The 144,179-nt window shown below is 37.4% G+C and overlaps 4 protein-coding genes across 13 annotated transcripts in view; 3 read left to right on the top strand and 1 right to left on the bottom strand.

The window, feature by feature from the left end:
- FAM210B (family with sequence similarity 210 member B) overlaps window positions 1-4,878 on the top strand; it is a 23,955-nt gene extending 19,077 nt beyond the window's left edge. Inside the window, exons 3-4 of the mRNA XM_027850689.1 lie at window positions 1,734-1,906; window positions 3,419-4,878. Of these exons, the coding sequence (XP_027706490.1) occupies window positions 1,734-1,906; window positions 3,419-3,635 (390 nt within the window). The 3' untranslated portion in view covers window positions 3,636-4,878. The remainder of the gene's footprint in view (window positions 1-1,733; window positions 1,907-3,418) is intronic.
- Window positions 4,879-25,635: 20,757 nt separating this feature from the next.
- On the bottom strand, window positions 25,636-47,583 carry AURKA (aurora kinase A). Of its 7 annotated transcripts, none has more exons than XM_027852850.1 (10): window positions 47,114-47,194; window positions 46,429-46,467; window positions 41,404-41,453; window positions 39,513-39,789; window positions 38,660-38,714; window positions 37,301-37,492; window positions 35,496-35,634; window positions 31,811-31,959; window positions 30,255-30,429; window positions 25,636-26,413 (listed from the first exon to the last, which is right to left on the bottom strand). In XM_027852850.1, the coding sequence occupies exons 3-10, from the start codon at window positions 41,446-41,448 to the stop codon at window positions 26,228-26,230; spliced, it is 1,218 nt and encodes a 405-aa protein (XP_027708651.1). In that variant the 5' UTR covers window positions 41,449-41,453; window positions 46,429-46,467; window positions 47,114-47,194; the 3' UTR covers window positions 25,636-26,227. The 7 variants fall into 7 exon arrangements, with proteins under 7 accessions (XP_027708651.1, XP_027708657.1, XP_027708659.1 ...); XM_027852856.1 differs by having other exon boundaries at window positions 47,064-47,174; XM_027852858.1 differs by lacking the exon at window positions 47,114-47,194 and adding an exon at window positions 46,919-46,992.
- Window positions 47,584-47,659: 76 nt separating this feature from the next.
- Window positions 47,660-59,102, top strand: CSTF1 (cleavage stimulation factor subunit 1). 2 transcript variants are annotated; one of them, XM_027847616.1, is made up of 6 exons: window positions 47,660-47,752; window positions 49,900-50,097; window positions 50,739-51,016; window positions 51,370-51,567; window positions 52,441-52,831; window positions 57,090-59,102. In XM_027847616.1, the coding sequence occupies exons 2-6, from the start codon at window positions 49,929-49,931 to the stop codon at window positions 57,347-57,349; spliced, it is 1,296 nt and encodes a 431-aa protein (XP_027703417.1). In that variant the 5' UTR covers window positions 47,660-47,752; window positions 49,900-49,928; the 3' UTR covers window positions 57,350-59,102. The 2 variants fall into 2 exon arrangements, with proteins under 2 accessions (XP_027703417.1, XP_027703425.1); XM_027847624.1 differs by lacking the exons at window positions 47,660-47,752; window positions 49,900-50,097 and adding an exon at window positions 50,153-50,589.
- An 18,848-nt stretch (window positions 59,103-77,950) lies between these two features.
- On the top strand, window positions 77,951-141,047 carry CASS4 (Cas scaffold protein family member 4). 3 transcript variants are annotated; one of them, XM_027848921.1, is made up of 7 exons: window positions 77,951-78,130; window positions 112,064-112,498; window positions 125,713-125,817; window positions 127,088-127,159; window positions 133,015-134,412; window positions 136,382-136,453; window positions 139,760-141,047. In XM_027848921.1, the coding sequence occupies exons 1-7, from the start codon at window positions 78,086-78,088 to the stop codon at window positions 140,168-140,170; spliced, it is 2,538 nt and encodes an 845-aa protein (XP_027704722.1). In that variant the 5' UTR covers window positions 77,951-78,085; the 3' UTR covers window positions 140,171-141,047. The 3 variants fall into 3 exon arrangements, with proteins under 3 accessions (XP_027704722.1, XP_027704718.1, XP_027704731.1); XM_027848917.1 differs by having other exon boundaries at window positions 136,379-136,453; XM_027848930.1 differs by lacking the exon at window positions 133,015-134,412 and having other exon boundaries at window positions 136,379-136,453.
- Window positions 141,048-144,179: the final 3,132 nt, after the last annotated feature.

Below are 144,179 nucleotides of genomic sequence, written 5' to 3'. Positions count from 1 at the left end.
GGTATCTTGGTGTCCTCCCCAAAGGAGCCCTGACACTACTGTTTATTTGACTTCTCCTTTCCCCCAGGTACTTTTAAAGTCTATCCATTTGAGCTATAATATAGGCAACTGTAAAGAGCATGATAGTCTTAGGGAAAACACTGTCACTGGTTTGGTAGCAAAGTCAATAAATGAAAGTAACTGCTTATATTTACAGTCAGTTGGCACCTATCTTGAGGGTCTCTTCAAGAAATTGTTGCCCTCTGTTAAAGAACAGCAGGCTAGAATGGAAAGAACACTGGGGAACAGAATAAACATTTATATAGCACCTACTATGAGCTAGGTACTGCTCACAAAATTTTTAGAAATATTATCTCATTTTCATCCTTAGAACAACTCTGGGAGATAGGTGCTTAATATTCTCCGCATTTTACAGATGAGGAAACTGAGACAAAAAGAGGTCAAGTGACTTGCCCAGGGTCTCACAGTTAACAAATGTCTCAGATTGGATTTGATCTCAGGTCTTCCGGACTCCTGGCCAGTTCTCTATCCACTGCACCACCAGTAGCCTCACTGGATTTAAAGTCGGTAGACTTGGGTTCTAGTTTCAATATGGTTCCTTACAAATCTTTTTTATTTTAGGCAAGTCATTTTCCATCTTTGGGCAATAGTTTCTTACATTGTAAAATGAGGAGATGGGAGCAGATGATGTTTCAGGTGCGCTTCCAGCTCTAAAATCTTCTGTTCTTACAAATATTACCAGGCACTGTGCTAAGCTCTGGGGATACAAAGAAAGGGGGAAACTGTTCAAAACCCTCAGAGAGCTCACATTCCAATGAGGGAGACAACCTGTAAATAACTAGGTACATATAAGATACCTAAAGATAAATGGTACAGCAGATAGGGCACTGGCCCTGGAGTTAGGAAGAGCTGAGTTTAAATCCTGCCTAACTAGATGTATGACCCTGGACAAGTCACATAACACGTCAATGTCTCAATTTCTTCATTTTAAAAATGGGGGTGATAATAGCACCTACTTCCCAGGCTTGTTATGAGAATTAAATGAGATACTTGTAAAGTGCTTAGCAAACTTCAAAGTGTAATATAAATAATATAATAAAATAAAAAATAAATAATAATGTTGTTATTATTATACATACCAAGTGGATGGAAGGAGGGCTGAGGGAGGGCTTCTCTAGCTTTGAGTGCTGGGGAGGGATCAAGAAAAGTCTCCAACGGAAGGTGACATTTGAGCTGAATGTGGAAAGAAGCCAGGGATTCTTGAAGATAAAAATGAGGGGTGAATTCTAGGCATTGAGGAGACCCAATGCAAAGACACAGAGAGAGGGTGTTGTATGGTAGAAATAGCAAGCAAGTCAGTGCAATAAAAGGCATCTAAATAGAGTAACCTAATCATAATAAAGTTATTACTTTAAATAATAAATCATTTAATTTATAATTATTATAATTTATTACTTTAAATAAATATTATAAATAAATATTACTAGACTTCCACATAGTAAGCTCTGTATAAATGTTAGGTATTATTATTAAATTAGCAGAGATGGGACTAGAACCTAGTCTAGGACTCCCAGTCCAGGGTTTTTCCACAATATTTCTACTCTGATACTTCACAGAATTTTTTTGAGAATCCAATGTTATAATGTGTCCGAAAGCCCTCTATACAGGGTCAGACATTATTACTATTCTTATATCTGTTCTAAATTTCTAACCTTTCTCCTATTTGTGTATAGGACCCAAAGAAAACAGAGAGAGCACTCACAGACTCCAGTGTTGTGGATGAGAGCAAACAAAGCAAACGCCAGCAGCTGAAAAAGGTTTTTAAAGAATATGGAGCCGTGGCTGTTTCGTTGCATATTGGGATCTCATTAATATCTTTGGGAATATTCTACTTGGTTGTTTCAAGGTATGACCTTTGGTCTTTAAGAATTTCATCAGGAAGTGAGACAAATGGACAGTCCGCTAATGGAGACAAGAAAACCTGGGTTCGAGTTCCCGTCTCTGACGCATGTACTTCTGAGGCCCTGAACAAATTGCTTAACCTCTGACCTACTCCCAGCAGACTCTCTGAGATCATAAATCACAGAGAAGGTGCTAAAGGGAATTTCATAACCACTGAAATCTCAGGCCTGGTTCCATCCACTCCTTCCCCACCCATTCCCCCCCCCCCCCCCCAAAAAATGTTTCAGATGAGGACTGCTATCTAAATATTTAATTATTTAAAGCTACCAGTGACATCTGACAGTTTTTTGACAGCAAACTGTCTTTTTTCCAGTGCAGTAGAAAGAGCACTGGACATGAGTACAGGTTTTATATAGGATCCTACAATTTAAGATTCTTACTTAGATATTATTTATCATTCTTAAATATTATATATACACACACACGCACGTGTGTGTGTGTGTGTGTGTGTGTGTGTGTGTGTGTGTGCAGTGTATATGGTTATTTTCATGTTGTTTCCCTCATTAGAATATGACCTCCCTGAGGGGCGGGAACCATGTTTTTGTCTTTACTTTGTATACACTATGCTTTGCATACTGAGTGCTTAATAAATGCTTTTTGACTGACTTATAATAGCATTTATCTCAAATGGTTGTTGTGTGGATCAAATGAAATAATATATTTAAAGCATTTTGCAAATCCTAAGGATATATATGTATGTGTATACATGTACATATACATATACATATACAAGCTGCTGTCATCACCCACCATCACCAGTATTAGTTGGAAGAAGGCTTAGAAATCATCGAGATTATTTCCTTCATTTTACGGAGGAGGAAACTGAGATCTCAAGATGTTGATTTGACCCAGGGTAACATAGGAAGCAGAACTGGCCATAATTTGAACCCAGGTTCTCTGATTGCAAGTCCAATGTGCTTTCCACATCTCACCAGATGTGAACTCAACACAACACAAGATGCACACCTTCCTTCCCCAGACAACCCCCTCTGCCCAACCAACTCCCATCCCAGATGTTTGCTCTCCACTTCCAGATGTGCACTTTCTCATATTCCCTCTCTAATGCTTCTCTTCACTTCCAGTCTGTAGCTGTAAGATCTAGAGGGAAGTACATCTCTTGAATTTCACTTTCTTCCACTATAAGCAAGGATAATATCCTTGCACTGCCTTCCTCAGAGGGTTATTATTATTTAATGTAAATCAAGGTGCTTTGTACCCGAAACTTAACTGTATTAATTTATACTGTTAAAATGACAGCACCGATCACATAAGCATATGAATAAAAACTGAATTCATGCTGACTAGCATAGTTTTTGCTCATCTGGCTCTTTTCAACACTTAACACTGCAGGAAATTCTTTCTCTCACAGTTAAATAGCCTCTAATAATAAGTATAATTCCCAAGGATTGAAGGACCCTGTGGTGATAATTACATTTCTTATCTTTTTCTTTTCCAGTGGTGTGGATGTATCTTCCTTTCTCTTCAAACTCGGGTTTGCAGAATCGTTCCACAGCTCTAAGATTGTCGCTGGTACTAGTACATTTGTGATGGCCTATGCTATTCACAAACTGTTTGCCCCAGTAAGAATTAGCATCACGTTGTTTTCTCTGCCGCTAGTTGTGAGATACTTTCGGAAGGTGGGTTTTTTTAAGGCTCCAGGGAGCAAGCCTTGATTCATAAACACAGCATATAAACTTGTCTCTTAAGTCTTAAGCATTTTGGAGAGAGAGAGAGAGAGAGAGAGACTGTGTGTGTGTGTGTGTGTGTGTGTGTGTGTGTGTGTGTGTGTGTGTAAATCATTCATTACCATCTCTGGTTTTAAGCAGTCGTACTTGAAAAACAAATCTCCACTTGACATTAACTACTATGAGTTTGGTATAAAAGAAACACACATACCCAAAGACTGCCAGACTAGGATTCAATAGCATAACTGAGTTGAGTACCCAGTTTGTGACCTAGATAGAACAAGTCACTTTCTCTGGCCTCTTTTCCCTATCAGTAAAAAGAGGTGGTTGGACTCGATGATCTCTGAGCTCCTCTCTGATTCTTACATTGTGATGGAGTGAATGTCTGTACCTTCTATAATGTCAGCAGAACTTAAAGAAACCGACTGATCCTCAAATAGAATCACCAGGTAACTCAGTGAGAGGAGATTGATGAGTCTGCAAAAGCCTGAGGTAGGTTGGAAAGAAATAGGAGGGGGCCGCTGCTCTCTGAGTGAGTTCATAAAAACCAGTGATTGAAGCTTACTTTTAGAAATTCTGTCTTGTCTGATACTTGGCAGACTGCCTATGGCTAAATGTGGAATATTATTTCTGCAGAATAGCTACGTTTCTATGATTAATGACAGCAGATTTGAGGCTTGACCGCATATAATCAGGATCCAAATTAGCCCTCACACTTTGGTGACACTCATTAGTTTTGTTTTGGAACGTTTAAAAAATAGTTCCTGGTAATGTTTGCACTGACTTCCAATAGAGCACCTTGGAATGTAAACATTTCAGAATGCAGCATTACTTTCATTAAGTTTTTCAGTGGATCGAGGCCCAGCTGCTGTTGTGTTTCTTTATTCAGGTAAACTTCGAAGCATTTTTTCAGTCGTCTTCGTGGCAATACAGGGCCATTGAGCATCATTTATAGAAATCCTGAAAATGACGGGATGATAAACCTATCTGATTTTACCTGGAATTGAACTTATAGCAATACCGAGTCATGTGTCCCAGGGGCCTTTCCACATTAATAGATGACGAGAAAAAACAAACTCACAAAGTAGTAAATGAGAATTTGACCCTGACGTTTGTTTTAAGTGCTCTTGTCAACATATAGTTAAGTTACCACTTTGCAGCTAGGTGGTACGTTGGGTCAGCATTGAACTTCAAATCCTGCCTTAGACACTTAGCCATATGACCCTGAGTGAGTCACTTTTTTTCTGTCTCAGTTTCCTCATCTGCAAAACATAGATAATAATAGCATCTAACTCCCAGAATTGTTGTGAGGATCAAATAAGATAAATATACACGAAATATACAGAATGAATAATCAGAAAGCTTTGGGCTCTGAGGGGAAATTCTACTTTAGATATAAAAATTAACTTGCTAGATGTGTAATTTTATATGCTTTGCAAACCTTAGCTATTATTATTGCTGGAAGAATCACTATGCAGAATTAGATGACTTTTCCCCTAGTTTTGTTTTTTTTTTTTAAAGCAATCTATCTTGCACTGAGTAGTCTTAAATAGCTATAGACACTTGGTGTTCTGGATTTCAGGGAATTGTTTTTGTTCTAGAAGTAGGTCCACTAAAATGGATAATTTGTGAACTAGTTTAAGACTTTGAGAATTAGTCATTTTCCTGTCTACCTTATGCAGCAGAAACCTCAAACTCCCCCTTAAAGGCTTGGTTTTACCTGGGCAACAGAAGGGGGATGTGTGAGAATAATTAGTAAACTTGTACTTCCTGCCCTTCCATTCCACTCCCTGCATTTTACCTGCTGTACTACTTTCAAAAGTTCAGATGCTTGAAGAACTGGAATTTAAGAATACCTTGGGGACTAAGCTACATCAATTGATACAATGTATTTTGTGTGTGTGTGTGATTGTTCATGAAGCAAAGAAAATTGTAGGCAGAAAATTTATTTCAAAATAAAATTATAATCAAATTTTTGCATCAACTGATAGACCTGATTCTAGTGTTAAAGATTGTTGAGAGGCTCTAATAAGAATGTTAAATAAAGTACTTTATATTGGAAAAGTAGCATAAATCCCATTGTGGTATACTGTGCTTCAGAGACCCATGATTCCATCAGTGTGGTAGGTACGGCCTCCTCTAACACAAAGCACAACTGCCTCATGCTTTAAAAAAATCGTTGTGTGAATTTTTGTGGCTGAAAAAATTAAACACTTGGTCGGACCACAGTTAGTCCATCTCCAGGTACATACTCAAGAGTTTTGCAGCTGGCACTTACGCTCCATTGGCCCAGCCTTCAGGAAGCCATGATCAGCTTCACATCACTGTGAGACATTAGGCGAAGATCTGAGTAAATGAAGAAAAAAACTCTTAAGTAATTGCAGTGGTGATTACAATATTATCTCACCAAGTTAATTGCCACATTACTGTCTATCTGAACCACTATTCCATTGAATTTTAATTCTCCTTTCCATAGTCACCGAGTAGAATGAGTAATCAGAAGGCTTTGGACTGAGGGAAATTGTACTTTATAAAAATTAACTTGCTTGATATATAATTTTATATTTTCATAGTTGATTTTCAAGGAAATAATAAACAAAACTGGACTTTATTCTGCTTGCAAGAACAAACTAAACCATTTTTAAAAAAATATCACCCAGTCAATTATGTTTTTGGGGAAAGTGTGATGTATAAACTATTTGAAATATGTATAAATAGAGGAGGCATTTTTGTAAGGCATATTTTGTGTAATGGGAATATATTTCATCTTAACAGTAATTATTTCTGATTTAAAAAGTAGTAGCAGAAGAAACTATATTGTATTATGGATGTTGCAGAATTACAATAAAATGTTTTGTCAGCACCTGTTCATTTTCTTATCTGGAGACTTTGTGAACTAACCTTCAAGAGTGAATTTATTTCTTATGAAAGCCCATGCACCTTATACATATACTGTGAAAAGGCTAGATATGGAATCAAGAAACCTGAGTTGGAATCTTGGCTCAGACACTTATTACAATGAAACCATCAGCAGGTCATTTAACTTCTCTGGGCCTCAGTTTCCTCATCTGTAAAATGAGGGAATTCAACTAGATGTCCTCTAAAGTCTCTCCCAACTTTAAACCTATGCTGCAAGCCACAAAACATGGCAAAAGGATATAGACTTAACATTTTAAGCCAATGGTCTCTGAAGTGGGGTGTGTGCCTGACACCAGTATGGGTTTGTGTGTTCAGTCACAGGGTAGAAAAACGATTGCATCCCACCCCATCCGTGATAGCCTGTGTGTTTGTCTCCAACACAACTACACCTAACTGCTACCCAGGTTCTCCATGGCAGTAGCTATGCAGTTTCCATTTAGAAAATTCTACCCCTCTTCTCATCCTCTAGATCATGGTATGGCTATGGAAGGCATTCCTTCCTCAGAAAGAGACCCACTTCCCTTCTTAGTTAGTAAATCACCCAGGATAAGCAGACATAGCTGGGTTGTGATCTGCATTAGAGATCTCATTGCATTATCTTTCCCCCAGCCCAAACCCATCCCTCTACCAGACTTCCCTCTTACTATTGAGAACATCACCATCTTTCCAGTCACCCAGATTCACAACCTGTGTCATCTTCAGCTCATTACTCTCCCTCACCTCACATACCCAATCACTTGTGAAATCTTGTCATTTCTACCTCCATAATATCTCTTAAATCCGTATCCTTTCCCTTTCTCACATAGCCATCACCCTAGTTCAATCCCTCATTACCTGTGATCTGGACTACTGCAGTACCTTCCCAAAATGGTTTTGTCTACCCCATATCCAATCCTTTTATAGTCTCCTCTACCATTCACTGATATGGGTTTCATCCTACTTCATTCCCTCATCATCTCATGAGTAAATGGATGTAGTACCCTGCTAACTGCTGTCCTCTCTAGTCTAGCTTGTACATTGATTTCCTAAAATGTCTTTTTAACTTAATTCTTCTAAGCTATGTCTTTAATGGTACCACAATCTATCTAGGACAAAGTCTGATTGTTGCTTAGTATTCAAGACCTCTTTGTAATACCAATCTACCTTTCCAGCATCAACTTTCATTATCTTCCTACATGAGTCCTATACTACAAATAGACTCACGTACTATCAGTTTACCAGATAAATAGTATCTTGTGTTCTCTCACCTCCATGATTTTTTTTTCACAGTTCCCATAACTACATATTAAAGGCCAGACAGGTACTTGGAATCACAGTAAGTCAAACTCAGTGTTAATCCACTGAACTAACTCCTCATCAAGGGAGTTCAATGAGCTAAGGCACTATAGATCTAGACCTCAGTTTCCTTATCTGAGCAAAAGTGGATTGAGTTCTCTTAACCCTATGATTCTATAATTTGGGCTACTCTGATTTCTGTTCGCTTATAAAGGAAATGAAATTTAACCTGAACCTTGAAATAGAGGTGTCTTAATAAATTCTTTCTTGACTACCCCAAAGTGATCACTCTTTTTTTTTTTTAGTATTTGTAACAAATGAATAAAAATATATGTATTAAGCACTTACTATGTTCCAGGAACTGTACTAAGTGTTGGGGCTACAAATAGAAATAAGCAAGGCAGCCTCTGTCCTCAAAGTGATTACATTTTAATGTGGAAAGATAATACATATAGATGAGTGGTGGCTAGAGAGGAATGCTTTGAATAGAGAAATTTTGGTGTCTGAAGTAATAAGGCAATTGATTGACATGTACATAGAGGGAATGGTGCCTCAGAGCTGGTTACTATTCTTCCCACAAGAGTTTGAAGAGGAGAGGAGATTCAGCTCTCCACAGCATGGCAAAGAGATGGCCAGAAATGACATGGCGAGTCTGAGATCAGGCAAGATAAGTGAAGTGCTCACAATTAGAGCCCAGAGTCCTTCAGTTTTTGTTAAGAGGTGAAGGTGAAGGCTGGAGAGTAGTTCAAATTACACAGGGATGGCCAGGAAGTCATCAATTTCTATATCATTTCAGTGGATTCAGATCTCATGAATAGGGAAATTCCTTTCACACCAATATAGATTGCAGACCATGCATGTCTTCTTATCCTGTATATTTTGCTTGTGTCTGTGTTTTGTTTTTTGTAAGTGTCCAATAGATGTGTTAGCTAACATGCTGGAGGTCACCTTTTTGGTTAGTTTGGTTTTGTTGTTGGGTTTTTTTTTTGTGGTTTTTTTTTTTCATATTTTGTGGATGCCAGTACAGTTCTCTCTCTCTCCCTCTCTTTCTCTTTTGGCGAGGCAATTGGGGATTAAGTGACTTGCCCAGGATCACACAAGCTAGTAAGTGTCGAGTGTCTGAGGTCACATTTGAACTCAGGTCCTCCTGACTTCAGGGCCAGTAGTCTATCCATTGCACCACCTAGCTGCCCCACTCTGTCCTCTCTTAACTCTCACTCCTACTCTGTGAGACACAACCAGCCTACCTTCTTCTCACATTATGCTCATTCATGCTCATACCAACACCATGTTGGTGTCTTTTATTCCACTTCTCCCATACAAGTCACCATTGTTTACACGCACCTGTCATCTGTTAGGCAGCCTGCTGTCCATTCTCATACCTACAACTTTGATCATCCTGAGAATATGCTATAGAGGTCACAGCCAGTAGCATCACCAGGAGAATATTGTTTAAAAAAAAAAAAGATGGGTGCAAGGATTCTGGGAAGATGGCAGAATGGATCAGAAAACTTCAGGCTCTCCAAATTTCTTCCACAAAAAAGAACATCACCTCAAGTGAATGTAGAGTAGCAGAAATAAACAAAAGTCAAAGTAAAGCAGTTGTCTTCCTAAGACAACTTGAGAAAATCCCAAGAAAGACTTGACTTCCAGGGATGGAGGTTTGTCCTGAGTGAAATGCAAACACCTCCAGGCTGACTGTGGAATCAACAAACAACAAGCCCTGGGGCAGCTGGGTTGGGAGTCAGCCTCAGCCTCAGGAACTTTGCACCTCAGGGACAGTGTGGAAGTTGCACAGCTAAGTTAGAGATGATTGAAGGAAGATTGTCAGGGACACCAAGCATAGCTGTGCGAACCATATTTGGTCCCTGGCTGCAGCTGTGGGGGTGAAGGAGCTAGGAGCGGAGAACCTGCTGGCTATGGGCACTTGCTAGAGAGTAGAGACCCTGATTTCAGTTTCAGGGCAGACAAGACAGTTGAAGTTTACAGCCACCAGAGGGAGACCACAGGGAGCAAGAGCATTTTTGAATTTAATAGAAAATTTGACATGTAAGATCCAGGAGAAATGTAAGGTATGATGTATGAAGATTCAGAGAGACATAATTTCTGGGTAATTAATTATGACTAGCAAATAATTAATAAAAGGATTTTCACTTTCTCTTGTAAATCAAAGAGGAATCACGGAGGACTCTCAACTTTATATGGTTTTGGAAGAATGGGTGTTTCCCAGTTAACTCTTGCTGGTTAACAGTTAATTAGAGAATGAATATTATAATGAGAGGTGGATCTATTCTAATGAGGGGCTGGAGATTGTGACTTTGATTATGTCACTCTTACTCCTCTTTACCCAGACCACCCTCAGTTGGCCTTGGACAATCCAGGCCAAAGGAGCTACTCCCCACACAAACCTATCTGAATAGGATACAATGGGTGGGAAATTCACTTAGATCAGGTTTTCTAGTTGGATGGGGTAAGAATTCCACCTAGATAAGATGGTCTAGGTGGGGTAAATTTTTTAGCCAAGGTCAGAAATCTTGAAAGATAGGACTTTGACAAAATAAGAAGAGAAAATATTAATCCCAATAATTGGTTATTAACATTAAACATTAAAGATCAATAATAAAGGACTCAATAAGGTCCAACTGTTTACTTCTTATATGAGAAAATGTTAGTACTCTTACGAATGTCATCAGTTGGGTAGTTTGAAAGAAAGACTTGGGCTGAGCTGTGTATGATGGTGAGATTCTAAAAAATAAAACTGCTTAGGGAGAGATAAAAAAGGAGTAATTATATATAAATGAAGTACGAAGGAAGAATTGATAAAGAAGAAGCTAGTCAGGAGGGCGGGGCTGTTAGTGCTGGAACCTTACTCTCATTGGAAATTGTCTGAAGAGGGAACAACATATACATCTAGAAGGGTATAAAAATCTTCTAAATTTAGAAAGAAATAAGAGGGTGAGGGAAAAGGCTAAGGGATGGACTCTTAGAAGGGTGTGTAGATTAAAAATGAGGAAGGGGTAGGGAATAAGTGTGAAATTCTTTAAAAGATAGGCAGATTAAAGTGGAGAGTGGAGGGAGAGGATAAGGGAAGGGACTTTTAGAAGAGTGTGTAGATTAGGAAATTGGAGGGCAAAGTAGCAGTAGAAGTAAATTAGAGGAGTGAGGAGGGATAGGGCAAATAGAGTGAGAAGGATAGTGAGGAAAAATAGGATGAAAGGAAATACACAACAAGTAATTAGAACTTAGAATTTGAATGGGATGAATTTAACCATAAAACAAAAACAGCAGAATGGATTAAAATTTTGAATTGAACAGTATGTCACTTTCAGGAAACACAATAAAAATGAGATACAGGCAGAAATAAAATAAAGGGCTGGAGCAGAATTTCTTATGTACAAAAAGCAGGGGGAGTAATCATGATCTCAAAGTTAAAGCTAAAAGATTTAATTAAAAGAGAAAATAGGGAAATGACATTATGTTGCCAATATTATTCATTATTGTTTTAGACCATTTGAAATAACTAGACAGTTTGCCTTCTCAATAGGGTGGGGAGGGAGAAAGGAAGAGAAATTTGAAACTCAGAGTTTTTAAAAACCAGTGTTAAAAAATGTTTTTACATGTAAGTGGGAAAAAATAAAATACTAAGTAATTTTTTTTAAATAAAATAAAATGAGCTAGAGAAAAAAAATGGCAAACCACCCCAGTATCTTTGCCAAGAAAACCACAAATAGGGTCTCAACTGAAACAAATGAACAACAAATTATATATTTATACTGGCAATTTTTGTATTTTCTTCTCTTGATTGAAAACTATAATTGTTTAAACAATTGTAACATTTAAAATTATTTTTAAAAAAATAGACACTTTAAAATACCTGACAGTATACCTGCCAAAACAAACACAGGAACTACATGAATATAAATATAAAATACTCTTTATACAAATAAAGTCAGATTTAAATAATTGGAGAAATATTCATTGTTCATGGGTAGGTAAAGTCAATACAATAAAAAATTACAATTTTACCTAATATATTTATTCAATGCCATCCCAATCAAATTGCTAAAAAATATTTTACTGAATTAGAAAAATAATAATGAAATTCATTTGGAAGAACAAAAAGTGAAGAATTTCAAAAAAATGAAGGGAAAAAATGTAAAGGAAGGAGATTTGGTAGTATCAGACCTTAAACTATATTATAAGGCAGTAAATATCAAAGCTATCTGGTATTGGCTAAGAAATGGAGAGGTGTGGGACAGTAGACATATAATACACAGTAATAAAGGACTGTAATAAGTATAGTATATAGTATATATTTGTGTTTGACAAATGTGAAGATATAAGTTTTGGGGATGAGAGTTCATTATTTGGTAAAAAAAAAAAAAATTGGGAAAGCTAGAAAGCAGTCTGGCAGGAATTGAGTATAGACCAATATATTAAACCATGTACCAAGATAAAGTCAAAGTGGATACATGTCCTAGATATAAAGGGAGATAACATAAGAAGAACATGGAACATATTACCCATAAGACTCAGGGATAGGAGAATAATATGTGAAGAAACTAGAGATAGGGAGCATTGTTGATGTGTAAAATGGCTAATTTCAATTACTTTAACTTTAAAAGTTCTTGTATAAATAAAGTCAACGTAGCCAAGATTAGAAAGGAAAGCAAGAAATGGGGGGGAGGGACTTTCATAGACAATCTCTCAGATAGAGGTCTCATTTCTCAAATATATACAGAATCAAATTTATAAGAATATGAGTTATTCCCCAATTGAAAAATGGTCAAAGGATATGATGAGGATGGGAGCTAGACCCCAAAAAGGAAAAACCCTGGACTTTCCCACATGACCAGATGCATTCCCAAATGCCAGAGCATTTGCCTGAGGCTATAATCCCAGCAACAGGCCTTTCTTTGTGGCTATGCCCAATCTCTGTTACCCTTCCCTATGGCCCCCAGTCATTTCCCACCCTTAATCCTAACTAGGCTCCATTCTCCCTAGGCCTCCTGGTCCAGGTCCCAGGAATTCTGATCACCCCACTTACTGGCCACTGCCATCCAGATCTCCTTAGACCCCTCCTCCAGTCACCCCTAACTACTTGGCCACTCCTAGATCCCTCCCACAGTCTTTCTGTATATAAGGCTCATCATGTCTCCATTAAGGTGCTTAGGTTCTCAAAATCTAGCCACTGCTCAGATTCTTAGAATCTAGCCAATACCTCACAGACTCTCAGACTCCTTAAAAGTCTGCCCAATATGACTGATGTTCTAATAAACCTTGTTTTTGGCTGAAAGAAGGCTTGGGTCAAATTCTTTCGGGCAGGACCCACGTGTTCTGATTTTGGGGTCCCAGCACCCCTGAACCCCTAAACCTCATCAGATATGAACAGGCAATTTTTTGATGAAGAAATCAAGACTATATATAATCATATGAGAAAATGCTCTAAATCATTATTGATTAGAGAAATGCAAATTAAAATAGCTGAGATATCATCTTACTCCTATCAGACTGGCTAAAATGATAGATGCTCTTCATTTGAGGAATGGCTAAACAAGCTGTAGTAAAGATTATGATGGAATACTGCTGTGATATAAGAAATGATGAGCTCAATGATCTTAGAAAAACATGGAAAGACTTGGACCTAAGGAAGAAAGATACTATCCATTTTCAGAGAAAAAACTGACAAATGGAAGTATTCATAGTATGGTATTACATATGTGTGTATATAGATATGTATGCTTATAGATTTGTATGTATATGTGTGTATATACACACATACATTTTATATATATATATATATATATATTCACACTTAATTATAGCCTTCTCTGCCAGGGTGAGGGAGGGTGTAAAGGGAGAGAAAAATAAAATAAAATAAAAAATGCATAGCAGAGGACAAAAGAAAACCTAGAAGGAAGCACAGAAAAGCTAGGGTTACTTTGAAAACAATGTGTAGGATTTATTACATAGGTTTTTATGAAATGGAAATTTGTTGTTTTATAGTGAATCCTCTCTTGCATTCTGCTTTGTACATGGAAATACTTTTTTCTTTTCTTGTTTTGTATTTAAGATGAATTTAAAAAAAATTTTTTTAAACCTACAAAAAAAACAAAAGATGTGTATAATGAGGTCATTGCAGATATGGCACAATTTCCAAACAATCAAGCCCAAGTCAGTTCCTCCTCTTCAATTCCAGGCCCTTGTCTTTGTCCAGTTGTAGGGCCAGTCCAAGGGATAGAAACAATGGTGGATTAACCCCAGGGCCTACTCCAACTACACATTATAATCTGGCCAATATGCATTTTTACCTATGTGGATTGCTCTGCTAATTTTGAGTAGCCTTAGATTTTAAGTAGGCTCAGTAGTTATTTCAAGACTTATTATAAATCAGCTCATTGTCATTTACAAACTGCAGTATTTGGTAAACTGCAATCAACAGGGAAATCCTTTGCAGAGGGCATTTTCCGCTATACCTACTAGCATCATATACTCTCTAATATACTCACCCTTATTACTCTTCATATACGTCTCTCATATACTCCCCCTTCTCTTTGACCTTGGAACCACCCTGGCACATGTACTCATTTCATGGCTGCCCTATTGCAATAGCCCTCTAATTGGTCTCCCTGCTGCTACAAGTCTCTCCCTATTTCAGTCCATTCTCCATCCAGCTTTTAAATTGATCTTCCTAAAGCACAAGTTTAACTAGATTATCCCCTATTCAATAAATTCTGGTGGTTCCTTATTATCTCCAGGTTCAAATATAAAATCCTCGGTTTGGCTTTTAAAGCCCTTCAAAACTTGGCCCCTTCCTACCTTTCCTTCTTACACACATACCCAATCCAGTGCTGCTTGACCTCCTTGTCCCTCCTGGAACACAACACTCCATGTCCCAGATTCAAGCATTTTCATTGGTTGTCCCCCGTACTAGCCCTTTTCATCTCTTCCTCCTAGCTTCCCTGGTTTCATTTAAGTCTCAGCTAAAGTCTGCAGCACTTGGCACAGTGCCTGGCACCTAGGAAGCATTTTAAAATGTTGATTAATTGATTGATTTCAAGAAGCCTTCCCCAGTCCTCAGTCTTAGTGCCTTTTCTCTATTTTATTTATTTATTTATTTATTTTCTCTATCTCTGTCCTATAAATATTATTTATACATAGCTATTTGCATGTTGTCTCCCCCATTAGACTGTGACGTTCTTTTTTTAAAAAATAGTTTTCCAATTACATCTAAAATTTTTAACATTTGATTTTTTTTTAATTTTTGAGTTCCAAATTCTCTTTTTTGCTTCTTCTCCTCCTCCCTCATTGAGAAGGCAAGCAAATTGATATAAGCTATACCGGTACATACACTTTGACATTCTTAAGAATAGAGCCTGTCTTTTGCTTCCCTTTTATCCCCAGAACTTAGCACAGTGCCTGGTGCATAGTAGGCATTTAATAAATACTTGTTAGCTTGACTTACTGACTTTTGTATCTAGCTTGATTTTAACATTATTGAATAGTTCTCTTGTGTTTGGTTTTGTCATAGAATCTCATGTGTGTGGGAAGAAAGCCTTTGAGAATGTATTTCTTTGTACCTTGTCAAATTCTTTTTATTTGCTTGTAATCCTAACTCACCCCTTCTAATTTCTCTATTTCTAGCTAGGACACCACCATTCTTTCAGTCAACCAGGTTAACAACTTTGTAATATCACCCTCAACTCCTCATTCTTCCTCACCTGCTGCACCCTTCATTTCTAATGAGTTGCCAGATCTACCTCTAGAGGTGTGGACAATTGCAACTAAGATCAGATTTAGGAGGAGTGGGTGGGATGTATTGATTGATTTTGCTGAAGTTTATCCCCTCTTCTTTCTCTTAATGAACTTTTGTTATAAGGAAAAGCTTTCTGGGAAGAGGAAGAGTAGGGGGAAATCCAGATGATGTAGAAACAAAAGGCAGCAATAAAAATCTAGTAAAATTTTTAAGTGGTAGAGGTAAGGACAGGACCAGTGATTTCATTAGTATAGGGGTATCCCAGATGAGAAAATTCCTTCTACCTAGCAATGTAGATTGATACTTTTTCTGAAATTTCAGAGTCTAAGAAAGTTTCATAGAGCAGTAAGAAAGTAATTGTTCAAGGTCACATAGCCAGTATGTATCAAAGGCAGGACTTGAATTCACTACACCACACTGCACCTTTTTTTTTTTTGAAGCAATGAGGGTTAAGTGACTTGTCTAGGTTCACACAGCTAATAAGTGTCTGAGGCAGGATTTGAACTCAGGTCCTCCTGATTCCAGGGCCAGTGCTCTATCCACTGTGCCACTTAGCTGCTCCACACTTCATCTTAAATGAAGATCTGAGGACAAAAGTTTACTTCAAATGAGAGAATCTCCAAATCACTGATCTTCTTCCTTGCTTAATCATTACAGTGTGAATCAAGAGACTCAACCTCAATCAATCAATCAACAATCAATTCATTATATGCTAGTCACAATTCTGGGTACTGAGGACAAAGAAGGAAACAATTTCTACATCTCAAGTATCCAAATTTAAATCCAAGTATAAATCCAAGTTTCTGGTGGATTTATTACAGATAGATTTTCACTATCTAAAATAGGTCTTATAGTTGATGGTAGATTTGATTTCTACCATATGTGTGGATTTGGAGCTATTTCCTCATATAAAATTAAACAAAAATAGCAATCTATTGATATATTCTTGTTCTATCCAAATCATAGGAACTGTAAACTGCATGTAATAACATCCTTGTAGTCAGACAGTTAGCAGTCTAAAACAACTGATAAAGTCAATACAGGTAAAAAAGCATTTATTAAACACCTACCATGTGCCAGACACTGTGGTAGAGCACAAGAGATAAACATGTCTTATTACTTATTACTATTCCACAATAACAAATGTTCATGTGCTTTCTTAGGTAGGAATAAAGTTTTTTTTTTCCCTGTCAGATTTAAAAGTTAGCTAGCCCTTCACAAGCATAACAAAATCTATTAAGATAATTGGCATACAAGGCCTATTAAGAATTTAAGTAATGCACACCATCATCTACAAAGTACAAAACACTTGGGAGGATTAGAAACAATAATGGTGTTTATCTAATGATGCCTAGAATACAGCTGGCAGACAGTCTGTCCATGTTGATAGTTTCTGGGCATAATTGAACTTGTATGAGCAAGTCCCAAGCCTATCCTGATGAACAGCATAAAGGTCGAAAATTCCCAAAGCAAGCAAAACATTTAGTAACTTCTCACTAGCCTTCTCCACCCCTCCTCCAAATAAACCATACTTTATCATCACTGCATGTTGCGTAAATTATATCAAAATGCATATCACTTGGGGGCAACTAGGTGGCGCAGTGGATAGAGCATAGTCCCTGAGGTCAGGAGGACCTGAGTTCAAATGTGTCCTTAGACCAAATATTTGACACTTACTAGCTGTGTGACCCTGGGCAAGTCACTTAAATCCAATTGCCTAAAAAAAAAAATGCATATCACTCCATAATGGTGGGCAACAGAGGAATTGTTTGCATTTTAAAATTCAGCAATGAAAATATACATTAAAAAAAAACAACAAGAAATGTCCATGTGGCAAAATGTGTGTTGAACACTTAAAATTGTTGTTCAGTCATGTCCAACTCTGTGGGACCCTGTGGTCCATGGGGTTTTCTTGGTGAAGATACTGGAATGGTTTGCCGCTGGAGGGGTTCTCCAATGGATTAGGGCAAACAGAGGTTAAATGACTCGTCCAGGTTTGCACAGCTACTGAGAGTCAGAGGCCAAATTTGAACTCAGGGCTTTTTGACTCCAGGTCCAGCATTCTAGTCACTAAGCTATCTAGCTGCCCAGCAGTGTAACAAGGCTCCCAACAAAGTTGTTTATTGTATTTGTCAAGGAATCTTGCATGACCTTATCTTGTGCATGGAAAACACCATGTGGGAGGAAAGACTTCAAGGCCACCTTCTGTCCCAGGTCCTTTTCTCCCTCTACCATTATTTCACTTGGTGATCTCATTAGCTCCCATGGCTTTTCATACCACCCTTATGCTGAAGATTCTCAAATCTACCTATCCTGTCCAGCCTCTCTGAGGACCTGTAATCTTACATCTCCAACTGCCTTTCAGACGTCGAAAACTGGATGTCCAGTAGTCATCTTAAACTCAACGTGTTCAAAACCATTACCTTTCCCCTTAAACCCTCCCTCAGGCAATACTATCCTTCCAATCCCTGAGGCTCACCACCTAGGTTTCATTCCTGACTCCTCACTATTTCTCCCCCTCCCCCTCACCCCTATCCGATCTGTTGCTGAGGCCTGTCAATCTCACCTTTGCAGCATCTCTGGAATATGCCCCCATCTCTCCTCTGACATTGCCCCTACTCTTCATCACCTCCCACCTGTACTGCTACAATAGTTTGCTGGTGGATTTGCCTGCCTAAAATGTTTCCCCACTCCCACTTTGGGAAAACAATTTTCCTAAAGTGCAAGTCTGATCAAGTCACTCCCCTACTCAATAAACTCCATTAACTCCCTATTTCCTCCCTAAAATCCAGTGTGGAATTCAAAACCCTTCATAACCTAGCCCCTCCTACATTTCCAGTGTTCTTATACCTTACTCTCCACCATATATTGTTCCATCCAGTGAAACTAGCCTCCTGGCTGTTCCAGGAACAAAACACTCCATCTCTCAGCTCTGGGAATTTCCTTTGCTGCCCTCTCTCCCCCATGCCTGGAATGCTCTCCCTCCTCTTCTCTGTCTTCTCTGCCTTTAAGTTCCAACTAAAATCCCATATTCTACAGGAAGCCTTTCTCAATCCCTCTTAATTCTAGTGCTTTCCCTCTGTTAATTGTTTCTTATTTATCCTGTATATAGCTTGTTTGTACATATCTATTTGCTTGCCATCGCTCCCATTGTGAGCTCCTTGAGAATAGGCACTGTATTTCACCTCTTTTTGTGTCTCCAGTACTTAGCACAGTGCCTGGCCCATAGTAGGTACTTGATGTTTATTGACTGACTGATTAATTTAAAAACAAAAAAAAATCAGAGAAGTACAGTGGAAAGTTGTATTCTCCACATCTTTCCAACCATTAACTGTGAAGATGTGGTCTTTTGATCCCTTCTCATATTTTCAATAGTCAGTGGTAAAAAACATTTATTAAACATCTACTGCGTGCTAAGCATTATGCTAAGTGTTAGGGATACAAATAAGAAAAAGAAAGATAGTCCCTGCCCTCAAGGAGCTTACAATCTAATGGGGGGGAGAGACAACACACAAAAGGAGGCTGAAAATCTAGAGGTGGTGGGGAAGAATGGATCCTGCCTAGGACCTGGTAGAGCCCAGTTCAAGTAGTATAGCTGGGGGGAAATAAAAAGTTGCCTGATCTGTGAACTCTCTTTAAATGGAGGTTTTGGGAGGGGTTCTTTCCTCTGCCCTCTAATCAGAGAGGCAGAAGGTACTAAACATACTAAAGTGTTAGGAGTAGCAAAGCTGATGTAATCTTTTTTTAAACTTTTATTTATTTTGTTTTACATTTATGGAATAAAACATTTCCATAACATAGTATAATAAAAGAAAAAGATGATTGCACATGAAACTGCAAATCTATTATGTACTATTTTCTATTCCTTCTGAATATATAATAAAGTTATGTAAATTTCTTTTTTTTTCTTTTTTTTCCTCTCATTCCCCAACCATGGCTACCATTAGACCCAAACGTGTGTGTGTGTGTGTGTGTGTATAAAATCATTCAATACATACTTCTATGTATTAATTCTTTATCTGGATGAAGATAGTGTCTTCCTTCATATATCCTTAATTTGGGTATTTATAATAATCAAAATGACTTAGTCACTCAAACTTGTTCTTAAAACATATTACTGTTACTGCATTCGATGTTCTCTTGGTCCAGCTCATTTCATTCTTCATTATTTAGTGCCAGTCTATCCATGTTTTTCTAAGATTATCAAGCTCATCATTTCTTATAGCTCAGTAGTAGTACATCACAATCACATACCATTCCCCAGTTGATGAACATCCCCGTAATTTCAGGGTTTTTTTTCTTTTTTTGCCACCGCAAAGAAAGCTGCTATAAATATTTTAGAACATATAAGTTCTTTTCCTTTTTCTCTATTCATCTTTGGAAATAAACATAGTAGTGGTATTGCTGGGTCAAAGGGCATAGGCAGTTTAGTAACTCTTTGGGCATAATTCCAGATTGCACTCCAAAATGGTTGAGTCACTTCACAATTCTGCCAACAATGAATTAGTATCCCAATTTTTCCACATCCCCTACAGCATTTAATGCTTTCCCCTTTTCAGCCATTTTAGCCAATCTGATAACTGTAAAATATCTCAAGGGTGTTTTAATTTGCATTTTCCTAATCAGTAATGATTTAGAGCATTTTTATATGACCATAAATTGTTTTGATTTCTTTATCTAAAAACTACCTGTTTATAACCCTTGACTATTTATCAATTGGGGAATGAGTCATATTCATTTAGACTTTACATATTTGAGATATGAGACCTTTATCTGAGAAATTGTCTATAAAAATTTTTTCCCTATTTTCTTCTTTCCTTCTGATCTTGGCTATATTTGTTTTATTTATAGAAAACCTTTATAATTTACTGTAATTGGAATTATCCATTTTACATCTCACTCTGCTCTGTATCTCTTGTTTATTCATAAATTGTTTGTCTAGCCATAAGTCTGATAAGTAATATGTTCCATGTGCTTTGATTTTTCTTATAATATCTCTTTTTATGTCTAGGAATGCAGGGATGGTTTCACATAAGGAAAACTATTAATATAATTAATTATATCAAATATAACAGTAAAATATCATATAATTATATCAATAGATGCAGGAAAAAAACTTTTGATAAAGTGCAACACTCAATTCTATTAAAAACACTTGAAAGTATATGTATAAATGGATTTTTCCTTAAATTGATAGAAAGCATTTATCTAAAACCTCAGCAAACATTATTTGTAATGGGGATAAGCTAGAAACCTTCCCAGTAAGATCAGGTGTGAAAAAGGATGACCACTATCACAATATTATTCAAAATTGGATTGGAAATCCTAGCAATAGCAATAAGAGAAAAAATAGAAAGAGGAGGAATCAGAATAGGGAATGAAGTAATGAAATTATTCTTTTTGCAGATGATATGATGATATACTTGGAAAATAAGACTCCACTAAAAAGTTAGTTGAAACAATAAATAATTTAGCAAAGTAGAAAAATACAAAATAAATCCACATAAATCATCAGCATTCCTATATATCACAAACAAAGCTGATGTAATCTTGAAAAATGATGAGATTAGTAGCGAAGAGATTTCCCGGAAGCATAATGATGGTGGATTTCGTCAACAATATCCTCTAGAGAAACATAATTCAGTAATTACTAATGTTACCTCAAGCACTTTCCTGGTGTGGGGGGGGGGGGAGGCAGAGGCAGCCCACTACCCCCAGTGATATGTCATGAGATTTTTTTCTAATTGTTTGACATTTCCATCTATCAGATATCTTGAAAATAGATGACTCACTCTCCTCACAATTGTCCCCTTTAGTTTGTATTTGCTAACTTTCTTGCAATTTCAACTTTTAATGCTCTTGGGATGTGACTTAATTTAATTTCACACCAACCTTTTTACAAACTCATTTCTCCCTCTGCCATTTCTTAATATTGAGGTGATACTGCTCATAATCTTATTGTCCTGTTAGGTTTTGCAAATAAGTGTATTTTAAACAAGTGTTACTTTTGGTATTTATCTTCCCTTGGCAATTAAATTAAGTGCAGATTGAGGCACTTTCTGGGGCTCTTCCAGTGTGGCAACTGTCTAACAATAGTTTATGTTAATGTTTTTACTTTGTTTCATTTCCCATTTTTTGCCACCAATAGCTTATTTGAACTATTCTAATTGCACACTATAGCTTCTCATCTTTATCCCTTTAATTTGCTATTGACTTTTATCTTGCCTATAATAATTCAATTGTCCCATTGAACAGACACCTGATTCTTAAATAATTCCCATATTGATGACTAGCAATTTCCAGTCTGTTAAAGTGTAGTTAATTTAATTTTTTATCTGGCTGTTCGGTACTCTCCGTATTTGGGATGTTCTCTTGTTAAAGGAGTCATACTACTTAAATATAAGATTTTTGTGAAATGTACAAATCCTTGACTCACTATTAATCCTGCATCATATTTCCAACATTTTTCATGATTCTCTCCTTTGAAATATGTAATGTTATATACATATACATGGAGGTAGTTATCTACATGACAAAATAAACATCAAAAGCATTGTGTCATGCTTTTGCATACCCCTCAATATCTAGCATAATTTCTTGCACAGTTGTTGTGATTTCAGCAGTAGAGTTGCCAAGGAATAAATCACTCCTGAAGAGTTAGTCTTAGATTTATTTTTAGTGAGGAAATCAGGGTTAAGTGACTTGCCCAGGATCACACAGCTTCTAAGTGTCGGAGGCTGGACTTGAACTCAGGTCCTCCTGACTCCAGAGCTACTGCTTTATTCACTGTGCCACCTAGCTGCCCCCTAGGCCGATTTATAAAATTTCCACCTCTCTCCCTTTCCTCTCTATTTGAATCATGGAGCTAAATCATGAGGAAAACTTCCCAAGATAAGCAATGGGTGGGAAAAGGAACTTGAAACTATTCACAAAATCTGAGTGACACAAGACTTAAGAGGTCACAGTCCAACCTGTAGCTGAAAAGGAATTCCTTCTACATAATACCCCTATTTTGTTTGAGGACTTCAAGTGGCAGGATGTAGGGTAGGGTGGGAGTGGAGGGGGGATGTGAGGAGCAAGAGAAACCCACTACTTCTCAAAGTAGCCAATTCCAAGATAGAGCACTGGCCCTGAAGTCAGGACGGCCTGAGTTCAAATACGGCCTCAGACCAAACACTTGACACTTACTAGCTGTGTGACCCTGGGCAAGTCACTTAACCCCAATTGCCTAAAAGTAAAAAAAAAAAAAAAAAAGCCAAAGTAGCCAATTTCACTTTCAGGTAGCTCTAATTGTTAGGAAATTTTCCCTTAGATTGGGCCAAAATCTGCCTCAGTAATTTTCACCCATTGCTCCTAGTTCTAATAAAACAAAACAACAAAAATTAAATGGCACAAGACCAGATATAGATTCTTGGGGTGCTCCATTAGAGAGCCATGCTGCTCCCATTCTCCCATTGGTAAGTTCCTTCCATGGGGGTCCATTTTGGGTATGGACCTTAGCTGGTCATGCTTAATTGCCCTCTTGGTTGTACTTCTGACTTTATAGACTTCACCACCTTGCCTCCAAGGGTACCTTCCTCACTCTTGGTCTCTTTTTCAGCTCTCTTGTGTCTTCCCTTATTAAAACGTTAAGTTTCTTAAGGGGGGGGGGGGGTTTGGCTTTCTTTGTATCCCAGGCACTTAACACATTGCCTGGAATATAGTAAATACTTACATCTGCCTTCCAAGTTGACATGAACCATTAATTGCTGGTTAAAATTCCAGCTATATAACCAGTTGAAAATCCACATCATTGTAATATTGTCTAGTTCACACCTCTCCCACTTTTCCACAAGAGCAAGAGATCAACAAATTCTTTGCTACAATCTAAGTAACTATCTGTCTAGTATCCTTGTCAATAAAAGAAATGGGTTAGCATGGCATGACTTTGCTTCTTGATGAAGCCATGTCAGCTCCTCAGTCACTTTTTTTTTTTTTTTGGCTAGGCAATGGGGTTAAGTGAATTGCCCAGGGTCACACAGCTAGTGTTATGTGTCTGAGGCTGGATTTGAACTCAGGTCCTCCTGAATCCAGGGCCAGTGCTCTATCCACTGTGCCACCTAGCTGCCCCAACTGACTTACTTTCTAAATCAGTTGGACCCTCCCTTCCCCACCCCTCTTAAGGTGGATTTACAAAGTGAACATTATTTCCAAAATCTTACTGAGACATTTAAAATTTTTAACACAGTAAATATCAATAGATATAACCCACATAAACATCAACTCCTCAGGGTCCTCAAGTTTTGGGGTTTTTTTTTAAGTATAAAGGGGTCCTGAGATGAAAACGTTTGAGAATCACTGTTCTAGATGTTCACAAACCATCCTTTTAATGATGTTCAAGGATTCTATCAGAAATTGGAACCTAACCTATTTTGAGTAACATATAATAGAAGCTCACACTTGAATACTTCTTTATGGTTTGCAAAATGTTACATGCCTTATTTGACCCTTACAAACCTGAAGTTACCATTTCCCCCATTTTACAGATGAAGAAACTGAGGCAGGATTCAAATTTAGCTTTTAATACATAGCCCAATATTCCACCCACTTACACACTAAATTCTTTTAGTGATGATTTTGAATTCATATTTTCTTTTGTTTTTAGAACTCTATGTTGTCAGATTCAGGGCATTTACATCCTAGATTTTTTATCTACTGCAATTCTTTCTACATTGTAGCTAACTCTTAAGATCTAGCAGAGCACACAAAGTTTTCTCTTTTCAGACTAAAGTCTTAGATTTGCACAGCTCCAGATAAAGAACCTTATGCCTGTCCTCATTAGGCATATGCCACCTCTGGTCAGGTATCTATATTCCAACCCAGTCTAGAAACCCAAATCCCATTCTGGGATACCAGTTCCTTAGGCAGGAGGCATTTACTTACCAAATCCAGAGCAGTTCCCCTAAGGTTTTTAGCTTCTTGGCCAAAACAATGTAATCTTTAATAATGTTATCCGGGTTCCTTCTGGCAGTATGTGTGCACACTGCTAAGTGTGTAATAGTCACTCCATTTGACAATTCTTGGAATACATTGCACCACAACTACCCAAGATGATGAACAAAGGTTTGCTAGCAAGCTGGCATATTGTTGCCAATATGGGACTCCTCAGCAAGGGGTCACACTGATCATCATCCCTCACTTCTTCTGACCCTAACATCATTTGTAGATTTCACACCACTGATTTATACTTCTACTCCAATTTCAATGTATCAAAATTACTTAGCAGTCATAAGACTTGTCACTGAGAGCATTCCTTTTCAGGACTAAAATGTCTATTTGGTATTACTTATAGTAAGAAATAGCAACCAGTTGCTCAATGGACCTTTAATTGCCATTATTGATGCTAATACTTTTGAACTAAAGTTCAACTGCATTACTCTAAGTGAAATTAACAACGATAAAATTTATTGAAATTCTTTTATTTTACAGCAAGAGTCAGTCAAAATTTCTATCAAAACTTATAATCATGGTATAAGGTAAATACTTTAGCAAATGATTCTGTTGCATTTATAAAAACTTGATAAATTGGTTACAGAATAAGTAGTTTTTCTTTGCAACAGACATTACCCCTAAATATACATAGGTAAGAGGTAGCTAGGTGGTACAGTGGATGGAACATTGGCCCTGGAGTGAGGAGGAGCTTAGTTCAAATCCGGCCTCAGACACTTACTAGCTGTGTGACCTTGGGCAAGTCACTTAATCTTGACTGCCTCCAATATACTTTTGTGTGTGTGTATGTGTATGTATATGTGTATGTATATATACACACACACATAACACATGTATATATACATATATACACATGTATATATACATGCATGTATATGCACACACACACACAGGTAACAATGCTGCTAATTTTTAATCCTGAGCATTTTCTAGGGCTTGCTTAGTTATAAAACATACCAAAACCTTAAAATATCTGTTGGCTGCAACTACAAGAAATATACATCCTAAAGATCCTTGCTCTTCATTCTTATACGTCAAGTACAAAGAACATACTTTTAAACAAGTCTTTATTTAATAAATTGGTAGGACAGTCAACATTCAAACAGTACAGAAAAGAAAATCAGTGTTTATCATAGAGATTTACCAGTTTTGTTCAGATTCAGACCACATGACAAAAGCCTCATTTGCCCAATAAATTAAAAAACAACAACAACACTTAGAGTTATTGGGAAGTTATTGCACTGTCCTTAAAAAGACACCAAGATGAGGACAACTGTAGTCCAACTTTCTCAGCAATTTCAACATTCTGTGTCTAGGGCACCTTAACACAGGCTCTTTGGCAGCTCCTCTGTGTCAACCTGCCTCAGAGGACTGAGCCAATAAGCAACTTTGTGTTTGTTTTTATTCCTTCAACTCTCTTACTTCAGAATGATGTTTAAGTATAGTTGAGTTTTCTCACTTAACTCACAGAATTGAAGATTACAACTAGTGCAAGTTAAAGTACTGACCATTCAAGTTAATTTTTTTCCCCTTCAACAGCCCAGACAGAAGGCAATTTCCCAAAACTACATCCCACTTCAGTAGCATTTCTTTGTATGTTAACATAGTAACCTTGGCTCAAATTTCCTAGAGGGCAAGAATCTTAAGATTTTGCACTGTTTGATTCTTTGCTTTTTCGGCTGCTTGGTGATTTTGAAGAATTTGCTATGATCCAAGGATGTTCAAGGAGCTCCTTTAGTGTCAGCCTTTGGTAAGGATTATGTTTCAAAAGTCTTGAAATGAGATCCCTAGCCCCTTCTGTTACAAAGTCTGGGAATTTATATTCAACCTAGAAGAAAAACAGATCATATGAATCAACAGTTCAAAGCATGTAGTAATCAAAGTCATCCACTTTGCATTTTGTAATGTTCTCTATCTCTTGTTTGGTCACGAATTCTTCTGTTCTCCATAAATCTGATAGGTAAACTACTCCTTGCTTCCCAGTTTGCTTACAGTATCAGCCTTTATATCTAAATCACGGACCCATTTTGACTTTATTTTTGGTATATGGTGTGAGATTTTGGTCTATGCCTAGTTTCTGCCATACTCTTTTCCAGTTCTCCCAGCAGTTTTTGTCAAAGACTCAGTTCTTCAAATAATAGATTACTATAGTCATTGACTACTGTGTCTTGCATGCTTAACCTACTACACTGATCCACCGCTCTATTTCTTAGCCAGTACCAAGCAGTTTTGATGATTGCTGCTTCATAATACAATTCAAGATCTGGAATGGCTAGGCCACCTTCCCTTGCATTTCTTTTCATTAGTTCCCTTGATATTCTGGACCTTTTGTTATTCCAAATGAATCTTATTATTTTTTCTAACTATAAAATAATTTTTTGGTAGTTTGATTGCTATGGCACTAAATAAGTAAATTAGCTTAGGGAGAATTGTCATTTTTATTATACTAGCTCGGCCTACCCATGAACAACTGATGTTTTTCCAATTATTTAGATCTGACTATATTTGTGTGAAAAGTGTCTTGTAATTGTGTTCATATAGTTCCTGGGTTTGTTTCAGGAGGTAGACTCCTAAATATTTTATAATGCCTACAGTAAGTTTAAATGGAATTTCTCTTTCTATGTCTTGCTGTTGGGCTTTGTTGGTAATATATAGAAATGCCAATAATTTTTGTGGGTTTATTTTATAGCCTGCAACTTTGCTAAAGTTGTTTATTATTTCAAGTAGTTTTTTACTTGATTCTCTAAGTATATCATCATATCATCTGCAAAGAGTGATAGCTTTGTTTCTTCTTTGCCTATTCTAATATCTTCAATTTCTTTTTCTTCTCTTATTGCTAAAGCTAATGTTTCCAGTAAGATATTGAACAACAGTGGTGATAATGGACATCTTTGATTACATTAAATTGAAAAGTTTTTGCACAAACAAAGCCAACACAACCAAGATTAGAAGGAAAGTAGAAAATTGGGAAAGAATTTTTACAACCAGTCTCTCTGATAAGGGCCTCATCTCTAAAATACACAGAGAATTAAGTCAAACTTATAAGAATACAAGTCATTCCCCAATTGATAAATGTTCAAAGGATATGAACAAGCAGTTCTCAGAGGAAGAAATTAAAGCCATCTATAGTCATATGAAAAAATGCTCTAAATCACTACTGATTAGAGAAAAGAAAATCAAAACAATTGTGAGGTACCACATCACATCTATCAGATTGGCCAACATGACAAAACAGGAAAATGACAAATGTTGGAGCCAAAGATGTGGGAAAATTGGAACACTAATGCATTATTGGTGGAGTTGTGAAATGATCCAAGCATTCTGGAGAGCAATTTGGAACTATGCCCAAAGGGCTATCAAAATGTGCATACCCTTTGACCCAGCAATAGCACTTCTAGGGCTATATCTCAAAGAGATCATACAAATGGGAAAAAGACTCATGTGTATAAAAATATTTATAGCAGCTCTTTTTGTGGTGGCAAAGAATTGGAAATTGAGAGGATGCCCATCAATTGGGGAATGGCTGAACAAGTTGTGGTATGTGAATGTAATGAAATACTATTGTGCTATAAGAAATGATGAGCAGGCAGACTTCCAAAAAACCTGGAAAGACTTGTATGGACTGATGCTGAGTGAAGTGAGCAGAACCAGGAGAACACTGTACACAGTAACAGCCACATTGTGCAATGACTAACATGGATAGACTTAACCCTTCTCAGCAATACAAGGATCTAAGACATCTCCAAAGGCCTCATGATGGAAAATGCTATCCACATCCAAAGAAAGAGCTATGGAGTTTGAATGCAGATCGAAGCATACTATTTGCTATTTTTTCTTCTGTTGTGTTTTGTTTACTCTTTCTGGTGGTTCCTCCTATTGGTTCTAATTCTTACTTACAGCATCACTAATGTGAAAATATGTTTAATAGGAATGTATATGTATAGCCTATATCAGATTGCATGCCATCTTGGGGAAGGAGGGGGAGAAAAATTTAAAACTCAAAAGCTTATGGAAGTGACGGTTGATAAATCAAAATAAATTAATTAAAAGACATATATTTTGATAACTACAAAAAAAAAGTGTAGTAGAAACATCTGCCATCAACAAGTGTGTATAGAATGCAGTGCCAGACACTGTAAAACAGACAAAATTTAGAATAGATGGAATTTACAGACTAGTACAGGGCTAAGATGCCAAAAAAATTACATAATATTATCTACCCTAGTAAAGTGCATTGCAGTTACAAAAAGAAGCACTATGAAGCCTGAAGAGGAAGTTCACTACTTCTACACCTCATCTGAAAGAAGAAAGAGAGAGAAAAGATGACTGGGGAAGGTTTTTCTGGAGGAGGTAATGTTTGGTAAGTTTTAAATAAAGAGTTCAGCATATGAGAACTGTGAAAGGATGAATTCCTGGCAAAGTTGGAATAATACAGGCAGAAGGTACACAGGAAGGAAAATGCATTAAACATTTGGAAAAAAGATGTCTGGTTAGGCAGAAACAAAGTATATGGAGGCAAGTAAGAATTGATAAAGTTGAAAAGGCAAGATGTCACCAGGTCGTGGAAGGCCCTGAATGCTAGGCAGAGATGCCTATACTTTACTCAGAAGGTAAAAAAATATATAGAACATGAAAAATTTGAGAAAGAGTAAAGTGTTCAGATCTATATGTAAGAAAGAATAATCTATGAACAGAATATCAGCCAAAAGAAAAGTAGCAAGCCACAGAAGCAGGCTATTTTTATAATTCAGGCATATAGTGTGGTAAGAACTCTTTAGGGAGAGGGGTGTGGGAACCAGAAAAGAGGATGGATGTGAAGCAAAGTGCAGATGGAACCAAAAGGACCTACTAAGAGATTATATGATTGATCAGGGAGAGACACAGAGACAACCCAAAGTCACACATGCAGGAGACTGAAGAAATGTGATTCCCTGTACACAAAGAGTAAAGTCAGGAAGAAGAGTGCATAAGAAAAGGATAATCAGTAGATGGTAAGGAAGGAAAAATGAAAAGGCACAGGGACTGATTAAAAAGAAAAACAAGGTACTAGAAGAGGTACAAAAAGGAACATAGGGACACTGCTGTAGTCAAGGTAAAACCCTGATAAGGAGGATCTTTCTTCTTAGGTAAGGAATGGTTCCTTGTGGAAGGCCTCTCTGCTTTGAGTGAAATAGGTAGCTCAGACATCAGCTACAAATATGGGAGGCAAAGTATGGTTGGTGAAGAGGAGAGATGAAAAAGGCTTAGAATGGTCACTGTGGGGAATAAGATCAAGAGTCAACAAAGTAAAAATAGAAAAATTGTAAAGCAGCAATGGAGGACTGGCAGAGGTGATGTACCATGAAATCTATGGTGGTGAAAAAGAAGACATGAGGGGCAGCTAGGTGGCACAGTGGATAGAGCACCGGCCCTGAAGTCAGGAGGACCTGAGTTCAAATCCGGCCTCAGACCAAACACTTGACACTTACTAGCTGTGTGACCCTGGGCAAGTCACTTAACCCAAATTGCCTTAAAAAAAAAAAAAAGAAAGAAAAAGAAGACATGAAGTATTTTAAGAATACACTATTTTTAGTAGACCTGATTAATACCTCTTCCCCACAAAAAAGCAAAATCATATCATATAAAGAAACTACAATTTGAGTGATGGGCTCTTTTCAGTTATGTTTTACCTTTGAAATACTTCTGTAAGTTTCTTGATATGTTTCTGCCTCAAAAGGAGGTTTTCCAACTAGAAATTCATAGCACAGAACTCCAAGACTCCATAGATCTACTTTTTCATCATGCATCCTGCCTTCAATCATCTCAGGAGGTAGATAGTCAAGTGTGCCACAAAGAGTTGTCCTCCTACAATTTAAAGGTCAGGTTAGTAAAAAGCCCACTTGCCAGTAAGTTTCATTTTCTTATTCATATTCATAAAATAAAGACTAAAAAAAAAAACACTCAATTCAAATGAGCCTGAAAGTTTCCTATAATCAAGCAGGGTTTTTCTAAGTTCACACTAAAGCTGGCCCATTTGCTCCTTCAATGCTGAATGGGCTTGGATTCTAATTTCTGCTCTGCTGCTAGCTAGCTGCATGATTTGTTAATTGTGTCACCTCTCTGGGCCTCATGTTCTAACTTGTAAAATTAGGGAGTTAGCCTAGAGTCTAGGGCTGAGAGGTAACATGGCATAAAATACAGTGGTCTAGCCTTGGAATAAGAAGACCTTAGCTCAAGTCTTGCATTTGAAACAACAGCTCTATAATCACGGGCAAGTAAAGCATTTAATTTCCCAGTGCCCTGGAAGCGTCTAAGACTCTGTGTTAGATGAGTACCTGACAGGCATCAGTGGAAAGAGGTGTTATACTAAAGCAATTCCTATATCTGATGTTGCTTCAGGTTTTTTACCACACATGAAAAAGAATAGGCGTCTAAGGTCACTTCCAGACCTTATTTTATAAAAACAATTTCTTACTTCTTGCTTTTACATACTTAATGGTTATCACTAATGATGCAGGTTGAACAGAAAAACGCAACAACACATATTCAACTTGCTTTACCACTGATTTCCAGGCATATTTTACTTTGAAAAAGGACCCTTAAAAGGGTAAAAATTTATGTCAACTTTGTTAAAAGTTGTAAAATTCTATCCAATGGTCCACTGTTCTGGGTACTTCCACAAAGTGAAAACAGAACCAAGGAATTCACACATCCCTTCATGATTAAGAAGTTGTAGCCTATTCAACTTCAAAGTTTGACTATTTGAAGATTTTTTGTTTGTTTGAATATTGCAATGCTGATCTTCCTGAAAAATGTAGTAAGTTTTTCAAATTAGATAATGTTCTTCCTTCTCATAGTGGTACTGGGCACATAGCCAGTAGCCTAATAATTCCCCGGTATACTAAGAGCAGTACAGCACAGTGAAGAGAAATCAAACATAGGCAGGAGAAACAAGGTAGGTAATTTATAAAACTTGGGCCTCAGGAAGACCTGGGTGCAAGTTCAGATTCTAATACATACTGGTCACATTACTTAAACCAGGGGTGGGGAACTTGCAGCCTCAAGGCCACAGGTTCCTTGGTTCCCCACTCCTGACTTAAACACTCAGTGCCAGAGGGCAACTCTCAAATCTGCAACTTCAAGGAGTCTTACCCAATGAAATCACAGGTCTGGAACACACATAAAACAGGGAGGGTTTGTGCCAAACAAATCAAGCTAAAGGCCCAGTTTAAAGTTATACTCTTACCTAGATGATGGAGCATGAACTGACCAGCCAAAATCTGCAATCTTCAGCTCTCCATCTGATCCAAGTAGTAAGTTCTCTGGCTTAATATCTCGATGAATCACCTTTTTTGAGTGGCAGTATGATAAGGCATCTGCCAGCTCTGTGATATACTAATAAAAAAGGTCAATGGGAAAGTCAATATTTAAGTTATGTCAAGCAACTTAATTCTAGAAACCTTTGTGAAAGGCCAAATAGCTCAATATTTTATATTTTCACAAATCTTGAAAAAAGCCTCTAGACCCAAAGTTTTGTTAATGATTTATTCATCTTTAAGTTCTAATTATTATGAAAACATACTAAGAATCATCTGATCTTTGATAAGAGAAGGGAAAGCATAACGCAGTAATAAGAAAGGGAGAAAGAACTAGAGATTTCCCCTATTTGGGAGAAATATCAACTTCCATCAATCCATACTAGCATACTAGCAGAGAAGGTTAACAGGGGCCTTATTAACAAAGGCAGAATGGTACAGTACAGAAGTTCACTTGGGGCTTGAAGTCTGAGGTCTATTGTCCAATTCTAGGATTTGGTGCTCAGTAGTCATGTGACCTTGGGCAAGATACTTTACTTCTCTGGGGTCATTATTCTCATGTAGGAAATTAAAGTTGGATTAAATGATCTCTAAAGAACCTTTTTCAGCTCTCCTAAGAACTTTGAGGGCAGACAGCAATAACAGCACTGATTCTAGAACTTGTCTTTTCTTTAATGCATCTACCACCATTTTTACAACACTAACTTAAAACAAAGGCTCTTTCTACAAATGAGTCCAACCCCCAGAAACTTATTGCAACAGAGAGGAGAAATAAAACATATCAATGGTTATGCTTTGATGCCACACACAAACTTTTAAATCATAACTAAAAACTAGTCACCTTAATTTCATGAAATTGCCATTTCACTATATAAAAACTTTCACAAAGTTTTATATTTTGTTCTTTCCACTTTCAGGTAGGTGTGCTCAGGTAAATTTTAACTACAAAGAAAAAGCAACCACAGACAATAGAGAGAAGATAGGTAATTTGAAAATTAAATAAAGCCGATAAATAAGCCTGAGTCAGTGACAAAGATTAACACTATTTCCTCCTTTCATCAAATATTAACCTCTATATCAGAGGTTCTTAACCTTGTGAGTGTCATGGATCCTTTTGACAGTCTGGTAAAAGCCAATGGACCCCTTTTCATAATTAGGGTTTTGTTGTTTGTTTTTAATTCATAATTGAAAGAAATAAGTGCCAAATTTCAGTTAGATATTAATGAAAATACTTAATTTTTTTTTCCAGTCCAAGTTCACAGAACCTCTGAAATATATCAACAGATCCATTGTTAAAAACCCCTGCTCTAATCACAGGCTTTTTGACTCTTTCAAATTATATCAGGGACAAAATTAAAGTTGGCTGTTGCCGAGTTGTACAAAAACTAAGTTGTACAAAGATTAAAACAAAAGAAGCTATTCCCCAACTCTACAAACTTTGAATTGTTTCATACTGGAGAATTTCTGGGTAAGGTAGATTTTTGCCTATTCAAATCATTTCCAGAAATGATTCTATTTTGAGTAGCTGATTCAACTAAAGGAAACCTACATGAACTGCTTCTTTGATTTTTGCTGCATTGAAAACTGTACACATGAAAGTCTCTAATAAAGTCCCTATAATTATTCTATTAAAAAAGCCAATGAGGCTACTTTATTGGATGTGGAGTCAGAGGACCTGGATTCAAATTAATTGGACACAACAGCCTTCTGGTTGGTCTCTCTGTTTCAAGTCTCTTCTCACTTCCGGTCATCCTCTATTCAGCTGCCAAAGTGATCTTCCTAAGATACAGGGCTGACCATGTCACCCCACTTATTCAACTGAATGGCTCCCGATATCACCACCAGTATCAAATATAAATTTCTCTTTTCAGCATTCAAAGTCCTTCAAATCCTGGCCTTTTCATGCCTTTCCAGTCTCCTTGTAACCTTACTCCCCTCCCACATATTCTACCATCCAGTTCCACTGATGTACTCACCTTTCCTCACACACTACACTCGGTTTCACATATCTATACCTTTGCACTGGTTGTCCCCCATGTCTAGAATGCTCTCTCCTCCTCACCTCTACCTCTTAACCTCCCTGGGTTTCCTTTAACACTCAGAACAAATCCAACCTTCTTGGTAAAAGGTCTTTCCTGGTGTCTCCACCCCTCCATGCCTTTCCCTGTTAGATTACCTCACATTTACACTATACACATAAGTACACAGTTGCTTGCATGTTGTCTCCCCTATTAAAATGTGAATTCCCTGAAGACGGGCACTGTGTTTTTGACTTTGTATGCCTGGCACGTAACAGAGCGCCTCTCATTTATGTGATGCTTATTGACTGATTATTATTTCTATGTCCTGGGGAAAGTCACTTTAGCTCCCTGGGCTTTGATTTCCTCATATGTAAAATTTTGAGGGAAGATGGGGAAGGAGTATGAACAAGATAGCCTCTGGAGGTCCTACCAACTCTAGATCCATGATCCTGCATCTTCTATAGCAACTATTATGACCTGGTCTTAAAATCAAAACAAAACCATGATTCTTATTTAGGAAATTTGTTGTTTGTTGTTCAGTCATTTTCAGTTGTGTCCAACTCTTTGTGACCACATTTGGGGTTTTCTTGGTAAAGATATTGGAGTGGTTTGCCATTTCCTTCTCCAGTTCATTGTACAGACGAGGAAACTGAGGTAAACCGGGTCAAGTGACTTGCCCAGGGTGACAGTAAGTGTCTGAGGCCAGATTTGAGCTCAGGAGGATGATTCTTCCTGACTCTAGGCCTGGCACCTAGATACCCAGATGTAGAAATATTTGGCCTGGAAAAAATAAAAGATCTGTAATTACACAACATCTTGTGTCATGTTAAACTGTTCTCCTTGTCACCAGAAAGGCACAAAGTAGAATAGTAAGCAAAAGCTCCAGAGTCAGGTTTTAGGAAGTTTTTTCCTTCTCTAATTATTAGAGTTGTCCTCAAGTAGAATGAACTACCTCAGAAAGTCTTTCATCCTCTTTGCAGTGGCCACCCCCAAGTTTAAAATGCTCTGCCCCATCCCTTCTGCCTCTTACTTCTCTGGCTTCCTTCAACACTGAACAAGTCTCACCTTCTTTAAGAAACCTTGCCTGGTCCTCCAGCTAGGAGGGCTTTCACCTCATAAATTATCTTTCATCAATATATTTCCTTTTTTTTTTTTCCCCCTCAATGAGAATGTAAGCTCCTTGAAGGCAGGCACAGTTTTTAACCTCTGTTTCTTTGTGGTTTCAGTGCTTAACATTGCCTGAAACACGCTAAAGGTTTAATATTCTTGTTCAATGGAGAAGATTCCTACTGATGTACTAGATGATCTCTGAGAGCCCTTTACAACTCAAAATTCTGTGAAAATCCCAATATTACATTAAGATACACAAACTGTTTTGGTTTACCTGTCTAAAATAATCATCTTATTTCTGTAACTAAATCTAAAATGCACAGTCTATTCTATTACAGTAAAAGTTATATTGCTAAAGAACCTAAAAAGAAAAAAAAAATTACAAACTAGCCCATTGGGCAATTAGCTAAAACTTACAGTTGCCATTCTTTGCTTATCAAACAATTAGCTAATTTAGCTAATTGGGCAATTAGCTAAAACTTACAGTTGCCGTTCTTTGTTCATCAAACTTTGAAAGCTTTTGAAGCTCTCTATAGACTTCTCCACGAGGTGCATATTCTAGAATTAGGTAAACTCTTGTGGCATCATGAAAATAACCATATAATCTCAGAATATTAGGATGCCTGCAACAAAGAAAGAATACTTAGCCAAAAAAAGTATCACCAATAAACAGAATCTCCATACTATTACCTTTTTTTTCCTTTTAATATGGACACAGGATTTAGTATCCTAGTTTAAAAAAAATAAACGTTAAATTGAGAAAATATGATATATCACATATGATACATTATTTTCACTACTGTGGCTGATACTTAAAAGTCTTATGGTAGGAAAAAAAGGCTATGTGAAAGCTATAAGACTGCAATAGATATGCTACCCTTAAACAAAACTCAAATGTATTTTTTAAAAACAATTAAAAGGTAGCATACCTTTTAGTATTAAAAATTATTTTTTCAATTAGCAAAACTCCACCTTTTCTCCCTCTTTTGTACCCATTGAAAAAGCAAAAGCCAATATAAATTCTGGCATCAGCCATGTCCAAAAAATATGTGCCAATCTGAACCTGAGTCCATTACTTCTCACTCAGGAGTTGGACAGGAGTTTCATCATGAATTCTCTGGAATCCTGGTTGGTCATGGCACTAATCACAATTCAAAGTATTTCAGAGTTGTTTGGCATTACACTATTGTGGTTCTCCTGATTCGGCTCACTTCACTCTAGAGTTTATACAGCTTATATACTCTATCAGTCCTTCCAGGCTTCACTGAAACTTCATCATTTCTTACAACAGTATTCTATCATATTCATATGCCATCATTTGTTCACCTTAACACAACTGATAAGCACACCTCTCTCCTTTAGTTCCTAATTCTGACACCATAAAAAGCTGCTTTAAATATTTTTGTACATATGGGTCCTTTCCCTCTTTTCTTTCTTTGATGTGTAGACCAAAGTAGTATCACTTGGGGCATAGTTCCTTCCAAATTATTTTCCAAAATAGATGGACCAATTCACAGCTTAACCAACAGATCATCAATGGACCCATTTCTCCACAGCCTCTTCAGCATTTGTCATTTTCCTTTTTTGTGAACTTTGCCAAGTTGATGGGTATGAAGTGGAACCTCAGAGTTGCTTTAGTTTTAATTTTCTCTCTTAATTTGCACATGACTATTGATAGTTTGGCTGAAAACTGTCCTTTTATAACTATGACCATTCATCAACTGGGGAATGGCTCTTACCCTTCCAAATCTGAATCAGTTCCCTGTATCTTAGAAGTGAGACCACTATCAGAGAAATTTGCTGCAAAGATTTCCCTCCTAGTTATTTGCTTCTCTTCTAATTTTAGATGCACTGGTTTTGTTTATGCAAAAAATTTAATTTTATGTAATCGAAATTTTCTATTTTACCTTCTATGATCCTCTCTTTGCTTTTTCTGGTCGTGACAAAAGATCTGAAAGGTAGTTTTTTCCTTCCTCCTCTAATTTGTTTCACCCTTTATGTCTAAGTCACATAGCTACTTGGAGTTTATCTTGTTATACAGTGTGAAATATTGGTCTATACCTGGCTGGTGCCTGACCTTGCATTATTTACATTATCAAAAGTATCTTTACTTCATTTTCAGTGAATTCATAGGTCCTTTAAGTATAAATGTGATTTATAAATGATTTTTCAGAAATAGTGATCTAATAAATCAAGGCACATCATGATTCTTAGTGAGCCCTGAATAAACCAGTACATGCAATAATTTTCTTTATTCTACTTTTCTGACCAATACCCTAAAACACTTACCTAAGATGTGACTGAATTTCTACTTCTCGCCTCAGCTGATGTTCAACTCCTGCTTTCTCCAGTTGGGCCTTAAAAAGCACTTTAAGCGCCAGGATAAACTTGCTTTGCTTCTCTCGTGCCAAGTAAACATTTCCAAACTTTCCTTTTCCCAAAGGGCGACCAATTTCAAAGTCATCCAATGCCCACTGCCTTCTACAAAGAGTATTTAAATATATTTAAATTTGCAGAAACAAAAGTACTTTCTTACAAACTAAGTAAGTTGTATACACTTACATAATGCTTCTATACAGTCATGCCAAATAAATATGAAAAATACCACTACAATAAAGGAGGCAAACTATCTACCAACAGTGACTATCATAAATTATAAGGACTTTTAACAATAATTGCTATTTATGAACATCAAGGAAGGAGAATTATACACAAGTGATTCTCCCCAGCCCCCAATTACTTCTAATAATTATATTAATGTCAGAAGGTAAAAAGCCATAACTAGAGAGCTAGAAGGGGCCTTATGAGAGAATCCAATCTCTAACTTTTGCAAATGAGGAAATGGTTACAGAAAGGATAAATAACTCGCCTAATGTTACATAGCCAGTTATTTATAGAATCAAGGATAGAACTCAGAGCTAGCCTTTCACAGTTCAGTGTTCCACATATAATACTAAAATTTTGCCAAAGGTAACTTAAAACAACTATGGCATTTAGAGCTGGAGGAAATTTAGGTGGTCATTAAATTGTTTAGCCTGACAAATGAGGAAATCAAGGCCCAGAATCTACTTAACCACAGTTATCCCATCATGATTTTGGTGTGTGCTTGGTCCACATATCCATTTTATAGCCAAATCTTCCCAACATCTCCTATATGTCTCTTTTGCTCCACTCACAGAACTACAACTGTAGTTCAGGCCCAAGCACTTCTCACCTGGACTAATCTAATTCTAATTAATCCTTCTAACAGGTCTCTCCCTCCTCTAATCTACCTTCCACTCAGTTGCCAAGGTGTTTTTTCTAAAGATTATTTCTGACCACACTTCCCTCCCTGCTCCCCTCAATAATGAACTGCAGTGGCTCTCTGTGCTTAAAAAATGCTTGTAGAGTGCCCCCCCACCAAATACACATACCTACACTCTTGTCTTCATTGAAAGGAAAACAAATTTGGACCATAGCTAAATAGCTTTTTGTTAAAAGTGATACATTAATTGTTTAGTTTCTTATTTCCTACATGGCCAACTATGTTTATAAACAAATTATAGTAATTGTCTTCCCTAAATTCACTAACAGTTATTTAAAGAAAAATGGATTCTCCCAACAGTACTGTGTACATTTAGCCTCAAAAATATTATAAAAAAATCTTACTTTTTTGTTTCCTCGTTTTTCTGCCTTGGTGTCTCTCCCTTTCCAGGAGTGCCTGCTATTTATAAAACAATTTTTAAAAGTCAATACAGTTTAAAAAATAGTCATAGATTAAAATTTTCCCTGCTAAACATTATATGGGGAATTTCTAGGACTAATGGGAGAAATAAGAACAAAGTTAGAGCCTCGGAAAAACCACTACTATTTTAGAATCAACATCTGCACCATGGGAAACTACAGAGTGTAAGCCATGTTGTTCTTGAATAATTAGCAATCTATAGAAGTATTGTATTTCTAACTATAAGATGTAGATTTTTTTAAAAAATCACTCAATTTAAGTAATTTCTAACAAGGTTACTAGGTTTTTTAGTCCACAATATATTTTTTGGGAAGAGGAAAGGGGAATAAAGATAAGAGAACGTTATAGATGCATACATACGTTATCTACCCCTCAAAAAACAATTCTTTGACTATGTCTACCACTTCCTCCACAACAAATTGCCACAGGGGAATATAAAAATCTAGGCTATCATGGCACACCTGCATATACAACAGTTCAGTTATAAAAGTATACAAAGACAATTCAATGACCGTAACAGAAACATTAATGGACTTTTTGCACAGGAATCAGCCAGCAATGTGAAGTACAGGTAAAATGAAACAGGCAGCTATTATTCTGATGTTAGGTCACAAACTTTAAATGCACATAAGCATTTAAGTACAGTAATCTGAATATCATACTCACTTATATGAGAGACAAATTTAAAAGATAGAGTCCTAAAACAAAAAACAAACTACTTTTCTATATACTAACTACAAAGGATGAAGCTATCCAAAAAGCCTCAAAAGTCCATACCAGACACTGGTGTCTGAGACTGCTCAGTGTTTAGAGTGCTATTCGGTGGTCTTGATGCAGGATGAATTACAGGTGCTGGCTGTAACTTCTGTGGCTGTTGAGTCTGAATTGCCTTATGACTAGAGACATTCTTTTGTGCCTGGGAAGAAACTAGAAGAGTATTTGAAGAACATAAGACCCGCTGAGCTTGCCCACTACTTGCAGGTAACCGATTCTGAGAAGAAATCTGCTGAGTCACAGGCACACGTTTTGGACCTTCTCCAAGTGGAGTCATTGTCTTTAATATAAAGAAAGAAAGAAAAAAAGAAAAAGGAAAAGGTTTAAAATTATGGCACTTAGGACAATGCGACATTTCAGGATTTTCCAGAATTTTACAAATTTTCTGCTTTCCTGTATGTAGAATGATAAAACTAATTTTACTAATTGTCTTGTCAGGACAGGTAGTGCACTATTACATCCTAAGATGTTTTCTGATTTGTTTTTATAGGAGAAAGATGTTACAAGTCCTTACTTTTCCTTTAGTTGATACAAAGTATATTTAAAAACTGTGCTTCATCAAAAAAAATTGAGGCTCTAATTTGGTGATGTTAAAATGATGCTTTAAGTTTTCTCCAATTTATCCAGAGAAATAAATGATTAGGAGTAAAACTTCTTTTGGAAATCAGACAGTAACTATCATCCTTCTTGCCCTGTCTGCAGACTAGGCCAATCATGGTATGGTTAAAAAACAAAAAAAGACCAAAAACCCAACATTGCCCTATGAGTTGGGAGAATTGCGTTCTGGTACCAGATCTGCTATCAACTAACCAACCAGTTTTACAACCCTGGACAAGTCACTTCCAATTTAAAAACTTTATGATTCTAATTTCCTAGGTAGAAATTCAACTTTGCATACTATAAAGTGCTGCTATCCCTGTTCTGATTTCAAGGATAAAATATACATATACACACATACATATACATACACTCTATAAAGGAAGGAAAAAAATTAGTGGTCACCTTTTAAAATGTAAACTAAGATTAATACTTCATTTACTTGTTTCAAAAAAATTATCCACACACTAGTTTTCCTCCTTTCATTGATGTAGTTTGTTCATAAAGAGTTTGTGCAGAGTACTTCCTCTAGCCAACATGTAAATATCATATTCCATAGAAAATGGAATTGTTTTGGGAATTCCTTAGACATCTCAAACTTATTCATATTATTTCCAGAAGCACAGTAGATGAAAACAGTCAAAATATTACTAAACAAAAAACAAAAAAAACCACACTGGGGCATGGTGGGGTGGGGCAGAAGTTACACCCCAAGTTATTCTTTTTTTCCCCCCACATGTAACGAACTAGAAAATATCTTGATTCGTTAAGGAAAAGGAATAGCCACAAATCAGTTTATTCAATATAATTAACAGTGAGAACTTACCCCCTAGTTGGGCCTGCTCAAGCTGAACGTGCCAGAGTCTCAGAGGGAAAGCCATGGGCTGGCAGAATCAAGTTTTTTTTTTGGTTTTTTTTTTAAGGCAATTGGGCTTAAGTGACTTGCCCAGGGTCACACTGCTAGTGAGTGACAAGTGTTTGGTCTGAGGCTGGATTTGAACTCAGGTCCCCTGACTTCAGGGCCAGTGCTTTATCCACTGCGCCGCCTAGCTGCCCCCAAGTTTTTCTTGAGAATCTACTCTTCTACCCTTGGTCACATTCCCTTCCTATCTGCTGAACTGAGCAAGCAATGACACATAAAATCACTTTTGGCTTTTAGGAATCTGGAGATAGTTCATTTAAAATGGAATTAAGTAAGCTAAAGATCTCAAAATATGATCACTACTATGTATCACTTTGTGGCTCATGGTTTAATAACTGCGACTGGGAAAGTTTTGATGTTCTAATAATGTTTTACCTTGTTGCTAGGTCCTGAAACACTGTTTTCTTTAGATTTGTCCATGTTGCCTGAGGGGAAAAAGTTTCTTAGTCAAAGTTTAGAGACAGAAGCGATACATAAAACACAGCACATACTATGCCTTTAAAACCCACCTGAGGATGACAGCACATATACTTACATACATAAGTATTTTTATTTGTCTCCTTCATGAATACTAAGTAAAAGCATTTCCCAAGGAGATGAAAAGTGCATTGGCAGGGTTAATTTTTCATAATTTCATAATAAAGGTTATTATCTGCACTGGCAGATTTTAAGTTTACAATGCAATTTTATAAAAAAGATGTGACCAGAACTAGTCTCCAGAGTATTGCTCAATTTTTCCACTGATTATATGTCTTATGTAAAAACCAATACAGACCAAAGAGGGCAGGGAGGAGGCAATCATATTTAAAACATATTAAAACATATTCAAGTTGTAAATGATGAAGAAAACTTTCCCTCTGTACAAGTGTTCTAATGATTCTTTCAGGTATCCTAATGTTTATAAAGTACATTTTCACTCACCCATGCCCAAGTGCAATTACTTGGCACAAGGTTATCATTTCTATTACACTTGTATAGCTTTAATTTTTTACTTTTCATTCTTACTTCACTCTAGGATTATAGACTTTATAGAGCTCAACAAGACCTTAGAGATCTTAGAACCTTAGAACAATCCCTTCAATTTTTTTTTTTTTGCTCAGGGTCACACAATTATTAAGTGTCAAGTGTCTGAGGCCTGACTCTAAAGCCGGTGAATCCTTTCATTTTATAGATGAGGAAACAGGCTACCACTCCTTAGGAAACAAAATAAATGAAATGGAAGCTGATATATGCTAAGAATAACTCTAGTGTGTAGGTGTGACGAGTTAGGACGCATGAAAGTCAGCATATGATTAAACACATATCAGTTACAGACAATAAAAGCTATAGGAATTAAGAGAAAGATCATTGTGGGCCTTTAAGTGGCTAGAGGACTCAAGTGGTCCTTGAAAAACAGGCATAGAGAGGGCGATAGGGAAGAATAGGGTTTGTCTTAAACTAGATGGCAGGAACAAAGAGACACAGGCAGGAATGCCAGGGCACTTTGTGGGACAATCAAGAAATTTAGACTATTCAAAACCAGACGATTCCTTCATGGGTAACATGGAAAAGACTCTCACAGTATAAGAAGGCATGGATGGGGCTGCAATCTGCATGGATAGAGATAATATTGACATCAAGGACAGCCACCAGAATAAGTTAGGTTTCAGCCGAATAAAAACATCCAACAGTTATGAGATATAGAGCTCGAACTAAAAAAGATGCAAAGAAAACTGAAGAGAGGAAGAAAAACTTGGCTAGTAATGTTAGATGAAACAGGAAGAGAACTTCAAAGTGGGGACTGTGAACTCTTCTCAAATGTTGTACAAAGGATGGGTTAAGAGGCCTGAGGAAAAGACCTGGTAAATGGGGATCTCTAAGAATATAGTTTCAGTACAGTGATAAGAGTGAAAGCCAAATTTTAGAGAGTTAAGGAATAGATGAAGTAAGGTATCAGATTTAGACAATTAACTGCCAACATAGCAGTGAAAAGAAGGTAAAAGCTAAAATGGTAGATGGTGTTACATGGTCAAGTAAAGGTTTAAGAGATCTGGGAGTTCTCTTTCAAGTAAATAACTATTCCAGCTTTTCATCTTGGTATGAAGATAACCCCAAGTAATCCAAAATTATGACAGGCCCTCCCAACTAAAATACTTATGAGCAGGCTTTGTTCTTAAGTACCCATTATTCAAGGCTTAGACTAAATCCAGAATCTTATTATAAGCCAAATGGGGAAAGAATGAAGAGAACTGATCAGAACAAGGCATTACTACAGTGAATGCACAAAGTAGTTCTTATTCCCGTTTCAAGTGGGGAGTCCATATAGCATGTATCAGCTCAACATACAATTTAAAAGTACCATATATGTAAGCTAGGTAATAATTTTCAATTACATTCATGCAATTTTTTATTACCTAAAGGGTTTACTATATAAGAATTCACTGTTTCCAAAACTACTTAATGGCATTGCATTTTTAAGCACCATTGCTTAAAATATAAGTACACAAAATGCTAGGTCATACCCACGATGCAGGCACATAGTACCATGTATATCTGACATTTTTTTCACAGGAAACAGTCATCCTCTGACATAACCTTATGGCCCTCACATTTGTCAAGGAGTTTGTTTCCTAAACAGTACTTGCAAAACTGAAAGGTGACTCTATATTAACACAAATTTTACATTACTTTGGTACTTTGCAGCAAAGTGAAATTCAAACACTATCTTTAAATTAAGAACCTATTTAGTATGTGTTTAGAACAAATACTTGCTCACTTATAAATTATTGGATTTAGGAAACCAGGGCTCTTTTGATCAATTTCCCATGGATGGAAAAGCTAAAACTAACTTAATTAAGTATTGCATATATTATTTGATTTGCTCCTCATATCAACTTGATCAGATAGGCATTACAAATATCCCCATTTTACAAAAGGGGAAATCGAGACTAAGAGAAGTTAAAGAATTTTCTCAAGGTCACATAAGGATAAGCTAAAACATGAAATAAATTCCAAATGCAGTGCTCTTTCCACTATGCCACACCTGCTTTCTAATTTTAGAGGCCAACTGAGCACAAAATGGATGCCTTTTATCAAGTACTGAATTGTGTTTTTTTCTAAAATAAGGAGCTTAAATGAGGCAGAGGAGGGAAATCTTGGAGGTGGGATAGAAAGAAAACAAATTTTTGTTAACCAAAACAAAATTTAAAAAATAATAAAGTAATTTAGGCACAGCATACATTAGCCAAAAAAAAAAAATTAAACCTAAAGTTAAGAAAGTAGCTTTGAGATTCAGTGAATTAGGCAGCTAGATCTGAATCAGAAAAACACCTAGTTTCAATTACTCCTTATGACACCAACTGTGAGGTCATGGGAGATGCTAGGCATTCTGCTAAGTACTAGGGATACAAAGAATGATACAACACCTACTCCCAAGAAACTTACATCTTAGGAGGGAGACAAGTTCTTGACGGAGTTAATAAAATACAAACATATAAAGGGAATGCAAAGTAGTTAAATACAATGTAGTCTGAGAGAGAAGGCACTTGAAGTTAGGTGGTGGGAATGATGTAGAAGGTGGCGATTGAGCTACATCTGAAAGAAAAAAAGGTGAGGGAGTAAATTTCTGGCCAGAGAGGCAGCCAATATAAAGGGCAGGGATGGAGCCAAGATAAAACAAGATTTCTAAGTGTGACAGAGTCTAATTTGGTGGGATCCCAGAGTAGGTAGGGGGAGTAACTTCAAAAGAGACTAGAAAGATAACCTGCCTATTATTTGACTTTTAACTGTTTGTTAAAGAAGGGCTCTACTTCCAGGGTGGAAGGTGCACTGTCCCAAGTTTCAGGGGTTTTGTGCAGCTCTTTTCAGAGATGCTTCTAGGGACCAATACGTTTTTACAATGATCCAGGACAACTCTGAAGGATTTATGATGAAAAATGCTATCCATCCCCAGTGAAAGAACTGATGGTGTCTGAATACAGATTGAAGCATACTTTTTTTTTTTTACTTTATTTTTCTTGAGGTTTTTTTTGGTCCATGTTCTCTTTCACAACATGTCTATTATGGATATATTTTGCATGACTACTCATATATAACCTATATTGAATTACTTGCCTTCTCCATGGGGGGAGGAAGGGAGAGAATTTGGAACTCAATGTTTTAAAAACAAATGTTAAAAATTATTTTTCCATGTAACTGGGGAAAAATAAAATACTAAATTAATAAAAAAAAAAAGATAACCTGGCTTCTGTTTGGGGCCTTGTTATAAAAGGCTTTAAAAGTGAAACAATTTGTATTTGCTCCTAGAAGTCCAATAGAGAGCTACTGAAGTTGATTGTGTAGAAGGGTAACATGATTTGCAGATTTGCACTTAAGAAAATTACTTTGGCAGGGGTGAGGAAGATGGACTGGAGTGGGGAGGGATTTGAGGGAGACCAATTAGGAGGCCATTGGGGCACCTAGTGTCAAAGTGGGGTCAGAAAGACTAAGCTCTCTGAATTGAAATCTGGCCTCAGACAATTACCAGATGTGTAACCTTGGGCAAATTACTTGACCCTGTTTGCCTCAGTTTCCTCATCTGTAAAATGACCTGGAGAAGAAAATGGCAAACTACTCCAGTATCTTTGCCAAGAAATTCCCAAATGTGGTCACAAAGAGTCTGATACTACCGAAACAACTCAACAACAATTAGGAAGCCATTACAATTACTAGGTAGGAGTTAATGAGGGCTTCAACTAACCCAGTGGTCAATTTTGAAAAGTACAGAAAGTATGGATGCAAGTGATGTTACAAAGAAGAAAATGGCAATATTTGGCAACTGATTGGAACAGGGAGGAGATAGAAAACAGTAAGTAGAAGAATAGCAACAAGGTTACAAAAGTGGGAGACTGGAAGAATGGAGGTGCTTACTCTAATGGAGTCCTGTATTATCCACTTTAAATGCAAAATGCTTTGCAAATCTTAAAATTAAATTTAAATGTCAACCATTTATTATTACTAATTGTCAGAAAGGAAAAAAAGATTATATTGTCTTCAAAGCCATCCTCTTTTTGAGTACGCTGCCATTCCCTCCTAATTTCTCCAAAGTAGCTCTGAGAAGCAAATCTTAGAATCATAGGACCTTAGAAGATGAGTTTAACCTCTTCATTTTAAAGATAAAGCAACTGAGTCCCAGAGAGTTAAGGGACTTGCCCCATGGTCACATAGTCAGTAAATGGAAGTGGCAATATTCAAACCAAAGTTTCCTGTTCTCCTGTACTCTATCTACAACATGCATTCTGCTTCCCAACAGAATATGCACATAAAGCAAATTTCTTATAAGCTTTAAATATCTACAAATATGTGGCATTAATAAATGAGCACAACAACCAAAAGACTGTAAACTATAAAGGTAGAGTCCTAAAGTTGTCTTTCAATGCTCACCTGATCCCCTTTGCCTAGTTCAACATCCAAAACAAGGCCCTGTCAATTAATAAATCGGTTAATTAAATTAATATTGTTAATTAATAATGTTAATTGAATTAAGTGGCAAAAAAAGTTATCAACAGAACTGATGGGCAAGGTCAGTAAAAATGAAAAAAGAATAAATATAGCAAGGCCAGTGTACTCAAACTTCTATCCAACTTCCGGTTTCTTTTACATAAATTTCCTTAAATTTCCCAGGAGCATTTTATCTGCTATCTTTCTATGGTCCTTGTATGCCTTGTCTTAGCCCACCCTAAAAAAGTCCTGGAAAGCAAAACCGGTGGGTTTTGTTTTACCCCATTTCCTCCGTCTTTCCGGGTGTCCATCGTAGGCGTTTAATAAACATTAATAAATAAACGTTGAATAGAATTACTTCACCTCCCCCCAACACAAATACACCCCCTACCCTGCTCCGTTATCATAAGCTGGACCTTAGGAGAATTACAACCTTAAACCCGAAGAAAAACAGCCCCCAAGGTCTCCGCTGCTGAACTCGGCCTTTCCCTTTTAAAAGGCCCGGCTCTTTCCCCCAAATCCTCGCGGCCCCCAACACCGCACTTGTCTTCCATGCACCCCCGTCCCCTCAAAGACACCTCTTCTTGGACTTTTCCCCGGAAAGATTAAATCCCTGGAGGCCACAAACCTCCCTCCAGCCTCAAGTCAGATCCGCTCAGTAGGTCGCAGGAAGGGAGAAATAAGACAACTTCTACCGTTTGAATTCAAATAGTTCCTCTTTTAAATACACATTTACGTCTCATGCCGAGCGAGCGCTGATTGGACGCGGCCCCGAGAGCGTCTCCATCCTATTGGTCACGGGCTGTCCACCTCGAATAGACGCCCGAGACGCCGCGCAGGCGTATAATAAACAGTAGTGTTCTTTGATACAGTATCACCAAATAGCCTAACTTAACACACTGTGATTCTGGGTTTCCCCTAAGTCTCCAACATTGCGACTGCTGATGAGCTCTAAATAGGGAAATATTTTATTTACTCCTAGATGTCCCCACGATTGCTTATACACGAGCAATACACACGAACTTACCTCACCCAATATTGACGTGCCAGAAACAAAAACGGCAGCCGAGGCGGAGGAAACGAAAGGGGCGGGGCCCGGGACCGGTTTGTCCAATTGACATCGAGGCGCACGAGCTCCGGCCGGCACGCATGCGCCGTGGTGGGGGCGGTGCTGGGAGGCTCGTTTAAGCTTTTTGCCACCATTTTACAGGCTCTGATCTTGGCGCTGCAGGAGGCGGGCGGCCGCTGACCGGATTCCCGAGACAAGGTACGGGCACCTAACTGTGAGCTGGACTCCCCGCCTTTGTGACCCAGGGGCGTGGAAGGTCCACGACGCCGGCGGGACGGTCTGGAGTCGGACGCGCGCTACTTGGAAGGAGGAACGGTCTGAGGGGGCGTGCCAGGGCCGAGGCCTGCGCCCTGAGAGGCCCGAAGCCGGGCCCCTCCAGGGTTGGTCCGGAGCGGGGAGGCGCGAGGGGATCCGAGAGCGGCAAGGTCGGCGAGATGCTGGAGGCAGCTGCCCCCGCGCCCGGCGTGTTTCGAGCCTTCCTGCCTCATCCTCCTCCCCCCGCCCCCGGGTCCTTGCCCTCCCCACTGATGGAGGGACCCTGGCTGTCCTTGCCTCTGGGGCCCCAGCCGGGGGGGGGGGGGGGGGGGGGGGGGGGGAGTAGTTGAGTTAGCGGGAGGCACATAATTATTTTAATGTGCGAACGGAGGTCCGTTCTCAGTGGTGCATCGCAACCCCCAGCACGCCTGGCAGACCTCATGGTGCACTGGAAAGGAATTGGGGTCAGAAAACCTAGGTGGGGATTGTGAGTTCTCCTCCTAGCTGTCCTGAGACCTTTGTCAAGTCACTTTCCTCTTCCTGGGCCCATTGTCTTCAAATCAGTTTGACAGATGTCTATTAAGTGCCTATTTTGTGCTGAGTATACAAACACAAAAGCCCCTGCCATAAACTTAGTATAGTTTATACCCTATTAGCTTGTGACAGAAAACTGTAAGGAGAGAGCCATGATGCTGGCCCAGAAAAGGGTCATGCTTCCTTGTCTGCAAATTGAGGCATATGACTCCTCAAAATAATGTTTTTTTTAAATGGGTAAAATAAGATTACAAAGAAAAAAAGTCGTATTGAGATGCATTTATCAAAGGCCCTTCCTAACTCAGCTTTCTTGTTGTTCAGTCGTTTTTTTTCTCCCAGTCCTGTCCAACCCCATTTCGAGTTTTCTTGGCAAATATACTGCAGTGTTTTGCCGTTTCCTTCTCCAGCTCATTTTACAGATGAGGAAAGTGAAGTAAATAGGGTTAAGTGACTTGCCCAGGGTCACACAGCCAGTAAATGTCTGAAACCAGATTTAAACTCATGAAGTTGAGTCTTGACTTCAGGCCCAAGACTATTCCACTGCATCATCTAGCTGCCCCCAACTCGGCTTAGCACAGGACAAAGAATTGCAGTTTTGAAGTCAGAAGACCTGAGTTCAAATGCCTAGTCTGCCCACTGTCTGTCCCCTCTGGGCCTTGGACAAGTCACTTAATCTCTATGGCCTGTTTCCTCATCTGTAGAATGTGGGGGTTGGTCTAGATGGCAATAGATTTCCTTTCCATCTCTAGTTTATGAGTATGATCCTTCCTGCCCTAATTTTCTGATCTGAAAGATCTTAGGATCCTGGTCTTCTAATTCTTCCTCTGCCCAAATATACCAACCTAGGGTTGCCAAAATCAAAACCCCTAAACCAGACATAATTTTTTCATTAGTAAGAACCAATGGGCAAAGCCATTCAAATATCAGCCATAAATCAGCTTAGTCTCCCTCTTCATAAATTAAAACCCATATTCACTCATTCTCCTGTCTTGTTCCATCCTCTAGAAATCTTTCCCATTTTCCTCCATCTTGCTATGGTCCTATGTCATCTTTTTTCCCCTTTCTCAGGTATCTCCTGCCTCAGGCCATCTTCACATTTCTTTTTGCTTCCCTTTAGCACTACCTGAACCTGACCAAATTCCTACCCATTAACACTTTGCCTAAAGGAAGGGGAAAACTCCCTATTTTTCTTGTATAACTATGTAACAGGAGTTCCTAATCTTATTTTCTGTCATAGACCCTTTTAGCAGTCTAGTGAAGCCTATGGACTCCTCAAATTAATGTTTTAAAATAGATTTAAAAAAAGGTTACAGAGAAAAACAATTATATTCAAATATAGTTATGAGATTTTTTTTTTAATTTAAGAATCCCCTCTCTATAGTTATCTGTCATTACCATGAGATGAGTCTAGTGCCCAGTATTACAGAGGTTACTCATCCTTGCAGATGTGGAATGTGGGCTAGTCTTAATACAGAGTGATATACTAAGCGTGTGAAACAAAGACAGACCATATATATCATTGTTCATTTTCAATTTTTGGCTGTCTTCATTTGCAGGTGAAAGGAGGTGATTATTTTTCACCAAAATGTACAGGACAAAAGTGAGCTTAAAAGATCGCCAGCAGCTCTATAAATTGATCATCAGCCAACTGCTCTATGATGGCTATATCAACATTGCTAATGGTCTCATCAATGAAATCAAGCCTCAGTCTGTGTGTGCACCCTCTGAACAGCTCCTCCATCTCATCAAACTAGGTATCTTGCAATTTGGAGCATGGATTTTTAGATTCACCTTTGAATGTAGATTTATTTCTCTAGATGTGTAACAGGTATAAGAGAATATCACTCTTCTTGAGGAATATTGTGGGAACTGAGTTCCTGTAGCTTTTTTTAAACTTACTTTGATGGTGATCATTGTAACTGACTTCCAAAGGAGGGGCAAAAGAAAACAGGCTGGAAAAAAAGCAAGCACTTCTCAGGAGCATTACCATCATGGTGGCTGACATTATTTTGAGTTCTAAGTATTTAATTGAGTATATCCTTAGGAAATTGCTGAAAATTTAAATGGTCAGCATTCTTTCTGAAAGTTGTTTGCATTTCCTTCAAAAAAAACCTTCCAAAATGTCAATGGTAAATGGCAATAAATCAGATTTAATGACAAAACGTCTCCTACCTACTGTTACCAGTCATCAGCACCAGGAGTATCAGAGAAGAGCTCTAGAGAAGGAAGAAATAATTTCACTACAGGTGTGTTATTCTCCTTGTTGGCTTTCTCTTTATCCTTATTCCCTTGGGTTGTCAGCCAATAGTCCTTCTTATTCCTGCAGTTTGGGAGCCCAAAGTTTCAGTTAGGGTTTTGAAATACATATTCTTTTTCCCTCAATTTTATCTTTTAGGAATGGAAAATGATGATAGTGCTGTTCAGTATGCAATTGGACGCTCAGATACAGTTGCTCCTGGCACAGGGATTGACCTAGAATTTGATGCAGATGTTCAGACCATGTCCCCAGAAGCTTCAGAATACGAAACTTGCTATGTCACATCTCATAAAGGACCATGCCGTGTGGCTACTTACAGTAGAGATGGACAGTTAATAGCTACTGGATCTGCTGATGCTTCAATAAAGATCCTGGATACAGAACGAATGTTAGCAAAAAGTGCTATGCCGATAGAGGTATGGTCATAATATTTTTACCAGATTGGGAGCCATAATTTAAGGCAGATTTTAAATAATGGTTTTTATTTTTTTGGATAGAACTTGTGGCTTTATTTATATAGGGAACTCCTAGTAAGGAAACTCCATCTACTAAAATAGACTGACACCTCTGCTGCCACTGAGATTAAGTGGCTTGAACCCAGGTTTTCCTGACTTTTAAGGCCAGTAATAATGAGCCAGTGCTAAACAGGGTGTCATATTGCCTCATAGTTATGTTTTAAAATTATATAATCTATTTATATGTGTATTTGTATATATACACATACACTCTACTTTTCTGAATATGATTTTTTTTTCCCCTTTGCCTCTAGGTCATGATGAATGAGACTGCCCAGCAGAATATGGAAAATCATCCTGTTATCAGAACTCTATATGATCATGTGGATGAAGTTACATGTCTAGCTTTCCACCCAACGGAGCAAATTCTAGCATCAGGTTCAAGGGACTATACTCTTAAGTTGTTTGATTATTCCAAACCATCTGCCAAAAGAGCCTTCAAATACATTCAGGTTGAAAAATGTTTGATACTTGTTTTGGGTGCATATATTTAAATATTAAGTACACTGATGATAAAACATCCTTTATTTTCCCTCAAGTGATTAGGTAACTAAAAGCTATCTACAGTGCCTAGCCTAATAACTTAGGTTCAGCAAAATATGACAAAAATTCATTTGCATTTTACTTTCCCGCATCCTGATGAGAATCATCATTAATAACTAGCCTTAAGAAATAAAAGAAGGTTGGAACCTTGGTATGGACTTACAAAAATATTCTATCTACCACCACCATCCCAACCCACCTTCCATGTACTGTAAACTTAACCATAAACTAAGTTCCTAGCTACAAAGAGACCAGAGAATTGGTTCGTTTGAAGCCATCAAACTCTTTCTGAAAAACAGCATCAGTGCCTAATCTGGAAACGGTGGTTATAAGAGGTTAATAATGCCATAATATTCACTGATACTTCTTTTCAAAGTGATTGACAGTCATATATTTAAATTTTGGGGAGTTCTGGGACCAGCTAAGGAAACAAATAGGTTTGGATTATTTACTTAGAGTTAGAAAGGATTTAAGAAGTCACCTAGTCCAACTCCATTATTTTATCGTTAAGGAAACAAGTGCATAGGTGAAATAATTTGCCAAAGATCACACAGCTACCAATTGACAGAGCCAAGATTTGAAGCTTATTCCTCTGGCTCCAGATCCAAAACTCTTTCCACTTCCGTAACATAATACGGTTTACTCAGTTGGAAAGTCCTTTGCCTAAATCAGTAGTGCTTAGGAGAAATTGTTTAATGAGTTCCATTCTAACAGCAACATTTCCCATAATTAACGTGTTTGTCTGCCACTTAGTCACATAAGTCTAATGTTCTCTTTAATAGGAAGCTGAAATGTTACGTTCAATCTCATTTCATCCTTCTGGAGACTTCATACTTGTTGGAACCCAACATCCAACCCTTCGACTTTATGATATCAATACATTTCAATGTTTTGTATCTTGCAATCCTCAAGATCAACACACTGATGCAATATGTTCAGTGAATTATAATCCTAGTGCCAACATGTATGTGACTGGTAGTAAGGATGGCTGCATCAAATTATGGGATGGTGTCTCAAATCGTTGTATTACTACTTTTGAGAAGGCACATGATGGTGCTGAAGTCTGCTCTGCAATTTTTTCCAAAAATTCGAAATATATTCTCTCAAGTGGAAAGGACTCTGTAGCCAAACTATGGGAGATTTCGACAGGACGAACATTAGTCAGATATACAGGTATGTGAAAATAGTATATAATATCACTACCTTACACTTGTCTTGTATTTTAAATGTTTCAAAATGCTTTCATATTTATTATTTTGCTTAAGCCTCACAGCAGCCTGAGTTGCCTGGTACAAGTATTATACCCATTTTATTTATTTATTTATCCATTCATTTATTTATTTATTTATTTTGAGTTTTAAAACATTTTTATTTAAGGTTTTGAGTTTCAAATTCTATCCCATCCTTCCTGAGATGGTAAGCAATCAGATATAGGTTATACATGTGCAATCATGTAAAATATTTCCATATTAGTCATTTTGTACAAGAAGACTTGAATTAAAAAAAAATGAAAAGTAAGAAAAATAGCATGCTTCTGTATTCAGACAACATCAGTTCTTTCTCTGGAGACAGATAGTATGGTTCATCATTAGTCCTTTGGGATTGTCTTGGATCATTGTATTGCTGAGAATAGCTAAGTCAGTCACAGTTCTTCATCAAACAGTATTGCTGTTACTGTGTACAGTGTTCATGTGGCTCTGTTCACTTTACTATGCATCAGTTCATGTAAGTCTTTTCGGGTTTTTCTGAGATCATCCTGCTTGTCATTTCTTTTTCTTTTTCTTTTTTTTTTTTTTAGTGAGGCAGTCGGGGTTAAGTGACTTGGCCAAGGTCACACAGCTAGTAAGTGTCACGTGTTTGGTCTGAGGCCAGATTTGAACTTAGGTCCTCCTGACTTCAGGGCCGGTGCTCTATCCACTGCACCACCTAGCTGCCCCATGCTTGTCATTTCTTATAGCACAATGATATTCCATTACAAACATATACCACAGCTTGTTTAGTCATTCGCCAATTAATGGACATCCCTTCGATTTCCAATTCTTATCCACTACAAAAATTGCTGCTATAAATATCTTTGTACAAATAGGACTTTTCTCTTGTTTTGGATGTCTTTGGGATGTAGACCTAGCAGTGGTATTGTTGGATCAAAGGGTATGCAGAGTTTTATAGTTCTTTGGGCATAGTTACAAATTGCTCTCCAGAATGGTTGGATCAGTTCACAACTCCATCAACAACGCATTAGTGTCCAAGTTTTCCTACACCCCTCCAACATCCAACATTTTCCTTTTTTGTCATATTAGTCTGATAGGTGTAAGGTGGTACCTTAGAGTAGTTTTAATTTATATTTCTCTGATCGATAGTAATTTAGAGCATTTTTTCATATGATTATAGATAGCTTTGTTTTCTTGGTGTGAAAACTGCTGTGAAAACTGCCTTTTCATGGCCTTTGACCATTTATCAATTGGAGAATGACTTATATTTTTATAAATTTGACTCTCTTCTCTATATATTTGAGAAATGAGGCCTTTATCAGAGATATTTGTTGTAAATTCCCCCCCACCTCCCCATCCCCTGGTTTTCTACTTTTCTTACAATTTTGATTGCATTGGTTTTGTTTGTGCAAAAACTTTTAAATTTTATATAGTCAAAATTATCAGTTTTACATTTTGTAATGTTCTCTATGTCATCTTTGGTCCTGAATTTTTCCCTTAACCATAAACCTGACAGATAAACTATTCCATGCTCTCTTAATTTACTTCTAGTATCACCCTTTATGTCTAAGTCATGTACCCATTTTGACTTTATCTTGGTATACAGTGTGAAATGTTGGTCTATACCTAGTTTCCCCCACATCATTTTCCAGTTTTCTTGGCAGTTTTGTCACATAATTGGTTTTTGTTCCAAAAGTTTGGATCTTTGGGCTTATCATATACTAGATTACTATGGTCATTTATTATAATGTAATTTGTGCCTAATCTGTTTCACTGATCTACCGCTCTTTCTTAGCCAGTAACATATTTTTTTGATAATTACCACTTTATAATACAGTTTGAGATGACCACCTTTCGGATTTTTTTTCCACTGATTCCCTTGATATCCTTGTGCTTTTGTTCTTCTAGATGAATTGTTATTTTTTTCTAGCTGGATAAAGCAATTTTTTAAAAGTTTTATTGGTATGGCACTGAATAAATAGATTAATTTAGATAGAATCATCATTTTTATTATATTGGCTCAGCCTACCAAGAACAATTAATATATTTCTTTATTTAAATTAGTTTATTTTGATTTATCAACAATCACTTCCATAAGCTTCTGAGTTTTAAATATTTCTTCCCCTCTCCCTCCCTCCACCATCCCTCAGATGGTGCACAATCTGATATAGGCTATACATGTACATTCCTATTAAACATATTTTCACATTAGTGATGTAAAGAGGAATTAGAACCAATAGGAGGAACCACCAGAAAGAGGAAACAAAAGAAAACAGAAGAAAAAAAATAGCAAATAGTATACTTCAATCTGGATTCAAACTCCATAGTTCTTTCTTTGGATGTGGATAGCAATATCCATCATAAGACCTTTGGAGATGTCTTAGATCCTTGCATTGCTGAGAAAGGCTAGGCTAAGTCTATCAATGTTAGTCTTCATATAACATGGCTGTTACTGTGTACAACTTTCTCCTGGTTCTGTTTACTTCACTTGGCATCAGGCCATACAAGTCTTTCCAGGTTTTTCTGAAGTCTTCCTGCTCATAGTTTCTTATAGCACAATAGTATTCCATTACATTCATATACCACAACTTGTTCAGTCATTCCCCAGTTGATGGGCATCCTCTCAATTTCCAATTCTTTGCCACCACAAAAAGAGCTGCTATGAATATTTTTGTACGTGTGGGTCTGTTTCCCATTTGTATGATCTCTTTGGGATACAGCCCTAGAAACAGTTAATATTTTCCCAATTGGTTAGATCTGACTTTATTTGTGTGAAAAGCGTTTTATAGTTGTGTTCACATAGTTCCTGGGTTTGTCTTGGCAAGGTAGACTCCCAAGTATTTTATATTGTCTACAGTTATTTTAAATGGAATTTCTCTTTCTATCTCTTCTTTCTGGATTTTGTTGGTAATATATAGAAATGCTGATGGTTTATTTTGTATTTTGCAACTTTGCTGAAGTTGTTAATAATTTCAAGTAGTTTTTTAGTTGATTCTCTAGGATTTTCTAAGCATAATATATCATCTTTAAAGAGTGATAGTTTTGTTTCCTCATTGCCTATTCTAATTCCTTTAATTTCTTTTTCTTCTCTTATTAGTATAGCTAACATTTCTAGTACAGTATTAAATAACAGGTGTTAGTGGGCAATTTTGCCTCACCCTGATTGTATTGATACCCATTTTATAAGTGAGGAAACAGATGAAGTGATTTGCCTAAGGCCACACGACTGGTACATAGCAAAACTAGACTGAAGCACACTTTACCCAGGAATGCCATTGATTACATATAGGATCACCTGATTAATCAAGACAATGAACCAAGACAATTTCAAAGGACCATGATGAAAAATGCTATCCACCTCCAGATAGAGAACTAATGACTCTGAGTGAGGCTTCAAAAGCTTTGTGGTGCCCTGATTCCTTCCCATAAAAACAATTAGAAGAAGCCAGAAAGTATATGAAATTTTGAAATAGGACCTTAAGTTTACTGAAAACTTTACTTTTACCCAATAAGACATGAGTTGCCTTTGAAAATGGCAGACACAAGTAACACAAAGTAATTAGAAAAATTATTTTAGTCTTGAATCAAAAAAATAACCAATGGAAGAAATAGTGGAAATAATTGTCTAGCATACATTTAAAATAATACTGTAATTAGTATTTCATTCTTTAATTCTGCTTATTTTCTAATAAAATACATGCAGGGTCTTGCCCTGTGTCTGCATAGGACTCTCAGTTGTTGGTAATCACATATCTTTTATGAGCTTTGTCTTATAGATAAGGTTGGACCATATAATCTCTAAAATCCCTTCCATTTTCAAAGTATTAAGGCCATTTTACTAGTTGGGTATTCATTCATGAGTTTTTTGAGCCAGCAGGGTTTAGTATTCCTTAAATTGGCCAATTTTTTTAAAGTACATTAGTACCATACATTCTGGTTATGTATGTTTACTGTTTTTTTAGTTATAGATATCATTAAAACAAAACGCTTTTTTCCAGTGAATAGCTAATTGTTTTTTGATGTAATTGAAACATGTTTTTGTCCCATGAGAATATTTGAAGTAGCCAGTTGAAATTGGAAGAACTTGTCAACTCCAATTTAGAATCTTGAGGTGATGAGCTTTTATGAAATTAAAGTGCTGTAGTACTTTGATCATGTACAAACTCATCTTGTGGCAACTTAACACATCTTCAAAAGCGAAACACTCTAATATTTTACAGGTGCTGGTTTGAGTGGGCGACAAGTACATCGAACTCAAGCAGTCTTTAATCACACAGAAGATTACGTATTACTTCCTGATGAAAGGACAATTAGTCTTTGCTGCTGGGACTCACGAACAGCTGAACGAAGAAATCTACTTTCCCTGGGACACAATAATATTGTTCGTTGTATAGTACACTCTCCCACCAACCCTGGCTTCATGACTTGTAGTGATGACTTCAGGGCTCGGTTTTGGTATCGGAGATCAACCACAGATTAGAGATTCCTTCTTTGAATATTATTCTTTTCTCTCCTGCTCCCCAATCTGCCCTATTACTTTATATAGTATATACATATATATACACACATATATATATAAAAACTTTTTAAAGTATTTCTTAATTCATTGTACCATCTTATGGCAATTGTGGTGCCAACACTAGAGCCTTCCTGAACTAGTAACAAAATTCTTTTTTTACCTTGATTTAAAATCGTGGTGGAAAAAGTTGGAAATGCAGATATATGCAGTTGTTCCACATTCACTGATTATTACAGTGTGATCATCAGTAAGTACAGTACTTACCATTTGCCACAATAGTTAATCCTTTTTATAAGGAAAAATTTTTACATTTTTCTAGTTCTTGAAACAGTCTGTCATCGAGAATTTTCTTTTGGTTTATTTGTCACCTAATGCACTGTTATCCTATTAAATTGAATTACTTTAGGAAAAAACAATTTTGATAGCTGCATTTGGTGCATTGGTGGTCCTGCATTTCTGAGAATAAATAATTGTGCCATATTTAAGACCTCTTTTAAAAATAGCAATTCTATCTAAAAATATTATTCCAGTAATAAAACTCAGATCTGCAATACCTCAGTATTACATTTTTTACTTCGTTACAACTAGTTTTTACCTAAGATAGATTTTTAATAATGCCACCCATGTGATCCTTTTATCTTCAGTTTTTGCTTCTCTGTGTTTATACTATATTTAACAAGGCTGTGATATGTGACAGTGGATTACAAGCTGAGAAGTCAACATTTTAATAATATCTGGAATATAGTTAAAAATTTGACATAGGAGATTATATTAATCTCTGTAAGTTACAAACATTGATTGGTCTTCCTCATGAAATCTTTTAAGTGATGTTTTTCAGTTGTTTTTAGCATGAATCTTAACTGTTTTCATCATTGAGGCACATAAGACCTACCTCCTATCTTTAAAGATTTGTGCAGTTAACTAACCAGTTCTCTTTTTCTTGAAACCTTTTGAAGACAATTTCTACTAACTTAGTTAACTTTAACAAGATCAAAGACTAATCTTGAGCTTCTCACTATTCTGTCTTCCAGGTAATTGCTACAGTTTAGGTTGTCCCAAAGATTAAATGATAGTAAACCAAAGTGGGGACACAGGAAAGTGCTTTTGACAAAAAAGTATTTTATAAATATAGGCAAACTTAACCTTATAGGAATTATAACTTGAGAACAAAGTCCCTACATATGTAACACGTTATAGTTTTTCGTTTTAAATTCAGCTTTGGTAGATATGGTAGTATTTCTAGACCACTAATGTGCTCATTTAAAAATCATTTCAGACATTATTGGCTTAAGTTATTTTTAAAGCATTTGTAATAGAGGATTGCCATGAAATCACAAAGGTCTTGTTTTTGGATTGGAGTAGGGTTCCCAAAGACTACACATTAAGAAACTGCCTTCTGTTCTCAAGTTTGATAACTCAAGGTTTTGTTTTAAATCTTGGTGTGTAAATATGTAAATTATATATGATCTATAGATGTTCTGAAGGATTTGAAACAAATACATTGCAAAACAGAATCTAGAATTTCTGAATTATTTTTAAAATTTTGCTTTACAAGGTGACTTTAAGGAGAGGATATAATATTTCTTCATTCTTGCACTCTTAGGGCATAAATACTTGAACTGGATGATCACATTGAACATCTAACAAGTTTATTTGAATGTTCAGGTTCATAAATTATACATGTTCTTGAATTAAAATGATTCGTATGTCTGCACTTTTTAAAGATGTATGTGCTTTGTCGAATCTGATTACAATATATTTTTAAATATACAGATTGACTAAAGAATTTTTAAATATACTGATGTTCTGAAGTTATACGAGTACCGGGAATATTGTGTGACATGCAGCATCATGACTTAAACCACCTAATACTAGCATTCAACTCTTGAATAATAACCAACCAAGTTATGTCATGTTACATTTTTTTTTAGAATATGAAGAATAAGTTTTATTGTGTGATTCTATTTTGAACTCAGTCCCTTGAAGGAATTATTTAAATGTTTCTATATTTCAGCATCAGTTATGAATTTATTGCTGATGCTTTTCCTATTCCCTTGGTGTCTGTTCCAAACCCAGGCCTTCTCTGTATTTGACATTCAGTTGGCCAATATTGTAGAAGCTAGATTTCTTTGGTATTTTTACTACTTTTAGATATGTATTATTAGGATCTACATGTATGTATGTCAAATTTTCTTAAAAAGAATAGAGGAGACTTGCCCCAAACATGGACTTTTTCATAAGAACATTGGGGTTGGGAATATAGAGATCTGAATGTGAACTGTAATCCTTGCTTGCCTGGAATGTTATATCACAAAGTTACATAATATCTTCAGGTTTCAGTTTCCTACCATAAAATGAAGACAGTTGCCTAGATGGTCCCTAGAGTCTTTTTCAGCTCTAATATGTATATAATGAATCATAGTGGGAAGTTCTGCTTCACTGGTGATAGCTAAGTCCTTCCATACTTTAGGTGATTTTGTGGTTACCGTGACCAAAATGACTCATGCATGAGGGGCCAACCTTCTGGCAATGAATCTTGGTTATCTAGGCTGGTTTGTTGCCTGTGGCTCAAGCCCACACTGAAGTCTCTCCTGCTTGGTATAGAACCTGTAGAACCAGGTTGTGTCCAACTGGAATAACTTCCAGGAGCTCAGTGTCATACTCATATCACAGAGGCATCTGGAATTCCTTCAGCAGAGGAATGTCTGCTTGTATTATTTTTTTAACCTGTCACTCCTTAATGCATTTTTAAATGTCTTCTGCCTTCATGGCTTTCTATGTCTTTGCAGACAGACCACCAACTGTGTTCTTTATCTGTCTGTCTTTCTCTTGGTGAGCTTTTTTTACTGTTAAATGTGCCTACCTTCTCAGAAAATCTTTTTTTACTCTTAACTGTTCTCTCTTCTTTTTGATGTTTAGATTTTCCTATCACTGTTCACTTGTCTGGTTGTTTTTCTCTGTTCAAGTTTTCTTTCATTGTTTTCCTACATTTCCCTTTCATCCTTTCTGTACCCTCTTCTTTTATCCTAGCCTTTGCTTTATACCCTTTTCTATTACCTTTTTATTCTCATCCATGACATTGGATTTATTAAGAAATACAAAATTTCACCTATTGTACTTCATTACAGCAGTGGTTGAATGGTCCTTATGTACTCAGACAAGGCTCAAGAGAAGGCACATAGCTACCACAGAGAAAATGCTTAAGTTTTTTTTTTTTCTTTGACCTGGAAATTCTGGATTTGGGCTATAATATTCCTGGAAGTTTTTATTTGGGGATTTCTTTTTGCATTTTTTAAAAAAAATAGTTTCCTTAAATAAGATGTTTAGGCTCTTTTTTTTTTTGCAGGGGGGAAAGGGGTGCCATACCTTTCAGGTCTTCTAATGATTCTGAAATTATTTCTCCCTGATCTGTTTTCTAGGTCAGATATTCTTGATACCTTATACTTTATTTTCTGTTTCTTGCACCAAAGTGTTACTTCTTATTCCATTTATTTTTTCCATAACTCTTGTTTATTTTCTACCAACACTTTGATTTCCTTTCATTGTTTCTTCTAGTGCACTCATTTATAAAATAATTTTAGCTCTTTTTTTGAACTCTAGTCTGAACTCTACAAGTTCTTGACATGGGTTTCTATCTGTGATACTTCCCGTGGTTGGAGATCCAGTAGACTGCCGCTGAACTCAACTGTAAAGTCAGCTGTGAAGCTCCACAGGTTCAGAATGACTGAACTATAGCCCTCACCCTCACTTTGGTCTTGGTTTTTGACTAGGCTGAAAACTATTACTGAGACCCTACTCTGCTTGTCTACTTGCTACTTGGTCAGTACATAACCAAGGGCCTGAGACCATGCCTTGCACGAGACCATGCCTTGCACTGGACCATCACCTTTAGGCACAGTTGTGACCCAGCTCTGGGGTATGATTAACACCTATTCCTATTCTGTGCACAGCATCATGCCCTTATGTGCTGGATGTTGGAGCTCTTCCTGCCCTGGTGTATAGCCACAGTCAAACCCTCCTTTAGTGCCCACACGAAATCTCCACCTGTGCCCCTGGCTAGACACCGGTCTCCAAGTGTCCCCATACCTTTCTCCCTATGCCAACCTGAGCCAGAAAAATAACAGATTTTTTCCCTTGGATTTTCTGATCAGGATTTGATCTGTTGTGCTGTCTTGGTGTTTGTTGAGAAGATGTGAGGGAAGAGCTCTTAATCTTTCTACTTCACTGCCTTGTCTGATCTCCAAGAAGATGCTCAAATATCATTGTTTGGGGGCAGCTAGGTGGCGCAGTGGATAGAGCACCAGCCCTGGAGTCAGGAGGACCTGAGTTCAAATCTAGCCTCAGACCAAAACTTGTCACTTACTAGCTTTGTGACCATGGGCAAGTCACTTAACCCCAATTGCCTTTAAAAAAAGAAAAAGATATTGTTTGTAGACTAGTTGAGTAATGATTGTAAAACTAAGGAACAATGTAAAGCACTAAATGACTAATGTGCTAAAAGTGGGGAAACCAAACAGCACAAAAATAGATGAATTATTAAAGATGGAAAGGGACCTTAAAGAACATCTTGTCTAGTGCTGTCTTTTTTTTTTTTTTTTTTTTTTTTGGCAATTGGGGTTAAGTGACTTGCCCAGAGTCACACAGCTAGTAAGTGTCAAGTGTTTGGTCTGAGGCTGGATCTGAACTCAGGTCCTCCTGACTTCAGGGCTGGTGTTCTATCCACTGTGCCACCTAGCTGCTCCCTAGTGCAGTCTTTTTTACCATAGATTTTCAGCTATTTCTCTTCGTGCCAGTGGAGGTGAGGGGAATGAGGGTGGAAAGGGAAGGCAAATTGAAGAAAATACAGGTTAGAATCCTTACTTCAGGTAGCTTATTTAAAAGTGAATGCTAGATAATCCTTGAGTTAAAGGTGTTGGTCCAAACAGTGATCTTCATATATAAGCATTCAGGTACGAGGGCCTGGATGTATGTATTAGCACTAGTTACTAGACTGATCAGAGCAAGGTGAAGATGAGAGCTTTCACCAAGAAGCAAGCTTTAATTTAAAAAAATACTTAGAATGTATGCATTATTTTTTAAACTAAGTCTTTAGGAAAGGCTGTCATAGGCACACCTCAGTTTGTGGTGTTAGATAATTTCATGAACAATTTATTGAGGTATCCAATTCAGTCTGGCTACCTTACCAAGAACAGCCACGAAATTTCCTAGAACAATTAACTTTTGCAATCATTGTTTTTATCATACCACATAAAAAATAATCTTACATGTTTTCAGTGCTGAGCTTATAGAATGCTAAGAATATTTAAGGCTGGTTCTTACAGATTTTTGGAGATAGTAATTTTTCTCTTTCTAGGGTAATTTCTTAAGCCCCCCAAGTTTCTTGATAATGTGGGAAGTTTGGGTTTTTTGAAAACTACTTAGAGAAGGTATAAATTATTCTTTGACATTGGGAAAATACTGTTATAGAAAATTTTTGCAAAGGGACTATAAAAGCCTCCCAAATGAGGAAATATCCTAACAGAAGACCTACTGATGCTTGATTTTATACTTTTGGAAAAATTCACACTTATGTAGCAATATGAGGCAAAGCACAACAACCTGGTGAAAGGGTATTTATCATTGGTCCCATTTTACAGACCAGAATACTGCAACTCAAGTGAAGTGACTTTGCTTCAAGGTCACTTGAAGGCTAGTAAATGTAGCCAGGAATTGAACATAGTTCTGATTCCAAGACCATAGATCTTCCAGCTAGGCCTCTACTCCCTTTTCTTTCTTTCTTTTCCTTTCTCCCTTTCAGTATTAAGTGTATATTATGTGCAGAAGACTGTTCTGGGAGCTTAGAGAAAGGGAACTTTTATAAAGGTAATAAGCAACATACACAGATGATCCCTGTGTGGAACTGAATGTATGAATAAATGAAAGAACATTTGTTAAGCAATTATATGCCAAGCACTATGCTAAGTGCTAGAACTACAAATATAAAAAGATAGCCCCTGCCCATAGGTCAAAAAAATGGCCTGAGACCAGGGAGGGAAGTGAAGCATGACTGAGGCCTTCCTAGAAGAGGGGGGCAGTTAAAGTACACAAAATGTTAATTTGATAAGTCTAAACAATTAATTAGTTGTAGAAATAAATTGAAGTAATGTGCAGAATATATAGCTCTACACATTTTGCTGGACTTTGATCATTAAAAATCATTACAACTAGATCCCCCTTTCTATTGTCCCAAACTCAGTAAACGCTCCCTTTACTTCTTCCTTTCAAATTTACTCAGAATAACTAGAGATCTTTTGTAATTGTCAACACACAGATTCGCATATGTGTTTAGGATATATTATATACACACACACAATTAGATACCAATAGTTACATCATCTATGGTTGGTATATTGACCCATGGGCATTTTGGAAAAGAATGAATTATAGGACAAGGACATGCTTGGACTCATCCTTCATCTCCATTTTATTCTCTTTCATAGATAAGAAAAACAAAGAATCTAAGCATGAAAGGATTTCTACATACTAAGTAATCATTTGGACCTTTGATGAATAATTTAATTAGAGCACATCCTATTCTGAAAAATGTGGCTCTCCTCATATTAATATTGTAGTGATGAAGTTATAAGAAAAAAAATTAACAAATTAATGACTATGAGAGAGCAAGAATCAGTCAAACAAAAATGAAAGAATGAAAAAATAGATGAAAATGTAAAATACCTCATTGGTAAAACAACTGACCTGGAAAATCGATCCAGTAGAGACAATTTAAAAATTATTGGTCCACCTGAAAATCACGATGAAAAAAAGAGCCTGGACAGTATCTTTCAGGAAATCATAAAGGAAAACTGCCCTTAGGTCCTAGAACCAGAGGGTAAAATAGCCATAGAAAGAATCTACCAATCACCTCCTGAAAGAGATCCCAAATTGAAAACACAAAGTAGCCACATTAAAAAATTACCAGGCCAAAGAGAAAATACTGCAAGCAGCCAGAAAGAAACAATTTAAATCTGGAACCACAGTCAGGATTACACAGGACCTTGCAGCTTCTACATTGAAAGACTGTAGGGAGTAGAATATGATATTCCATAAGGCAAAGGAGCTTGGATTACAACCAAGGATCAACTACCCAGCGAAAATGAGCATGATTTTTGAAGGGAGGAGATGGATATCAAAATAGGGGACTTCCAAACCTTCCTGATAAAAAGACTAAAGAAAATGTGAAAATTTGAATTTCAAGTACAAGACTCAAGAGACTTAAAAAGGTAAATGGGACAGAAAGAAACGTTATTAGTAAGGGCAAAATGTTTACATCCCTACAAGGGAAAATGACACCTATAAGCCTTGTATTGTTATTACATCATGTTAAAGGGGTATACATAAAGGGGGTGGGTATAAGTTGACTTTGATGTAATGAAAAAAAAATCTAATCAAATGGGTTAAATGGATCCAAGTAAGTGGATTAATCTGATCTAACTAAGAAAATGTACTGAGAGAAAAGGAAAGGAGGAGGCAGACAAGGATAAATTACATTATAGGAAAAGGCTCAGCAGAGGGAAAGAAGGGAGGGAGATGAGCATTGTTCGAACCTTACTCTCATTAGATTTGGCTCAAGAAGGGAATAACATAGTCAGGTACTAATATTGATAGACTTAATCCTTCTCAGCAATACAAGGATCTAAGACATCTCCAAAGGCCTCATGGTGGAAAAAGCTATCCACATCCAAAGAAAGAACTATGGAGTTTGAATCCAGATCGAAGCATACTATTTGCTATTTCTTTTTTTTCTGTTGTGTTTTGTTTACTCTTTCTGGTGGTTCCTCCTATTGATTCTAATTCTTATTTACAACATCACTAATGTGAGGAATGTATATGTATAGCCTATATCAGATTGCCATGCCTGTCTTAGGGAGGAAGGTGTGGAGGGAGGGGGAGAAAAATTTAAAACTCAAAAGCTGATGGAAGTAATGGTTGATAAATCAAAATAAAATTAATTTTAAAAAAATTAGAAGCTCAAGAAAAGGGAGGGAGGCATTGCTCACAAAGATGTGTCTTGATACAGTTCTAGAAACATTGAAAGGTCCTGTTGTTATCTGCTACTTTATTGTTGCTTATACTTGCTCAGAAAGTATTCCTTACACTTCAAAGGATCCATGATCTCATCACTGTGGCAATTCTGCCTCCTGTGCAATTGATCAATCCATCCAACAAACATTTATTAAATTTGTACTGTGTGCCAGGCACTAAAGATACAAATACAAAGAAAGCAACACTTCCTTCTCACAGGAAATTACATTAACAGGGGAAGCAAATACACATGAATAAACAGCACCACTAGAAAATAAATACAAAGATGTCCAGTTGTGTTTGATTTTTCATGATCCCATTTGGAGTTTTCTTGACAAAGGTACTGTTCTCCAGCTCATTTTAAAGAGGAGGAAACTGAGGCAAACAGGAATAAGTGGCTTGCCCAGGGTCATACAGCTAGTAAGCATCTGAGTCTAGATTTGATTTTGGGAAGATGAGTCTTCCTGACTTGAGGTCTGGCACTCATCCACCATGCCACCTAGTTGCCCTATTTATCTACCAATAAATAGAAAACAATTAAACATAAGGGCAAGCAGTAGCAGCTGGAGGGTAGGGTAGGGTGGGGTGGGGCAGGATCAGGAAGTTTTGATTGAGTGATAAGGTCAGAAGCAAGACTGCAGAGTTTAGAGGGGAAATAATGGCAGCAAGTGCAGACAGCTTTTTCAAGGAATTTGAGAAAGGAGAGCTATAAGACATTAGTTTGAATGGATTGTAGGTTATAGTGAAGGTTTTTTTTTTTTTAAGGTTGGGGAAAACTTGAGCATGGTTGAAAACTGTAAGGAAGGAATCAGTTGTTAGAGGTTGAAGATTTTCTAGAAAGAAGGTGGATGATTGAGGATGTAATATGCTGGAAAAGACAGGGGCAAGGGGGATCAGGTGAACAATGAAGCCTTGGCAAGGAGAAGGACTAACTTATTGTCAGACACTGGGGAAAAGTAGAAAAGAGTGGGAGATAATGTCATGGGGTTTTGAGATAAAGAGAATGGGAGAAGATGGAGCTCACACTGAATGGTCTCAATTTTCTCAGTAAAATAAGAAGCAAGGTTCTCAGCTGAGGTAAGAGATGGGAGGGGAAAGAGTGGGAGGTGTGATGTACAAAAATGTAGCAGCTCTTTTTGTGGTGGCAAAGAACTGGAAATTGAGGGGATGCCCATCAATTGGGGAATGGCTGAACAAGTTGTGGTATATGAATGTAATGGAATACTATTGTGCTATAAGAAATGACAAGCAGGATGATTTCAGAATAACCTGAAAAGACTTACATGAACTGATGCACAGCAGACTTCAGAAAAACCTGGAAAAACTTATATGAACTGATGCTTAGTGAAGTGAGCAGAACCAGGAGAACATTGTACACAATAACAGCCACATTGTGTGATGACTGACTTTGATAGATTTAGCTCTTATCAGCAATGCAAGGATCTAAGACAACTCCAAAAGACTCACAATGGAAAATGCTATTCACATCCAGAGAAAGAACTTTGGAGTCTGAACGCAGATGGAAGCATACTATTTGCTCTCCTTTTCTTTTGTTGTTTTGTTATTTCTTCTCTCATGGTTCCTCCCATTAGTTCTAATTCTTCTTTACATCATTACTAATGCAAAAATATGTTTAATATGAATGTATAAATAGAGCCTATATCAGATTGCACACCATCAGGGGGAGGAGAGGGAGGGTGAGAAAATTTAAAACTCAAAATCTTATGGAAGTGAATGTTGAAAACTAAAAAGAAAAAAGAGTAGGAGGTGTGAGGAGGGAAGGGAAGGTTTGAAAGAGCTTCTATGGGGAGTGAGATAGGAAATTGGGGAGAAATAAAAGAACTGCCTTGCTGCAGGGAGGGCCCAGTCAAGGTTAAATAACATGAATTTTCTATGTGTTCAGTCGGCATGGTTGTGAGACTTCCTCCAGCTGTATTTGGCAGGCTCGTGAGCAGGAGCAGAGGGGGCAGATGATAGGAGGCCTTCTAAGGATGAGGTTTTGGCAAGAAAAGAGCACTGATAGGACCAGGGAACATGGGATTCAGAAGTAGAGGGCAGTATAGAGTTGAAATGACTATTTGGCTGAGGTTTGAGAGAGAGTAAAGTCAGAATATAAATGATAGCCTGAAAGAAGTAATGAGAAGTAGAGGGATTAGAGGTTTCAATGAGTTAGGAGAACAAGTTTAGGAGGAGTGAAGATGATCAGAGGTATGGACATATAGGGTGATATCAGTTTCCAAGTAAGTGAGTGGAACATCTGTAGGTAATATTGAGATCTAGGTGTAAGGGTGGAGGTAATTGATCAATTGCCCTACCCTATTTAAAGTGATAATAACCTATACCCTGTTACCTTAACCAGGTGAAAATATGTATCAAAGACTTTTGATTAGGCAAATATGTGACAATGGTTATAATGTTACACTTGGAGATAGGATTACCTGAATCCAAACCTGCCTCACTTGCTACCTGTCAATTAACCTCTCCCAGCCTTAGTTTCCTTATCTGTAAGATGAGGATAATAATAGCACCTATTTCACAGGGTAGTTGTGAGGCTTATATGAGATAACATATGTGAAGCATTTTGTCAGCTTAAAACTGCCTTAGCTGTAAAAGCCCTTGAAAGCTACTGGATGAACTAGAGAGACATTAGAGAGGTCAGATTTGCTGAGGAAACCTGATCATGCCCTATGATTTTATTTCTACAAAATTTGGAGCCACCTCTGGAACTAAGACATTTGGAATGAATAGTGAAGGAGTCTCTCAAGGCAGGTGTGGGTTGCAGGGAAAAGGATAACTTGTCTTTGGACTTGACCTCTTCCCATTCTTTCTCCAGTACCTTGGTCAGAAGATTTGGGCTTTTTCCATGTTGTACTAGTAGTATCCCTGGGATAGCAGCACTTGGAATCCATCAGTTAATAAACATTTAAGTGCCTACTATGTACCAGGCACTGTGCTAAGTACTGGGGACACAATGAAAGGTAAAAGATAGTCCCTGCTCTCAAGGAGTTCACAATCTAAAGGGGAGCCCTCCTGCAGAAAGTGGCATTTGACTTGAGTCTTAGAGCAAGACAGGGAGATGAAGAATTGAAGGTTGAGTAGGGAGAGCATTTCGGCAAAGGGGGACACTCAGTGCAAAGTCCCAAAGAAAAGAGATGGAGTGTGGTGTGCTAATAAAAATGAGTAGACCCCTCTGGCTATGCAGACTGCTACCTTTCCACACCTCATCCTGTGTAATTCCTGTTCATATTTTTCCATAAATCTTCTATGAGAGATCTACCAACACCTTTGAGACTTTCCTTTTGAAGTGTTTTGTGGACACAAGTACAGAACTGAGTCTGTCTATCATCTTTATGCCTCATTCTTGCCACATGTCTTTACTGATGTCTTTTATACCACATTTTCCATACAAGTTATCCTTTATAGTATGCTTCAGCCTTTTTCAACCTTCATTCTATGAATGTCCCCCTTCATTGTCTTGTGGGGAGACAGAAGAGAGATTTTTCTGTCTAGATTTAAATGTTAATATTTGAATAGTGAGAAATTAGATTGGATAGGGAGCATGAGACCAATGACCTGTACTTGCTTTTAATATGTCCCATCGACTTAATCAGTGTAAGGCTCTCTCTCTCCTGGTGCAGATTGTAACTCCTCCAAGCCTTCTCATTCTGTCCAATCCTTATCCTTGTCTTTTTGAAAATTAATGATTCACATTATGTAATGAAAATATTTCTCTAGTTTTTCTAACAGTTCAAAAGCATCCATACTATACTTAGAACTATCCACCTCCTTTTCTGATCTTCAAAATTATAAGATAGACAAAAAACAATAAAATCTAAGAAATATATTAAAAAACATGTAGAAAAATCAGGAACACTAAACATAATTTACTGATCATAATACAATAAAGATTATGTTCAATAAAGGACCCTTAGAGATTAAATATCATAATGTTAAAGAACTAGTGGGTCAAAAAGCAAAGTATAAAAACAATAGAAAACTTCAGAATTGAGCAAGTAGAAGCTAATGACTCCATGAGACATCAAGAAACAATCAAAATCAAAAGAATGAAAAAATAAATGAAAATGTAAAATATATCATTGGAACAACTGCCCTGGAAAATAGATCAAGTAGAGATAACTTAAGAATTATTAGACTCTCTGAAAACCATGATTAAAAAAAAATAGAGCCTGGACATCATATGTTAAGAAATTATCAAGAAAAACTGTCCTAGAGCCAGAGTGGTAAAGTAGAAATTGGAAGAATCCACCAACCACCTCCTGAAAATGGAAACTCCCAGGAATATTATAGCCAAATTCCAGAACTCCCAAGTCAAGGAAAAAATACTACAAGCAGCCAGAGAGAAACAATTCAAATATCATGGAACCACAGTCAGGATTACACATGATTTAGCAGCTTCTACATTAAAGGCTTAGAGGGCTTAGAATATGATATTCTGTAGGGCAAAGGAGCTAGGATTACAACCAAGAATCATCCACCCAGCAAAACTGGGTATAATCCTTCAGAAGTAAAAATAGATCTTCAATGAAATAGAATATTTTCAAGCATTCTTGATGAAAAGGCAAAAGCTAAACAGAAAATCTGATTTTCCAACACAAAACTCAAGAGAAGCATAAAAAGGTAAATAGAAAAGAGAAAACACAGAAGATTCAATAAGGTTAAGCTGTTTATATTCCTACACAGGAAGATGATACTTGTAACTCTTTTTTTTTTTCTTTTGCTTTTTGGTGAGGCAATCTGGTTTAAGTGACTTGCCCAGGGTCACACAGCTAGTAAATGTTAAGTGTCTGAGGCTGAATTTGAACTCAGGTCCTCCTGACTCCAAGGCCAGACCTCTATTCACTGTACCACCTAGCTGCCCCGATGCTTGTAACTCTGAAGAACTTTATCACTATTAAGGCAGTTAGAAGTAGGCATAGACAGAGAGTACAGGTATAAAAAGAGAACAAATTAGAAATCCCCAATTAAACACCAAATTGGAAATCCTGAAACTCAAAGGAGATATTAATAAAATTGAAAGTAAGAAAACCATTAAACTAATAAATGAAATAAGGAGCTAGTTTTATGAAAAAAAAACCTAATTGCTGGTTAATTTGATTTTTAAAAAGAAGAAAACCAAATTACCAATATCAAAAATTAAAAGGATGAATTCACCACCAATAAAGAAGAAATTAAGGCAATTATTTAGGAACTATTATACCCAATTGTATGCCAATACATTTGACAATCTAAGCAAAATGGATGAATACTTACAAAAATATAAATTTCACAGATTAACAGAAAAGGAAATAGAATACCTAAATAAACCCATTTTAGGGAAAGAAATTTAACAAGCCATCAACAAACTACCTAAGAAAAAATCTCCAGAGTTAGATGGGTTCACAAGTTAATTCTACCAAACATTTAAAGAACAATTAATTCCAATACCATATAAACAATTTAGAAATATAGGCAAAGAAAAGTCCTACCAAATTCCTTTTATGACACAAATATGGTGCTGATACCTAAATCAGGAAGAGTGAAAACAGAGAGAGAAAGAAAAAAAGAACTATAGCCCAATTTCTCTAATGAATATTAAGGCAAAAAAAATTTTTTTTATGTGCCTGCCCTTTTAACCAGAAATAGCACTTCTAGGGCTGTATCCCAAAGAGATCATACAAATGGGAAAAGGACCCACATGTACAAAAATATGTATAGAAGCTCTTTTTATGGTGGCAAAGAATGGGAAATTGAGGATGTCCATCAATTGAGAAATGGCTGAACAAGTTGTAGTATATTATTGTGATGGAATAAAATAGTACTATAAGAAACAACAAGCAGGATGATTTCAGAAAAACCTGGCAAGACTAACCGGAACTGATAGAAAATAAAGTGAGTAGAACCAGGAGAACATTGTACACAGTAACCACTATATTGCAGTATGATCGACTTCGAATGACTAAACTGTTCTCAGTAATGCAATGATCCAAGACAATTCCAAAGCACTCATGATGAAAAATGCTTTCTACCTCCAGAGAAAGAACTAATGGAGTCTGAATGCAGATAGAAGCATACTATTTTTCTTTTATGATTTTTTGGGGGGAGTCTGTGTTTTTTCCACATGACTAATATGGAAATATGTTTTGCATGATTGCACATGTATAATTTATACCAAATTGTTACCATCTCAGGGAGGGGGAGGGAAAGGAGGAAATTTGAAACTCAATTAAAAAATGTTTAAATTGTTTTTATATTTAATTGGGAATAAAATAAAATATTTTTTAAAAAATAAAATTTCATCAAATAAAATAGCAATATTGGCACAATATAACAAAGCATAGAATACAGCTAAGCTGTTCTATGGGAAAATTTTATATTTTTAAATGCTATCATCAAAAAGAGAGACAATAAATCAATGAATCATGCATGCAATAAAAAAGTCTTAAACAACAGCAAATAAAAAAAATCAACCAATTAACAAAAAAGAAATTAGTAAACTTAAAGAAGAAATTGGTAAAAATTAAAAGCAATAAGACCATTGAATTGGTAAGTTAAACCAGAAGCTCTTTAAAAAAAACTATTAAAATAAATAGCTAACCTGATTATTTTTTAGAAGAAGAAAATCAAATTGTTTATATCAAAAAAGAAAGGAGAATTGTAAACAACAGTAGAGGAAATAAAAGAAATTACTTTTCCACAATTACATGCTAACAAAATTAATGACTTATAGGGAATATCTGAATGCCTATAAAAATCTGAAATGCCTAGATTAACAAAAAGAGAAACAGATTAATTCAATAACCCAACATTAGAAAAAGAAATTGAACTCCCAAAGGAAAAAACAAACAAAAAAACTTCAGGACCAGATGGATTTACAAGTGAATTCTAACAAAGAGTCAAAGAACAATTAATTCTAATACTACATAAACTATTTACAGTAATAATAAAAGAAGTTGGGTGCAATGGATAGAGCTCTGGCCTTGGAGTCAGGAAGACCTGAGTTCGAATCTGGCTTCAGACATTTGACACTTATTAGCTGTGTGACCCTGGGCAAGTCACTTAACCCTGATTGCCTTACCAAAAAAATAAAAAATAAAAAGTTACCTCTGCAATATCTTTCTATGATATAGATATGGTCTTGATAACTGGATCAGGGAGTGACAAAGTAGAAAAAGAACACTACTGACCAATGTCCCTAATGGAACATTGATGCTAAAATTTTAAATAAAATATTAGAAAGGAGGCTACAATGACAAATTAGGAAAAGTATATGCCATGATCAGATTGAGTTTATATCAGGAATGTAGGATTGGTTCAACATAAGGAAGACTAAATATAATAAACTATGTTAATAATTTAAATAATAAAAACCATATCATATTAATAGATGTCGAAAAGACTTTTTGGCAAAATTCATTACACATTTTATTACAAATTCTAGAAATTAAAGGAATAAATGGACCTTCCTCTAGTGTAGTAAATAGCATTTCTCTAAATCCAAGAGTAAACATGATATGTAACGGAAAAAAATTAGGGGTCTTTCCAATAAGATTAGAGGTAAAGCAAGGATGCCCACTATTACTCCTATATTTAATATAGTGCTACAAGTTCTAGTTATAGAAAGAGAAGTTGATCAGTGGAACGGATTAAGTACAAAATGTCTAGAAGCAAACACAATAACATAATGTTCAATAGAAGGTTAGATTTTGAGCTCCTTGGGGGTCAGGGACTGTCTTTTGCCATTCTTTATATCTCCAGTGCTTAGCACAATTCCTGGCATATACTAGGTGTTTAATAAATGCTTATTGACTGACTGACCCCATACCTCAATTACTGGGAGAAAGGACTCATTATGTGACAAAAACTTCGGTGAAAACTGGACAGCCATCTGGCAGAAAATAAGTTTAGAAGTTTACAGATTAGGAAACTGAGGCAAACAGGATTAAATTATTTGCCCAGGGTCACACAGCTAGTGTCATAAGGCCAGATTTGAACTTAGGTCTTTCTGACTCCTGAGCCACCTACCTGCCCCAGCTTCCTTTAAGTCCCAACTAAAATTTCATCTTTTACTGGAAGTCTTCCCTAACCTTACACTATATGCCAAAGTAAGCTCTGAATGGATACATGACATAGTTATTAAAGATCACATAATAAGCAAAATGAGGAGTAAGGAAGAAATTACCTTTCAGATTTATGGATGGGGGAAATGTTCATGAATAAGCAAGTGATATAGAAGGTTACACAAGATTAAATGGACAATTTTGATTATATAAAATTCAAAAGTTTGTACAAATTTAATGTAATAAAAATTAGAAGGGAAATGAATAACTAGGAAAACTGACCTACTTTCCTACCCCATTCCTTGTGTTTGGGATAATTTAATTCCCGTTTGTATGATTTTCTCTTTTATATTTTAAAAAATAGTTGCAATTGATTGCACTTTTGATAATTTTATGCATATTTTAATAGTCCCTGCACTCTCATTTTAAAGGATATATGTTAATTTTTCAGTCCAAAAAAAAAGTAATTGCTTTGATCTATTTTAACCAGTATTGATTTGATTATACTTTTTTCCTTCTATTATGACATTTGACATTATCAACTAGACCTAATTATTCTTTTTAAAAACATCATCAATTTTTAAATATATGTATGTTTTGTAATAGGTTTTACTACTGACTAAGATCTAGAAAATAATAGTGGAAGAATAAATAGGAATAGTTAGTCAGTAAGGGATAGAATGAGGTAAGATCTAGTTTAGTAAATAGGGATAGTTGATTTTTGTTTTGGTGAGAGACATGGTTAGATTTAGCATGAGGAATAATAGTAGAAAAAGGAGTTAGGGATAGGTTTTTAACTAGAATGATTAAATTAGGAGTTTATTAATATATTTTAAAGTTTTTATCCTCTATTAATTTAGATGATATAACTAAGACCAACCTTGAGACAATGGCCTCAAACAAAGATAACACTAATAAAGAAAATTATATAATAAACTTCCCATTGGTTATAGATTTTAGGTGCCAAATTTGTGACCTAATTCCAAAATTCTATAAAAGTCTTACTCGTATTCCCACTGCTTAGCACATAGTACATAGCAAGACCTTAATAAATGCTCATTTTCATTTAGAAGCACTCTTAAAATAATCTTGCTTAAGTATATCTCAGACCAACCTCTCCACAAATTAATCATCTATTAACTTACTTCTACAAACATTCTTCATGATCTTATTGTTGTTTTGTTGAAGTGGTATTACTCAGTTTTCCATCCTCCTCTGTAATGTGTTATAAACAAGTTTACATGCAAAACAATTTTAACCATGGTTGTTCAAGTCTGCACTTGGCAATAAAATAAAATGTTCATTGGATAAAGCAGTTTCTGGGCTCTTAACAGTTTCCTTATTGTACTTACTATTTTGCATCAATTAATCTCCAAGAAATAGTGATAGAGACAATGTCTGTATCATGAAAATAAAAGGAGTGATGACAACCTCTTTAGCATCTTTTTTTGGGGGGGGGCTAGGCAATGGGGTTAAGTGACTTGCCCAGGGTCACACAGCTAGTAAGTGTCAAGTGCCTGAGGCTGGATTTGAACTCAGGTCCTCCTGACTCCAGGGCCGGTGCTCTATCTGACAACCACTTTGAAAAGATCCAGTTGGAGTTATTGCAATCACACACAATGTCTTATTCTCATCTTCATTTTTTGTTCCAGGTTGGTTTTGATGTGGTCCTTCAGCCAGCTGATAACTGAACTATACACTGAAATTAGAAAGCTGATTCTGAAATGACTCCAATGTTGGTGACCAGACATTTGCTGTTTGTTAAGATAAAATAATTTTCACTCATTTGAAATGTTGCTAGATGATCACCATAACCAGTGTCTTACAACTTTCTTCCTCTAGGAGGTATTCATGATTTATAAGCATGAGGCATGTGAGTCATCTGTAAGACTTTGACCTCATTTCTTAATCTCACACCATATTCTCCACCATAACTTTCACCCTGCTCCCACTTTGCTTTGGTATCTCAATGTACCTAGTGATTTCTGTGGAACATCTTTTCAAATTCTTGGCAGTCTTTCCATACTGTTGGAGTAGTTGTGGAAAGATAGGCACACTACTGCATTTTGGTGGAGTTGTGAATTATTTCAACCATTTTGGAAAGCAATTTAGAATCAGGCAACTAAAGTGGTGGAAATATCCATCTTGTCTGACCCAGAGACTCTGCTGCTAGGCATATACCCCAAGAAGTCTTTAATAAAAAGGAATGCTCCATAAGAACCAAATATTTATAGTAGCATTTTTTTTTTGTTTGTGGAGGCAAAGACCTAGAAGAAAGGAGATACTGTAGGATCAAGAAATGGCTGAACAAATTGTTGTACATGAATGTAATGGACTATTACTGTGTCATATGAAACGACAAATATATAAACACTGAGAAGCATGAAAAGGTTTACATGAAATAGCGTAGAGTGAAGTAAGAATCAAGTAAATAATATACATAATGAATGACTAAAACAGAGTAAATGTAAAGAACAATCACCACAAAACAATAAAAAACGTCATAAAATTATGAAGAATGAGCATGATCACAAAGAAGACATGTGAAAAGATACCTTCTCCCACTCTTTTGCAGAGGTGGAGGGATTTCCCACTAAAAAACAACAAATGGCTCTTTGGAAGGGAGATATGGAGGAATACAGAGAACTTATGTTGATTTAATAACAAAAGATATCAATAAAATACATTTTTAAGACTTTTAAAAATCTCCAGTTTTAAAACCCTTACTTTGTTTTCTACAGCAGATGTTGGTATATAAGATATGATTTTATCTGTTTGCTTATGTTCATTATGAGCACTACAAGGTAAGATGCCCGAGCATCTGGTGAAGTGATGTTACTTCTTGCCTTTGGGCATGTGACAAACTAATTCTGCCAATTTCTCTCTCTGTCTCTGTATCTCTGTCTGTCTCTCTTTTTCTCTTTTTCTCTCTCTGCATCTCTGTCTCTTTCTATCTCTGTCTTGTCTCTGCCTTGCTGTCTCTGTTTTTGTATTTTTCTCTCTGTATTTCTGTCTGTCTCTCTGTCTTTCTGTTTCTGTCTTTGTCTCTGTTTCTCTCTCTATTTCCCTGTCTTTGTCTCTCCATCTTTCTTTGTCTCTGACTGTCTCTCTGTCTCCTTTTTTCTTTCTCTGTCTCTGTCTTTCTGTCTCTGTCTCTCTTTTTCTAAAGACATGAACAGAGTCATATGAAACAGGCAGATATGGATGAATTGTGATCTGCATCATTGAAGAAAACATTCACATCAATGAGATCACAAATCCATTTGAATATTTGAGTGTCAGCTCAATGGTTTTTTGGAAAATGGTCTAAGAACCATACAACTGTGAGTACCCTCTGCTCTCTTCCTACCACTTCACCACTATCATCACTATAGAAGTGGAATGGAGACAAATGATTTCATGGGTTGCTATGGCTAAAAAAAAAAATCATCATATAGAGGCCAACCTTCTACCAATGAGCTTCCTTGCATTTAAGTGGGCTGGAACTTGGACACCAGACTCACAAAGCCTATATTCAAAGCTTTTCTGATATAAGACCTTCCCAAATTATTCCATTTGTATAGCCTTTAAGAACCCAGGACCATTTCCATGCTCTGATGACAATGATGATGATGATATAATTAACATTTGTCAATTACATTTATTAAGTACCTACTATGTGCTAGGTACTAAGCTAAACACTGGGGATACAAATAAAGGCAAAAGACAGTCCTTGCTCTCAAGGAGCTTATTATACTCTAATGGGTGAGACAACATATGTCAAGGTTAACACATACAAACAACTATGTACAAAGATAATTTGAAGATAATTGTCAGAGGAAAGGCACTAGTATTAAGGAGATAGTATAGAGTGCTTTAATGTTTGCAAAGTACTTTATATTATCTCATCCAACCCTTTGATAATGAAGAGGATTTTAAATGTAGAAAGCTTGTAGGTAACCGTTTTTCCTATTTTTTTTTTTGGTGAGGCAATCAGGGTTAAGTGACTTGCTTAGGATCACACAGCTACTAAGTGTCAAGTGTCTGAGGCCAGATTTGAGCTCAGGTCCTCTTGATTCCAAGGCAGGAGCTCTATCTACTGCGCCATCTAGCTGCCCCCCTTCTTCTTTTCAATGTAGAAAGTTTGAAGAAGTAAGTCTGATTTACCTCACCCTAGTGTGAACCTATCAGGCTTTGGCATGGAAAATCCAGAGCCTATAACATTCTTCACTGAGTTGCCTGAAATAGGAAATTCTATAGAAGAGTAGGCTGGCTTTTTTTTTTCTCCCTGTGTGTGTGGTTTTATGAAGCGAGTATGCGACTGGCAAACAGACTCTGGCAATCTCTGCTTGTAGACAGAAAACTAGTGAGGAGTGAGAGGAGGTCATATTTAGGGGTTCATATACATTCACTTTATTTTCTACTTAAGAGTCATTCTAGAAATATTGCCTTTTAGGAGACTCCTTTCACCACCTTCCTGTGTGTTGTCAGATGACGTCTTAGAAGTATGCTTTTGAGAAGTGACATTGCCCAATCATCCATCCTCTTTCTTAATCCACTGTGACTGTCTGTCATACTACAAGGAGCACTGTTTGGCATGACAAACCTGAAAGGAACTAGCATCATGAACAAATCTCCAGAGGTAAGTGAGACCCAGTTATTTAGATGGGGAAGAGGAAAAAGAAAGGAAAAAGCCATTTCAAGGGGACACAGGTACTTGTAATTTGGCTAAATGCAATAATTCATTCTTTACCACAGAAGAGACACAAACGCCCTGGTGGAGCTGGGGGGAATTGTGGTTTGGCTATCAGCTCAGTTAATTAAGACCATCTGCTACTTAATGTGGGGGACACCTGTGCTATGCAATTCTTTGCCAGTGATTCAGGGCTAGAGAAACAACGTGAAGTAATGAGTGATTAGGATAATCCTTCCCTCTTAGCTGTATGTTGGGTAACAGGAACAATAGTATTTTTCAGTCACCAAACAGTCAATTTGTCAAGTATTTATTCAGCTTTTGCTGTGTACCCAGCAGTGTGCTCCCATGTATCATAAACCACTAAATTTGCCTAGAATTTCACTTGGACTTTTAGGAATAACTATTCTAAATTCTTCCCTTCCCCACCCTCTACCCTCTACTGAACTTTTATTTCACTTAAAGCCAGTAACTTACAGTTAAACAATTACTCATTCTCTTGCTGGTTCGGGTAAGCTAGTTTTACCTTTAAATTGTAAACTCATTGAGAGGTAGGACCAAAAAGAGGCAATCTGATGTGGCCACTTAACCTCTATTTGCCTCAGTTTCCTCATCTGTGAAATGAGAATAATAATAGCACCTACCTTGGAGGATTGTTGTGAGAATTTAATGAGATAATAATTGATAAGTGATTGTAAAATCATATTGTGCTTAGCATAATGCCTAGCACATAGTAAGCACTATAAAAATGTTAGTTATGTTGTTTGGAAAGTGAATTAAGAGGGGCAGCTAGGTGGCGCAGTGAATAGAGTACCTGCCCTGGATTCAGGAGGACCTGAGTTCAAATCTGGCTGCAGACACATAACACTTACTAGCTGTGTGACCCTGGGCAAGTCACTTAACCGCATTGCCTAGACCAAAAAAAAAAAGTGAATTAGATTTACAGTCTGCAATATCTGGGTTTGAATCCCTTTTCTGACACAAAATGCATGACTGTGGGAAAATTGCTTTACCTCTCTGAGGCTCAGTATCTTGATTTATGACATGAGGATAATTATACTTGCAGTACTTTAATTCATGAGGCTGTTGTGATGATCAGAATGAGATCATGGATACAAGGTGTTCAAAAAGTCTTTGTTCAGTTTTACGCCATGACTTTTGGAACACTCAGTATAAGGTGCATTGCGAATCTTTAAGTGATAAATAAATATCAATCATTGTTCTACTTTTTTTTTAATCCTGACAACACCTAACCCAGTGCTGTACACATAGTATATGCTTAATAAATATTTATTTATTGATCAGTAGCTTCCTTTTGAAGCTATAACTGATGAATCAGTATACTGCTTTTATTTGGTTTTAATTTTTACTATAAATTTAATCATCGACAAATTATTAATCAATTAATAAACTTTAGTAACAATGAAAACAAACTTGTAAAATTTTATGTAAATCTTCAACATTTAACCAAACATTAGAACCAAATGAACAAAAAAAATGCTTTTGTTCTGTGTTCCATTCCAAGACTGCTACTCTGCTACATTTGGCTCTCAAATGTGTGCATGTGGGTGAGGGTGTATGTGTAGGGTATATGTGTGTATGCGTGTGTGTTTATATTTGGACCTATTTTACTCTCATAAGGAACCCATTCCTGGTGAAGAAAGTGACTCCACCAATGCAGATCTGTGACCATTCTGCAACTTATAGTCTTAGATCGCTGCGTGGGGCACTGTGAAGTTAAGTGGCTTTCCCAGGAGTACAGCCAGCATGTTTCAGAGATAAGTCTCAGATCTAGGTCTTTCTGACTCTGAGACCAACTCTCTATCCATTAAGCACATTACTTCATACTTAATTGCATATGCAGTATGTACATATGTGCATGTTTGTGTTATGCTGTGTATATGTATGTAGAGACTAGCCCTCTAACCACAGTGCCACGCTGCTTTTTTCAAATGTTATGTGTTACAAGAGTCTGATCATTTTACTCTGCATTCTTTCATATGGGTCTTTGCATATTTTCTCTTATGCTTCAGATTTATCCTTTTTTGGTAGCACCATATTATTCCATAATATAAATGTCACAATTGAGTCTGTCATTCTTTAAACATTAAACATAATGTTTCTGTTTTTTTTACTTTTATATATAGAGAAGCTGAGATAATTATTGCATCAATAAATCCTTATTTACTTTCTGTACCATTTTTAAAGATAGGGGCTAGGGGCTGGACCTTTGATTTCAATGGAGTAGGAAACTCCCAGGTGAGGAAACTCCTTCCACCTTAACTCTGCTACATTTGTGCAACTAACAGTGTTAGAGAGTTAGTTGTCTGGGAGGAAGTGGCACTAGAAGTAAAGTGACTCGTCCAGGGTCATAGCCAGTACTTATCAAACTCAGGTCTTAACCCCAGATCTTCCTGACTCCAGGCTGTCTCTATCTGTTCTGCTGCTTCGCTATGGAATCACCTGGTCTAAAGTTAGGATCAGTTGACTAGATCACATTACGTATTATTAGATTGCTCTCCAAAATGTTTGCCACAGTCAGCATTCACATTAGTAATTCATTAGTTTTTATTTTGTTTTTAAAAATTTATTAGAACCTGTTTCCCTGTAGCTCTGCTAACATTGATTTACCATTTCTGGGGTTATTTTGCCATTAAAGTAGATATAAAGTGATGTCTTAAGGTGATCTTAATTTTCATTTCTCTGCTTATTAGATAATTTAGGTAACTTTTGGTGGGTCTTCAAAATTCATATTTTTTTCTGTATACTATTTTTTATAAGAAATCTCTGTTAATAAAATCAGGATATTCTTGCACAGTCTACTAACTTCTGTGGGCTTCAGTTTCCCTGTCTGTAAAGTTAGAAGGTAGACCCCTGGCAACCTTGAATTTTTATAATTTTTGACTGAAAAAATAATTACTGTTTGAAAAGTTGTCATAGCTACAGAGAGGATATTACTCATACTTACAGAAAGGGAAGGTTACAGCTCAAGTTTTTTAAACTTTCCACAATTTCAGTTTTGTGTCTGTTCTGATTAAGAGTTTGAAACAAAATGACAGCCAAACGAACACACTGTTTCAAACTCTTACATAAGAGTGCATAGAGAAAATAATACAATAGCACTTTCTATTTATTGCCACAAGCATGAATAGATAGAAGTCTAATTCATGTTAGCCTTATTTATGTGAATCATATGCAAACACCTCATGGCTACCCCAATTACCTGAATAGTAGTGATTCTTCAAGTGTTTGTGTAACAGGCATGTGCCAAGAAATCAGGTAAGCCCCTCCCCACTCATGCATAAGGGACTGTCAGGATACAGGCACAGAAGAAGAGCTGCTTAAGCACAAGACAACAGTATCACATAGAGTTGGAGGAAGAGCAAATGGGACAGAGATACCACACTGCAGATAGACCTAGGCAGAAACCTGTGCTGAAAGCTAATGCATCCATGTGGCCCTCCAGAAAGAAGTTTCTGTACTAGATGGGCACCTGGAGAGAGAGCCTTAATGAAGACCATAGCAACCATATGACCCTTGGAAAGAGAAAAGCCTGCATTAGATGGGGGTGATGAACTGGTGGTAGAAGAAAAAGGGAAGAGGAGACAGGAGGACTGTAACAATAGCATTTGGGGAACCAAGGAACAGAGGAGGGACTAGAACCAAGGTGCAATGAAGTACAGATTCATAACATAGAAGGGCAACCCCAAACCCTAACCTTTATTAGCACTGAATTATGGGCATAGAGCAGGCCAACGGGGGAAGATTGACTCTCTTGCTTCTGAGCTACAGGAAGTATTGCTATAAGTTGGGTGAACTATATAGGTTCTGGTGGCAGGTAGATTTAGGGCATTCTTGGTTACGGACCAAGGTCTAAATCCTGTTTTGTATTTTGTTGTTTAATAAAATTTTTTCTGTTTATTTCCATTATAAGCCTGAGAGCTTACAGGGGGAGCTGAGGGTGCTTTAGGGAGAAGCAAAATGAGAATAAATGATATACAAAAAGTTCCAGGATTTCTTTGAGGAATGGGGTCTAGAGTATGCTGGAGCCAGCTCAAGCAGGCTCCCAAGAGCCAATTGTTAAATTTTTAGTGTGAGCATTTATATCTCAGAAATCAGCAAATGCTACAAATGAAGGCTTAATTTACTGGTTTTGCTCATTATCTAGAAAGTGATGGGAAAAAGTAATTACCTAAGTAATTACTTAAGAAAGCAATAATGCAAAAAAAAAGCAAGTAATAATTCAGATTAAACTTTAAAGTATATCATGCGTATATTTCTTTTTCAGAGAGCTAGTTATTAAACGTTTACTAGCCCATTACTGGGGGAAGGGAGAAGCTAGAGAAATTTTAAAGATGAATAAGATAGTGAAGTTCACAGTGCTCCCCTGAGTGAGCGGCATGGCACAAAGAGACTTTACAAAAGCCTCCTTAAAAGTGTATCTGGATATCCTATTAGGAGTAACACTCTCATGCCAGGACTCCATTTTGAGGGCAAATCATTCATTGACATGTGAATTAGGGAGCCCTGGCCTACCCGCACCAGTAGCACCCATATGGGGCAGCTAGGTGGCACAGTGGAATAGAACAATGGGCTTGGAATCAGGAAGACTCATCTTCATGAGCTGAAATTCACCCTCAGATACTAGCTGTGTTACCCTGCATAAGTCACTTAACCTTGTTTGCCTTAGCTCCTCATCCGTAAAACGAGCTGGAGAATGAAATGGCAAACCACTCCAGTATCTTTGCCAAGAAAACCGCAAAAGAAAGTCAGAAAAAGTTGGACATGACTGAAATGACTCAACAAGAATGGCCATATGAGACAGCAACTTTGTAAGTACCAAGATAGGAGTGAGTCATCAGCCTGAGCCTAGGGAACATTGTATAATTATGCTTTGTTATGTATGTCTAGGAGTGAATGTTCACCCTGACTCTGCAAATATTAGATGACTGGTACACCTTGATAGGTATGGATTAAGGGCTATTCATTTTTGGAGTACCTGCAGTCAGTCATCAGGTCTTTGCATATCCTTTGGGGAAAGGGGACTGTAAAGTGTGGACATTGGTTTATAGATGTGAAGACAGTGAAGCTGTTGCCTTGTATGAGCTACTTGAAAACGTGGTGCCTTCCTAGGTAGTGATAAAGGATACTCTGAAAAGACTAAAACTTTCACTTCTGGCAAAGGCTGCTAAACAATACTTCACAAAGAGGAAGGATAAATTACAGATCAAAAAACAGAGAAAAAGCAAATATTAGTGCAACCAAATTTATAAACAAAGAAAAACTATGTTTGAGTAGATACTGTGATGCTTAAAAAGTTCAAGAGATATAATTTCTGGGTAATTAATAATTTTATTAATAATGTTAGCATTTTATTAATAAAAGGAATGGTCATTTGGCTGTCTCTCTTGGACCAAAGATGACTCCTGGAGGTGGACTCACTTGGAAGAGTAGGTGTTCCTGAGGGTAGCAATCAACTCTGGCTAATAATTGATGAGAATGAATATTATAATTAGAGGTGGACCTATTCTTTTTTTCTTTTTTTTGGCTGGGCAATGGGGTTAAGTGACCTGCCCAGGGTCACACAGCTAGTAAGTGGTAAGAGTCTGAGGCCGGATTTGAACTCAGGTCCTCCTGAATCCAGGGCCTGTGCTCTATCTACTGTGCCACCAAGCTGCCCTTGTTGTTTTGTTTTGTGTTTGTGTTTGGTTAAGAAATGTTTTGTTCCTTTTTGTTTTGTTTTCATTGACCTGTTAAATAGGATATGTCTTCTGGGTCATAGAACTTACCTAACAAATATCTTCATCATGAGGTGAATATGTTATTTCACATTCAACCCTAGCCAAAAAGCAAATGGCCTTATGATATTTTATCAACACTAAGGAAAGAATGATGTTTAGACCCAGGGAGGGAGGCCATGTCCACAGGGCCTATTAAATAGCATAGTCTTAATTCAGATTGGGGTTGAGAAACATAGAGAAGGATACTCAAAGAGTAGCAGCATGAGTAAGATGAATCACAATGGTTGTCAAAGCTCAGTAATCCCTCCCTGTCTTTGATTCTGGAGGTAGTTTATCTGCTTCTTGATGACTGGGTACTTCATACCAGGATGCTGGTTTAGTCTGAACTCTATTCTAAATCACACTTTCGGTATTTGCCTTCAATCTGCTAATTCCTCCTTGATAAGTTCCTTCAAACTCAGATACTTATTTAAACCTAAATCTTTCTCAGATATTATTTAGGCCTTGTCTTAGATTTTGCTGCTAACAAGCTTCTCTCTTATGCTCTTTTGGATATTGGCTGGCCTCAGGATGTTCTGATCCATGTATCTCTGTGTTCTGGTGAATCTTCATCTCTGGTCTTCTGGTACTATAGGCAAACTGTGTCCTCTCCTTCCCCCTGTACACAGTTTCCCTCATAGTAGGTCCTCAATTCCTGTGCTCCCTGGACAGAGTTTATTAAGATAGGGAAAGCCAAAGCAAAGGCTTGAAATGAAAAACCAAACCAAATATTTGCTGTTAATTCAACATTTAAGGAGCACGTACTGGGTGCAATGCCCTGAACTTGGTCACTGAGGGACGTGCAAAGATAAATAAGATGTGGTCCCTACCCTCAAGGAACTTAAAATAGAGGAGGGAAATAAAACTTTTACATAAATGAATAAAATAGAGTTGAATTGGCACCAAGAAAAGATATAAATGAGTATGAGAATTCAGAGATTACCTCTTGCTGATAATTCATGAAAGAGACAGAATTAGAGCTGAGCCTTAAATGATGGATAGAGATTCAACATACAGAAGTGGGAAGAAAGAACGGCATTGTAAGCATAAAGAAAAACATGGAGATAAATTTCAGAATATGTTGGTAGGGAAAGGGTAGCCAGGAAGGGTAGAGAGAGGGGAGAGTGAGTAGGGTGGTTTAACTAGAGCATAGGATTGGACAGAAGTTTGATGATAATATTGGAAGGGTAGTTTGGAGCCATGCTCTGAAGGGCTAAGGAGTTTGGACTTCACTTTTTAGCCCATGAGGGGCCATTGAAGGTTTTTAAGCATAAAAGTGACATGATTAGACCTAGTAGTGGTGTGTATTCTGGATTAGAGGAGGTGGAGAGATAAGTTAAGAGGTCACTATACTAATCTAGGCAAGAGATAATAAAGGACTATACTAGAGTGGTGACGGTGGGAAGGGAAAGGAGGAGGTAGTTATGAGAGATAGTGCAGAGAGAGAGTGTACAGGACTTCAAAGTACTTAAAATTTGGTCAGGGTAGAGAGAGGTCAAGATGGTATCAAATATTTCCCTTCCTTCCTTCAGGGGCCCTATGTTGGCTTTAGAGTTTCCTTTAGGAGTGAGCCTTATGAGTTTTATCTGTACACAAGAAATGATGCTGTCATTCTATGGATATCTATAGCAGTCCTTGAGGTGATAGGGGAGGCACTTTTCAAATTAAATTTTTTAGAAAGAGAAAATAAGACTTTGAGGGAAAATAAAGAGTGATCCTATGTTGTCCTTTTAGAGGTTAGAGTGATGTTCGTATCTTGAAGCCATTGTTATATATGTAGGAAACAGAACTACACACTTTAGCAAATCAAATTTGAATGGTCATGCCATGAAATCAATGAGCTTGAAGGCATTTTGCAGAACAGGAGCAGACTTGGATAGGAGGGGCTATGATAGGGAAAAAAAGTCACAGGCATGGAACAGGGGACAATGGTTGAACTTCTGCAACCCTTCGTGGAAAAATATGCAACATCAGCAGCACTTCCTGTTTCCTAGTTGTCTGGGAGTCTAATACTTCTCTGACTCCCCAGTTCTGGCCTGACCCTGATGTGACAGCATCTACCCCTTTTAATCTGAACCCTGGTTGTCGTGATGTGGAATTCTGAAAATTGTCCCATTTCTTTGTCGTCTGTCAGTCTTGGATTTGGACTGTTTATTAGAGGTTTGCACAGAGACCAAGGTCATTGGTTTGACCCCTATATAAACCAATTAGCTTCACCTGGTTCCAGCATACTCTTAAGTCTAGCTGGACATCTTATTTGTGACTGTTCAACAGCATCACTGTTGCTATGAGAGGAAAAGTGTAAAGGGCCTGCTTTACACAGAATCAGAGTCTCAGAACTAGAAGGTACCTTAAAGGCCACGTAGGCCCACCCTGGCTTGAATAAGTGCCCCTTTTACAAGATATCCAACAAATTGTCTACAAGTTTTTATTAGAAGACCAAAAGGGAACCTCCTGAGTTAGCCCATTCTTCTTTTGAATAGCTCTGATTGTTGGGAATTTTTTTTTCTTTACATCATTATTCTGGTTTCAATTTCCATCCATTACTCCTATTTCTGCAATTGGGGATTACTAGAACAAATCTAACCCCTTCTTCCAGGGATAGCCCTTCATTTGAAGTATTTTGTAATATTGAAATGAACTTAAAATAGTTATTTCTCTTCTCTAAGCTTAATAATCCAAATATGTTATTATCTTAGGTCCTCAGAGTGTTGTCAGTGCCTGAAGACAGTTTTCCCGTTTCCAATGTACTCTCGACTATAGACTAAACACCCCTAGTTCCTTCAGCAAACACTCATATGACATTAATGTTAGTCCCTTTCCCATCCTGTTTGTCTGCCTCTGGGTTCTCTTCAGTTTATCATTGAGCTTCCTAAAATGTGCTATCCAGAACAGAACACAATACTCTTAAGTGTGAACTGACCAGGGCTGAGTACATAGGGACCATCACCTCCTTGGTCTCTCAACAATCTGCCTCTTTTAATGCATCCTAAGACTACTTAGTTTCTTAGTTTCATATGACACTGTTGACTCATTGAGCTTGCAATTCACGAGAGACGCCAGATCTTTCTCAGATCAGCTGTTGCTTTTTTCACATCCACCACCAGTAGGAAGTTCTTCTTTCTACCTACATGCAGGCCCTTTCTTAATAATTTGAGCTCTTAACTAAGTTCTCAATTCAGGGGAAGAGTTAGTAGTCTTCTATCCTTTACATATCAACCATCTGTATGCTTAAGAAGTGACATAACTAGGGGTGGGAGGGTGGGCTCATATCTGTAATCCCAGGAGCCTGAGGCTGACTGATCTCTTGAACTAAGGAATTCTGAGTAACAGTGAGCTAAGCCAATCAGGTGTCTGAGCTAGGTTTGGCATCAGTACAGTGATCTCTGGGCTATGGGGGCAACCACTAAGTTACTTAAGGTTGGAAATGGAGCAATGGAGCAGGTCAAAGATCCCATGCCCATCAGTAGTGGGATCAGGCCCAGGAGTAGCCCTGTATTTCTAGACTAAGACAAGATGAAGAGACAAAAAGACATCACCAAGAACATTTATGCTAGGGACATATACATTGTTAGTGCAGTTGTAAACTGGTCCAACAATAGGAGAACAATTTGAAACTATACCCAAAGGGCAATAAAACTGTGCAAACTCTTTGACCCAGCAGTACCACTTCTGGGTCTGTATCCCAAAGAGATCAAAGGAAAAGGACTTATATGTATAAAATTATTTTTTGTTTTTATTAATTTATTTTGATTTATCGACAATCACTTCCATAAGCTTTTGAGTTATAAATTTTCTTCCCCTCCCTCCCTATCTTCCTCCCCAAGACAGCGTGCAATCTAATATAGTACAAAAATATTTATAGCTGGTGGCATCCTATGGTGGCATAGGATTGGAAACTGAGATGATGTCCATCAATTGAACAAGTTGTGGTATATGATTGTGATGGAATACTATTCTGCTATAAGAAATGACAAGAGGGTTTCAGAAAAAACTTGGGAAGACCTATATGAATTGATGCACAGTAAAATGAGCAAAACCCAGAGAACATGTACACAGTAATAGCAATGTGGTAACAATTATCAACTGTGAAAGACTCTGAATACTCTGATTAATACAATGATACAAGACAATTCTAAAGTAATCATGATGAAAAATGCTATCCACTTCCAGAGAGAGAATTGATAGACTTTGAGTGCAAATTAAAGTGTATTTTTTACTTTATTTTTCTTGCTTTTTTTGCAACATGGCTAATATGAAGATGTTTTGTATGATTTCACATGTATAGTTGATATAGAGATTAACTTCTTAATGGGTAAGGGCAGGGATGAAGAGAAGGGGAAAACTGGAACACACAAAAAAAATTTTTAAAGGAATGCTAAAAATAAATCATTTATTTTTTTAAAAAGACAATAATCATCAAAAAGGAAGTGGGCCCATCATATAACAAGAAGGAAGGAAAACAATTAGACAGCCCAAGTGCTGCATTGGCATCCACCAAATGTTACAAGAAAAAGAAGAAAGCTGCTGTTGCACTGGGTAGATTCCTATTAGTATTTACAGAAAGACAGACAAGAATTGGACAAGATGAGAAGTCCTGAGGGGCTGCAATCTCTACTGGGGGAGAGAATGCTCATGTTGATGAGATCTAGAGAAATAATGAAGTAACAGAATCCATTGGCCTCCTGCTAGCAATCCATCCTTACCTGAAGAAGCCTTGCAAGATATTTTTATAAACAAGTTGAAGAAATGGAAGCTAAATAGAATGTTGGCCCTCTGAGGGAAGAGGCTCTTTCTCTTCTGTCCCTACATACTATTGTGTATCACACAGTAGTTCTCTATTAAATGCTCATTGAGTTGAATTCAAGTCAATAGGCTAGGATGGTATGAAGGGACTGTGATGATATGCTCCAGTGAGTATTCATACTAATGGTACTGTTGGTCTTTTGTAATACTGAAGTGAACTTAAGATACTTATTTCTCTTCTCTAAGCTTAATAATCCAAATATGTTATTATCTTAGAGTATTCACACAGAAACAAAATTGAGACTGATAAATGAAATTTCAGAGAAGGGCGAGCTAAATGGTAATAGAATAGGGAAGAAGATGCTGTAATAATATGGTAATTTTTGAGTCAAGATGATGAAGGAGGAAATGACAAGAAACTAGAAAGGAAACAACTTAGAAAGGAGGAAGGCAGGAACCCTATTTTAAAAGGCTATCCCTAAGGGTGATAAAATAACAACAACAAACCAAATTAACATTTATTCAACATTTTTCATACAGCAGCTCATTTAAAGCCTTTTAACACCTTGAGGGTAAGTAGTACAATCGTTATTATCCCCATGAGAAAACTAAAGCTCAAAGACAGTAATAGCTTGCTCTTGGTCACACAGGTTATAGGTATCTGAGGCGGATTTTGAACTCAGGTCTTCCCAATATCACATCCAAGCCTGCTATATCTCCTATGTCACAGAAGGAGACATAAGATAGGGAAGCAAATTGTTTTAGGGGCCATTTTCCAAATCAGTGATTTAGATAATTATTTGGAGAAAAGGTATTAAGATACTTTTATATATGTGTCCAAAAGTTGTAAAGCCAAAGCATAAATGAGGTTTATAAAGCATCATTTTTATTTTCTGTGTTTTTCATTTTCTGGAATCTGTTAACACTTCTCCTTGGAAAAAAAAAAGAATAGGAATAAGGTTAAGGATAAAAATAACTTGTTTATATAGTGCTTTAAAGTTTACAAAGTTCTTTCTTCACATCAGCTTTGTAAGGTAAGCGATATGAACATTGTCCCCATTTTTCAGATGAAGAAACCTTAAAAAAAATAACAAATAATTATATAGCATTTTAAAGTTTGCAAAGATGGGGTATTACATTTTACTCCCATGGCAACCCTGTGAGTTAGGTATCTATGTGAATGGTTATGCTATTTTGTTGTTCAATTTAAGTCATCTCTGACTCTCTATGACCCCATTTGGGATTTTCTTGGCAAAGATACTGGAGCAATTTGCCATTACCTTTTCCAGCTCATTTTGCCCTATGAAGAAACTGAGGCAAACAAGGTTAAGTGACCTGCCCAGGGTCCCACAGCTAGTAAGTGTGTGAGGCCAGATTTGAACTAAGATCTTGCTTATTCAAGGCCTGACGTTTTGTCCATTGTTCCACCTAGCTATCTCACGACAATGAATTGACAATGATGTTAAAAAAAAAAAACAACCAAAAATAGAAAATGCACCTTATTTCCTCTTCTGTAAAATGAAAAGTTGGAATAGATGGCTTCTCAGTTTGATCTATGATCTTAATTAATCGGTGACTTAATCCATTTAGGGAACTCCCCATGTAGAACTTGCTCTAACAACAAATGCAGGTTGGTACTTCTTTTGTGAGTTAGATTCTTAGGGAGTTGCCTAGGGCCCTGAAAGGTTAAATAACCACAAGGTCACATAGCCAGTAGTTGTCAGAGGTGGGATTTGAACCCCAGTCTTCCTGAATCTGAGGTCACTTACCTATACATTATGCTAACTTCTCATCCCATGATCCTAATAGTAAGGAAAAATAATATATTGGTAAACTACTTTATTTAAGCTTCAGCATTTTGTTATATGAAGAAAATCTGGATTATAGTCCTGGCTCAGTACAACCCACGTGACCTTAAGTATGTCATTTTCCTATCCTGGGCCTCAGGTTTTTAAGCTGGAAAACAAGAGCTGAACTAGATAATCTCTAATATATTGTCTAGCTCTAGCATTCTGTGTTCTAAGATCCCTTCCAGTGGTAACATTCTGTTTTCTAAGGTTCCTTCTAGTTCCAATAGTCTTACTCTAACAGTGATTCTAAGAGGCCCAAAGAAAAACTCCAATATTTAGGCATCAAGGAAAGTGTTTTGTTTTGTTGTTGACTCTTGGAAATTTTCTTTTCTAGTCAAATTCATTCTTCCCCAAATAGCATGACTGTGTAGTGCCTCCTGTGATTTCAAGTGTTCCTCTATGGTATGTCCTTTCCACTTCAGTGGTAATGGAGAATTTGAGGCATTCACAAAAAGGAACCTGGACCCAATCCAGGAGAGAAAAACAGTAAATTAAAGTTACATTTGTTCACAATATTCCCCATGAGCCCAGGGCTATTTTTAGAGTTTTTATTGTTCTTTACCATCCCCCATGATGTAGTAGGAAGCATATTAGATTGAGATTTGGGAGACCTAAATTCTAATTCCAGCTCAGATACTAACTCATTGTTAAACTTTTGCTAAGTCATTTCTTTTCTTTGGATCTCAATTTCCTGATTAGAAAATAAGAATAGGTTGGACTGATAGGCTCTTTAAAATCCCTTCTAGCTCTAAGATTCTATAAATTTAGGGCTACAACTCAATTTATCATGAACATCATTTGCATACAGTTGACCAGGAGCCAACCGGAATGTTAGAATTTCTTATTAACTAGCCCTGTTCATTTCCCAATGGCTGTTGATTTCAGACCATATCTCCTGGTATGAACAGCTGCAGAGACAGCATAGTCCAGGGTGCAACTATTTGAGACTCCAAACCAAACCTCACAGAATTCCAGTGCAAAGTATTGTGGAAAGATTTCCCATTCAAATAGATTTCTGCTGGGATTCTCCAGGAGATGGAATAGGCACCCTTTTTTAAAAAAAGGGAGGGCAGAATGAAGGTCAATGTAAGTATCCAAACTTATTTTCTCTGATATATTTTCTAGAAAATTTTGAATTGCCTGGGATATTGAATTTATAGGGTTGTAAGTTTCAATTTTTTTTAATTTAAGGAAGAGTATAATGATGGTTTCCATCACTCAAAATCATCTAAAGTTAAGCTGTGTCTTAGGTAAAACTGAGTTGGCATATTGTTCAAATGTTTGGCTTGATTAAATCAAGTTTTAAAACGTAAATATTATTAGGCTTGGGATAGATCTTTACTGTAGTGTAAAATGATTTCAGAAGTTACATCTGATACTCTGATACTTCCTATCTATGTGGCCATATGGAAAGGCATATCCTCGTTGAGACTCATGTTCCTCATTTGTAAAACAGAGGTAATATTTGTAGCATCTACCTCACAGTGAGATAATATATTTAAGATGTTTTGCAGAGTTTAAATAATTAGATATATACAAATATTATTTATTATATATACATCCAACTTTGCTTTTTGTAACTTTAAATTTCTGCTTTCCAAGAGAGGAAATTGAGTCACAAACAGAATGATGATTTTTTTCTGAATTATCTAACAAGTCTGTGTTGGACTCAAAGAGGACACTAGAGTTCTACTTCTCTGTCCTTCATTTGAATTACTTGGCTTTTGAATAGCCTTAAGACTACAATTAAACTGTATTTTATGCTTAAGGATGGATACAAGAAATAACTATTTAGCTATCACCTCATTAAAAAAAAACAGCAGAACATTCCAAATATTTCAGTGAATGAAATGCAGATTACTGAAACAAGCCTGAGTGGTCAGCACTGTTCTGTGAATACCATAGCCCTCTCACAGTTTGGCATAAAATTGCCATGACAAGGAAAAGGAAAATAATAGGAGATGTTACATATTTCTGCCAGTTTCATGAGACACAAAAAAAATCAAAATCAAAATACACACATTTAAGGGAAAATAATTGTCACAAAATATCACATTCTATCCAATTTTAAGTAATGTTCAGTTCCTCATTACTAATTGAATTTTACTTTTAAATGTAGATATTAAGATGGACAGACATATTAAGATTCTTACTGTCTGAGATGACTCAGATACTAGGAAAATTAAAGAAAGGAATAGTTTTTTCCCTTATAAAATTATTCCAAGGGTGAGAAAATAGGGACGCAGGAGGGGAAGGGAAAAAGAGAGAAAGAGACAGAGACAGAGTCAGACACCAAAACACAGATAAGAGATAGTGAGAAACTGGAGTTCTGGGAGGGAGATGTTTGAATAAGAACATAATCTTCAGTTGTAGGATATTAGAAACTAGAAAACTGTCGTTTAATCCCTCATTTTACCGATGACTTGCCCAGGGTTTCTCAGTGAGCTAGCTAGTGGCAGTGAGGACTCTAGGTCTTCTGATTGCCACTACACTTTGAGAGAGAAGGAAAAAGAAAGGGGGAAAGTCATCAGGCTAAGAAAGAGGAAAGTGTAAGGAAAGGGAGATAGATGAATAAAGAGGGAGTGAGGGAAGTGATATAAAGTACTGGTAAGAAAGAAGAAAAGGAAGAAAAATAAGAAAGAATGGAATCAGAAAGAAAGACGAGGGAAAGAAGTATACATGGTTTGGCAGGGTTCCCTTTAGGTAGGGTGGACTGCTTTTCAGGAGGAACCAGGAAATGGCTGGGTTTCTCTCTTATAATATGCTTTACTTATGTCATGTTCAAGACATTTGGTACAGTGTGATGCCTAGTTTACGTTGTCAGCTTCTGAACCTCTGAGGATTCCTACTTCTGTTCCTGACACTGGTGCACACAACAAAATGCATTCTTCACAAGGAACTAGTCTAGACATAATCTTGTATGGAGAGTGGACCGCAGCTCTGCCAACTAACTATGGCTTCAGAAAACATAGGTATTTAATATGGCTTCCATCCCTGAGGTGTTATGAATTTCCCCTGTAGACACAGGAGTCTGCATTGTAATTCAGTTCGTATTGACTGAACCAACTACCTTGGACCTAATCCTGGGCTAGGATACAAGTTAGGAAATGAAACAAGCTATGGTTCTTGCCCTCAAGGAGTTTATAGTCTAGTTGGGAAGTCAAGACTCATTCACAGAAAGTCAGTAGAGAACCATAGAAGAATGCAGCTACCGTAAGGATGATGAAAAATCTAGACAGGCATTTTTCAGAATCTTGCAGTCAAACATTTGTAAGTTCAAGTGCACATGGCTCATAGAGACAGAAGAAAGCTTAGAGGTCATCCTGTCATACCACCTCACTTTGAAGATGAGGAAATGGGAGATCAAAGAAATAAAGGAACTTGTCCAAGATCATAGGGTTTAGTAGTGAAACCAAGATTTCAACTCAGGTCCACCAATCAAGTAGTCAATAAGTGTTTACTATGTGTCAGGATTGTGCTAAGGGCTGAGGATACAAAGAAGGGCAAAAGATTGTTCCTACTTTCAAGGGGCTCACCATCTAATGGGGTAGATAACGTGCAAACAAATACATACATACAAATAAATAAATAGGAAATAATAGAGGGAAGACCTTAGAATTGAGAGGGATTGGGAAAGGCTTCCTGTAGTGTAGAAGGTAGAATTTTAGCTGGGACTTGAAGGAAACCAGGGGAGTCAGGAGGCTCCCCATCCAGCACTCTTTCCATTGATCCTGCCAAGTTTTATTTCCATAGAGTTGAAATTTGCCAAGAAGGTTATTTTGTGTCCCATGACTCAGGGGATCATGATCATTTTGTGAAGTCTGAGTAGAAAAACATGGAGTAATCATTAAAATTTGTTTAATTGTTAGCTAAATTCATGTTGACCTGATTCCTGAGAATGGTATTTGTTGTTGAGTAGTTTTTCAGTCATGTCAGACATTTCGTGATGCCATTTGGGGTTTTCTTGGCAAAGATATTGAAATGATTTGCCATTTTCTTCTATGACTCATTTTAAAGATGAAGAAAATGAAGCAAACAGGGTTAAGTGACTTGCCCAGGGTCACATAGCTAGTGTCTAAGGCCAGATTTTTAACTCAGATTTGGAGTCCAGGCCTGGCACTTTATTCAAGATGTCACCTAGCTTCCAGAGAATGGCATGGCACCATTGAATTCCCATAGAAGCACCATATTAGCCAATTCTTATAAATGCTCACACACACACACACATACATGCCCTCCCAGCTCACACACTTTTTGTATTTAACTAGAATGACCTCCTTTTCTCAGAGGCATAGAATAGGCATAATAAATACATTGTCAGCATTCTTCACAGCATAATTATTCTTAGTCCTCTGAAAAATTAATAAATTTCCTAACTTGGGTAAGATGCATCCCAAATAATGTAGAAATTGGCACTGTTATGTCCGTATAGGGTTATTGAGAGGAAAGGGCTTTGTAAACCATGAAATACTACATAAATGTGAATTATGGTTATTTATTGTTTACTTTGAATAACAATAGGATAACATTAAGTATCACAGGTGACCTATTGCTATGACACTTGATCATATCTATTGTTATAAGACTGATGGCATCCAATGAAGTCTTTAAACAAGAGGTTTTTGAAAAGCCTCAGGCTTTAGCAGTCTGTAAGAAGTTCATGATACAGCTGAAAGTACACCAAATTTAGAATTAGACAAACCTGCTTTAAATCCAGGCCCTGTCACCTAACTACTGTGTGATTGAGAGCAATTCACTTCCTCTCCTCGGGCCTCAGTTTCTTTAACTGTAAAATCAAGGAGTAGGACTAGATGATCTAAGGTCTCTTCTAGCTCTAAATGTATAAGGCAATGAGCCTATGATACTGGATCAGACCAGGCAGTGGCAGAATTACCTGTTTGAAAGAGATATAAAACTGTGAAGCAAATGCCTGAGAAACTGGAAGGAATCTGGTTTGGGAAGGCTTAGGGAGGCTGTTCAGAGAAAGCAGAAGAGTACAGAACTAGAAGATAGAAGACAAGAGTTCAATTCTTGGTTTTGTCACTGATAGTTGTACGACCTTAGAAAGTCACTTTCCCTTTATTGGGCCTCCATTTCCACATTTGTCCTTTCCAGTGCTAAAATTCTATTTTTTTTATCCTGTCCTGTGTAATTAATAGACAAGTCAATCATTCCCTCATATTCTATGACCCTGTTTAAAAAAAATTAAGCTTCTCTATAGTCTCCCTCTTGAGCTCATAAAATATTCCACAGAAAGTTGCCCATCAAAATTCCCCAGAGAAGTGATAGTTCCTCTGGGTTTTCCTCCTTCTCCTTCTCTTCCTTTTTTCGGGCACGTGGGTAGGGATAGTGGAGATGGTGAGAGAATTAAAAAAAATACTTCGGAACCTTTGTTGTTCTGCATATATTATTATTTGGAAAAGTAATAAAAAATGAACAGCAAAAGTCAACTAATGCAAACAACACAATATTCTGTTCCTTGATCTTTCCTGGCCTCTCTTCATATTTACATAACATAAGTTATTCCCAAGTACATGGAAAGGAAGGCAAAATTTAATAAAGATGATCAAAGAACCCTACACAGCTGCCCCCATTGGTATCTCCTGGTGCTATGAGTCTGTTTCCGGTTCTCTGATAAGAAGAAGACAAGAAAATTTTTCATTAATCAGGAAGGAACATTTCTTGAAGGGTTCCATGGACCTTAGGGATTACTCTGTCTACATAAACATGATCCATGTTTAACATACATAAAAGGAATGGTCACCATTTGTGGTGTTTCAGCTTTAAAAAGTAATTGATAAAAAATAACCAAATATTCTTATGTCATTTAAAGGAAGCAAGAAAAAAAAAGCCATCATCTTTTCTTGAAAGTCATGGTGAGTTCTTGGGACTGACAGAACTTGTGAACAGTTAAAATTCTGAATACTTATATCATGTCAGAAATACTTTACTGCTGAAAACGAGCTGTGGGTTCACTAGGCTGGAACTCTCTCCACGGGGGCGGATTGGAGCTTACCCTTGTCAGAAAGGAATTTGATTAGAACTGTGCCATTCTCTCTTATATTAGAACTAAGTAGTTGAAAGAAACTTTAGAGATCATTTAGTCCAGGGGTTCCTGCCACCTCCCCCTTTTTTGGGGTGCATTGCCCCTCATTTGTAGAATGTTTTTCCTCCTCATCTCCATCTCCTGGCTTCTTTTAAGTACCAGCTAAATCCTCCTTTCTACCCAGAGTCCTTCCCAGCCCCCAGTCCCTTTCCTTAGGATCACCAAGGGTCTGTTGAGGAATATATGGTAAGGACTTTACCATGGCAAAGAATATTGATCTATGAGCAAAAAAAGATCGAGAAACTTTGGTTTACACAGAAAGAGAAGAAAATTAAAAAGGAAGAGAAATAATAGGTGAACAGATTTTTAAAAAAGAAAGAGAAGGGGCAGCTAGGTGATGCAGTGGCTAGAACATCAGCAGTGGAGTCAGGAGGACCTGAGTCCAAATCTGGCTTCAACCACTTACTAGCTGTGAGACTCTGGGCAAGTCACTTAGTCCCAATTGCCTCTAGGGGAAAAAAGAGAGAGAGAGAAAGAAGAGGAAAATAGAGGAGAGAAAGAGGTTCAATATACTGGGGAATGATAGAATGTTACCCATCCTTTAAGTCCTAACTCCTCCCTGAAGTTTTCCATGACGACTTTAGCTCAAACCAGTTTTCCCTCCTCTGAATTCCTATAGCACATATTGTCTGTGCACTTCTTTTTGCATTTATATCATATCATATTGTTCTCTAATTATTTCAAGTGTGAGTTTTACCTATGTAAATAGTTTTATTCTTCAGCATGCCATAGGCGTCTCTAAATCCTGGCCTAATCGTCAGACTTTAGGACTAATGATGAAACCAGAGACATCAGAGTCCTCAAAGGGTCCCACAGATCTTGTCCCTTGCTGGGGCTAAAATCAAGGGGACCAACGGCCCAGATTCTCCTATCTCCATTTTTACTTTTAGGTCCCTCTCCATAGTTACAATGGACTTGGGTTTTTCAAGTAAGTAGAGGAAAATTGGATTTGTAAGTTGTAAAACTAAAGCACTCCCACTCCTGTAGAGTCATTGTGGGTACCCACAATCACTAAGGAAATAGACCAAAGCAGGGGGAAAAAAAAAGGTGCTTACCATTCTATTAACAGTGGAGCAAAAGAGAAGCCTGAGGTCTTAGCTCAGAACAAATGAAGTGACAGAAAGCAGCTTTCTAATGTTCTGTTAAGGACCTGAAACATTTGTGCTGGTTCTTTTCCCCCTTGGGGAGGCAGAGGGTCTACAGAGTTCTTTCCCTTTTTACTCCTTCTTATTTCTGGTCATCCATAGAATTGCACCACAGAAGAGAGGCCCCCCGCTGAGCAGCAGCTCAGCATATTTCTCTGCAGATGAGGACTGAGTCACTTCCTCTCTCTGGGCCTCAGTTTCCTCCCTTAGATAAATGAGCACCTGAGTGCTTCAGGTTCTAAATTTCAATGATGTTCTATGGTTCTCATACAAGGGGACTTTCCTTTTATGTGTTTTAAAAACTGCTTTACTGTTCTTTTCTTTTCTTTTATTTTTCTTTATTAATTTTTTGATTTATCAATAATCACTTCCATATGCTTTTGAGTTTAAAATTTTTCTCCCCTTTCCTCCCCCCCACCCTCCCCAAGATGGTGCACAATCTGATATAGGCTATACATTTACATTCATATTAAACATATTTTCACATTAGTGATGTTGTAAGTAGAAATTAAAATCAATAGGAGGAACCATCAGAAAGTGGAAACAAAACTCAACAGAAGAGAAAAAAAATAACAATTCGGCTTCCATAGTTCTTTCTTTGGGTGTGGACAGCATTTTCCATCACAAGGCCTCTGGAGATGTCTTAGATCCTTGTATTGCCAGGAAGGGTGAAGTTTACCAATATTAGTCATCACACAACGTGGCTGTTATTGTGTACAATGTTGTCTTGGTTCTGCTTACTTCACTCAGCATCAGACCATACAAGTCTTTCCAGGTTTTTCTGAAGTCAGCCAGTTCATCATTTCTTATAGCACAATAGTATTCCATCACATTCATATACCACAACTTGCTCAGCCATTCCCCAACTGATGGTCATCCTCTCAATTTCCCATTCTTTGCCACCACAAAAAGAGCTGCTATGAATATTTTTGTACATGTAGGTCCTTTTCCCATTTGTGTGATCTCTTTGGGTTACAGCCCTAGAAGAGCTATTGCTGGGTCAAAGGGTATGCACATTTTTATAGCCCTTTGGGCATAGTTCCAAATTACTCTCCAGAATGCTTGGATCATTTCACAACTCCACCAATAATGCATTAGTGTTCCAATTTTCCCACATCTTTGGCTCCAACATTTGTCATTTTCCTGTTTTGTCATGTTGACCAATCTGATAGATGTGATGTGGTACCTCAGAGTTGTTTTGATTTGCATTTCTCTAATCAATAGTGATTTAGAGCATTTTTTCATATGACTATAAATGGCTTTAATTTTTACTGTTCTTTAATACACACCATGTAGAGCCAAGATTGCCAGAATATAGTCAACTTTCCATTATCCAGCAGGATCAAGAAAATGGGATGTTCTGGGTAACCCAGAATACTACATACAGGGTGTTCCAAAAACCTTAGTGCAGCTTAAGATTTGGGGGTAAGGAAGGTAGAGGATGGAGACACAGCATCTATTCTCTTCCTGTTTTGTTGTTTTTTGTTATTGAGTCATTTCAGTCATGTCCTATTCTTCATGACCCCATTTGGGGTTTTCTTATCAAGGGTACTGAAGTGGTTTGCCATTTTGTTCTTCAGCTCATTTTACAGATGAGGAACTGAGCAAACAAGGTTAAATGACTTACCTAGGGTCACACAGTTAATAAGTGTCTGAGGCCAGATTTGAACTCAAGAAGACGAGTCTTCCTGATCCCAAGCCCAGTGCTCTATCCACTGTGCCATCTATCTGCCCCTCTTCTGGTCTACCAAACTCTAAAGAATTAAAATACAACAAATGAATTCTGATACTTTGAAAAAGATAAGGGCAATTTCCAGTAGTTATCCTACTTATAGTTTAATCAATTAATTCACTTCACAATAGTTGATGAGTACAATTATGTACAAGGCATTGTGCTAGGCACTGTGGGAGATTTTAGACAGACTACCTTATAATAAAATAGGTGAGAGACAGACAGCAGAGTGTAAATGAAACAGTTGGATTTGGAGTCAGGAGGCCTGCATTCCAGTTCTGAATCTGACCCTTACTAACTGTGTGGCTATAAGGAAAGTTACAATATTTCTGAGTCTCAGTTTAATCATCTGTAAACAGCCATCATAATACTCATAGTACTGTTCGTACAGTTATAAGCAAAGTGCTCTGTAAGCCTTAAGTCCTACATAAAATATGAGCTGTTAATAGAGGAAATATGGCATGTATACAAATAACTAAAATATAAGGTATTATATGATAAAGAACCATATCAATGATACAAACCGGGTGTCTAGACTTGGGATTAGGAAGACCTCCTTTGAAATCCTGCTTCAGACACTTATTAGTTCTGTGTATATATGTGTGTGTGTGTGTGTGTATACATATACACACCCATGAGTATATGTGTGTGTGTATAAAACCCCACCCCTCACAATATATATGAATGTGTTTGTGGGTATGTGTATGTGTGTGCAATAACCCCTACTTCAAAGCCTTTCCCAAAGAGACCATACGTATCATTAGTGTATTTTAAGAGGCAATAAAATCCTAGACAGGTACTGCCATTCTATTCTGCGTGGATACTGACAGTTTAATGGTAACAGGAGAGATTGTTCACTGTGATGGCGAAAGAGAAGTCAAAGAAATAGAACTAAGAGAACTTGTTTCCTGTAATTTAACCTTTATCTTGTACAGAGACAGGAAGAGAATTATTCAAGAAACTTTAATTGATATCCTGAGGGAACTGAAGGTTGAGGTTGTGTGCTCCAAATTGAGAAGACAGCAGTTGTTGTTATAGTTAGAGGTGTTTGGGCTGTGATCTATCTCACATCTCATACAATGTAAATAATTACTTCTTCCTTTGTTTTACTGTCTGTTATGCTGTTCATAAGTAATATAATCAGTACCCATGCCATTTAGACCTAGGAAATTAGTTGATTTGCTATAGAGATAAGCTCTGATATTTAATGAACTGGGGTGGGGCCCTGAGCTAATTAATCAATCAATGAGAGAGATGTTGCAGTGTTATTAATGTGAAAACTAAAAAAATAAAATACTCCTTAATTACTTTAGAATCCAGGATGAGAATGAAGAAGGAAGATGAGCTAGCAGAAAGTAGAAAGGGTGGTGATATCCCCACCCAGGCTACACATAGAATATGCATCTCTAACCTGGGTTCCCTATAGATTTAAGTGTCACATGCCTAGGATGAAAGTTATATCCATGGTATCTAATGAGATCACCAAAAAAGAAGAGAAGAGGGCAAGGACTGAGTTCTGGAGGTATATGTGTGCATAGGAGACAGAACATGCACGATAAGCCTATAAAGGAGACTGAGAAACTGCAAGAACAATTTGACTTCCTGAAATTAAGTCATTCAACAAGGTTTTTACTGAGAATGGAACTGCTGTAAGATCCCTAAGAGTGATTGGGAGGCTTAATAAAAGAACTAAAGAGAGAAAGACAGATGAGAAATGATGATTTAGCATAGGCCTGCACAACCTGTGGCCTTCGAGAGGATTTCGGGCAGCCCTCAAATAATGTAGAGGATGTAAAACAAGCCTGCACAAAATACCACCCATGGGCCTCTTCCGCAAGCAGCCCTCGACAGTATGTTGTGCAGGCCTGATGTAGCGTATGTACTTTAAACATTACTAAATTTTGGAGGGGCAATAGGTAGACAGGTATGATAGTTCACTGTTTATGAAACTGACTCAAGCTTAAAGTGATTGGTACAAGTCCTTGGGGAGAGTGGACTCAAACTTGAAACATAAAGTTACTGAGGAACACATATAGGAAACATGTGGGCCAAGAGATACTAAGAGGTACTCAACTCCTGGCCTAAGGAGTCTTTCTCTTTCCTCAGAGAGTTATCATTAAATTTACAACTGGATGTAGTGTCACCAGAGGATGTCACTCCCTTGCTCTGCTGAGCTAGTTTCTTTCACAAAAGTGGCAAAAGCTGTCAGTCATAATTGTGCTATCAGATATACACAGAGCTTGCCCTGGGCATGCCCAGATTACCTAACATGGAGGCACCCTGCACCCTGCATTTTTCTACCGTGTGGATGAGCATGCCTGCATAGATGGAATGGATTGCATCTCTAATACTGGAAGGCTGGATCCAGATCCTGATGCATCCAGACTGCAAAGAATAGAGTTCACTCACTGCACAAGTGCCATGAACTGGACCAAGAGGGGAGATAACCACATCTTTTTTAAACCAGTTCTGAGAAATGGGCCTGGAGTCTCTCTTTGTTCTGTTTCATTTGTCCTCAATTTCAGGTTCAGGTGGTAATACCCTCCAGATTCAGAGTTTAAGCCATAATGACCTCAGAGTCTGGATTCCTGGTAGGATATTATAGCCCAGAAGGGAAGTCTCAAGAACATTATTCTTGTGGAAAATGTGGAGAAATGTGGGCTAGACAATATACAACCAGGTGAATTTTGAACTAGTTGAATGGCAAGACCCAAGGAGTAATCCTTCATTGTTCAGTCTCTAGTGAAGTTACCAAAGGATCTGTGCATGACCCTATAATATCTTATATCAATGAGTCGGATAAAGCATGCACGGTTTGCTTATCAAATTTCTGATACGAGCTTATCTGTAGCATGAACAAGTATCCAGGATCACCTGTAAAGTCCCTTCTAGCTATGAAATCTATGATTCTACATATTTTAGCCATAGCAATGACAAGAAAAAGCAATTAAAGTAATGTGCATTGACTAAAAGCAAGCCAAATTATCCCTCTTTATGTTGGATATGGTGATGTGTGGGGTGTTCAGGGAGGACTAGCACCTCTGGTTTGAGGGCTTGCTGAGCCCTTTGCAGGGCTGCTCATCCACATTTGGTGTCTACCTTCACCCAGCTCTCACCTGTGGCTCCAAGAAGCTGTAGCATGCTCAGCACCACACTCTGGCAAAAACTCAGCAAATGGGCTTAAACCAGGTTAAGAGTAACTGACAGGCCTCAAACCCTTCACTGAGATAGGTGGATGTCTACCCCAACCATCTGAAGACTTCTCCTCTGCCCTCCCCCTCTCAGGGAAGAATGGGCAAATGAGAACCATTTGTTCCAACAGCCAGGAAGGAGGCTGAAGCAGGCGCTAGAGTTTGGTCAGATATCAGAAACACCAGGGTCATCCACTACATCCTGGGCCGTTGCCAGTTATCCTGACTTTTGTCTTGCCACTGGACTCTGATGGCTCTGGAAGAGAGAGTGAGGCTGACAATTTTGTGCAACTCTGCCTTACTTAAATCCAGTTCACACACAAGTCAAGGCATCAACCTCACGAAGTCTTTGGTCCTCTTTGGAAATGAAGGGTGAACAGCAATAGCTGTGTGACCCAGGCATGTCACTAACCCTCTGTTTGCCCTAGTTTTCCCATCTATAAAAATGGGGATAATAATAGCACCTAGGTCTAGGTTGTGGGGAGGATCAAATGAGAAAATATTTGTAAAATACTTTGCAAATCTTAAATGCTAGCTGTTGTTATTGTTACAGAATTCAAAGGAAAGATAGATGAATTATGGCTAGAGTGGTCATACAAAGCTTTATGGTGGAAGTGGCATTTGAGCTGAGCCTTGAACTTATACATAGGATTTCAAGCCAGAGAAATGAGAGGAGGCCATTCCTGACTGAGAGAACAGCACGGGTAAAGACATAAAGGTGGGAAAGGTGCAGTCAAAGAATCAAGAATAGTTTGTTTGACTAGAATGTAAGGGAATAGTGAGAGGCTAGAAAAGTAGGTTGAGACAGAAGATCACAAAAGTCTAGCTAAAGATTTTGCATTTTATTCTGTAGGCAATGAGAGGCCACTTAAGGTTTTTAACAGAGAAAAGTCATGGTCAAAGCAGTGCATAGTGTAAGGGAGGATCTGTTTCTCTCTCTCTCCCCCCAGGTCAGTTGATGAAGTTGTGGGTTGTAATCACACATAATGAGGTATGAATGTGATAACTAAATGCTAACTCCTTACTCTGACAAAACTGATCACAGCCCAGGAAGGGCTTTAAATAGCTAAGCTCTGGAAAGAGTTAACAGTGAGGTAGTTTTGAATCATTGCTAGGGCTAGCTCTTTCTTTTTTTTTTGTCCATAGTCCATTGACTCTCTTCCATGCAGCCAGGGGTCATACTCTTTGAAGATGGTTGTCTCTAATGCCTGTTTCTTTATATCCATGTCTGTCTGGAAAATTTTGTCTCTGCTTCCTCAACCATGACTCAATCATCTTAAACCAACTTTTCATATGAGGTGGCTCCTTCTGGATTAGTAGCAAAATGCTAGATATCATGGCTGATGGGGGTGGGGAAGAGAGAGAAATCCCCCTTATGCCATTCATCATCCTGCAGGATGACATTCTATGAAAGACCGTCAGTTGGGACTGACTCAAACTTCCTGACTTTGGTCTAGAGTAAGGCATAGCTATTTAAAAGTTTCACACCTATGGCCAATTTTAAACCTAACCATTATCATTCTACCACCACCCTCTATGCTCTTTCTGATTCGGTTAGAGAAAGGTGCTCATGCTTAATAAAGAAATAAAAAAGAAGGTGTTAACCCATTAATACCTCATCTGTGGTTAAGCCCCCTCCACAACTGAGCTAGGGAGGAGGAAATCAAGTCTCCCTTCATCTACTTTAGAAAAATTACTCTGGCAATATGGGCAGGATAGAGTGAAAGGAGAGAAGAAATACTGGAAGACAAATTAGGGAGGCTATTACAATATTGCACTTGAGAGATAATGAGGGCCTGAACTATGGCGGTTAACATGGAAATAAAAAGACTAAGTGATGATTCAGTATTGTATAATTGCTAACTTTCATTTATGTTTCTGTTATTGAAAGTAATGAATGAACTCATCTTGGCATGGGCTGAAAAGAAAGGAAGAAAGAATAAGCATTTATTAAGCGCTTACTATATTCCAGGCACTGTGCTAAGCACTAGGGATACAAAAAGAGGCAAAAGACAGTTCCTGCCCTCAAGGAGCTAATGGGGGAGACAATAAGCAAACAAATATATACAAAGCAAACTATTTGCAGAATAAATGGAAGATAGCACAGGAAAAGCACTAGAATTAAGAGGGAAGGCTTCCTGTAGAAGGTGGGATTTTAGTTGAGACTTAAAGGAAGCCAAGGAGGTCAGTAGTTGGAGTGGAGAGGAAGAGTATTCCAGCTATGAAGAACAGCCAGAGAAAATTCCTGAAGCTGAGAGACGGAGAGTCTTGTTTCTGGAGTAGCCAGGAGGCCAGTGTCACTGGATGGAAGAGTATGTGGGAGGATGTAAAACATAAGAAGACTAGAAAGGTCAGAGGGGGCTAGGTTATGAAAGGCTTTGAATGCCAAACAGAGCATTTTATATTTGATCCTCCAGGCAACAGGAAGTCACTAGAAATTTATTTAGTGGGAGTAAGGGGTGTGAGTAACATGATCAGATTACAAAGATTATCTCATTTGATCCTCACAACAACCCAATCAGAGAGGCCCTATTATAAGCCCCATTTTACAGTTGGGGAAACCAAGGCAGACAGTGGTTAAGTACTTTGCCCACGATCAAGCAACTAGTCAGTGTCTGAGGCTGGGTTTGAACTCAGGTCTTTCCTACTCCAGACCCACTGCTCTCTATCCACTGAATCACCTAGATGCTTCATACAGTGTTAGAATGATTTCCTGCATGTAGTATTGTAATGTGGGTGTTCTCATGTCAAGGCTGATGAAATCTCTCTTGGATGGTTCTCAGCTGAAAGATTCTGCACAGCCATTTGATTTTAGCTCTATACATCTCTGAAGATTGGTCAGTTTCAGGTCTGTAGAAATTTGAGGCCAGGCATCACATGGGCCATTAATTTCTGCCTAAATAGCTTCGCTAAGCCACTATAGATCTGATTTTCTTTTAAAAAATAGTTCTTCTGGGGGCTGTAGCAGGACCCAACTGGTTTTGTTTTTTTTTTTTTTGAGCAAACATTTGAAACAGTTTATCCAGTGGTTAACATAGTTCATCCTTCCATTGTTGAATATACTGATTAGGGCAATGCTGATTAGTCAGCTGATGGTAGGCTCTGGTCAGTCTGGTTGGGGCATTAAGGAATGGTCAATCCATGGACCATATTACTCTATTGGACAAGTTGAATGTTATTACAAGCATCACCACAATACAATTTATGTGGTAAATTACAAGCATCACCACAATACAATTTATGTGGTAAAGATCCAACCAGTTTACTGCTCCAATATAAGGATTTTGTTGTGCCTCACTATGACAAATATTAGCTGTCTATTCTCAATGTTATGAGAATTACTTAATAATATTAATACTACTAATAATATTTTAAATAATCAATTATTTAAATTAATTAATTTAATAAATACTAATAATAGCTAACATTTGTATAGTACTTACTAAGAGCTAGGTACTGTGTTAAATGCTGTATAATTATCTCACTCAATCCTCACAAAAGCCCTGTGAGGAAGATGCTATTATCCCCATTTTACAGATGAGGAAGCAGAGACAAACAGAGGTTAAGTGATTTGTCCAGGATCACATAGCTAGTAAGTGTCTGATTACTGATTTGAACTCAGGTCTTCCTGAGTTCCTCCAATCCTGGCTCTCTATCCACCATGGTGCCACACATAGAAGTCACGGCCCCTACCCTCAAAGAGCTTACAGTTTTACTAGGGAAACTAACACACACATACACACATACACACATACAAACTAGAAGTGGGGCAAGGATTAATAAAAACTTTGGAAACACTTCAAGATGTTTTAAATCTGGGGTTACTATCAGTTATTTGTGGTTTAATATAGGCTACCTCTTAACTCTTCCCTTCTTCTGATTGCCATAAGATCCAAAGCCATAGTTAGGGTAGGGTGATTGGAGCTTTGCCCTAGGCAACAGCATTTAGAGGCCACTAACAGCATTTGTACTTTCTGCAAAAACAACTGAACTTAGCACCTAATTAGGTAGGCTCTGGTCAATCTGGTTGGGGCATTAAGAATATCGAATTAAAATAGGAGCTACTAGATGGCATGCTTCCTTCCTCTTCTCCCACCTCACGTTCTGCCCCAGCTCACTCTTTCCTTCCCCTGCCCCTCACCCCCACTTCCTGTCCTACTTTTACTTCAAAGGCAGCCTGCAGCATCCACAGGGGCTCACAGTTCTTTTCCCCTTGTCCCCTCCCTTCAACTGAATTTGTCTTTAAAAGTTTATTTAAGACAGGTTTCATACTATTTACTCAAGGCTCCAGTATTACTAGTGATGGCTGATGGGGCCAAGTGGAATTGATGCCAGCCTCTTAGGCTGTCCAGTGGAGAAACTTTCCAAGGTTTCTGGATGGGGGGTCGGAGCCAAGTGAAGTCTGAATTTCCAAACATAACCTAGTCTTTCATACCATAGAATACTCCCAGCACAGCATCTGGTGATGTCATATAAGCAGGAGGGAATCTGAAATTAGGCAGCTCAAGTACCTCCACTTTTCCCTTCTTTTTAGTAACACAAAATTGTGAAAGAATTTTTAAAAAAACAATTTGAGGGAATAATGGAATCCTGACCTATCATTATATACTACCAAGTACCTTGCAGTTAGGAGGATAATGGAATTCCCACATAAAAAATAGAACTCTCTACCAACTAGCCTTTCTGAACATTTCCAGTATAATGGCAACTGCTGTCCCAAATATTTAGTCCCAGTACTATTTCTTTTTTGATAGTTAACTTATCAAATCCTCACCTATATAGATTGTACTCTTCGCATAACCTTGCAGTGTTTAGCATAGTGGTGGGTAATAATAACAACTTAGTTCTTATAGCACTTTCCTCAAAGCAACCTCATCAGGCAGATAGTGCTAATACTATCCCCATTTCACAGGTGAGGCTACTGAGGATCAGAGAAGTTAAGTAACTTGTTTAAGATCACACAGGTAGTAATCCCCCCCTTTGCCCCCCTTGAAACTATCTCCTAACTCAGTGCTCTTTCTTCTATACTGTGTTATTCCTCAAAGTAGACATTTAATAAATAAGTTATTAATAAATGTTATAAAATATTTTAGTGAATATGCTGTTTAGTAATAAATACATTTTCAAATATTTTTATGAGTATGCTGATTATTATTAAATATATTTTGAAATACTTTAATGAATATGTCATTTTGGGGTGGTTTGATTGGTTTGGTCATCTGTACCAAAATTCCACCTTAGGGTGGGATCTTGTTTATGATAAGATTTTTATATAACACTGATAGAAATGGAAATATTTTAAAGTCATATATGTCTTAGAATCAAGACTTGAGTTAACACATTCAAAGCTAAGAAATATGTTAATGAAATATACTAATCCTCAAGAGAGGAGAGGAGACTGTTGTTGGCTTTCTGTAACAGCTGTGAGTTGAGAACAGCGTGGAAGGACATAAAGAGCTCATTGTTCTGTGGCCATCACTGAGGAGATGGTCTTGCCATCCACAACAGGCCACTTCTATCAGCTGCCACCATTCGCTTCTCCTGATGCACTTCAGACCAGCTGTTACTTTGCAGCATTTGCTCTGGACAAAGGCACAAGGCGTCACATTTCCAGGACATGTGTTCTCTATTTTGCAGATTCTTTATGGCCTGTTGCCTTTTTCTCAGCCCATTTTGAAATGCCTTTCATGGAAAATTCGGTAGTAGGTTTGGGTTTGTGGTTTTCTGTTTCTCCCAGGATGTGTTGTGCAGAGCAGATGTTAAAAACATGTTCCCTAAATTTTAGTTTTCTACCACGTCCCCTGAATTGGCCTAAATGAGCATGACCCTTTTTGCAGATAACACAAGCCCTTGCTGCTTCCCTTTGAGCAAATCACTGCTCAGAAAATAAGAAAGGATTTGCAGATCAGAAATTTGCATCATTCCATTTATTACTGGTTACTACTCTCATATAAAAAGGAGGGAAAGGGAGAAAAGAGACAAAAACAAATGTCTGAACTGATGGTCTGCGATTACATGGAGATTTCAAAATCGAGTCATCTAGTATATATTTTATCTGTTACCCCTGTTTTTTCTGACTTCCACACCAAAAATAATTGAGACATGTAAGTACTTATCTGAACGTGACTGCCTTGTTCACATTTGAACATGCAGGAATATGGACTGACAGTGCAAAACTGCAACTTCAGGAAATTTATTTTCTACATCTTAGGGTTCCGCTCTGTGCTTCTTTTGACTCTCCCTCCTCTGTCTCATGTGCCCAGTAAAAACTGCTGGTGGGTTCCCTGCTTTGGTGGATTACCTAGACCTACTCTCTGAGCAGTCCCTGTCTTGAAGCAGATGATGGCATAGTGGATAGAACACTGGGCCTGGAGTGAAGAAGAACTGAGTTCAAATCTAGGCTCAGAAACTTAATAACTGTATGACTGTGGGCAAGCCACTTAACCTCTGGTTGATTCAGTTTCTCAACTGTAAAAAAAGAAAAAAAAAAGGACCATAATATTACCTACCTCAAAGCTTTGCTTAGCACAGTGTCTGGTACATTTTTATTGTTCAATAATTTTCAGTTATGTCTGATTCTTCCTGACCCCATTTGGGGTTTTCTTGGCAAAGATATCAGAGAAGCTTACCATTTCCTTCTCCAGCTTACTTACAGGTGAGGAAATTGAGGAAAACAGGGCTAAGTAACTTGCCCAGGGTCAAACAGCTAGTAAGTACCTGCGGCCACATTTGAACTCAGGAAGATAAGTCTTCCTGACTTCTGGCCTGGCATTCTGTGCACTATAGTGCCACCTAGCTTCTCCTACCTGGCACATAGTAGGCACTCTATAAATGTTTATTCCCTCTCTTCTCTCACTTCTGCACTGTCCCTTCACAATTCTGTCCAGCCTATTCCTTATGCCTTTTTCCAGCCCCCCTCTCCCCTTTTTACCCCCCCCCCCCAATACAAACACAGTCCAAAACAAACTATTCTGTGACCTTAAGGAATAGAGTTCTATTCTCTGTGTCACAAATCAATCTGTTAAGTAGAGTTGTGATAAAATGTAAATAGATAATAATGGCTCAATGAGTTATCCTTGCCTGTTTACTTATAAACATTTATATTGGGGCTCTTAATCTCTTAACCCAAAGGAGTGACTACTGTGAGCCTAATCACAGATCATTCCCTCTTTTGCCTGCCCAAGGGCCTGGCTCTGTGCTAATACATTAATAGATAGATAAAGATAGTTTCCCACAAAATTTTTTGGGGGCATTCTCCCTAAATTATGGCCAGATGGAAAGAGCACTGGCTCTAGAGTGAAAGGACCTGGGTTCAAATCCTACCTCTGTCACTTACTATGTGTATGACCTTTAGGCAAATCACTGAACCTCCTTGGCACTCTGTTTCCTTATCTGCAAAATTAAAGGGTGGGACTAAAAGGGTTTTGGAGTTCCTTTCAGCACTAGATCTATGATTCTTTGACTACTGTGAGACTATTCATAGATTGCTTTCTATTTTTGCCTAGCCCTGTGCTCATGAATTAATGACTAGATGAATAGAGTCCCCTCTCACCGCATAATTTGCAACTTTTATGTTTAACATATGATATCACAGTACAATGGAAAGTGGATTGGCTCTGAAGTCAGAAAACCAGATTCAAATCCCAACTCTGTTACCTACTACCTGTGTGACCTTTGGGGACTCAACCTCTTGGGGAGGTTGTTTCCTGAGAGGGCAAGACTATGTTAGCACTTAGGTGGTACAATGGATAGAGCGCTAGGCCTGGAGTCAGGAAGATCTGAGTTCAAATCTGGTGTCAAACACTTACTATCTGTGTGGCCATGGGCAAGTCACAACTTCTATTTTTCTCAGTTTCCTCAGCCGCTAAATGGGGATAATAATAGCACCTACCTACCAGGGTTGTTACCAGGATCAAAAAATAATTGTAAAGCACTTAACACAACACATGGCACATAGTAGGTGCCATATAAATGTTAGTTGTTATTGTTATTATATCTGTAATCCTCAGATCCTCTAATGCAGCATGAAGCATGTAGTTGATCCTTCGGCTTGGGAAAGTCTGGGTGCTTCCAACAACTTGATCATACATTCTCTAAACCCCTGTGGAAATCAAGGCTTAAATTGTGCAGCAAGCCACAGGATCTCACATAGACTTGTTGTTGTTAGGCATAGGAAGTAGAAGTTGGGTGGAAATACCCCTCACCAGCAAAGAGGATGCAGTACCATTCATTCTCCCCTTTGTCAAGTTTCATTCCCAGAAATGAGTAAAGTAGTAATTAAACTCAATTCAGTATGCCTTTATTAAGTGTCTACTAAGGCAGGGCCATGTCCTGGGCACTGGTGATATAAAGACAAAAGGGAAAAATAGGAATGAAAAACAATGTCTGCCTTTATGGAGCTTGCATTCTAGTGGGGGAAGGGAGGATTCCTAAGAGATGTTAGGGAAGGGAGAGAATAACATTTGAGTAGTCAAAAAATACAATATAATTTGAAGAAGGGGAGAGTACTTTTGGGGGATCTGGGATGTCTTCTTGCAGGAAATGGCATCTGAGCTCAACTTTGAAAGAAACTAAGATTTCTGTGATATAGAGCTGAAAAGGGAAGGTAGTCTAGGCACTTGGGATGGCCTGAAACTTTCAATGCAGATGGATATGGCTTGGTGTATAGGATTATATTCACTATGAAATTTCAAGGATCTGTGATTATATGGATATTCCCTCCACCAATTCAGGTTGCTGGGGGAAAAAATGTCTCATCTGGTGGCCAGTCTTCTTGGTGATGAGCTCCTCTGGACCTAGCAATGTTGGTCCTCGGACCCCACACATACAAACATTGTCACCTGGTTTGTACTCAAAGACTTCTTAGCTTCTTAAGACTTGCCAGAGTTTGTACTCCCGAGATTACTTTCATACTTTGAATGAGACAGTGAAATAGGACTCTGGTATAATTATGATTATGATTATCAGCAATAAACAATAACCATAAAAACCACATTGTCTGTTGGAATTAAAAGTAAACAAAATATGAGCAAAGTGAGATTTACTCTTTGTAACCTTTTGAAACAACAAGTTTTAGTGAACATTGGACAGGATAGTATGGTACACAATGACAATAGGATGAGTCTGGCAGTCAGTGCCCTGCTGCTGACTACCTGTGTGACCTTAGACAAATGTGACCTTATGTACCTATGCCTTAGTTTCCCCCAGTTACAGAATTGAGACTACTTTCTGCCTCACAGAATTGTTGCCAGAATAAGATGAGAACATGTTTGTGAAATTCCTTTAAAAAGTTAAACTAGGTATTATTATTAATTTAATCTTTTCTTCCTCAGCAGTGTATCTTGGCAAAAGCATTGTATGATAACCATGCCGAATGTGCTGATGAGTTGGCTTTCCGGAGAGGAGACATCCTGACCATTCTAGAAAAGAATGTCCCAGAAAGTGAGGGGTGGTGGAAGTGTTCACTTCATGGTCGACAAGGGCTGGCCCCAGCAAATCGTCTCCATCTCCTCACTGATGCTGAAGAGGGTGGACTTTCTCTCTTCTCCCAAAATAGCTTGGAAGAATTACCCAGCAGTCCAGAAAAGACTTGCCACGTGCCCTCTGAGCTCAACAGACCTGCCCCACCAGGTGTATATGAGCAGATGGTTGGTTGGGTGAAGTTACCCCAGCCTGTGGCTTCTTCTACTGATCAAATCTATGAACAACCTGCACCACTGACCACAGCAAAAATTTTCACTGAAAAGACTCCAACCTTTGCTAAACAGGTATGTACATTGGCACATAGCAAGAAATATACAGTATAGAACTTGAGAAATTACATCTCAGAAAATCTGTTGACTGCTGCATAACTTTGAATATGAATAATTGGTGTTATTCAGTGAATGGTTAGGAAATTATGAGCAGAAATATTTTGCTGGTAGAATTAGTACTATGTGCTTATCTCATTAATTTTCTTGTCTAGGCTAATGAATTCAGTTGGTTGTTGCTGTCCATAAACACCATATACATCCCTTTCCCACTTTGCTCACACTGTTTCTCTTCCTATTGGAATTGTTTTTCAGCTGTCTCTCCAGTTATCTATACCCTCCCCTTCCAAGCCAAGTTTCTTACATCTTGGCCTCTTTTTTTCTTAGCTTAGACAATTAGAGTTAAGTGACTTGCCCAGGATCACACAGCTAGCAAGTGTCAAGGGTCTGAGGCCGAATTTGAACTCAGGTCCTCCTGACTCCAAGGCCAGAGCTCTATCCACTGTGCCACCTAGCTGCCCCTTCATCTGGGGCTTTTAAACATGCCTCATTGTGAATGGGGCAGGGTCAGAAATGTATCCTAGTTGTCCATAATCACAGACTCACTAGTACCAAAATAGCAGGAAGCTATCAAGTGTAGCCATAGCAAACAACATGTTCAAGGAGGAGGGGGAAATTGCATATGGAACACTGCCCTACTGGCCACTTTTGTATGGGTAAGCACACTGGGAAAGAAATAGCCATGTCAAGGATATTTTCTGAGGATAACAAATAATCCTTTGTCATATCCCTTCCAAATTTCTATAGGCTTAGCTGAACCTCTCTTTATAAACAACCAAATCTTGCTTCCATTATTCTTCCTCCTTAAGTGTCAAAACTGTATGGTGCCCCCGTATACCAATAATGGTGTGTCCAGCTTTGCTTTCTTCTTAGTTATAGCGCTGAGAGAGCTAGTTGCTATTTTCTCTGCTTTTCCCCCTAGCCATGGTGCTGACAAGTTTTCATGAAGCTTTTCCTACTTCTGTACATGATCATTCCCTTCTTTGATTTCTTGGAACGCTGAGTGTCTCTGACATTTCTATGGCACTAAATTTATGCTACCTTCTATCAGCATTTGTCATTTTTGTGTTATGTCTCCTCAGGCAGATTGTAAGTTTCTCAAGGGCAAATATCAAATATCTTGCCTTTCTTTTTTTAACCACAGTCTTATAAAGTGAATGATTAAGAAATGTTTGCTGCTGGTGATACAATAGTGGATTCAATCTCTTTTTAGCACAATACCTGGCACATAGTTGGTGCTTAATAAATATTTCTTGATTGATTGTTTGGATGTTTATTTGAATTAAATTCAACAACTATGTCTCAAGCAGCTGCTATATGCAAAGTTCTGTGCTAAATAAAAATTCTATCACCTGAACACAAACGATTTCCTTAAGTCTGTCCAGCTTTCTTGTGGATAAGTATCTTAGGAACAGTTGAGAAAGTGTAGATGACTCAGTGCACCCTATTACCACTACTAGAGAAAACAAGGTAAAACAGAACAAAATACTCAACATGCAGTATGGATTGACATTCAGAAAATTCATCTCCTAACAGGAAAAAACCCCTCCATATTTATGGTATATATTAAAGCTAATATTTTTTCTCCTCATTAGCTGTTAACTTTTCTTGATGTGCATATGTTAGAGTTGACAAGTTCAGAAAAAAGTTTAACCATCCACTTAAAATAGAACCTTACAATGCATTTCCATTTTTAAAATGCATTTATGTTCCATGAAATGCTACATTTATGTCTAAACTGGATGTGAGTTAGATCTTAGCGACTAGTATCTCTTCAAATATGAATGGGGAAAAGGGAATAGGATGTCAGTTCCTTGGGGGTAAGAACTGATTTTCATTTGCCTTGCCAAGATGGTATCCTAAAGGGTATCAGGAGACTTGAGTTTTTAGTCCCAGCTCTGCCATGAACTTGCTTTGTGACTTAGGGAAGTTAAAAAGTGACTTTCACTGCGGAAGTAATTTATATTTGTGGGCCTCAATTTCATACATTAGAAAATAGAAGGATTGAACTAGGAAATCTCTAAGGGCCCTTCTAGTTCTATTAACATATGATTGACATTTTTTGTTTAAAAAAAATGCTCTCCTATGCATTTAACAAACATCACAGAGAATTGAATGGTCTCCTACTGTCTGTTTTGTTTTGTTTTGTTTTGTTTTGTTGTTAAGCTTCTGATTTGCTATAGTACAAGAGAGATGTTCATGGCATTCCTTAAAGGTAGAGATGCTAGACAAGACTGCATTTCTATTGATTCAAAGGGAAGAGAGGAAGACCATAAAGTATTTTCCCTCCAAAGAACAAAGCTTTACCAAATGCTAAGAATGCAAGATAGACCTAGGTGCCCTTATTCAGGATTATCATTTCCTCCTTTACCATCACAGGCACATTTCTATGCCACATTTGTTTTGCATCCAGCAAACAGCAAATGATGCTACCTTTGAGAATATGCTAGCTTAAAAATTCTATGCAGAGAGAATAGAAGGATCTTCAATTTGCAACCTTTTTTGCTACTGAAAGCCTGACAATCTATTAATTTACTATCTAGTGCTCTTTTCACAGTCAGCAACAGAAAGTAGATGTTATTAAAAGGTTCTGAATAGTTTGCATTTCATAAGTCCCTGAGCTACATCTTACACAACAACACAGTTGTTACAAGGAACAATTGCACTGTGCTCCAGCATTGCTGGGCATTTGCTATAAGCACCATAAAGTTGTCAGTTGGCTTAGTGCAGGAAGCAGCTTGGCATCCTAGATCATCTCTCTGAAACAACTGCTATGGAGCCTAGACTCTCACATGCTCAGCTGTTCCCTGGACAGCTGACTAAAAAGTTACCTTTACACAGCCTATTGAAACAAACCATGCTGCTATGAATTTAATTTTAGCCCTTGCCATATTTTTAACTTCTTTACTCAACTAACAGAACATGTGGCATAGTACAGTGGGAAGACCAGAGGATCTGGGTTCAAATCTTGCCACTGTGTGACCTTGGATTTCAGTTTCTTCTTCTGCAAAATGAGAGGATTGGACTAAATGGCTCTGACGTTGCTTCTAGTTCTAGATCTATGATTTTTTGTAGGCATTTTTATTATTTTGTATTATTTTTATTTATATTATTTTAATTGTATTATTATTATTTTGTGGGTATTTTACTAACTCAGAATATGCTGTAGTGGATAGTAGGATATAAGTTCCTTGGGGATAGGAACTATTTTGCATTTGCCTTGCACATAGTAGGTACTTAGTTAATATTTATTGGATTAGATTGAATTGGACAGTTGGCCTCCAACTTTAGCCCCCTATAATTTGTGCTTCATCTATCATTCTTGGAAATACCAAAGAAATGAAAGATTTTTTTTTAATAAAAACCTTTTTAGCCCCTCATTATTATTTAGAAGGCATAAGACATCATTCCTTTTAAAATCATTCTCTGGGGGCAGGTGGGTGGCGCAGTGGATAGAGCACTGGCCCTGGACTCAGGAGGACCTGAGTTCAAATCTGGCCTCAGATACATAACACTTACTAGCTGTGTGACCCTGGGCAAGTCACTTAACCCCATTGGCTAACCCCCCCCCCAAATCATTCTCTTTGGAAATAGTACTTAGAATGTAACATGTAATTATAACATAATAGTTTTAAGGTTTTTAAAGTACTTCCCTCACAAATAATGCAATATTATTATCCTCACCTCACAGATGAGAAAACAGCTTTAGAAAGGATGTATGACTTGCCCATGAATACACAGTTAGTAAGTTTTAAAGTTGGAACTTAAATTCAGATCTCCTGGTTCTTGGTCTGATGCTAAGGTGGATGCCTTTTCTTGCTTTGTAAATGCTTATTAATCACTCACATGCAATAGCCTTTTAGAAACGTGCTTTCATTAGTAATAACAAATCACCTGAAACCAAATGGAAACCAAAAACTAGAACTCCCTAGCAGCTGAAGTAGAACTCCTGAGACTGACACACAGACTTTCAGTTCTACTTAGAGACCTTGGAAACATTCAAACTTTTCAGTCTTTTGTTAAGTTGTATCTGTTTCCTTTCTCTTTCCTGTATTTGTGAAATCATAGTATCATAGTTAAAGAGCCATAAGTGACCTTTGGGGCCATCTAGTCCAACATCCACATTTCACAAGATGAAGAAAGTGAGACCCAGAGTGGTTAAGTGGCTTGTATGAGGTCACATAGGTAGTGAAAAAGAAGGGATCTGAACCCTGGTCATCTGATTCCAAACACTCTTTCCACTGAACCAATAGAAATTGTTTAACGATTTCTCCTGCTCCTAGGTGGAAAGAAACCTAAGGATTTCTGAACAAGTAGATAACCATTCCATTTTTTTTCCTTCTTTTTAGGTAATTGGGGTTAAGTGACTTGCCCAGGGTCACACAGCTAGTAAGTGTCAAGTGATTGGTCTGAGGTCAGATTTGAACTCAGGTCCTCCTGACTTCAGGGGCGGTGCTCTATCTACTGCGCCACTTAGCTGCCCCACCATTCCATTTTTTAATAACAATAAGCAAGAAAACGCAAAAATTTCTCTGAGCATTTACTAGGAGGAACAAAAAGGTACAGGAATATAAGATTAGAATTAGATGGTACCTTAAAATCATCTAAGTCTAGCCCCTACCCTCATTAGTGGAAGAGGTGGACAGTAGTATATAAGCTCCAGTTACGTTTCTTTGAATTTGCTTGGAGGTGGTAGTGATTTCACTCCCAGTTCTTCAAGTAGCTTTTACAAAGGAATATTTGTTTTAAAGCTATAGCAAGAACAAATGTACAAACATTTACCCCAACATCTCTAGGGCATCCTCCTCCATATACTACCTTGGTTTCTGGGCCAGTCCACTCAATTCTTACGTAGTATTGGTCCCACCAAGTTCACATCCAAAGGAGGCATTGCTGCCAGATGAGTCCTTCCATTAGACTGCTGTCCAAAAGGTCACTCCCAAAGGAAGGTCACTCCTGAAGAACTCTCCTTGTTCCTCAGGGCATCAAGGCTGTGTTGGGTACAGAACCCAGCCTGGTTTACAACTTCAGGATTCCATTTTCTCTCTCTCCTGGCCTTTGAAACTTCCAAGATCAGAGAATCCACTCCCTACGTCTAGAATGAAAAACAACCAATGGAAAGGACAAGGAAGCCCATCTTGGGGGCCATATGGCCTTAAAGTGGGAAAACCTCATAGGTCTTTACCTTACAGCATGGTATTTCCATCTGATTCTCTCATATCACCAGGGGGAAGATGAAGACAAAAACAAGAGTGAATAATGGGAAATCATTGAAGCCCAAAAGCCTCCCTGAATTCCCACAGTTCTGGCTATAGTAACCAATGGAAAATGTTTCCTCCCAATCAATGGAAGGTCAACTGGAGCCAATTACAGAATGTCGATGAATACATGTCTTTTACCCACCATCACCATTCTCCTAGAAAGAGCTCCCTAACATCCACCATGTGAAGGCGTCATCTGGGCAAGCTAAAGGGGTCTACACATGTGTCAAACCTCCATTATACATATGTACATATACACTCTTGTAAAGGAGGGTAATAGAATTATAAAAATCTCTACTATTAACTTCCTCCCCTCTGGTTACACTTATGTTGGTAGGCCTGCACAGAGTACAATATAAGGACTTTCCTTAAGATAGAAAGGTGGTACAGAGGATGGAGTATTGAACTTAGAGTCAGGAAGACCAGAGTTCAAATTCTGCCTCTGATATTTACTATGTGACCTTGGGTAAGTCACTTAACCTCTGCCTCAGTTTCCTCATCTGTAAAATAGAGATAATATTTGGATCTACCTTCTAATGTTTCTTATGAAGATAAAATGAGACAATATTTGTAAAGTACTTTACAAACCTCAAATCACTAGCTATGTAAAATTCTAATGATAATTCAGTTTCATTGTTCATATCTTAAAATCATTAGATACCTTTAGTTTGGGTTCCAAATTTTTTTTTCTCTCTTTCTCCCTCCCCACCCACCCTCATTGATAAGGCAAGCAACTAAATATAGGTTATATATGTGCAGTTAACTTTCATAGTAGACATGCTGTGAAAAACTAACTCTATTTCCCTTAATCCTATCCCACCCCCCCATTTATTCTATTCTTTCTTTTGACCCTGTCCCTCCTCAGAAGTATTTGCTTCTGATTACCCCCTTTCCCAATCTGCCCTCTTCTCTCTATCATCCCCCTACTCTCTTGTCCCCTTCCCCTGCTATTTTCCTGTACAGTAAGACAGATTTCCATACCCAATTGAGTGTGTATGTTATTCCCTCCTTAAACCAAATCCTTTGAGAATAAGATTCACTCATTCCCTCTCACTTTCCCCTGTTTCCCCTCCACTGTAAAAGTCTTTTCTTCTCTGTTTTTGTGTGAGATAATTTACCCCATTCTACCTCTCTCTTTCTCCTTTTCCTAGTATAATCCTCTCTCACCCCTTAATTTTATTCTCCAGATATGACCCCTTCATCTTCAACTCACCCTGTGCCCTCTCTCTCTCTCTCTCTCTCTCTATATATATATATATATACATATATATATATATATATATGCTATACATACATATAATTTTTCCCTCCAACTACCCTAATACTGACAAAGGTCTCATGAGTTACAAATATCATCTTTCCATGCAGGAATGTAAACAGTTCAACCTTAATAAGTCTCTTATGATTTCTCTTTCCTGTTTACCTCTTCATGTTCTACTTGAGTCTTATATTGGAAAGTCAAATTTTCTATTCAGCTCTGGTCTTTTCATCAAGAATGCTTAAAAGTCCTCTATTTCACTGAATGACCATTTTTTTCCCCTGAAGGATTATACTCAGTTTTGCTGGGTAGGTGATTCTTGGTTGTAATCCTATCTCCTTTGCCCTCTGGAATATTATATTCCATGCCCTGCAGTCTCTTAATGCAGAAGCAGCTAAATCTTATGTTATCCTGATTGTGTTTCCACAATACTTGAATTATTTCTTTCTGGCTGCTTATAATATTTTCTCATTGACCTGGAAACTCTGGAATTTGGCTACAATATTCCTAGGAGTTTTCCTTTGGGGATCTCTTTCAGGAAGTGATTGGTGGATACTTTCAATTTCTATTTTGCCCTCTGGTTCTAAAATTATCAGGGCAGTTTTCCTGGATAATTTCTTGAAAGATGATGTCTAGGCTCTTTTTTTGATCATGGCTTTCAGATAGTCCAATAATTTTTAAATTCTCTCTCCTGGATCTATTTTCCAGGTCAGTTGTTTTTCCAATGAGATATTTCACATTGTTTTCTAATTTTTCATTCTTTTGAATTTGTTTTACAGTGTCTTGATTTCTCATAAAGTCACTAGCTTCCAATTGCTCTATTCTAATTTTTAAGAAAGTATTTTCTTCAGTAATCCTTTGGACTTCCTTTTCCATTTGACCAATTTTGTTTTTTAGGGCATTCTCCTCATTGGCTTTTTGGACCTCTTTTGCCATTTGGGTTAGGCTATTTTTTAAGGTGTTATTTTCTTCAGTATTTTTTTGGGTCTCCTTTAGCAAGCTGTTGACTTGTTTTTCATGATTTTCTTGCAAAACTCTCAGTTTTTCCTCTACTTCTCTTACATGCTTCTCAAAATCCCTTTTGAGCTCTTCCAAGGCCTGGGACTGACTCATATTTTTCTTAGAGGCTTTGGATGTAGAAGTTTTGGCTTCGTTGTCTTTTTCTGGTTGTATATTTTGATCTTCTTTGTCACCAAAGTAAGATAATATAGTCTGACTCTTTTTGTGCTGCTTACTCATGATCCCAGCCAGTTACTTGAGTTTTAAACTCTTTGTTAAGGTAAAAGTCTGCTTCCAGTGTGGAGAATGTACTGTCCCAAGTTTCGGGGGTTTGTACAGCTGTTTTCAGAGATACTTCTAGGGACCTGAAAATTTTCAGTTCTTCCAAGGTGCTATGATAAGGGGCAAGGTGTTTTCTCTCCACCGCTAAAAGAAGCTTCACCATGCCAGCAATCCTACTTGCCCTAGGACCACCCCTCAGAACTGTGACCCAGATCCAAGCATGGGCAAAGCAAGAGATTCCTGCCTCAGCACTGGCAAAGAGATACCTGCAATCCCCTTCTGATCGGCCACTTGATTCCCCCTCGGTCTGTGGGCCAGAAGCTCAGGGAACAGCCACCGCCCCCGGAGGCGGCTGAGACCTAGCTCCTTCTCTCACTGCAGTCACAGACTTTTCCCACTGACCTTCCAAGTTGTCTTTGGTGTTCGTGGGTTGAGAAGTCTGGAAACTGCCACAGCTGCCCGCGATTCAGTCCTCGGAGGCCTGCTCCAGGGTTGCTACGGCCTGCATGCCCATGCTGAACTGTGCTCCTCTCCCCACCCGGCGTGATATACCTTTCTGATCAACCATCCAGGATCTTTGACTGGAAACTTGTTTCACTCTGTCTTTTTGTGGGTTCTGCTGCTTTGGAATTTGTTTAGAGCCATTTTTTATAGGTATTTGGAGGGGTTTGGGGGGAGAGCTCCAGCAAGTCACTGCTTTCCCTCTGCCATCTTGGCTCTGCCTCCCGATACCTTAGTTTGAGTTGCTGAAAGTTGAAAGAGCCTGAAGACTTGAATTGAAATTCAATACACACCGTTTGGTAGTAGTGTGCCCATATTTAACCTCCCTGGATCTCGGTTTCCTCATCTGTAAAATGGGTATAATAGTACCTGTAGTATCTATCTCATAGAATTGTCATGAGGATCAAATGAACTAAAGTATGTCAAGTTATTAGCAAACTAAAAATGCAGTACAATTGCCAGCTATTTTTGGTCATTATTGGAGTTAGTGTGGTACAGTGTAAAGAGGGTTGGATTTTCAAAGAGCCCAGGTTTGAATTTCAGCTTTCTCACTTGCTACCTGGGTGACTTGGGGGAAGTCATTTAACATTTCTGGGTTTCAGTTCCTTCATCTATAAAATGTTGACATAGATTAGGGGGTGATCAATTTGTGATGAATGTCATGAAATATTACTGTGCCATTAAAAAATTAGGACTACGAGAAATTCTAAGAAAAATGGGAAGCCATTGATGAATTGATACAGAATGAGGTGAGTAGAACCAGGAGAAAAATATGCACAATGACTATAATAATGTAAATAAAAAGAACACTAAAGTGAAACCAAATGCTAAGTAATTCTAACAACTATTCATTGCCCCAGAAAAGTGATGTGGAAATACATAACCCTCCTGTAGAGGGGTGGTAGACTATGGTTCAGTGTGTTGCATACATTGTATTTGTTGTCTTTAACTCTTTTGCTTTGTTACAAAGGAAGAGGGAGTAGAATATTTCAAAATTAATGTGATGTTAAAAAAATTTTTCAGCTTAATATTTAAAAAAAATAAATAAAGTGAGCAGGTTGTGCTAGACAGCCTCTGAGGTCCCTTTTGAGTTGTAAATCTTTGATACTAAAGTAATTTTGAGAATTCATAGAATTTTAGAGTTGGCAGGGGGTTAACATTTCTCTAGGAGAAATCCTTAATGTTACAGATATAAAAATTGAAGCCTAGACATGTGAAATGACTTGCTAAATTCAGAGAGTGAGCTAGTTGCAGAACTGGGCCTAGAACCAAGGGCCAGAAATTTTTTGAGTTACTTTGAAAACAATGACAACAACACTCCAGTTTTCTTAGAATTATAAATTGAGCTGACTTCCTTATTTTAAATCATGTAAAGAGTCCAATTGGCTTCAGGTTTAACTTCAGGCTAAAAATCTAAAATGAGGAAAGGGGCTTTTTTTTCATGTTTCACAGTATGTATCATGAATCAACTTTGCTAAGCAAGTCAGCCCATTCTAAGTAGTTCCTGATTTGGAGTTTCTATCTAGCACCCTGTAACCTCTTGCTTTTCCTTTTCCTTTTGACTCTCTATACTTCTTCTTTAATTGTGTCCCTTCTTTAAGCATATTTTCTGAGAAGAACTGGGCATTTTTGTAGTATGTTTATTGTATTTGAAAATTCCTTTGCTTTCTGAAGGTTTGAGCCCTCCATACTAGTTATTCAGCACATAGTCAACAAAGTCAGCTAAACTGCAAGAACTCAAAACACATCAGAGCCATTAGTAACATCTTCACTGGGATAACTTTGGGTGAAAAAATACATTGTTAGTTGGTGAAAAAAGAAGAAGACTAGCGTTCTTGCTTTTAGTTCATCTGACTGAGATCCCAAAGTCTTTCTAGATAATAGAATGGTCCAATGATATTGTACCCAGAGTATTTAACGACTGAAAAATCAGACCTTTTCCACAATTCTCATTATCATTATAATTATAAATTGAACCTCAGAAGCCTCCTGTAACAACTGCTCCTCAACTCACTGATAATAAGCATCCCTGTTCCCAGATCTCACATAATCCTTTCTTCCCCCAGCACTCCTATATTCATATTATGTATTATTTTGTTTCACAGTTACGTGTAAGTTGTTATCTCTCCTTACCAAACTATAAACACTAAGACAGTAAGGCACATATCTAGAGGTGTGGACTCATGAAAGCTAATTGCTAAATTTTCAATGTGAACAGTTATACCTTAGAAATTGGTAAATGCTACAAATCAGGGTTTGGTTTTGTTGTTGTTGTCATTGTGGTGCTGGTGGTGGCCATGGTTGATTATCTAGACTTACAATGATGAAAAAAATGTCAATGATGAAGACCAAAAATAGAAGTATGTTGTGGGTACATTTTTCCCTCGGAGAGCTGGTTGTGAAACATTTACCAGCATACCCCCAAATATATTTCATCTAAATTTTATAAATTCTCTAATGGTGAGGACAGTGCTCTGCATACAGTGGATGCTTCATAAATGTTTATTGAATTCATTTAAAATGAATCCTCTAACCTTTTCTCCTCTGCCATACATGCAGAATAATCTCATCCTAATCTGGTTTTTGTTTAAATCTGAATTTTCATATATCCTAGAATGTTAAAGTTGAATCAATCTTAGTCATTGACGACCTGATCATATAGCCATGAATTTTACAGAGGAGGAAAAAATAAATCCCAGAGAGGGGAAGTGACTTAACCAAAGTTACATGACAAGGTACTGAAACAACAGGGACTAAAAACCAGATTCCCTGACTCTTGGACTAGGTTCTTTTCACTAAACCACACATCCTCAATATTGGTTTACATAAAACAAGATGCAAGTGAGAAAGACTTAACCTTTCAGTCCATTTTCAAAATTAAGAATAATGGATTTATCAAAATAATATTGTTGAGCAGACATTGTCTCAGTAGCATACCAAAAAGTTTAATACTAATAATATACATTTATATAAGTCATTCTAAATTCTAGGACTCACAACAATTCCACAGTCTGGTCATGTTATTTCTTTTACCAAGTAAGCTTTAAACTCCTTTGGTTGACACTCAAAGACCTCTAGTTTAGTGCTGCCCTACCTTTCTAGCTTTATCTCCTATTACTTCTTTCCATCCAGTTTATAACCCAGACTATCCCTGCCTCACCCCCAAAATATTCATTTTACTCTGTTGTATCCTTGCCTTTGCTCACACTATTTCCTATCCCTACAATGTTCTCCCTCTCCCTTTGCATTTACCATTCATCCTCCAAAGCCCAACTCAAATATCACATCTTCCATGAAGCCCTCCTCATTCCTTCATAATAAGCCTCTCCCTCAAACTTCATATATTTTGTTTGACAAGTCTGTAATCAACAAGCATTTATTAAATTCCCACTATGTGTCAAATACTTTGTTAGGTGGCAGAGATGAAAAGGTAAAAAAATCCTCCTTAGGTTTTTGTTTTATCTTACCTCCCTTCTAGATTTTAAACTCCATGACAGCAGGATGCTGTGTCTTAGCATCTATCCGACTGCTTAGCACAGTGTAGTATGCACAGTAGGTACTTGTTTGTGCAAGGGTGTGAGTAGATTGAGTTATTCAATCAAACCACCCCTACCCCACTAAAAGCAATCAACAAGATCTCTTGGCCTGGTACTTTTATCAGATAAGACAGTCAATAAGAAATGTGAACTAGATATGAATCTACTCTGAAATTTCCTTTGAATCAATCAGTTATAGGTTTTGGACTAATTTCAAAAAGTACTTCATCAAAAAGTCCTTGAAAGCTGTTGAATGAACTGGACTCACTTCTTGAACAGCACAGGATTTGTATTGGTATAAGATACAGAAATTTGGTTACACTCTATGGGTCATCTATAAAACAGCAATCCACTTTGAAAGCCAGAGGATTTAATCATTTCCTGACATAAAAGAGAGCCATCTCATCCAAGTGCCTGAGAAGTAACCACTTGGAAGGGGAAAGGAACTCCTGGGCCCTGGTCTCTGCCTCAGTCTTGGTCTCCTATTCCCCTCTTGACCAGAGGGGGATCTTGTGAACATTAAAGGGTTGGGGGATCTTGTATTTTCTGTTGCCTCCTAGTCCTGGAAGCATCCCTAGAAGCTGGTACAGCTTGTACCTTGAGAATCAAGGACAATCTAGATTAGACACACAGCAGTTTCAAGAAGCCCAGTAGAAAAGCTTCATCATGCCTAATGGGATTATTTTGAGAGCTCCAGCAAAAGCATTTCTAGGAGCTGTGAATTACTTCTTTGTAACACGTACTCTTTTAGCATAAGCCTACTTTCCCTGGACACTGTATGTAGGAATGGGACAGTGTGTCACATTCTTTTGGGGAGATATTTCATACCGAATATTCTTACTAAACCACCTTAGTAAACACCCTTTTCTAAAATCCAATTAAACTTGGCTAATTGATATCAACTGATCGTCATGGAAGAAAGCACATTGTTAGGGCCCTATGGGTTATGTTGCATTAGAAGACCATCACTCCCAACCTCTATGGGCTACTCTTTGAACCCAGATAGGGAGATACAGCAGTTACCCTCTGGGGCCTTCACCTACCAGGGTGAGTGAAGATTAGGGGAGTACTTCAGAACATGTGCTGCCTTTGTAAGAGAGGTTGATAAGATTTTGCTAGCCACATGTTAAATGAATGAATGAATAGGTATATAATGCAAGCATTTATTGTCCCACTTATATAGATGAGGAATCTTTCCATTATACTACCATCTCTCTACTTTATTTAGTTATATACTAGAATAATCTTTGTCAATTAGAAATTAATTTTGAACAAGTATTTCAATGTCCAATATTTTTCTTTTTTAATCATTTCCTTCTTCTTCTTCTTTCCCAGGACCTCTTTACACTTCCCAGACCAATTCCAACCTCATTATCAACTATTAATTCACAAGTTTATGATGTTCCATCCCCACAAAGTCAAGGTCGCTTGATTCCTAAGGTAAGGCTGTCTTCTAATTAAGGAATGTTTTATGCCCAGAAGTGTCAGAAGTTATAGTCAGAAGTTGGGGTCCTTTATCTAATGTGATAATTGCATCTTAGCTTTATTTGTGTATTTCTTAATGAATTTTAAGTCTTATAACTCCAAATAAAATGCCACTGGCATTAGTGAAACTTTTAAATATCTGCAATCTAACAGACACATGCCATATGATTTCATCCTTTCAGTCCTAGAAATGCTATAGTTCTATGATTTTATTAGTGTAGGTACCCTTTGGATCCACCTACCTACCTACCTTTGTTTTACCAACAAAGATTGCAACCCTCTTATGACTAGGTCCACTGTCTTCAACAGCTGCCGTGACCAAAAAATTTATCATCTTTCAACCAGTGTGGTGATGGGTTTCTATGAACTAAACAACGCTGTTCTTCAGACCACTGATGTCATGGATGGGCCTGTACTCAAAGGCTTTCTAGGTTGGCAATACTTGCCAGGTCTCATGCTCCTTTGCATGGCCTTCAAGAACTGAAGGTCACTTCAATACGTGATGGTGCATCATAGTAGGACTTTACGTAATAAAAATTGGTCTGTAAATTCAAATGATGACTGTGAACAAAAGTTATGTGTTGCTACTATCCTAGTGCAGTTGAAATGCATGTTGAATCAAAGTTTTTTAGGAACCAATTTTTTTCTTATGTTTCCCCCCATAAGTTACTCAATCCTCAGCCAGGGAAAAATGTTTACATTTTCATATGTGTAAATGTATGTATCTAAGTCAATTTTTGTAAATTGCCTTAATTTTCTCATGATAGTAGAAAACTAAAATTTGTAAGTCATGCTAATCTTTGAGAATTGTGATACCCAACATAATATCATCATGTCAAGAAAAATAAAAATGCTGTAAGCTAAAAAAAATTTGAATGATATTTTTATTAGGAACTTTATTTGGAACCAAAACCCATTTATTCTTCTGGTTTATAAAGCTTAAATACAAGTCACAGAAATTAAATCAAGTAGTTGAGATAAACTCTTCTTCTAGCTTTTACCTACAGGAAAGGTTTTATCCATAGATAAGGTAAATTGGAAAAGTGTGTTTTACATTAAATGTCTTCTTCATCAGTATATGACACTGGCACCACAAGAATATGTACTCTATAATTGAGAGGCCTTTCTTTAATTCTTCATGAATTTGTGTTTCAGTTAAAGAGAGGCTTGAGGAGAATCAGATTACTCATCATCTTGCTTTTCTCCTTTGTTGAACTTATCTCAGGAACAGGAGCAACAAGTGTATGACATTCCAGCCAGCTCTGAAAAGGCAGGAATCCATGTTCCAATGAGTCATGTGAGTATAATATAAATAATTATGTAAATATTATAAATGATATTATGAAATTATTAAAAGCTTCAAAACACCAGAAATTAAGATTAGATTGTCTCCAAAAGAAGGAGACCACTATTACACAATGGAATAAGAACTGTATTTGAAGTTAGAAGATTTAGATTCAACTAATGGAATTACAGAATCTCAGAATTAGAAGCATTATCTGGTTCAGAAATGGTTGCTGTAAAAACAAAAGGCATCAAGAAACCTTTACATATAGACATATATATATGTCTATATGTATGTATATGTATGTTTATGTGTGTGTGTATATATACACACACACACATATATATATATATAAAATAAAAGCCTACTGTTCCTTTTTAATACCTAGTCAAATATGTGTGTGTGTGTGTGTGTGTGTGTGTGTATGTGTGTGTATGGCTGATGTAGTTGTGGGTTGGAAGTTTACTTGAGCTCAAGAGTTCTCAACAACATTAGGGATAAAGCCCATTGAATGTCTACATTTGGTACCACATCAGTATGATGAACCAGGACCACTACTCTAATCAAGGAAGGATAAACTGACCCAAGCTGGAGAAGGAGTACTAAGCTTCTTTACCAGTCAGCAGTGAGACTGGGCCCATAAGTAGCTATACTATACTTCCAGCCTGGCCAAGATAAGAGGATAAATATAGATATAGATATGGAGTTAGATAAGATGGATGGATGGATATATAGACAGACAGACAGACTGACAGATAGATGGATAGATAGATAGATAGACAGATGATACACATAAAGTATGGGAATCTTGTAGGGGAAGCAATCACTCAATGGTAGCATTTGTGATAGAGGAGAGAAAATCTGGGCATGCTTTAGATTTCTAGGAAATAGATCTATAAAGGTTACAAGAAAAGAAAGGTGGCCTTTGGCCTAAAATCCTATAAGAGAAGTCAGCCCAGGAATGACGGGAAGCACTTATGAATGAAATTTCAAAGACAAAAAGAAACAATTCCAATGAAACAGAAAAGAGACTGTTGTGTAAAAACACCAGTGTTGTTGCTCAGTGAACTTATCAATCTAACTTAGATTTTTTAAAAAGCATATAAAAAAAAACTGAAGAAAGGACAGGTAATAGAGGAGGGATAGTAAAGTGAGACATGGTTCTATAGAGTTCCAGTCATGCCAAAACTCATAATGTGCTGAGTTTGGCAAAGAAATCTAAGCACAACACAAAGGGTGGAATTTTTTATTGTTTATTTCTCTTTTAAGGTGAAAAAAGGAATATTACAGAAGGAATGAAACCACTGTTGCACAGTGCATCTTCACTTATGCACTGTGCATTGTAGTGATTCAGTATCAAAGTATATGTTGATTTAATATAGGGAGAGATTGATTATATTTTAATAGACAGAGAATGACTCATCAGCTCTGTGTGTAGAGTCAGACTGCTGATTTGTAAGAGCAACAATAAAAATTAATGCAAAGCTAGAATAAAAAAAAACAAGAGATACAGTGTTTAATTAAAACAACTCTGACTTGACCCATTTAAAGAAGTTATTAATGCCAACAAGTGGGAAATTGGTAGAAGAAGGGGCATTGACACCGATTATAACAATTTCATATAGAAGTTTATCTACTATAAATCAGTTGTCATAATGAGGAAAACAAAAGAGCTTAAAAGCCACCTTAATTAGCAAACGCTTGACTTGACAAGCAAAGAAACAAGCAAAGCCAAGTCCAGAATGTAAAATTGCTTATAAAATCTTAAGGAGAAAAAAGGTGGAAGATTATGAGCAGTATTACTTTATAAAACAGAAATGAGCAGTGGAGGGGAAAACATTTTAAATAAACTTTGGAAAGACAGCCAAAAAAACTCTTCTTTACATCAAGGACAGTGGAAATACTACACTTGTACTTGAATCTCCTGGTCTCAAATGCCACTGAAGAAAACAAAGAGGGAGGAAAAGTATTTGTACCAGTTGTACAAAGAAGATCCATTCTGGAGGTGAAATACTTTGAATGTTCTGAGGGTCTAATTCCTAAGAGATCTGAAGGAGAGGAAGACTCCAAATATGGGGGGTGGGGGGGGGCCCCCCGCCGGAATCTTAAACTTTTTTTTATTACCAAAAAGATGCAGAAAGAACATCAATAACTGCTTATCCCTAAGCCTACTTTCTAATCTTCATAAATTTTTTGAGAATAATTATACATATATCAAAGGCATCTTTGACTAGGTATTAAAAAGAAACAGTAGGCTTTTACAGACTACATCTTTACCATCACACAATTAACAGAAAGATCCCCCATGACAAACTAATGGAAGAACATGAGCAAGAGTCACACATGATGGGCATGCATGACTGGATCTTGGTCTTCATGATTGGAGGAAATACCCACATGAATGAGATCTGTCAGTCAGTCAATGAGCATTTATTAAGTGCCTACTATATACCAGGCACTGTGCCAAGTACTAGAGATACAACAAAAGTTAAAAATATCTCTACTCTCAAGAAGCTCATAGTGTATGGATAGATAGATAGATGATAGATAGATAGATGACATACATAAATTATGTGAATCTTGAGGGGGAAGCAATCACTTAATGTTAGAATTTGTGAAACAAAAGGGAGAAACAACATTAAAACAAGTATGTACAAACAAGATATATACAGGATAAATTGGAGATAATCAACAGAGGCATTGTACTAGAATTAAGAGGGAGTAGAAAGGCTTCTTCCTGAAAGTGGAATTTTATCTGGGACTAGAAGCTAGAGAGGCCAGGAGACTGAAATGAGAAGGGAGAGTATGCCAGGCACGCGTGACAGTCAATGAAAATACCCAGAATGTGGAGATGGAGTTTTGTGGGAGGAAAAGAAAGGAAGCCAGTGTCACAAGATCACAGAGTATACATAGCAAATAAGGTGTAAGAAGACTAGAAATGTAAAAAGGGGCAGGTTGTGAAGAGCTTTTAATGCCAAACATGGGATTTTATATGTGATCCTGAAGGTGATAGGGAACCATCAGAATTTATTTATTAGGAGGATGACCCAGATTTGTGATTTAGGAAGATTAGTTTGACAGCTGAGTAGAGGATGACTGGGGTGGGGAGAGACTTGAGGCAGAGAAACCACTCTCTATCAAAGCATGATAGTATTAGATAGTAGCTGACAGACTCTAGAATTACTAATGTTCACTGGCTTTATTGATTCCTTAAATCCATATGTTTTGGTAATATGTAAGTTGAAGTAAAATTCAAGGTCAGGTGCTTTTGATTGTTCTGTGCAACTTTTCAAATGCTTTGTAGACTTTCAATGGAAGCCATTATTATTATTATTATTTTAGACTACTGCAACCTTTTAGCCTTCAGTTCAGCAAAGGCAAAAGAGCAATGAATTTGGGGATGGGGAACTGGGATAGAGTCTCAGTCTCACCCCGGCACATAGGAAGTGACTAATAAGTTCTCTTTGATTAATGTGTAGATGAAGAAATACCAGCTTAAGCCAGTTATTTGACATCTCTGAACTGGTATTTCTTCATCTGCACATCAATCAAGGAGCATTTATTAGTTACTTCCTATGTGCCAAGCGATGTTTTAGGCAATGGAGATACAAAGACAAAAAGAGAAAGTCCTTGCTCTCAAGAAGCTTACATTCTAGCAAGAGAAACAGCATGTACATATAGAAGAACATACAGGATAAATAATATAAATACAAAGTAGTTTGGGAGGGAGTACACTAGCATTTAGGGAGACAAGGAAAGGCTTCATAGAGAAGGAGGTGCTTACGTTATATCTTGAAGAAAGAGAAGGATTCTTTGAAGCAGAAATGAGGAAAGAGTGTATTCAAGTCATAGGGGACAGCCTGTGCAAACACAGGAAGATGGCAAATGGAGTCCTACTACGAATGAAGATCTGAGAGAAGTCTGGCTTTGTTAGATCATGGAGTATGAGAAGGGTAGTGATACCCAATAATGAGCCTGGAAAGACAGGCTGTTGCCAGGCTATGAAGGGCTTTAAAATTCACATAGAGTAGTTTATATTTTACCCAAGAAGCAACAGAGTCACTGGAGTGTGCTGATTAGGGGAATGACATGGCCAGACTGGCACTTAAGGGAAATCATTTTCGTAGCTATGTGAGGATGGAATGGAGTGGGAAAAGACTTGGAGCAGGGAGACAAATTAAGAGTCCATAATAGGATTAATAATATTTGTCAAAGGAGCTAGATGGTGCAGTGGATAGAACACTGGCCTGTAGTCAGGAGGACCTGAATTCAAGTCTGGCTTCAGACATTACTAGTTGTGTGACCTTGGGCAAGTCACTTAACTCCAATTGCCTCCCCCCCCAAAAAAAATAATATTTGTACTATTACTTCACAAGGTTGTTGTTAAGACTGTGAGGTTCAAAGGACACGTGGAGTTACTGCACAATTAGGTAGTCAGTCAGTCAATAAACACTACTATATAAATGCACTATGGTAAACACTGGGAATCTAAAGAAAGGCAAAAACAATCCTGCTGTCAAGTAGCTCACATTCTAACAGAGAAGAAAATATACAACAAACAACATACACACACACACACACACACACACACACGGTAAGTTGGAAATAACCACAGGGTTAAGGCACCAGCATTAAAGAACAGGGAAAGACTTGGCAGAAGGTAGGACTTTAGCTGGGACTTGAAGGAAGCCAAGGAAGTCAGAAGGAAGAGGTGAACAGGGAGAGCATTCCAGGCCTGAGGACAGCCAGTAAAAATGCCCTAGTCAGAAAGAAATCAACGCTATCTATAGTCACATGAAAAAATTCTCTAAATTGCTTCTGATTAAAGAAACACAAATTAAAACAACTCTGAGGTACCACCTCACACCCATCAGGTTGGCTAATGTGACAAAAAAGGAAAATGATAGATGTTGGAAAACTGGGACACTAATGCACTGTTAGTGGAGCTGTGAACTGATCCAACATTCTGGACAACAATTTGGAACTATACCCAAAAGGCTATAATACTGTGCATACCCTTTGATCCCACAATACCACTGCTAGGTCTATATCCTAAAGACATCCAAAAAAAGGGAAAAAGATCTATTTGTACAAAAATATTTATAGCAACTCTTTTTGTGGTGGTTACTGTGGTATATGATTGTAATGGACTATTATTGTGCTGTAAGAAATGACAAGCAGGATGATTTCAGAAAAACCTGGAAAGACTTATATGAACTGATGCAAACTGAAGTGAACAGAAACAAGAGAACATTGTACACAGTAACAGCAATATTGTTCAATCAAGAACTGTGAAAGACTTAGCTATATCAGTAGTACGATGATACAAGATAACCCCAAAGGACCAATGATGAAGCATACTATCCACCTCCAGAGAAAGAACTGATATTGTTTGAATATAGGCTGAAGCATGCTATTTTTTGCTTTCTTTTTTTCATTGTTTTTCTTTTATTCGAGTCATCTTGTACAAAATGACTAATATGGAAATGTTTTACATGATTACACATGTATAACCTATGTGTGATTGCTTATTGTCTCAGGGAGGGGGGAGGATAGAATTTGGAACTCAAAACTTTAAAAAAAAAACAAATGTTAAAAATTGTTTCAACATGTAATGGGGGGAATAAAATACATATTAGGACTGAAAAAAGTAAACAAGTCAGGGAGATAAGGGGTAAAACATCTGACAATTATCACCAATAATTCTTGTTCAATAAACATTAAATTGGTCCTAGCCAAAGTCAAAGCAAAAAAAAAAAAGCCCTAGTTAGGAGACGGAATATATTGTAAGACAAACGGCATAATCAGCTTTTGTTCATGGGAGGTATTCTTGTTATTAAGTTTTTATTGGGTTCTTTCTTGCATAGGTTTATGATGTCCCCCCTCCAGCTGCAAGAGTCATTTCTCTAGGAGATCTGCCCTGTGTGGTTTCTCCATCAACAAAATCTGTTAGAAAAGGTTGCTATAATACTTTGCCCAATCCTCAGAAGCCTGGATGGATTTATGACACTCCAGTGTCTCCAGATAAAACAAGTTTGAGAAAAGCATCCCTATCAAGTTCCCTAGAACAGAAGGTGCTCTATGATATTCCATCTCCCAGGTGTACATCAACCTTGCAAAATTCACCTAATGATATATCAAAGACACTCAAACCACAAATGGATAACCAGTGCAGAAATGTACTCCCAGTTCAGAAAAAAATCAGTGCCCCAGAAATGCCTGTATATGCATTTCCACCCTCTCAAGATATACTACCTTTGAAACCTAGAATAGAATATGCTGTTCCCCCTAGTTTTCTGATTCCTTGGGTGGAGCAACAGAACACAAAGCCCAACATTTATGACACTCCAAAAGGGATGTCTCATGTCCCTCAGGTTGGGAAAGATCCTGAAAAGAAAAATGATGCTTCAGAAAATTGTGTTTATCGTGTTCCTTCCTGGTTACCAAGACATCCAAGATCAATGTCCCCTGAGCCATCTGAACAAGATAGATTATCCATTTCCAGTGCAGACAGTAGAGCCAGTCTATCTTCTTGCTCCTCAACTTCTACTGACCCCTCATCTATTTCCTCATCAGAAGAAGCAGGCAAAGAGGTTATGTTGGACCTGGAGTTAGCCAAAGAGATGGTGACAGATCTACAGCACAGAGTAGCTAGCTCCATAGCAAGTCTAATGATCTTTGTGAGCAGTAAGTGGAGATTCAAAGAATACCTGGAAGCAAACATTGATGAGATCCATAGAGCTGCTGATCACATCAAGGCATCGCTGGGAGAGTTTCTGGATTTTACCCGATTGGTCAGTATGAATGCTAGCAATCTCACTGACAGTAACCTTCAAGTCAGAATAAAAAAGCAGCTACAGATTATTTCAGATTCCTACCAGATTCTCCTAGAAACAAGGGAAGCTCTGAATAACTGCAACTGGTCTCTGGACATTCTTATTACTGATAAACTTCAGAACAATCCTGATGATCTGGACAGATTCGTCATGGTGGCCCGGACAATTCCAGAAGACATCAAGCGCTTCGTCTCCATCATCATTGCAAATGGGAAGCTCCTTTTTAAGCAGAACTGTGAGAAAGAAGAGACCACTCAACTTCACATGAATACAGAACATAAACTTGCAACATTCACTCAGATTCCCAGAAGAAAAGATTTTGATTTGCACCAAGGAAATATTACTCTTGGTAAACCAAGAGAAAGCGAATTTTCTTCTGAGCCATCAAGTAGAAATATGAGGAATGTCTGTGACCAAGATAAATCACAGGTTAGTTAAATTTATTGTGTAATGTGTTCTAAGAGAAGAAGAAACAGATAGCTTGGATGGTGACAGCTAAGTTGGATACAACTTAAAGAATCTCTTTAACAGAGAAAAAGTGTGGTTTGTTATTGTTTTTGGTGGTTTGGGGGTTGGGGTGGGGAGAGGCAGGAATTATTACAATATACCAGAAAATGAAATTGATAAAAATTGCACTAAACTGGAAAACTTAATAATATATATTCATTGATTCATAGGCTTTTATTAAACAACTACTACATGCAAGGCTAGTAGGAATTGGGAATCAAAGATTAAAAATGAAACAGTCTATAAACTAAAATTTTTATTAAGGGCAGGGGATTGCATGTATATAGGTAAACCAATACAAAACATATACAAACTAAATATCTCCAATTTTTCCTGTATGGATCTTGTATATACATAGTTTGCATGTCGTCTTCCTCCATTAGACTGAGCTCCTTGAGAGCAGGGACTGTCTTTTGCCTTTCTTCGTATCCCCAGTGCTTAGCATAGTGCCTGGCACATAGTAGGAGCTTAATAAATGTTTATTGACTGACTGACTGACTAACTATAAAGTTATTTCAGGTAGGGAGTCACTAGCACCTGGGGGGAAGGGAGTAAAGAAAGAAGGTAGGATTTGAGCTAAGCTGTGAAAGAACCTAGGAATTCTAAGAGGTGGAGGTGAATGGGGACTGAATTCCAGGTATGGAGAATAGCTTGTGCAAAAACATTGAGGGAGAAGATGGAATATCATGTATTGGAAATGGGAAATAGGCTACTTTGGTGGCAATGTAGAAGTGCATGAGGGGAGTGATGTAAAATCAGTGTGGAAAGATAAGTCGGAGTCAGATCACGAATCAGAAGAGTTTGTGTTTGAACATAGAGGCAATAGGAAGCAGTTGAAGTTTCTTGAGCAGTAGAATACGATGTTCATCTCTGTATTTTAGGAATATCAATTTGGCCACTGTGTGGAGGATGGATTGGAAAGGGGAGAGACTTGAGGCAGGGAGAGCAATTAGGAGGATGTTACAACAGTCCAAGAGAAAGTTAATGAGGGTATGGGCTAGAGTAATGAACTTGAGTTGAGGGACAGGGAAAGATTTAGAGATACTCGTAAAGGTGGCTGTCAAAAGTTGGCAACGATTAAACATGAGTTTAAGGGAAAGTAAAGAATAAAGGATTTCTACAGGAGTGACAACCTGAGTAACTGAAAGCATGGTGGTGTCTTGGATGGAAACGGAGCAGTTTAGAGGGATGGTGAGTTTGGAGGAAAGATAAGTTCTGTTTGGACATGTTAAATTTGTGATGCCTCTAAGACATCCAGAAGTAGATAGCCAATAGGCTGCTGGTAATGCACGATGGAAGTTCAGGGAAGAAATTAGATGTGGATATACAGACCTGGGAGTTACTGCATAGAGATGACAATTGTAGCTATGGGGGCTAGTGAGATTACTAAGATAGATGGTACAGAGATACAGAGAAAAGAAAGGGGCCCAAGAGTGAAACTTGGGGGAACTCTATATATGATAGATCATACTTTTAACATTTAGGGAAATAGCTGAACAACTATAAATTTCTACTGAAAATTTATGGAATGCAAGTCCCTATCACACATTGGCCCTGGGTAACTTTAGAACAAGTGTAGCTTCTGACATGTTTAAATCCTTTCTGTACATAAAGTCCTAATCTCAATACAAAATGCACCCATGTTTTTAAAAATCTTAAGACTTATACAATATTGTTTAGAGGAAGCCGAAAAAAAGGCAAATACTATATTAAACTATTAATTGCTTTATCAGAACAGGCTGTAATTTCTCCTGTAATAGGCTGCTACCTGAATTCAGACAGTAAAAAGAAGGTTGTATGAGAGGAGGTATCTCAAGGCTTTAAAAAATTTACAGAATTGTAATAGTTTTGAAATAAACAAATATTTTAAGCTATATTTCTGTTTCAGAAGACAATGAACCTGGAAGATGTACAGAAACCAGTTTTCAAACAAGCAGAAAAGAAAAAAGACCTTAAAACAAAGGTATAGTGTGGTGCTTACTTTCTTCCTCAATGTTTCTGATTAAAATTTTCTATCCTTGAATAACACTTTCTAATGCTATGAACAATCCAACACACCAAAAAATGATGGATTATAAGACTTTTTAAAAAATTCTAAAAGGACCTCAGAGATCATAGACACAGTACTGAAAAGGACTTTAGGAATCAACTGATTCAGCTTCAACATTTTACTAAAGGGAAAATGGAGGTCCAGAGAAACTAAGGAACTTACCCAAGGCCGCACAGCTATTCAGTGGCACTTCTAGGACTAGAACCTGGCCTTTTGTATATCAGTCCTCTCTGTCTTCCCACTATGCCACACTGCCTCAATTTTGTTCAATTTTTATGTTCACTAAGCCTTAAGTCATTAACACAGACAAGTCTGCTCTGCTGATTAGGATGTTTAAGCCAGTAACAAATTTCAAGCATCTCAGATCACTAAAAGAGACACTATATATGAAATACGTTATATCATGTTTTTTAAAAAAATGCTGTTATGACTAATGTTGAAATATGTTTTACACAACTGTACATATATAGCCCATATCAAATTGCTTGCCTTCTCAATGAGGGGGGAGAGGAGGGAGGGAAGGAAGGAGAGAATCTGGAACTCAAAATTTTTTCATAATATTTTATTTTTTCCCTAGTTACATGTAAAGACAACTTTTAACATTAGTTTTTTGAAAATTTTGAATTCCAAATTTTTTCTTCCCTTAATCTCCCCCCTCCCTGAAACAGTAAACAATTTTATATAGTTATACATATTCAATCATGCAAAACATATTATCATATTAGTCATGTTGTGAAAGACATGGACCTAAAGGGGAAAAAAAAACAACACAAAAAATACAGAATGTGAAAAATACTATGATTTGATCTGCACTGAGATTCATCAGTTCTTTCTCTGGAGGTAGATAACATTTTTGATCATTACTCCTTCAGAACTGTCTTGGATCTTTTTATTGCTGAGGATAGCTAAGTCATTCATAGTTGATTATACTGCAGTATTGCTGTTACTGTATACAGTGTTCTCGTAGTTCTGCTCATTTCATTTTGTATCAGTTCATATAAGTCTTTCCAGGTTTTTTTGAAATCTGCTTGCTCATCATTTCTTACAGCACAGTAGTATTCCATCACAGTCAAATGCTACAACTTGTTCAGCCATTCCCCAATTGATGGACATGCCCTCAATTTCCAATTCTTTGCCACTTCGAAAAGCTGCTATAAATATTTTTGTACAAATAGGTCTTTCTTTTCCCCCTTTCTAAAAAACCTCTTTGGGACACAGACCTAGTAGTGGTATTGCTGGATCAAAGGGTATGTTTAGTTTTATAGTCCTTAGGGCATAGGAACTCAAAAAAAATTTAAATGAATGTTACAAATACTTATGTGTAATTGGAAATTAAAAAAAATATTGTTATTTCAAGCTTCATCTATATATCAAGAGTTCTTATCCTAAGGTCTATGAACTAGGGTTTTTTTTTTAATACTTTGACAATTATTTCAATACAATTGGTTTCCTTCATAATCTTCAGTATTTCATTTTATGAATTTGAGAAAACATTCTGGGAAGAGGTCCATCAGCTTTGCCAGACTGCCCAAGGGGACTATGACACACAAAAAAAGATTAAGTACTCCTGATCTATATGATGCCCTAAATCAGAAAGTTTCTAATAGCCAGAGGCCATGTTCCCTCAACACCATAAATGACTATTTTACTTTGGAGCTACCTGTTTTGTGATATAACAACTTATATTTGCATAATGCTTTACAGCTTACATTCATGATAATGCAGTGGGGCATTGAAAGTTTAATTACCTTCATTTAACAAATGAAAAAACAAAACTGAGAAGTTGTGACATACCCATAGTCACATACCTAGGAGAATTCAAACTGAGGTCTCCAGATTCTACCTACCACTCCATAGTATGTAGCCACAGCTTTATTTGGTAAATAACAAACAGTATCTCCTTACACTGGTATAACACTATGAAGTTTCTGAAATGCTTCCATAACCAGTATCTCATCTGATCCTCAAAACTATCTTGTGAGATAGGAATGGTAGAGATTATTATTTTGTTTACTATTATTATTGTTCTATGCATGAGGAAGCTGATGTCCAAGAAAGAATGGGTCTCCTTGGGGGGCAGCTAGGTGGTGCAGTAGATAAAGCACCGGCCTTGGAGTCAAGAGGACCTGAGTTCAAGTCCAGTCTCACACCAGACACTTGACACTTACTACCTGTGTGACCCTGGGCAAGTCACTTAACCCCAATTGCCTTGACAAAAAAAAAAAAATTAGAGTAGGTCTCCTTGGACAATTCATTTCCCTTGTAGGGCTTATTTCCTCTTGTATAAGATGATATCTTATGAACTGGTGGCACTAGATCAAAGGTTGATAACCTTTTTTGTTGTGGGTCCTATCTGGTAGTCTGGTGAAACCTTTAGATTCCTTCTCAGAATAATGTTTTTAAATAATTAAAGGAAATGCTAAATTTCAATTAGAGGTTAATAAAAATAAAGATGTAATTTCTCCCCATTTAAGTTCATGTTACACCCCTTCCCCAACCTGGTTAAGAACCCCTGTACTAACTCAGTGATCTCAAACTCAAATAGAAACTGGGTCACTAAACTATATACAAGAAATCCTGCTGGTTGCACGTTGACTTAGTAAAGCACATTTTAGCATTATCTTTGTCTTACTGTATTTTTATTTCTTTTGTTAAGTATTGCCCAATTACATTTTTACTCTGGTTCTGGCTGCACTGTTATAGGCCTCATCCTGGCCAGCATGTGTTTGACTCCTCTGTATTCAGTTATCTCAGACCTTACCTAGATAGTTGTGAGGAAACCATTTAAGTATTAGAAATGTGAGCTATTTCTAATGTCCTTTCTACTTGAACTTCAGTCATTCAAAGGTACTGTTTATCTCTAACAATTTATGTTCTATGGGCCTTGCAGCTCTAATATTCTTTGTTCTATGGGTCCCCACTACTCTGACATTCTATGTTCTAAGGTCCCTTTAAGCACTAATATTCTATCTGTGGCCCCTTCCAGTCTTAAAATTTTATGACTGTAAGAACAAGCCAAAAATTGCATGGCTGGTATGTACTAGCCATGTTGTTAGGAGAGCTGTACTAAAACGCAAGTCTAATGACTTCCATGTAGTTGTTCTTTTCACTATTATCATACCAAGGTTTTTCCCCCTTCTTGAATATAAAAATGAACAATTAAAAATTAATTACTTTTCATTAACAGAACTGGTTTTTTTTTCCTTTCTTTCTCTCTAGAGTCTTTTTCCTACAAACCACAAACCACTGAATAGGCAGGATCCAGAGAAGAAAATCAACCTTTCAGAACACTGTAGACTTTACTTTGGTGGGCTTCTTAAGGCCATTGGCATATTTAATACCAGCCTTAGTAACAACCAACCACCTGAAATTTTTATCACCCAGAGTAAATTGATCATCATGATAGGCCAAAAGCTGGTGGACTCCCTCTGTCAAGAGACGAAGGAAAAAGATGTTCGCAACGAGATTCTCCACAGTAGCAGCCAGCTCTGTGGCTTATTGAAGAATCTAGCTGTGGCCACCAAGAGTGCTGTCCTCAAATACCCTAATGATGCTGCAATGAGAGAACTTCAGGAGGAAGCAGAGAAACTGTGCAAACACACACAACAAGTCAGAGAAATGCTAGAATGAGATCTCACTTCGGTCCTTCCTGCTGTATTACTAGAGCCTCAGCAGTCCTTTCTGGGTTGGTCTCCTAGTTTCTGCCTATATCTATAGGTACTGTTATCAGCGCCTACATACTATGGTATCAAGTTGCTAGGAATTTCAAGGACACTGGTTCCATACCAAATCCTAGCACAAAATGGAACATTATTAAGCAAGGATTTTAAGCATGTCTGGGATCAGCATGTAAGGTAGTGATTTGATACAAGTTTTTCTATAAACTTCTAGTAGGCATCTACTGTGTACAAAGCATGGAGAAAATTCAAAGTTTAGATATGGCTCTGGACCTCTAAGAGTTGATAGTACAGAAAACTCTCATTTATATAGCCCTTGAAGGCTTCCAACATACTTCCCTCACAACAGCCTTGTAAGGGAAGCAAAGTATCATTATTCCCATTTTTACCGATGAGGAAACTGAAGCTCAGAGCAATGAAGTAATTGTCCATGGTGAGACAGCTAATGAGTATAAGAGCCAGGATCTAAACCCAGGTAATGGAACTCTAAGTCCTACACTTGTTTTATAGAAGTCAATTTTTATATTGGTTAAAATGAATTTTTAGTAGTCCATTTTTCTTTCTTTTTTATGAAAAGCATACCAGGGCCTTCCCTACCCCTACCACCTTTTAGAATTTATTTTGTTAGAAAAATACAAACTTTTTTGTAATTGCTTGTTACACTAAAATGTCATTCCCTGAAGTTCTATTTTAATCAAGCTAAATATTCATGTTATACTCACAAAATCTATGGATTTTCTTGTGATCCTTTGAACTTCCTGTGAATTTATTTTGAATGTGACATTTATGTTGACAGATTCATGTATTGTGCACACATTTTTATATTTCATCAGTCATCACAGTTCTGTATATTTTATAGTGTTATTTAAATATAATAACATTTAGATAATTTGACATGTGAACATTAATTATAGCATCATTGTTGTTGTTTGATCTTTGTCTTGTGATGGCTGTCCTCAGATATAGGTATAAAACCGATTTAGAATAATTCAAAAACGGATCATTTTCATGTATGGTATTTTAACCTCTGTTTCCAGAACAGGTCCCAAAAATGAAATCAATTTGTAGTGTCTCTGTTTGCCATAATGGCAGCCTGTCTTCAAGGCTCTGAAAGTAACACATTAATTCCTTTAAATAAATGGAAGTGCAGCACGGAAGTGGTACAAAAGCATTCTCAAGTAATCTCCACCATCTCAAGACAGTTAAAGATCTTGCTCTATGAAACTTTGGTGAAGTTCTTTTTCAGGCTGTGGTCACATCCTTCCTTGAGCTCTCCAGTGTAAGAACCATACCTTCTTTATCAGTCTTGGCCACATGCACACATAGGAAATAGTATCATGTTATACAGAAAACAAACATTAGCTACTAGAATTTTGGTGATTCTCATTTAACTAAGTCTCCTAGAAGGGGGGGAGGGGAAGAATTCTTTCTTCCTGTGAAGTTTGTTCCATAAACTTGAACAGTGGAATTAGGGTGGAGATACACAATTCTTAAAACTGACATCATGTGCATATATCTTTTTGTTAGGCTTAAAACCCACACTATATGTTAAGACAAAAGTTCCTGAAATGAATTTACATCTTTGATTCAATTTGCATTTTTAAACCAGAAAAATAAGAGTTCAAATCAAAGATCTTTATTCCTAAAGACAAAGTACAAACTGAAGAAGTAAAACCACAGGAGAAAAATGCTGTTCTTAGCTAAATGTGTTTCCTTCCCTTTTTGAAAGATGGAGGTGGTAGGAGGAATTTTTCAGTATAAAGTTAGCAGGATGATCATTTTCTGAAATTTTTAAAAGTGGAAGGAAAACTATTTTGAGGAAGGTGAGGTACAGAAACATAGTGAAAAAATATTTGACCAAATACATGTGTTTTTCTTTGGAAACAGCACAAAAGGAAAAAGCCAAGGCTGTTTTAGAAGCAACCAGAAATGTGAGTAATGCCAAACTCATTGGGAGAGTGCAGACTTTTCAAGGAAGACTGTTCTTTGCTACTCCTACCTTCTTGTTTCATCTAAAGTTTGAATTTTGTACTGTCTTGAGTGATGACTTTTTGCCCAGTGCCATTAAGTCTTATTCACATGCCTCATTGAAACAGGAAGGTTAACCTTTGTTTCTAAAAGGGATATAAAGCAATAGATTTGTCTAATTCTACCAATCTAGAACCACTCTTTGCCAAGAAAATCCCTAAAGGAGTCACAAAGAATTGGACACAACTGAACAAATTTCTGAACTCCCAAATAAAGAGCAGCTAGATAGCACAGTGGATAGAGTACCAGACCTAGAATTAGGAAGACATCTGGTCTCAGATATCTACTCGCTGTGTGACCCTGGGAAAGTCACTTAATCCTTTTTGCCTTAGTTCCTCATCTGTAAAATAGCTGGAGAAGGAAATGGCAAAACATTTTTTTTTTTGACAAGAAAACCCTAAATGGGGTCATGAAGAGTTGGATTTAACTGAACAAATTTCTTAACTTTCTCAACCAACCTAGAAAGACCTTGAATATGACCACTGATATACAAATGTTGTGTTTCAGATAGGTTGCTGAGTAATGAATTATGTAACCACAGCAACTAGCAGAATCCAAAACACATCTACCAAGTTGTACAGGGGTTTCAGTCCTTGGTGATTGGAGGGAGTAACTCCATAGGAAAAATCATGGATTCTTGACTTAATAGATTAAGATGATAATAACAGTTAATATTTAAATACCACTTTAAAGTTTGCCAAGTGCTTTGCAAATATTATCTCATTTTATCCCCATTTTACAGATGAGGAAACTGAAGTAGGGAGAGGTTAAGAATTTTGTCCAGAGTCATACTATAAATGCTTGAGTCCAGATTTAAACTCAGGTCTGCCTGACTACAGGTCCAATGCTCTATCTACTGTGTCACGTAGCTGTTTCCAATTACATAAGTAAAGCACTATACAAGTGCTTTACAAATGTCAGTTACTATTATTGTCACAAAAATTATTTTGGTTGTTATAGTTTGTTGCTTCATTTTATTCTTAATTTCACAAATTTAGAGCTGAAATAAACCTCAGTGGTCATTTGGTCCAACCTGTTCATTTTACAGGTCAGAATCTAGAGGCCCACGGTCACATAGGGAGCAAGTAACAGAGTCATGATTCAAACCTAAGTCTTCTAACTCCAAATCCTCCCCGCCCCCATTTTACTATGCTGCCTGAATAAGCTGTTATGTGTATACACATAAAGTAACGTAGAGAATCCAGCTATTACATGTGTAATAGTTTGGTACTATCAGAACCAGGGGCACCTGTCCCCACAAGAGCAGCTTGGGGCAGGTAACAGGAGGGTGACCTTCCACCAGACTATTAAGCACCTAGTGTTCAACTTCTTGACATTTCTTCCCTTGTTCTGTCTGGGAGTTCCCTGATGGTTATGGTTTATCAATCATTGGGTCCTATTGTCCCACTCACCCACCAAACATTTCCTCTGACTGGAAGTTCTGTGATACTAATATTACTCAAAACTGAAGCTCATAGTTAAAAACTACTTAATTAGATTAGAAGAATTGCATAATAGCACCAAAATCATTAATTGGAATAGACATAAATTCTCTAATCATCTGTTTATATTAACCATCAACTTCTCTAATTACCTCATATCTAATTCTATCACCTAGGCAAAACCGCTTTATCTGCCCTTCTCCCAAATTGGGGTTCTTTCCCAGTACTGTTTTCATACACAGTGAAGGGGGGGGGAGGGAGATATACGGGGTCAAAGTTCACTACATATATTGGTAATGAGTGATTCCTCTTGAAGTTGGTCATCAATGTTACTTGCTTCGTGAATGGTCAGGAGGTCATAGGATCACAGATTCAAACTGGAAGTATCCTTAGAGATCATTTAGTCAAACCTGCTTATTTTACAGGTGAGGAAACTGACATTCAGAAAGGTTAAGGGACTTTCTAATGGTCACACCAGTGACAAAAGGTAAA

Source organism: Vombatus ursinus, unplaced genomic scaffold, assembly GCF_900497805.2.
Source record: "Vombatus ursinus unplaced genomic scaffold, bare-nosed wombat genome assembly UNPS02000580.1, whole genome shotgun sequence".
Lineage (NCBI taxonomy): Eukaryota > Metazoa > Chordata > Mammalia > Diprotodontia > Vombatidae > Vombatus > Vombatus ursinus.
This window is presented reverse-complemented; position numbering and strand designations above follow the sequence as displayed.

What these genes read in the sequence shown, in the direction of transcription:
- CASS4 (XM_027848917.1), top strand. Translation starts at nt 78,086, where the DNA reads ATGACAAACCTGAAAGGAACTAGCATCATGAACAAATCTCCAGAG. An exon ending in TCATGAACAAATCTCCAGAG is followed by an intron (nt 78,131 to 112,063) that starts GTAAGTGAGACC and finishes TTTCTTCCTCAG; the next exon opens with CAGTGTATCTTGGCAAAAGC. An exon ending in CTCCAACCTTTGCTAAACAG is followed by an intron (nt 112,499 to 125,712) that starts GTATGTACATTG and finishes CTTCTTTCCCAG; the next exon opens with GACCTCTTTACACTTCCCAG.
- CSTF1 (XM_027847616.1), top strand. Translation starts at nt 49,929, where the DNA reads ATGTACAGGACAAAAGTGAGCTTAAAAGATCGCCAGCAGCTCTATAAA. An exon ending in AAAGTGCTATGCCGATAGAG is followed by an intron (nt 51,017 to 51,369) that starts GTATGGTCATAA and finishes CTTTGCCTCTAG; the next exon opens with GTCATGATGAATGAGACTGC. An exon ending in AACATTAGTCAGATATACAG is followed by an intron (nt 52,832 to 57,089) that starts GTATGTGAAAAT and finishes AATATTTTACAG; the next exon opens with GTGCTGGTTTGAGTGGGCGA.
- AURKA (XM_027852868.1), bottom strand. Translation starts at nt 41,448, where the DNA reads ATGGACAAATCTAAAGAAAACAGTGTTTCAGGACCTAGCAACAAG. An exon ending in ATGAACAAAGAACGGCAACT is followed by an intron (nt 31,960 to 35,495) that starts GTAAGTTTTAGC and finishes CTTTTTTATTAG; the next exon opens with TATATCACAGAGCTGGCAGA. An exon ending in CTTACAGAAGTATTTCAAAG is followed by an intron (nt 26,414 to 30,254) that starts GTAAAACATAAC and finishes TTTTTCTTCTAG; the next exon opens with GTTGAATATAAATTCCCAGA.